The following is a 123,299-nucleotide window of genomic DNA, read 5'->3' on the forward strand; positions in this document are numbered from 1 at the left end:
GGTGTTTTTCAAAGTTGATGTACCTTTGCAACAACTGTTCCTTAGAACTTTCTGAGATGGCAGAAATGTCCTGCATCTGTAGTGAACACTTGAAATGTAGCTGGTATGACTGAGGAACTGATTTTTTAATTTAATTTTAACTTATTATTTATTTTTAAAAAGATTGTATTTATTTATTTTGAGAGAGAGAGAGTGCGTGAGAGAGAGAGAGAGAGCATGAGCAGAGGGGAGGGGCAGAGGGAGAGGGAGAAAGAGACTCCCCGCTGAGCAGGGAGCCCAACCTGGGGCTCATCACAGGACCCGGAGACCATGACCAGAGCTGAAGGCAGATGCTTAACCCAGACACCCTGTTTGACTGATTTACATTTAAATAGCCACATGTACCTCATGGTTGCTATATTGGACGGCACAGTTTTAGCCCCAAATGCCACCAGCTTCCTGTGAAAAATCAATTTTATGAAAATGCTTATTCCATCTGGCAGTCTTAGCATTTTATGGATGTTCCTCAAATATTATTTCTGAATAAAGGTTTGAAGAAATACAGCGCAAATATTATTAGATTAGGCAACAGGATCCTACAGGACTTTTTTACTTAAACATTTTTATAAATCCTTCTTCCCAGGGAAGAAATACAGGCTTTCTGAAGGTCACAATCTCTGTGCAGCAGCCACCAGCACTTGCTTTTCTCATAAGTTTCAGTGAGCAGCAATAAAACTCCCCTTCCTGCCGGGAAGCTGAACATTTCCCAGGAACCACAGATAGCAGAACATATTGTGTGTGTTTCACCTCTGTGCTTAAAAAAAATTTTTTTTAAATTTTATGTAACTCAAACACCCCTACACCCAAAGTGGGGCTCAAACTCACAACCCCAAGATCCAGAGTCATGAGCTCCACCAACTGAGCTAGCCAGGCACCCCTCAGCTTTGTGCTTTCTGCTCTTGGATGGGCAGTGTCCTAAAAATTGCATTGCCTTTCTTCTGTTATCACTCCCAGTTGTCCTTCTGACCATTTACGATCTTTGGCATAACCTTTATACTCACAAAAACATCTCTAAGAGGAAGAGGTGATATGACAAGTACAAATACAAATACTGCAAACTACCCATTCAATTCTAGGTGCTTCTGGAAGGCAGTAGTCTTTCCTTGCACCTCAGTTTGGTGGGGAAGGGATGGAAGCCTCCTTTGTATCATCCCCCAGCCCCCAAGTAGCATGATACAAAGCACATTTGAGAGGGGGACTGATTTTATTAAAAAGATCCATAGGATGGGAGGATGGGGTCATGTTAGAATTCATGTCACTAATAGAAAATTTCTCCTTAGAACAATACAAAAATCTGTGTAATTACCAATGAAATTTTTTTCTTTTTCTGCTCTCATCAGAGGAAAATGTGGTTATGTATCCTTGTATTCTTACAACAATAATTCCACCACCAACAGTAATCAAAACAACAGCTGCAATTTCTTGAACACTAACTTACGTGGCACTTTACAAGTGCTACTGCCTTTGGACTCACACTTTATTATGTTCATTTTAAGGATGAACAGGCTGAGGTGTTAAGAAATTCAACACCTGTGTGCGTGTGCGTGTGTGTGTAATTTTAAATTTTATTTGGAATGAATTATAGATTCACAGAAAGTTGCAAAAGGGGTATAGAGCAGTATAGAGCATGATTACAGTACAATATCAAAGCCAGGAATCTGACAACGTATGTGTGTTTGTGTGCGTGAGTGCAGTTCCGTGTCATATGCGCAGATTCGGGCAACCACTAGTGCAGTCAAGATACTGAATTATTCTATCGCCACAAAGTTCTCCCTCCTACCACCACTTTAGAGTCATAATCATTCCCCTTTCTCCCATTCTTAACCTCTGACAACCACTACTCTGTCATTTCAAGAATGTTATATAAATGGAATCGTTAAGTAGGAGAACTTTTGAGGTTGGCTTTTTTTCACTCAGCATAATGGTCCTGAGATTCATTCAAATTATTGCATGAATCAACAGGTCATTCCTCTTCCTTATTAAGGGTAGTATTCCATGGTATGGATGTGCCATAGTTTGTTTAATCATGAAAGACATTTTGGCTGATTCCAGTTTTGTCCACTGCAAATACAGTGTTTATGAACAACTGTGGTCAGGTTTTTGTCTTTTCCTAAGGTTCTATTTCTTTGGGATAAATGCAATTACTAGATTTATGTTTAGATTTTTGCTTTGTTTTGAGAAACTATCATACTGTTTTCAGGAGTGGCTGTACCACTTTACATTCCCACCAGCAATATGTGAGAAATACACTTTAGTTTCTTCTTTTTCAATCTGCATACTCTTTATTTCCTTGCTTTGCTTTATTGCACTGGCTAGAACTTCTAGTACTAGGTTGAATAGTATCAGTGAAAGTGAGCATCCTTGCCTTGTCCAATTTTAGAGGGAAAGTTGTTGTTTTTTGTTTGTTTGTTTGTGTTTTAGAGGGAAAGTTTTTGACCTTTCACTATTAGGTATATGGACAACTGTGATAGCTGCTGTTTATCAGGTTGAGAAAGTCCCCTTTTATTCTTAGTTTGTTGAATGTTTTTATCACTAATGGGTGTTTGATTTTGTCAAAATCTTTTTTCTGCTCTGATTGATATGATCGTATGCTTTATTTTCTTCATTAACCTCTAAATATCAAAGATTGCATTGATTGTTTCTCAAATATTAAAACAGCTTTGCATTCCTGGGATAAACTTCCCTTGGTTATGGTGTATAATTCTTTTTACAAATTACTGAATTCTAGGGCAGCCAGGATGGCTCAGCAGTTTAGCACCACCTTCCGCCCAGGGCGTTATCCTGGAGACCCGGGATCAAATCCCACGTCAGGCTCCCTGCATGGAGCCTGCTTCTCCCTCTGACTATGTCTCTGCCTCTCTTTCTCTCTCTGTGTCTCTCATGAATAAGTAAATATAATCTTAAAAATTGCTGAATTCTATTGCTAGTATTTTATTAAAAAGTTTGCCTTTATATGAGGAATTCTGGTCTAAAGGTTTTTTAGTTTCTTTCTTTCTTTCTTTTCCTTTCTTTTTTTTTTTTTTTTTTCTTTTGGTACTGCCTCTGCCTGGTTTTGGTATCAGGGTAATACAGATGGACTTCACAGAATTAGAAAGTGTCCCTTCCTCTTCTATTTTCTGGAAGAGATTTGTAGAAGTGGTATTACTTCTTTAAATGTTTGGAATAACTCTCCAATTAAACTCTCAGGGCCTGAACATTTCATTTTTGGCAGGCTTTTAATTATTTTATAGTTAAAAGTCTATTCTACTTTTCTATTTCATAGTGGGAGAGTTCTGGTAATTTGTACTTTTTAAGGCATTGGTCCATTTCATCTAAGTTGTCAAATGTATGTATGAGCTGCTTTAGTATTCCTTTATTATCCTTCTGATGTCTGTGGATCTGTAGTGATAATGCTGTTTTCTTACTGATACTATAATCATTGGTGTCTTCTCTTGTCAGTCTCCTTAGAGGTTTATCAATTTTACCTTTTCAAAGAATCAGCTTTTTCTTTCATTAATTTTGTTTTAAAATTTATTTTTTCAACAAAAGATTTTATTTATTTATTCATGAGAGACACAGAGAGAGGCAGAGACATAGGCAGAGGGAGAAGCAAGCTCCATGCAGGGAGCCCAACGTGGGACTCCATCCCAGGACCATTGGATCATACCCTGAACCAAAGGCAGATGCTCAACCACTGAACCACCCAGGCGCCCCTTAAAATTTCATTGATTTCTGCTGTCTTTATTATTTCCTTCTGTTTGTTTTGGTCTTTTTCCCCTAATTTATTTTTAGCTTGTTGGAGACTGTCCTCTTTTCTAATGTAAGCAAATTTCCCTCTCAGCACCACCTTAGCTGTGTCCCACAGGTTTTGATATATTGTATTCTCATTTTCATTGAGTTCTGTGTATTTTTTAAAAATTTCTTGAGACTACCTTTTTGATCTATGGATTATTTAAAAGTATGTTGTTTAGCTTCCAAGTTTTTGGAGATTTTCCTATTATTATTGTCTTGATATCTAGCTTGATTCCATTGTAGTTGGTACACATTCTATATATAATTCCACTTCCTTTAAATTTGTTGAGGTTAGTTTTTTATGGCACAGAATGCGGTCTATTCTGGCATGTGTTCTGTGAGTGCTTAAAAAGAATGTTTTCTGTTGTCGTTGGGGGATGTCCCACAAATTGTTGAGCTCTTCCATGAATGTGGTGGGGGAGGTGGCCCTATTGCTGCTGAGCAGTGTTAAAGGTCCTTTTTTAAAATTTTTTTATTTTTTATTTTTTTTAATTTTTATTTATTTATGATAGTCACACACACACACACACAGAGAGAGAGAGAGAGAGAGAGAGAGAGAGAGAGGCAGAGACATAGGCAGAGGGAGAAGCAGGCTCCATGCACCGGGAGCCCGATGTGGGATTCGATCCCATGTCTCCAGGATCGCGCCCTGGGCCAAAGGCAGGCGCCAAACCGCTGCACCACCCAGGGGTCTCCAGTGTTAAAGGTCCTGACTCTTCAATCAGCTCCCTCTAATACCACCCCAGAGAGGAAGGAGGGGGTACCTCCTTACCATCAAGTGGGGGTGGAAGTCCAGGTTCCCCACAGGGTTTCTACGAACACCATATTGGGTCAGAGCCTTCTGCCCAATGGGAATGAAAGTCCCAGTCTACTTGGCCTTCTCCAATATTATATGAGCAGAGGGAAAAAAGGAGTAGCTGAGTCCCCTTATAGCTTAGCTTGAGAGGAAGGATAAGCTTTCCATTTAAGCCTTTGTCGGCAAAGGTGGTTATGGGGCCAAAGTATTTGTCAGGTGTTTTGGCTGGAGTAGAGCCGTTGTTTATGTTTTCTGTCTTCCAAGGCTGCCCTTTCCCCTGTCTTTCTAGTTAGAGAGAGCAGTGGGCTTTGGGGAGGGGGGGCTCTGTCTGTGAATGTTGGCATTTCTAGGTTGTCTGCCCCTCTAGTACCCAGTCTGGGGTAATGAGGTAAAGAACAATAACAAAAACACAAACTAGGGAACTCACCACCATGTTGTTTCTCCAGTCCCAAGGTCCCTAGCCAGTGTGCCTTCCCTTTACTTTTCAGACACTTCTTATGCTTTTAAAAATATACATTGTCCAGGGTTTTTAGTTGACCTTAGCAAGAGGAATAGCATGTCTATTCTGTCTTCTTGGGAAGTCCCTTGTCCCATTTTCTTTTTCTTTTTTTAAAAGATTTTATTTATTTATTCATGAGAGACACAGAGAGGCAGAGACACAGGCAGAGGGAGAACCAGGTTCCCTGTGGGGAGCCCAATGCAGGACTCAATCTCAGGACCCCAGGATCACAATGTGAGCCAAAGGCAGACACTCTACCACTGAGCCACCCAGGTGCCCTCATCCCATCCCGTTTTCACTGAAAGCCATGGGTTCTATTTGTATAATATTCTGGCTGGGAAGTTAGAGTTCTTATACTTGCATCTGACAAAAAATCCACCTCAAATTGGTTATAAAAACAACGGAATTCATTCTTGCTTCCAGAATGACTCCAAGCAGGACTGAAGTTTATGTTGGCTAGAGAGATGGATGATAAGCTTAGAAAATTAACCCTAGGAAACTGCTCAGCCTTGCAGTAAGGACTCAGGATCATATTGGGTTTATTAGTGGGACATTTGCATTTTGGGAACATGCAAGCAGGAGCCTAGACTTTCCTGAACAATCGACAGGGGGCAAGAGAGTATACAAATTCCTGTGAAAATGTCTAATGAAAACATATTAAATATATCATTTGAAAGGATAGCTAACATTTAGTTAAAAAAATAAAATTTCCTGTTTCTAGATTTTGTGAGTACTTGCAAGGATTTCTATGAAATACTGACTAAAGTGATTACAAGCAACATACAGAGCAGGTTTACAGTATGATGTTTGTACAAGGGACGGTGGGGAGAATGTTGAATGTACACATAATTGCTTGATTATGCATAAGATAGCTCTGGAAAGACAAATGTAGCTAATAGCATTGTTAGCTATTGAGAAGAGAACTGGATACCTGGAGAACAGGGAGAGAGATTTTTCAACTTACACATTTTTGCCATCTCTTGAATTTTGAACTATGAGAACTGTCCTCAGTTTCTCTTTCAACATCCTCTTCTCATGGTTCTCCTTCAACCACTCAGATATTTTAAAAAATGTACTTGCAAGAATTACTTATATATCCGGAATCAATTCACCTTCAGACATATGTGTTGCAAATATCTTCTCCGCTCTATTCCTTGCATGGTACTCTCTTCTGTCTTTCCGTGTCTTAAATTTAAGGACGCCGAGTTTACCAGCCTTTCTCTTTAGGGTTGGTACTTTTTGTGTCCTGCTAAATAAAGTATTTCCCTATCCCATGGTCACAATATCGTGCTGCTATTTTCCAGACTTGTACCTTTCACATTTAGGTGTACTTTTGAATGGAGATTTTTTTTTTTTTTTTTGTATGAGGTAGGAGTCAAGGCTCATTACCCAACACCACCCCCATCAGGAGTCAACTGATCTAGCACTATTTACTGAAAACAAATTTCCCATTGCTTTATGGTGGCTCCTTTGTTGGGGGGGGGGAATGTGACGACATGCTCATGGGTTTGTTTCTAGCCCTATCTTCTTTTCCACTGACCTTTTTATTCTTTATAAGTCTTGGTAACGGTGCACACATGCTGTAGTGGGCCGGTCACTTCACTCCACCTCAACACACCACCGAGAGGGTGTGCGAAACCCAAGCCACGACCTTGCGGCTTTGCCTCCCAGAGCTGGAAGGGAGGCACTCGGGTAGGAGCCCGCCTTTCCCACTTCTGACGCCCGTTCACCTTACCCGCACCTGGAGGGACGCACGCCCCACACGCATGCGCAGCCCGAGGGCCGGGATTGGACGGAGCCGCGCGAGCGAAGTCTCGCGTCACTTCCGAGGCGGGAGGATGAAGTTGATTGACCATGGTCCCTGGGGCGACCAGGTAAGGGCCGGGGAGGAAGCGACCTAGGTGGCGAGGGGCGGAGGGACCGGCCCGGGGCTGAGGCGCGCGGGTGGATCCCGACTCGAGTGCATCCTTGGCCCAGGCGGAGGGAGGGAAGCGGCTGTGGAGGCCGAACGGAGGCTGCGGACCCCGAGGGGCACGCCGCGTCCCGGGGCCGGCCTCTGGGACGCTCTAAGGGAAGGCTCCGCTGCGGCACGTACCCTGGAGCCTTGCCTCTGGCGCTTTCTCTTCGGGCGGCCCCCTGCCACCCCGGCTAGGACCTGTCCCTCCCCCCCGCCCGCTGCCTCGGACCCGGGTGTCCTCCAGCCTCGAGCGCTGGGGGCTGCTGTCACGGAGCCTGGCGTTAGAGACCTGGGATTAGGCAGGGAGCTGCTGCTCGTCCCGAGGCTGGGGAGAGTATTGACCTTTGAGCACCCGCAGGAGTGGGGCTCTTCTAGAGAGCGTACTCCTCCAGCCCTTGATCCGCCGCTTCCTGCCTGTGCGACTCTGGGCAAATGTCTGCAACACTTGGCGCCTGGGTACTCCGTAGTAATTTTGTGTGGTTGTGAAAAGTCAATGAGATTACCTGTAGAATGCCTAAGGTAACGATGCTTTTTTGTTTCTCCTGAGGCTTATGATGGGAAGGAGCAGAGATGGGAGGAAGGACCAGGATTGGGCCTTGATCAGGGGTCACCAGTGACCTGCTTCTTGCTGGGATTTTCTGGGATGACGTTTTAGTGTCCGCAAAGACAAGGTGGTGAGGCTTCTAGATTTCTTTTTTTTTTTAAATTTATTCATGATAGACAGAGAGAGAGGCAGAGACATAGGCAGAGGAAGAAGCAGGCTCCATGCAGGGAGCCCGACGCGGGACTCGATCCCGGGTCTCTAGGACCACGCCCTGGGCCGAAGGCGCCTGCTAAAACTACTGAGCCACCCAGGGATCCCCGAGGCTTACAGATTAACAGTTGACTTGTAGTCTATGCAGTCCCAATAGGGCTCGTTTTAAAAGGAGGCATTATAAAAATGGATATGCATACATTATTTGTTGCTGAATTAACCTTTTCTCCAGGAAACAGAAGACCACGTAATTTGTTCTGTTATTTTCCTTTGCAACATTTGAAGCTTCTTTAGGATCATTCTTTTTATTGCTGGGTGGAGGGTTTCTTTTATTGTAGAAAACACAGACTTTGAAAAAAAAAACACATTTATACCATTGGAAAGGATCTTTTTTATACATTTTTTTCTGGATTGTAGATTGGTTAGGGATTTGGTAGAAACACTAAAACAGTACTTACCATGTATTAATTTTATGGCATAAACTGAGCCATTTGCCCAAGAGGGAAGTACTATTTTTTTTTTTTTTTGAGGGGGGGGATTTAGTTACTTAGAGAGCACACACATGCACTCACGGAGAGGGGCAAAGGGAGAGTGAGACAAAGAATCTAAAGCAGACTCCTCACTGAGCTTGGAGCCTGACACGGGACCATATCTCACAACCCTGATATCATGATCTCAGCCAAAATCAAGAGTGATGCTTAGCTGACTGAACCACCCTGGTGCCTGGGGAAGTACTATTTTAGTTCAATTTTTATAGATGAAGAAATTGAGGCTTAGGGAAGTTGAATGATGTGTCTAGATTTGGAGAATCTAAGAACAGAAACAATGTTAAAGGGGGCTATCTTGGGGAATGTAGAATACACCAGGAAAGGAGAGAGATTACCCTCCGATGCTGGGGAACACTGGAATGAAGGAACGTTTTATCATTAAGGCATGGAGTTTCTTACTGGGATGGGAGGGCACTTATCTTAAAGGTAAAAGCCTGTTGTTTTATCTGCACATCCTGGGCCAAGATCAGCATAGTTGGACTGAGGTCATCTACGTGTTGAAGCCCATGTCTGGAACCTTGCTGCCCTTTGCTTTGAAAGAATCTGACACTATATACAAGAGTGTGCAACCCACATAAATGCGTGATCACTTCACATCCAAAAAGATTCTTGGCTTTATGAACAGATCTATTTGAGGATTCTTTTATTTTAATTTTTATTTAATTTTTTTCTTTTTTTAAAAAATTTTAATCCCAGCATAGTTAACCCAATGTTATATGAGCTTCAGGTTACAATATAGTGATTTTTTAAAAAAGATTTTATTTATTTATTCATGAAAGACACACAGAGAGAGAGGCAGAGACACAGGCAGAGGGAGGAGCAGGCTCCATGCAGGGAGCCCCATGTGGGACTCTATCCTGGGTCCCCAGGATCACGCCCTGGGCTGAAGGCAGACGCTCAACCATTGAGCCATCTGGGCTGCCCACAATATAGTGATTTAGCAATTCTGTATGTTACTTGGTGCTCATCAAGATAACTGTATTCTTAATCCCCTTCACCTATTTCACCCAACCCCCCACATCTCCCCTCTGGTAACCATCAATTTTTTTCTCCATGGTTGAGTACTTTTTTTTTGGTTTGTCTCTCTCTCTTTTTCTTTATTTTGGTTCTTAAATTACAAATGAGTGAAAACATACCATAGTTGTCTTTCTCTGACTTATTTTGCTTAGCGTTATACTCTAGCTCCATCCATGTTGTTGCAAATGGCAAGATTTCATTTATGACTGAATTGTGTGTACATATATATATATATATGTACACACAATGAACTGTATATATACACAATATGCATACTATACAATATATGTATATGTACACATACAGTGTATATGTGTACAATATGCATATATACACAGACTACAATATACATGTTATGTATTATATATATAGACAAAATATATATTGTGTGTGTGAGTATGATATATACAATCCATTGTATATGTTTCTTTATTCATTCATCTGTTGGTGGATACTTGATCTGCTTTCATAATTTGACTCTTGTAAATAATGCTGGGGTAAACACTGGGGTGCATATATCCTTTCCAATTAGTGTTTTTGTGTTCATTGAGTAAATACCCAGTAATGCGATTACTGGATCATAGAGTAGTTCTATTTTTTTTTTTTTTAATTTATTTATGGTAGTCACAGAGAGAGAGAGAGAGAGAGGCAGAGACATAGGCAGAGGGAGAAGCAGGCTCCATGCACCGGGAGCCCGATGTGGGATTCGATCCCGGGTCTCCAGGATCGCGCCCTGGGCCAAAGGCAGGCGCTAAACCACTGCGCCACCCAGGGATCCCCCTATTTTTCATATTTATTTATTTATTTATTTATTTATTTATTTATTTATTTATTTATTTATGATAGTCACACAGAGAGAGAGAGAGAGAGAGAGAGAGGCAGAGAGACAGGCAGAGGGAGAAGCAGGCTCCATGCACCAGGGGCCTGACGTGGGACTCGATCCCGGGTCTCCAGGATCGCGCCCTGGGCCAAAGGCAGGCGCCAAACCGCTGTGCCACCCAGGGATCCCTATTTTTCTTTTTTTGAGTAACTTCTATACTGTTTTCCATAGTGGCTGCACCAGTTTGCATTCCCACCAACAGTGCAAGATGGTTGCTTTTTCTTCACATCCTTGTCAACACTTGTATCTTATATTTTTGGTTATAGCCATTCTGACAGGTGTGAGGTGGTATCTCATTGAAGTTTTTGATTTCCATTTCCCTGATGATGAGTGATGCTGAGCATCTTTTCATGTGTCTATTGGCCATCTGTATGTCTTTTGAAAATGTCTGTTAATGTCTTCTGCCCACTTTTTAATTTGGGTTATGTATTTTTTGGTTTAATAAGTTCTTTCTATATTTTGGGTACTAACTTTTTTTTTTTAAGATTTTATTTATTCATTCATGAGACACAGAGAGAGAGAGGCAGAGACATAGGCAGAAGGAGAAGCAGGCTCCCTGCGGAGAACGTGATGCGGGACTCGATTCCAGACCCTGGGATCACGTCCTTAGCCAAAGGCAGAGTCTCAACCACTGAGCCACCCAGGCAGTCCTGGATACTAACTTTTTATTGGATATGTCATTTGCAAATACCTTCTCCCGTTTATTAGGTTGTCTCTTAGTTTTGTTGATTGCTTCCTTCACTTTGCAGAAGATTTTTATTTTATTTTATTTTTTAAAAGATTTTATTTATTTATTCATAGACACACAGGGAAAGGCAGAGACACAGGCAGAAGCAGGCTCCATGCAGGGAGCCCGATGTGGGACTGGATCCCGTGTCTCCTGGATCACACCCCAGGCTGCAGATGGCGCCAAACCGCTGCACCACCGGGGCTGCCCGAAGATTTTTATTTTGATGCAGTTCCAATAGTTTATTTTTGCTTCTGTTTCCCTTGCTTTAGAAGACATATCTTAAAAGAAGTTGCTATGGCCAGTGTGAATGAAATTACTGCTTGCCTGTGCTCTCTTCAGTATTCTTTGAGATAGTACATTCATAGTATACTTAAAATATTTTATTCACATTTGAAACTATGTATAAATGGAGCTGTGTTTGTGTTCTAGTCAAGAGCATGGAATGTGCCTTCCCTAACATACATTCCTCTTTTTCTCCATAATAATAATAGTTAACATTCAATGAGTGTAATGTGCCAGACTTAATGCTAAGCATTTTATTGGATTATTCAATTCTCACAATAACTCTGTGAAGTAGGAATAGTTATCTTTATTTATAAGAAAGAAATGGGCTCAGAGATGGTAAGAAGTTTATCCAAAGGCACAGAACTAGTAAGGGCAGAGCCAATTCTATGTCCTTCAAAAGCTAGTGCTTGGGCAGCCCGGGTGGCTCAGTGGTTTAATGCCACCTTCAGCCCAGGGTGTGATCCTGGAGACCCTGGATCGAGTCCCACATTGGGCTCCCTGCATGGGACCTACCTCTCCCTCTGCCTGTGTCTCTGCCTCCCTCTCTCTAATAAATAAAATCTTAAAAAAAAAAAAAAAAGCTAGTGCTTATCTATGTATTTCATTCATTCCTTTATTTAGCAGATATTTATTGAACACATCTACTCTATTAGCAGTGTGCTAGGTGTTGGGAATATAGTAATTGCCAAAACCGACATATTCCCTGCTGTCAGGTTGTTTATAAGTCTAATAGTGGAGCTAGAAAATTATAAACTAAATATTAATTTTGATTATGGCACATGTTATGGAGGACAGTAGAGGGAGCTATGAGAATGATAATGGGACCATTTGGTAGAGGGAGGGAGTGAAGAAGAATGGGACCATTTGGTAGAGGGAGGGAGTGAAGAAGAAGGCTCTGCTGAGGAAATATTTAGCTGAGACCTAAAAAGGACTGAGTTGGAGTTAAATTGGGCAAAGAGAAGGGTAAAGAACTACCAGGGGAGGGTAGGCAGCGGTTTAGGGCCTGCCTTTGGCCCAGGGCGCGATCCTGGAGACCCGGGATCGAATCCCACGTCGGGCTCCCCGTGCATGGAGCCTGCTTCTCCCTCTGCCTCTCTCTCTCTCTCTCTGTGTGACTATCATAAATAAATAAAAGTTAAAAAAAAAATAAAAATAAAAAAAAAGAACTACCAGGGGGAAGTAGGGGCATGTGTGAAGCCTGGAGAATAGGAGGAGGTTGTGTTTTATAGTTACTGAAAGACCTGTGTGGCCAAGGGTTGGGGAATGTCGCCCAAGTCTAACACAAAATGTAGGTAGGGATCTTATCCAAAGAGCAGTATTGCTCCCCCGTCTTGGATTATTTGCTTCTCAGAATTTATAAGCAACTCCCACATACCATATCTATTTTCTAGCTCTGATTGGAGTCCTGCCTCCTTCAAACATGTGGTTGGTTAGACCTCTGGTTGCCCACAGGATGGAGGCTGGGGATAAGGGAAGTGATAAATATCTAAAGGAGAGACTTAATTGGCATTGATGATTTGTACTACAAAGATAAATAGGCACTGAGTGCCAATATTTTGTTTCATCATATTGTCTCTGGTTTGCAAAATGCTTTAACAAACATTTTATAGCCCCACTATGGTCCACACCCTATGTTAGCCACCTAGGATGCAAACGTATAGAGACATTCTTCTCCTTCACCATGCATTAATTTAGTTAATGTTTTATTTGCCTTCTATTTAGTATTGCAGGGTGTTTTTGTTTTTGTTTTTTTAAAGATTTTATTTATTTATTTGAGAGAAAGAACATGAGCAGGGAGAGTAGCAGAGGGAGGAGCAGTGATAGGGATGAGCAGACTCCAGGCTGAGCCTGGAGCCTGACTTGGACTAGATCCCACCACTCTGATGTCGTGACCTGAACTGAAATCAAGAGATGGGCACCTGACCAACTTAGCCACCCAGGTGCTCCTAAGATGCTGCAGTTGCTTTATCAACATTATTCTTCAACATATATTTTATTTAGCATTTATCATATGGTAGGTGCTGGGCTAGGGATACAGCATGAGCAGATAGTCATGGTTTCAGTCCTTGTGGAGCTTAAGCTCCCATTTGGGGCTGGAGGGCAGAGAGGGAGGGAGAGAGTCAGGGAGATGAGGTTGAAGAGGTAGGCTGGGATCAGACCATGCAGCCCTCATAGGTCACGCCAAGGATTTAAGGCTTATCCTAAGAATGGTGGGAAGCCATTGAAGAATTTCAGGCATGAGAGTAGCATCAGCAGGTCTATGTTATTAAAAGATCACTTTGGCTCCTCAATGGAGGCAAAAGTCAATGGATTTGAGAGCTATTTAGGAGGTAGTAGGATCAATAGAGCTTGGTAGTATATTCACTTTGGGGTGAGAAGGGAGAGGGATGTGGTAGGGCCAATTCTTCATTTTCTGGCTTGTGCTTCTGTGTTAGGAAATTCTGGAGGAAGAACATGAGTTCAGTTTTGAAAAAGATGTCTTTGAAATCCAAGTGGAGGTGTCACGAAGGGAATGGTATAGAAGGATCTGGTACTCAGATAACAGTAATGGGCCAAGTCCCTTAAAAAAACCCTTGTCAGGGTGGGATTTTTTTTTTTTTTTTTTTTTTTTTTCTTCTTATCTTGAGGGAGCCATCAAGGTCTGGCTTGACAGTGAGGTAGCCCAGCAAGGAGTTGAATTTCTCCACATTTATGTTGGGGAAAAGTTAAGATCTGCTCACCTAAGAAATGTTCTTCACAAATGTGGAATGAAAGAAACTAGTTCTATTATTGAATAAGCATTAAACCAGACTGAAATACATCACAAATAATCGGCTATTGAGATTACAAAAACAAAAAAAGAGGTTTTACCATTTACAGTCCATTACATACAGTCTCAAAATTGATGGTAATTTGTAAGAAGACTTGACAGCACCTTTTGATGTACATGCTTTCATAGTTCCTCCTAAATACAAATGGTAATTGGGGTGGCCACCTGTACTAGTTAATTGCCTTTATCTGAAGGAAAAGTAAAACCTCTCCATTTTCTGTGTGCAAGTAATGAGGTGTGTAGGCTAAACTCCTACAGTGACTGGGAGTGAGGAGCTGGCTTCCTTGATATTTACATTTAAAGAGATGGCATCTAGGACCTTTAGAAAAACACTCCTGAGTTCTGCAGCTAACTTATTTAACCTTTAAAAAGATTTGCATATATATCAAAGATAGAGAGGAAAGTTTTATAAATACTAGATTATTCAAAGAAATGCGTTAAGAAAAAGGAGGGAAAAACAGTCTCTTTCCTTCCCTTTTGGCAACAGGGGAAAGTCAATTTTTAAAATTTACTTATATTTACGGTACAGTAAAATGTTGGGGAGGAGCACACACAGAATGGGGATTATTCTGAAGATAGTCATCTTCAGAATATCATGGAAGTGAGTTCCATGTAGTTTTGCATAGTTAGAATGCCCTCAAATGGTCAAATCTAGCCTATAATTTCTTTCTTTCTTTTTTTTTCCCCATAATTTCTTGTACATTGATTTAAAGAAAAATGTAGATCTGGGTTGCTAGTAGTTTCCAGCCAAAACTCTTTTCTCTTGTAGTTAACCCTTCCAGGGCTTGTCTTATCCTTCTTAATGTCAGTACTGTCATTTCTTAGTCTACTGGGTGTTAAAAAGCAAAATTCAAATAAGTAAAATTTAAAGATTTCATTAGCTTTATTCAGTGAATCATGAATCAGGCAACATCCCATTTAGTAGACAGGAAGGAGCTCCAAGGAACTGTACACAGTGAAAGCCTTTTATAAGTATAAGAGTGGAACAAGAAAGTTATGCTAGCAAAAAGAGGATTGATTTTTGGCAAGTTCACTTTCCTTTAGGGGATGACAGGGGTCTATCAGACAGATTACCTCACTAATGCTGACCAGGTGATTCCTGATTGACCTGTTTAAGATTCCACTTCTGGCAGAGTCTGAGACTGTAATTAAGCTAAGACTTGATTCAGTGATGTGGGGCTTAGCATATGTGACTGTTTTGGGTCTACTGACCTGTTTTTTTTTTTTTTTTTTTTTTTTTTAGAAAGAGTGGAGTGTGGGAGGAGGGAGAGGGAGAATCTTTTTTTTTTTTTTTTTAATTTTTATTTATTTATGATAGTCACAGAGAGAGAGAGAGAGAGGCAGAGACATAGGCAGAGGGAGAAGCAGACTCCATGCACCGGGAGCCTGACGTGGGATTCAATCCCAGGTCTCCAGGATCGCGCCCTGGGCCAAAGGCCCGCGCCAAACCGCTGCGCCACCCAGGGATCCCTACTGTCCTGTTTTTAACCCCAGTTATACACATATGAAAACTTTTTTTGCCAGGTAATGTTAAGATTTTTTTTTTTTTAAGATTTTATTTATTTGAGAGAGGGAGAGTGAGCAAGAGAGAGAGCACAAGCAGGGGGTGAGGCAGAGAGAGAGGGAGAAGCAGGCTCCCCCACTGAACAGGGAGCCCTACATAGGACTTGGGGACCATGACCTGAGTCAAAGGCAGACACTTAACCAACTGAGCCACCCAGGCGCCCCATGTTAAGATTTTAATGCAGAAATGAACTCTCCATTAATCTATTCTGGAAAGCTATAAACATGAGGATGGAAATTGAGATTGAATGGCATGTAAATTTAGCTTGAAAGCTTCTTGCCACCCACCAAAATAGGAAATTGAGTAAATTCGTTTACATTGTGCCTGAGCTCTCCCTCCCATCTCCTTAAGTTTATGGTAACTTGAGACTTGTCTACTCATCTACTTTGTGGAGGGAGAGATCTGCTGATAGCAGCTGAATTAATGGAACATTGCTTACCAGTAGTTTGAACTTGTTTGCTGTAGTTAGAGCTTTACTTTATTAAGTAAGGTCATGTTTGTACTAGGAACGCTAAGTTTTGAAGGGAGATGAAAGATTTTCCAAGTCTATGTGAGTAGTACTTAGCAGCTGTTAAATTGGAGAGTGTATTAGGAAACTACTATTGCTTCAAAATTCTCTGGGAGTGTGGTATTATAGTCCAGATTGGCCTAAAACATTAGCTAAATGGAATCAAGGAAATTGTACTGAGTTCCTGTTAAGCGATTAGCTTGTTTACATTCACTTCTTGCATAAAAGCCTTTGTATTTTGTTTGGGTGATTGCAGCTGAATATGGGGATCTATTCATCTCCTAGACAGTATTAAAATTCTTCCTGTTTAAAGCTCCAACTAAAGGATTACGAATATTGTTTACCCCCATTTGATGCGCTTAACAGTTAATGTGGACTTTAGAGTCTAAATACCTGGTTCAAATCTCTATTCTGCTGTTTGCTAGCTATGTGACTTCAAGTGCTTTTCTCATTTAGCAAATGGAAATAACTATCATACCTACCTCATAGGATTGCTATGAGGATGAAATGAGATCATTGGTATGGAGTATGTAGCCCAGTATGTTGCAAACACTAAAAAAGTTAGTAATTGTTATTAATATTTTTCTTTACACAATAGCCATATATGGTAACAAGCTAAAAGTTACTTTTTTAAAGTGTAATTTGGACATTTGTGTAATATTATTGTTTTACTCCATTAAAGTTGTCATGTGTATTAGAAAGGGTCACAGAATAGGTAAAAGATTAATTATATTAGAAACAAATATACTTCTGGTTTGAGCAGTTGGGACATCTAGTAATTTCTACCACATTTTCCAGGGATTGAAGGATTGTGACATTCTATCTTGTAGCCTTCTATAATATATAACAAGTATCTGAAAGCAGCACTGTTCCTCTTTTCCTGTTAGTTGCCTGGTCTTTACAAAGGGTAAGCTTTTTTCTCTTTTGACCTAGAGATTTAGAAATTGTGACAAATAGTAGTTCTTACATACTGTGCATCCACCTCCCAAGGGCCTGATCCAGTAGGTTGCACAAAAGTGTTACAGTTTTTGCTCTCCGCTGACTCTTTGGGATAGTGATTGGGGCCTGAAGTTCCAGCTCCTGAAAACTAGGAATAAGAGTACCTTGAGGGAGCCCAGGGCGCTATCGGTATTCAGTTTGCTTATTTCATGTATGCTGTCCATTTGTTTATTATTCATTGAACAATATTTATTGAACATACACTTTGTGTCTGGCACAGGAAACATAGAAAATTGGGAGGCTTAGGCTACCAGAGGGAGTCCACATGTGGACAGAGCAAGTACAACCAGGTATCCCAAGGACTCTGGCATGAGGAACCAGACATTTCTGAGCTTTCTTGATCTGATTTTCAGGTTGAGAAACACTCACATGAGGTAAATATGTAACAGCAGAGGATCCTTCAAGCAGCTGGAGTAAGTAATTCCAATGGACCCCACTCATCACTTTATAATATATGAGGAACTGTTACCTCTTTATCTCTTAATTGTCTTGAGATATGTATAGGATGAGGATTATTTCCTTATTTTATAGGTAGGGAAGCTGGGGTCCAACGTGGAAAATAAGTTCCATTGTAGAATAGGAAGTAAATGGTGGCAACATTGCTCCACCATGTAGTAATTACAGTGATTTGCATTTCATTTTTAATGCTGGACTGCCTCTGTTTAAGGAATCTAGATTTATGAAGATCCAGATATACTACTTCAGTCAGGTTTAAGAGGTGAATATTTGCATTGTAGAAGAATTTTCTAGCAAAGGTAGGTAATCTAACTTGTGGTGTCCAGATGGACTTCAGGGGATTTGTGGATTCCCTTCAAAAAATGTATTTATTTATTTATTTATTTATTTATTTATTTATTTATTTATTTATTTATCTATCTATCTATCTATCTATCTATCTATTTATTTATTTATTTATGAGAGACACACAGAGAGAGAGGAAGAGACTTAGGCAGAGGGAGGAGCAGGCTCTCTGCAGGGAAACTGATGTGGACTCAATCCCAGGACCCGGGGATCATGACCTGAGCTGAAGGCAGATACTCAACTACTGAGCCACCCAGGTGTCCCATGTTATACATATTTTGCAGATAAGGAAACTAGTAACTTGTCTAGAGATATTTACCGAGTTAGTCTGATTATTGGTATTTGAACCTAGGTCTTCCTGGTTCCAAAGACAGTTTGCTATATCATATAAATAATTTGAAATTATCATCATACCTATCACTTATATCTCAATAGAAAACTTGACCTTAGGTAAAAACCAAGAGAAATTATTTATTGGAAAAAAAACCCACTGAATTTTAAGAAACAAAATTTGGTTCTGAATTGTATCAGAAGAAAAGTGTGGTTGGACAACTATAGCAACTGACACTAGGCCAGGGATACTGGATAAAGTGAGGAAATGTGAATTCTTACAACAAGAAGCAAATTTCACAGTGATGTAGTATTGTTTTTTCCTCCTGTAAACTTGAAATTAAAATTAAATTTTTTTTCCCTCAATATTTTATTTTTTTTAAGATTTTATTTATTTATTCATGAGACACACACACACACACAGAGAGAGAGAGAGAGAGAGAGAGACAGACAGGCAGAGGGAGAAGCAGGCTCCATGCAGGGAGCCCGATGTGGGACTCGATCCCGGGTCTCCAGGATCAGGCCCTGGGCTGAAGGCAGCGCTAAACCGCTGAGCCACCCGGGCTGCCCTCCCTCAACATTTTAAATTTAACTTGGCCACATACCATATCTTATAAGCCATCTTTTCTGAAAGTTTGATTATGGAGACAGGATTATTTGAGAGACATAATTTCCATTTGATCAGGTTTGTGTTATTATCTTCAGTTTTAATTTCTAGGGGTAGAAAAAATTTCATTAAGTTCTTGGGATGGGGTGGGAAGACTTCTGGTATGGTAAAGAGGTTGCAAATTTCCCAAAAAAACCAACTATAAAACAGGACAAAATTCTCAAAAACAACCATTTCAGAGGTCTGGAAATTGACCAAAGACACACAACCATCTGAGAAGCATTTATTCATGAAAAAGCATTGAACATTAGGTGAGACCAATGAGAATCTGTGGTCGTCTTGTTTGGGCTGCTCCCATCCCATTCCCTCAGCTCAGTTAGTGCAGTAGTTCAACTGGGTGACCAGCTGTCTCACTGTCTGAGGGGGCTAACTATGTGGAATAGAGAGAAAACAAAAAACCATGCCCAGCAGCTTTGTCAGTAAAGCTAGTAGTCTTGTTGGGAAGTTAGTAGGGAAGACCAGCAGCTTTCTAGTCTTAGATGGTTGCCCTGGTTGGGCAAGCAGTGGATCAGTAGAACTACCTAGAAATTTGACAGCCTATAAGTGAGACAGCCATAGATAGGCTTGATAAACCCCCACATATCCTGGATGACTGGAAAGCTACATGTTTGAGCATAGTTTACTAGAGAAGGGCCCAAGCTATCCACACATCCTTGGATGACAGTGTGCAAATACAGAGGAGTTAGGAGAAAGCTTGATGAAAAGTAAAAGCTGAGGAAGACTTGAAAATTGCTTGAACTTTGAATGTACTTCCCATACCACACATAGATTCATCTGTAAAGGATAGGAGCTGTACTTGTCTGAGGTGCTTGGGCATAAACACTGACATATAATGGTTGACCATTAAGATATTCAGATACAGAGTTTATCACCAATAGAAATCCAAGCATAAAAATAATAAGAAAAAAAAAAGCAGAGACATCAATGGCTACACACTGTGGGTGAAACAAAATCAATACATAGGTTTAGTAGAGACAAGTTATTAAACAAATTTTAAAAGTCAGCTACTCTGCCAGTCTCCAGAGGGGAAAATGAGAATCTGGAGTTGCTACAATGTAATATCTAAAATAACCAGCTTTCAATAAAAAATTTATAAGCCATGTTGAAGAAATAGGAAAGTGTGATTCATACTTAGGGGAAAATAGCAAAAAGAACAAAGGTTGAAGACAGAGTATTAGAGCCTCAGAAATCTGTGGGATAATATCAGGTATACTATCATTTGGAGTCTCAGGAGAAGAGAGAATAGGGCAGAAAAAGTATTTAAAGAAATAATATCCCCAAATCCCCAATCTTGATAAAGAATATTATATTACTTTCCTATTGCTGCTATAATAAATTACCACAAATGAAATAGCTTAAAACTCCATACATTTATTATCTTATAGTTCTGGAGGTCAGAAGTCCTAAAATCAAGGTGTCAGCAAGGTTGTATTCCTGCTGGAAGCTCTAGAGGGAATCTGTTTACCTGCCTTTTCCAGCTTCTGTAGGCTATCAACATTCATTAGCTCAGGGTCCCTTCCTCATATTACTCTAACCTCTACTCCTATTGTCACATCTATTCAACCCTCTTGCCTCCCTCTTATGAGGACTCTTGTGATTGTATTGGGTCTGCCCAGATAATTCGGGATAATCTTCCCATCTTGAGGGCAGTCCCGGTGGCGCAGCGGTTTAGCGCCGCCTACAGCCCTGGGTGTGATCCTGGAGACCCAGGATTGAGTCCTACATCGGGCTTTCTGCATGGAGCCTGCTTCTCCCTCTGCCTGTGTCTCTGCCTCTCTCTTCGCTCTCTCTGAATGAATAAATAAATAAATCTTAAAAAAAAAAAAAAAACTTCCCATCTTGAGATCCTTAACTAATCACAATTTGTAAAGTTTCTTTTACCATATAAATAAGATAATACACTCAGGTTCAAGGGATTAGGATGTGGACATCTTTGGGGAATTTTACTTAGGCTACCCATAAACATCAATATATATCTATAGCTATAGCTATTTCCAGGAAACTCAGTGAACCCCAAGTAGGTTAAACACAAAGATTCACACCTAGATACATCACAGTAAAACTGTTGAAAACTAAAGATAAGACTGAGAAATAATAAGAAAAAAATTACTCATCACATACAAGGAACAACCATATGATTTATGGCTTAACTTCTAATCTTAAAGAATGATGTTTGAGCTTCTGGCTTATTTAGCATGTAAGGAGCTTAGAAGTTTCCTTTACATCCTAACAAGTAAAGAGCTGAACAAATGGAAAAATCACCCAGCTTTTAGATCCATCAGAGTCATGAGATCACAGAGCAAACAGTTGCCATCAAAGTTGGCAAGACAGGTGGATAAAGAGAATGACATTAATTGGAGCAGTACTCCTACAGGAAAACCTGAACTGTAATCAACAAATCGCTGGAGGCTTGATATGGACAAGTCTGAGAGTTAAAATCTGGAGGGACCCAGTCTCAGGGAGGCCCCACAGTTTCATGAGTTTTGACTCCAGGAGCTCTACCAAGACCTTGCAATAAATATTAGAGAAAAATTCCCTTGTGCTTCTGGTATGGGGATGGAAAAGCAACTGATTTGAAATATGTCAGATCATTCTGTTCTTAACAAGACCTGCCCTCAGGAGAAACTATTTTATCCAAGGAACTTAGTTAGGGAAAGGAAAATACTCAACTCCAGTTCCCTCTAGTCATCCTGTCTTGTCCTATCTAAGGAGGGGGATAAAACCCTGAGAGTCACTGATGAAGTTCACAGTTCAGGAGATAGGCTCACCAAAAGACTATATCTGCATCTCTCAAGCCCTATTTACTATAGTTCTTTTTAACCAGTACATCATTTCTGCCTTTCAACAAAACACTATAAAGCATACCAAAAGACAACATAGTCTGAAGAGACTGAACAGCATTAGAACCAGTGTCAGATGTGGCAGGAGAGTTGGAATTAACAGTCTGAGAACTTGAAAACTATGATTAAAATGCTAAAGACTTCAAAGAACAAAAAACAGACAACATGCAAGAACAGATGGATTATATAAGCAGAGAGATAGGAAATCTAGGAAAGAATAAAAAAATACTAGAGATAGAAAACACTAAGAGAAATGAAGAATCTCTTTGACGGGCATGGCTGAGGAAAGAATCTCTGAGCTTGAGCATATGACAATAGGAACTTTCAAAACTGAAAAGCAAAAAGGCAGAAAAATATATATAAAAACTGAAACAACTACAAAAGATGTAACATGCATAATGGGAATACCATAAGGAAAAGGAAAAAAATTAGAAGCAATATTTGAAGTAATCATGATAGAGAATATCCCCAAATTAATCTGAGACACCAAACCACAGATCCAAGAAGCTCAGAGAACATCAAGTAAGGTAATACCAAGAAAACCTCACAACCCCTAGGCATACTATTGTTAAACTTCAGAAAATCAAAGATAAGAAATCTTAGAAGAAGTCAAAAAACAAAAACAAGCAAACACAAAAAATTTAAAAAGCAAATTTACCATAGAGGAACAAAGATAAGAAATACATCTGATTTCTCCTCAGAAGTTGTGCAGACAAAAACAGAATGGTATGAAATTTCCGAAATATTAGGAGAAAAAAGCCTAGAATTTGGCATGGAAAAAAAAATTTTTTTTTTTACTTTTTATTTTTTAAGTAATCTCTACTTAAGCAAGCAAACATGGGCCTTGAGCTCACAGCCCTGAGATCAAGAGTCACATGCTCCACTGACTGAGCCAGCCAGGCACCCTAAAAAGCCTAGAATTCTATACGTTGGGAAGTTCTCTTTCAAAAGCAAAGGGGAAATAAACTCTTCAGATGAAAATTGAGGAAATTTGTTGCCAGTAGACTTGCCTGCCTTGCATGAAATGATAAAAGAAGTTCTTCAGAGAAGGAAAATGGTATAGGTCAGAAACTCAGATCTGTATCAAAGAAGGAAGAGTATTGGTGAAAGTAATTATTTTTTCCTAATCTTAATTGGCCTAACAGGTAATAGTTTGCTCAGAATAATAATGGGAAACATATATCAATTTGTGTGTGTGTGGGGGGGGGGCATGCGCGTGTTTCTGTGTATATGCTTATGTATAAGTGAGATGAATGACAGTAATGATATAAGAGATGGAAGAAAGGAATTAGGAGTATCTTGTCACTTGCATTATCTGTGAAGTGTGACATAGTATTATCTGAAAGTGGGTTTGGATTAGTTATAAATATATACCACATTCTGTAAGGCAACCTCTAAAAATGTTTTTTAAAAAGTATAATTGATATTCTAAGAAAAAGAAAATGGAATCATATAAATGCTTAGTTAAAACTCCAAAAGGTAGAAAGAGTATGGAAGACAAAAATAGTAGCAAAGAATGATGAGAACAAAGAGAAAACAGTAACAAATAATGATAGATATTAATCTAACTATATCAATAATCACTGTAAAGGTCAAAGGTCTATATAAAGAAATTGTCAGAGTGGATCAAAACACAAGACCCCACAGTATGTTGTGTATAAGAAACCTATTTTAAACATAAAGATACATATACCTTTAAAAAAAAAAGAGAAAAAGATATATCATGCTAACACTAATGAAAAGAAAGCAGTAGTACCTGTATTAATCTTAGAGAAGACTTCAGGATAAGGAAAGTGATCAGGAATAACGAAGGGCATTACATAATGATAAAGAGAGTAAAAAATACTTCCAAAAGATGTAATGTTCCATAATGTGTATGCATCAAACTACGGTGTGTCAAGGTACATGAGGCAAAAACTGATAGAACTACAAAGACAAATAGATGAATCCACTATTACAATTGGAGAATTTAATACCTCTCTATCAGAAATGGACATAATCCGCCCACCGGAAAATCAATAAGAACATATTTGAAGTTAACAGCACCATCAATCAATGGATAAAATTAACATCTATAGAACATTTCATCCAACAAGAGCAGATTACAAATTGTTCTCAATTTCACATGAAACATTCAGCAAGATAGATCACATTCTGGACCATAAAACACAATTTAACAAATTTAAAATAATAGAAATCATACATTGTCTGGTTTCAGTCTACATTGGAATTAAAGTAGGAGTCAGTAACAGAAAGATAGTTGGGAAATGCCCCATAATTCTTGGGAGATTAAACAACACACCTCTAAAAACACGTGGGTCAAAAAAGAAATCTGAAATTTAAAAATATTTTGAACTAAGTGAAAATGAAAATCTAATTTATCAAAATATGTGGAATGTATTTTAAGCTTAGTAATTTAAGCTTCTACCTTGGGAAAAAGAGCAAATTAAATCAAAAGTAAGCAGAATAATATGATAATTGGATAGAAATCAATGAAATTGATAATAGGAAATCAGTAAAGAAAATCAAAACCAAAAGTTGATTTTTTGAAGAGAGCAATAAAATTGATAAGCCTTACCAGGCTAACTAAGGGGGAAAAAAAGATATTGTTAATATCAAAAGAGAAAGAGGAGACATCACTACAGATCCTGAGACATGATATAAAAGAATTCTGTTAACAATTCTGTGCCCACAAATTTGATAACCTAGATGAAATTGACCAATTCTTTGAAAGACACAATCTGTCAAACTCATACAAGAGGAAATAGACAATCTGAATAGACCAATATCTATGAAAGAAATGTGATTGATGATTACTGTTCCAAGGTAGGAAGCATCAGACATGAATGACTTCAGTGGAGAATTCTGATAAACATTTAAATAAGAAATTATGCCAATTCATGGGATGCCTGGTGGCCCAGCGGTTGAGCATCTGCTTTTGACTCAGGGTGTGATCCCAGAGTAACGGGATCGAGTCCTGCATCAGGCTTTCTGCCTGCTTCTCCTTCTGCCTATGTCTCTGCTTCTCTCTCTGTGTCTCTCACAAATAAATAAAATCTTAAAAAAAAATTATGCCAATTCTCTACAATCTCTTCCAAAAGATAGAAGCAGAGGGGATACTTCATAACTCACTCTGTGAGGCCAACATTACACTGATACTGAAACTGAACAAAGAGATTATAAGAAAATAAAACTATAGACCAATATTTCTTATGAACATATACAAAAATCCTCAACCAGATATTACCAAATTGAATCAAGCATTGTATAAAAAGAACTATATACACCATGGCCAAGTGGAATTTATCTCAGCATGTAAGGCTGGTTGGACATTCTAAAATCAATTAATGTAATCCATCACGTTAACATACTAAAGAAGTAAAATTATGTGACCATATCAATGGATATAGAAAAAGCATATGACAAAATCCAATACTCATTCATGATTAAAAACAACAACAACCAACAACACAAAAATCAACTCTCAGCAAACGGGAATGGAAGAGAACACTTCCTCAACTCGACAAAGAACATTTACAATAAACCTACAACCAACATTAATGTACTTAATGGTGAGAAACTCAAAGCTTCCCTGCTGAGATCAGGAACAAAGCAATACTCTTCTCACCAGTGCTTTTCAACATAGTACTGGAAGTCCTAACTAATGCAGTAAGATAAAAAGAAATAGATTATACTATTTGAGAAAGAAGAAATAAATTGGTGTTTTTTCACAGATGACATGATTGTCTATGTGGAAAATCCAAAAGAATCAGCAAAAAACCTCCTGGAATTATTATTTATTTTTATTTTTATTTATTTATGATAGTCACACAGAGAGAGAGAGAGAGAGAGAGAGAGAGAGGCAGAGACACAGGCAGAGGGAGAAGCAGGCTCCATGCACCGGGAGCCCGACGTGGGATTTGATCCCGGGTCTCCAGGATCGCGCCCTGGGCCAAAGGCAGGTGCCAAACCACTGCGCCACCCAGGGATCCCCCTCCTGGAATTAATAAGCAATTATAGCTAGGTTACAAGATACAAATTCAATATATGAAAGTCACTTTCTTGTATACCAGCAATAAATAAGTGGAATTTGAAATTAAAGACTATCATTTCTGGTAGCATCCTCCCTTACCCCCCAGCAAAAATGAAGTACCTAAGTATAAGTCTAACAAAATACATACAAGATGTGTATGAGGGAAACTACCAATAAAAGAACTAAATATATATTTCATGTTCATGGATAGAATTACTCAATATCATCAAGATACCAGTTCTTCTCAACTTGATCTTTGGATTCAACATAATCTTAATAAAAATCCTAGCTAGTTATTTTGTGGATATTAGCAAACCGATCCTAAAATTTATATGGAGAGGGAAAAGACCCAGAATAGCCAATGTGATGACTGAAAAAGAACAAAGTTGGAAGATGACACTATGCAACCTCAAGGCTGGCTATAAAGCTACAGTAATCAAGACAGTGTGGTATTGATGACAGAACAGACAAACAGATCAATGGAACAGAATAGAGAGCCAAGAAATAGACACACAATGCTATAGTCACTTGTTTGTTGACAGAGGAACAAAGACAATACAATGGAGCAAAGATAGTTTTTTCAACAAATGATGCTGGAACATTCACACCCAAAATATGAACCTAAACACAGATCTTATACCCTTCACAAAAATTAACTCAGACTAGGTCACAGACCCAAATGTAAAACACAAAGCTACAAAACTAAAATGTAATGATGGAGAAAACCTCAATGATCTGAGGGGTAGTGATGACTTCTTAGATACCACACCAAAGACATGATCATGAAAGAAATTCTTGAGAAACTAGACTTCATTAAAATGAAAAACTTCTGCTCTGGGAAAACCAATGTCAATAAAAGGGGAAGACAAGCCACAGATTGGGAGAAAATATTTGTAGAAAACCTATCTAAAAGAAAAAAGGAAAAAAAAAAAAAGAAAGAAAACCTATCTGATCAAGGACTGTTGTCCAAAATAAACAAAGAACTCTTAATTTAAAACTCAGTAGTGAGGCACCTGGATGGCTCGGTGATTGAACATCTGCCTTTGGCTCAGGGCATGATCCCTGGGTCCTGGGATTGAGTCTACATCCTGTTTTCCCCAGGGAGCCTGCTTTTCCCTCTGCCTGTGTCTCTGCCTCTCTTTGTGCATCTCTCATGAATAAATAAATAAAATCTTAAAAGAAAAACTCAATAGTAAGAAAATAAACAGCTCAAAATTTGAGCAAAAGACTAACAGACTCTTCTGCAAAAAAGATATGCAGATGGCAAGTAAACATGAAAAGATGTTCAACTTCATATGTCACTGGGAATGGCAAATTAAAACAACAATGAGATATTGATATATATACCTATTTGAATGGCCAACATCCAAAACTCTGACACCACCAATCCTGGCAAGGATATGTAGCAAAAGGAACTCTCATTTATTGCTGGTAGGAATGCAAAATGTCACAGCCACTTTGGAAGACAGTTTGGAAGTTTTTTGGTTTTTTATTTTTATTTTTTTATTTTTTTTTTATAGAAGGTATGGATGCCAGGGTGGCAACCGACTTCTTTTTTTTTTTTTTTAACAATTTGCATACATTTTATTTTTTTTTTTAAGATTTTATTTATTTATTCATGAGAGAAAGAGAGAGAGAGAGAGAGAGGCAGAGACACAGGTAGAGGGAGAAGCAGGCTCCATGCAGGGAGCCCGAAGTGGGACTCGATACCGGGCCTCCAGGATCAGGCCCTCGGCCGAAGGTGGCGCTAAACCGCTGGGCCACCCAGGCTGCCCCAGTTTGGCAGTTTCTTACAAAATTAAACATACTCTTACTGTATGATCCAGCAATTGCACTCCTTGGAATTTACCCAAATAAATGGAAAACTTAAGTCCACACAAAAACCTGCAAACATATTTTTAGCATCTTTACTCGTAATTGCCACAACCAGCAAGCAACCAAGATGCCTTTCAGTAGGGGAATAGGTGAATAAACTGTGGTACATCTAGGAATACTCTATTTTTTTTTTTTTTTTTTTTTTTGTGGTACAAAAGAATGTTATTCAATGTGAAAAGGAAATGAGCTATCAAACCATGAGGAGACATGGAGGATCCTTAAATGCATATTACTGAGTGAAAGAGGCCCCCGGAAAAGGTTGCATAATGTATGATTCCAACTATCTGACATTCTGGAAAAGGCAAAACTATGGAGACATTAGAAATATCAGTGGTTGACAGGAGTTAGCAGGGGAGGAAGGGATGAATCAACAGACAGAATATTCAAGGCAGTGAAACTATTCTATATGATACCGTGGTGGTGGGCACATGTCATTATACATTTTTCAAAACCCATAGAATGTGCACCAACAGTAAACCATAATGTAAACTATGGACTTTGGTTGATAATGATATATCAATGTAGTTCATCAGTTGTAACAAATTTACCACCATGGTGGGGGATGATAATGGGGGAGGTTCTGTACCCTTGAGGATATGAGGTATAGGGGAACTGTACTTTCTGCTCAATTTTGCTGTGAACCTAAAATAGCTCTACAAAATAAAGTGTATTAATAATTGAAAAAAGTGACACACAACAGTGGAGTTACATGTTCAATGAAAAAGCTGTCAACACCAAGTTCTATATTAAATTTTATATCTAAAACTATCCTTCAAAAATGAAAGTAAAATATATTCTCATGTAAACAAAGATGAGGTAATTATTGATTACAGACTTATCTTTCAAGAAATATAAAGGGAAGGGGATCCCTGGGTGGCTCAGTGGTTTGGCGCCTGCCTTCGGCCTAGGGTGTGATCCTGGAGTCCCAGGATCGAGTCCCACATCGGGCTCCCTGCATAGAACCTGCTTCTCCCTCTGCCTGTGTCTCTGCCTCTCTCTCTCTCTCTCTCTCTCTCTGTGTGTGTCTCATCAATAAATAAAATCTTTAAAAAAATTAATTAAACAATAATTAAAAAAAAAGAAATATAAAGGGAAGTCCTCTAATTAGGTCAAAAGGAAATAACTCCAGACTATGTGTTGTATCTGCAGGTAGAAATAAATAGCCCAGGGGCACCTGGATGGCTCATTGGTTGCGCATCTGCCTTTGGCTCGGGTCGTAATCCTGGGGTCCTGGGATTGAGTTCTGCAGCACGCTCCAAGCCTGCTTTTCCTTCTGCCTATGTCTCTGTCTCTGTCTCTGTCTCTCTCTCTGTGTGTCTCTCATGAATAAATAAATAAAATCTTAAAAAAAAAAATCATCTCCAGGCCTCTTTCTTTCTTTTTTTTTTTTTTAAGATTTTATTTATTTATTCCTGAGAGACAGAGAGAGAGAGGCAGAGACATAGGCAGAAGGAGAAGCAGGCTCCCAGGGGGAGCCTAATGTGGAATTCAAAGATTATAAAGGGCTGCTGTTTGACTATGGGAGTGGCTGAAGTAGGGTGGAGGACAAAATAATGGAGGACAGGTCACAGAACTAAGGCAGAGGTAGGAGAACCCATGTATATATAAAATCTCTAAGAATTATGATGACAGGAAATGTGTTGGGAGGAATGACAGTGAGTAGCTAAACATCTTTTTAACTAATGCTGGGGGACTTGGGAGGTGGTGGTGACCAAGAGGAAAGTAGGTGATTATAAGGAGGGGGGCAGTGAGCGACATAGTCTGACAAGGAAGAGTCAAAGCTGGGCAGTTTTAGGGAGAAAGGGAGGAATAGTGAGGAATTTGAGCCAGTTTGTGAGGGTATGAGGGGGAAACAGCCGCCACTGGCAGAGGTTTGTGGGGTATCTGTCCTCAGGATGAGCCAGACATCATTGGAACAGGACAGTGAAGGGGCTGTTCAGAGTAGAGAATGCAAGGGTTGAAGATGCAAGTGATTTTGCTGTTGACTGACCAAGAGTACTACCAGGTTAATATGAGGAAGGCTGGGAAGTGGGGTCAGAAAAGGGAGTGCACAGAGTGGTTTGGGAGTCCAAGGATGTCTCAGGAGGCCCAAACTTCCTGTGGTGACTGATGTAAACAGGGATAAAAATTATGAGATTGGTGGTTTCTGGGCAGTTGGGGGTGGCGGGGCTGGTCTTTGTGGTAGAGGTAGCGGTGGAGGGCCTTGTCAGCCTTCCTGTTGATGAAATCTAGAAAAGAAGCAGTTACCCCTGACCTTGTGAATGGAGGTTGGCAGATAGCCCTTATGACCCCCAGAGTGGCACATCTGTCTTTGTAGACAATTAAAGAGATTTTCAGGGGCTTTTAACTTTGGTATCTGTTAAAAATTATCAGAGGAGGGCATCAAAAGTCCAGATTCCCAGGTCTTACCTTTTCTGTTATTACTGATTTCAAAGGTCTGTAGTGGGTGGGGCCCTGGATCTGGATTTTAAGAGGTGCTTCTTATGTAGGTCATGATTAGATGAGGATGAGTAATGTGGTTTAGAACCAGCTGATTTGGAAAATCATCAGCAAGGGAAGCCTGGAAGTCTGGTGATTTACTCTGTAGTCAGTCACCTGGTCTCAAGGCCCAGGAAAGGTCCAAATCAAAACCCCACCCACCGTGCTGCCCCCCATAGATGCCACTATAACTTAACATTAGTCAGTTTGTCCCTTTTGGTGTTCTAGTTGGTGGTATTAGCTAATCTTATTTTACAAAGTAATACTTTCAGTATAGCTAATTGTTCACTTTTCCAACTTCACTTTAGCAAAGTTGAGCATGAAGTGGAAATTAAGGAAATGCTCAAAGATACACAAAACTAGAATAGTACAGTGAGTCCCCATATACCCTGTATACAACCTCAACAACCATCAGCATTTTGCTATGGAAGGAAAGAAACTTAAATCTTTCATTTCTTGACTCCTAAAATTGGCTTTAAAGTTGGTTTGCTTTCACCTCATTCTGTGGCTAAGCTTTAATAACTCTTATATTACCAGAAAAAAAAGTTTCATTATGTGATGCTGTATATTTAAATGCAGTTTAAAAGATAGCCCTTATACTGTTAGACACCAACAACAAATACAGTGTATGTATAAAAGATTATTTCAATTGGAAGTGTTTTTCTTTTAATTTTTACTTTGATTTTATTTTAAAGATTTTATTTACTTATTCATGAGAGACAGAGAGGCAGAGACATAGGGAGAGGGAAAAGCAAGCTCCGTGCAGGGAGCCTGATATGGGACTCCATCCTGGGACCCCAGGATCATGCCCTGAACCAAAGGCAGATGCCCAACCACTGAGCCACCCAGGGGTCCCTGTTTTTTCTTTTCATAAAGACTCTGAAATTTGCCAAATATATATTTTTGAAGACTGAAAAGTCTCAGAGAGAAATAAGGGGAAAAATATGCTTGGAGAAAAGTGGGAAATCTGAGGTTGAAATAGTTTGATTGGCTTCCTGCCATGGGTCTGTCCTGAGGAGACATAGCTATGCTCACGGAGCAATTTGCTAGGACACTGAAAATAAAGTGATAGGGCACTCGCTAGGCTATTTTTAAATGAAAGCTTAGAAGTTGGCTATGGAAAACCCCTCTCAGGTTATTATGCTTTCCTTCTCCTTTTGCCCTTTCAGTTTGTGAAATTTCTTCCTTTATGTTTTCTGGCATAAAAGTCAGGGCACTACAAGTTTTAAGTATAATAAGCATTGTAAAAACTGCTTCAGAATAAAGGGCATTTCCTAGTTAAATTTCACAATAATGTTTTTCAATTCTAAAAATAACTTGGAATTCAGAGGAAGCATCATCCTAAATGAATTATTGTAAGGCAAATTGTCTAAGAGAGATAGTAGACAGGGGCAGATGATTTATCTAAATCCATGAGGAAACCGAGTCATTTGTTAGAATTTAAGATAATCTGATTTCAACCATGAGCCTACTTGAAGTTGGGCAACATTTAGTGTTTAATTATTTGTGAATGACATACTTATTTTTCTTTTTTTATTGTGATAAAATACACATAATAAAGTTTACCATCTTTTTTTAAAGGATTTTATTTTTAAGTGATCTCAACACCCAACATGGGGCTGGAACTCAAAACCCTTGAGATCAACAGTCGCACACTCCACAGACTGAGACAGCTAAGCTCTCTACTTTTTAAGTGTACAGCTTAGCAGTATTAGATACATTCGTATTGTTGTGCCACCCACCATCACTACTGCCTATCTCCAAAACTCTATCTTGCAAAACTGAAACTCTGTACCCATTAAAACGTAACTCCCATCCTTTCCTGCTCCCACCCCAGCCTCTAGCAACTGCCATTCTACTTTTTGGCTTTAAGTTTTTGACTGCTCCAAGTATCTCATATAAGTGGAATTATAAAGTGATTGTCCTTTGGTAACTGGCTTATTTCACTTACCATAATGTGTGCAAGGTTCATCCATGTTGTAGCATATTGCAGAATTTCCTTCGTTTTAAAGGCTGAATAATATTCCATTGTATATATACTATATTTTATCTGTTCATTGGTTGATGGACACTTTGGTTGCTTCCATGTTTTATCTATGGTGAATAATGCTTTGATGAACATGGGTGCACACATCTCTCTTTGTGGGCCTGTTTTCAATTTTTTGGAGTATATATCCACAAGTGGAATCACTGGAATCATATGATAATTCTGCTTCTAATTTTTTGAGAAAACTTTATACTGTTTTATCAGCATCTCTACCATTTAACATTCCCACCCACAGTCCTCAAGGGTTTCAACTTCTCTACATCCTCCCCAACAGTTGTTATTTTCTGTTTTTTTGTAGTAGTCATCCTAATGGATATGAAGTAGTATCTCATAGTTTTCATTTGCATTAGGTAGTGATATTGAGCATCTTTTCATGTACTTTATTGGCCATTTGTATATCTCCTGTTGAGAAATGTCTATTCAAGTCTTTGGACATTTTTGAATAGGGTTGTTTGTTTTTGTTTTGATTTGTTTTGCATTGTATGAGTTCTCTATAATCTGGATATTGATCCCTTATTAGATATATAGTTTGAAAATAGTTTCTCCTGTAGGTTGCCTTTTTATTCTGTGGATAGTGTCTTTTAATGAGAAAAAGTTTAAAATTTTCACGAAGTTCAGTTTATCTAGTTTTTCTTTTGTTGCTTTTGCCTTTGGAGTTGATCCTAAAAATCATTGCCAAATCCAACGTTGTGAAGCTTTTGCCCTATGTTTTCTTCAAAGAGTTTTATTGTTTTAGGTCTTTACATTTAGGTTCTTGTTTCATTTTGAGTTAACTTTTGTATAAGGGAAGGGTCCAACTTTGCTCTTTTGCATTGTGGATATCCAGTTTTGCCAGCACTGTCTGTTGAAAGGACCATCCCTTCCCCCACTGAATGATCTTGGTACCCTTGTCAGAGATCATTTGACCATATGTGGAAGGGTTTATTTCTGGACTTGCTGTTGTATTCCACTGGTCTATATGTCTATCTTTATGCCCAAACCACACAGTTTTGGTTACTGTAGCTTTGTAGTAAGTTTTGAAATTGGGAAATAGAAGTCGTCCAGCTTTGTTCTTTCTCAAGATTGTTTTGGCTATTTGGAGACATTTGAGATTCCGTATTAATTTTAAGGAAGAATTCTTTTATTTCTGTAAAATATCTCTGGGATTTTGATAGGAATTGCATTGAATCTATAGAGCACTTTGGGTAGTGTTGATATTTTAATAATATTAAGTGTTCTGTTCCATGAATATGGGATATATTCCATTTATTTATGTCTTGTTGAATTTCTTTTAGGAATATTTGGTAGTTTTCATTTTACAAGTCTTTACCTTCTTGGTTAAGTTATTAAGTATTTAGGGATGCCTGGGTGGCTCAGCAGTTGGGCGTCTGCCTTAGGCTTAGGGCATGATCCTGGAGTTCCAGGATCGAGTCCCACATCGGGCTCCCTGCATGGAGCCTGCTTCTCCCTCTGCCTGTGTCTGTGCCTCTCTCTCTGTGTCTCTCATGAATAAATAAATAAAATCTTTAAAAAAATTATTAAGTATTTAATTTTTTCAGCTGTATCTTAAATAGAATTGTTTTTGTAATTTCCTTCTCAGTTGGTCATTGTTTGCATGTAGAAATACCAACTGATTTGTATGTGTGGACTTTGTATTTTGCTACTTTGCTATATTTATTTATCCTCACACATTTTTGTGTAGTCTTTCGGGTTTCCTATGTATAAGATCATACCATCTGCAAATGGATAATTTTACCTCCTCCTTTCCAATTTAGATGCCTTTTATTTCTTGCCTCATTCCAATACTGTGTGGGGAAGTTGACATCCATGCTTTGTTCTTGGTCTTATTTTATTTTATTTTATTTTATTTTTTTGTTCTTGGTCTTAGAAGAAAAGTTTTCAGTCTTTTACAGTTGAGTATGAGGTTCGCTGTGGGTTTTTCATATGTAGTTTTTATTAATTTGAGGCAGTTTCCTTCTATTACTATTTTGTTAGGTGTGTTTATCATGAAAGGGTGTTAAATTTTGTCAAGTGCTTTTTCCACATCAGTTGAGATGGTTACATGGTTTTATTCCTCTAGCTGATGTGGCATATTACAATGATCAATTTTCATTTGTTGAACTATTTTTGGATTTCAGGGACATATCCCATTTGGTCATGGTGTATAATTTTTTTAATATGCTGCTGAGTTGAATTTGTTAATATTTGGGGGGGGGATTTTTACATCACTTTTCAAAAGGAATGTTGGTCTGTATTTGTTTTTGTTGTTTTTTTTTTTCTTCATGGTGTTTTTTTTTCCCCCCTTGGTATCAGGGCAGTGCTGATCTCATTGAATAAGTTAGGAAGTGTTCTTTACAATTTTTTGGAAAAGTTTAAGGACTAGTGTTAGTTCTTTAAATGTTTGGTAGAATGCACCAGTAAAGCCATTGGACCTGAGACTTTTTTTTCCTTTTTTAGAGAGAGAGAGAAAGAGAGAGTGTACTTGCAAGTGGCATGGAGGGTCAGAGTGAGAGAGAGAATCTTAATCAGGCTCCACACTCAGCACAGAGTTTGACATGGGCTTAATCTCATGACCCTGAGATCATGTGCTAAGCCACCCAGGCACCCCCAGGACTTTTCTTTCTTGACATTTTTTATTATTCAGTCTCTTTAGTAGTTATTGGTCTATTCGGATGTTCTATTTCTTAGTGATTGAGTTTTGGTAGGTTTTATGTTTCTAGGATATGTTCATTTCATCTAGGTTATCCATTTGTTGGTGTATAATGTTCATAGTGCTCTCTTGTAATCTTTTATTTCTGTGGAATCAGTAGTAATGTCATCACTTTCTTCTCTGATCTTAGTAAGTTGAGCCTTTTCTTTCTCTCTTTTTAGTACATCTAGGTAAAGGTTTGTCAATTTTGTTGATCTTTTCAAAGCATCAACTTTTGGTTTCAAAGATTTCTCTATATTCTGTTTCATTTACCTCTGCTTTAATCTTTATTATTTCCTTTCTTCTGCTGGCTTTGACTTTAGTTGTTCTTTTTCTAGTATTTTTAAATTGTAGAGTTAGGTCATTGAGGTCTTTCTTGTTTTATAATGTGCATATTTATAGTTATGAATTTCCCCCTTACCACTCTTTTTTGTTGTATATTTTAGTTTAATATATTATGTTTTTGTTTTTATTTATCACTAAGTATTTTCTAATATCTCTTGTTACTGATTTTCAGCTTTATCCTGTTGTGATTATAGAAGATAGTTTATATGATATCTGTCTTTTAAATATTGAAACTAACCCAGCGGTTGTCAGCTATCCAGGCTAGTATGTTGCCTTGGATGGTGTTACACTGTTGGAAGAGCAAACACTGCCTTTATTGAAAATTAAAAAAAATAGAAAAAAAAAAAGAAAAAAAATAAATATTGAGACTAATTTGGAAATTTGTGGCCTAATGTATGTATATCTTGGAAATTGTCCCATGTGTACTTGAGAACAATGTGTATGCTGTTGTTTTTGGATAATGTTTTATATGTCTGTTAGACCTAGTTAGTTTATTGTGCTAAGTCCTTTATTTCCTTATTTTTGGTTATTCTTTCCATTATTATGAGTGGGATACTGATGTCTCCAACTACTCTTACAGCACTGTTTTGCCTTCAATTCTGTCAGTTTTTACTTCATATGCTTAAAGGCCATTTTGTGGGGCACTTGGATGGCTCAGTCAGTTAAGCATTTTGCCTTTGGTTTAGGTGATCATCCCAGGGATCTGCTTCTCCCTCTCCCTCTGCCTGCCACTCCCCCTACTTGTGCATACACTCTTCCTCTCTCTCTGTCAAATAAATAAATAAATAAATAAATAAATAAATAAATAAATAAATAAATAAAATCTTTAAAAAACCAAAAGCAGATTTAAAGTCCATTTTATCTGATATTAATGTAGCCACCCTGTTCTCTTTTGCTGTTTGCGTGGGGTATCTTTTTCCATCCTTTCACTTTCAACCCGTTTGTGTCTTTAGATCTCAAGTGAGTCTCTTGTAGGCAGCATATAGTTGAATCATGTGATTTTTATCTATTCTGCCAAATTCTGTTCTTTGGAGAGTTTAATCCATTTACATTTAAAGTAATTACAGGTAAGAAAGGACTTACTTCTGCAGTTGTGCTATTTGTTCTCTGTCCCCCCCCATTTCTTTTTTTACTGTCTTTTACATTAGTTGATTTTTTTTTTTTTGTAGTGAAATGTTTGATTCTCTTTTCATTTCCTTTTGTGTACGTTGTATAGTTATTTTCTTTATGGTTACAATTGGGATTATGTTTAACATCCTAATATTATAACATTGTAATTTGACTTTATACCAGTTTAACTTCAATAACAGACAAAAATTCTACTTTACAACTCTGTCCCCATCCCTTTGGTTGTTGATGTTGCAAAATTACATCTTTATACATTGCATGCCCCAAAGACTAAACTAATACTAATTTTAAATGCATTAGTCTCCTAAATTATGTAGGAAACAAGATTTGGAGTTACAGACCAAAGTTAAAATAATATTAGCTTTTAAACTAAAAATTATTTTTTAAAGATGTATTAGCCTTTTAAATCATGTAGAAAACAGAAAGTGGTTTTACAAACTGTTGTTATAACAATTTGCATGTATTTATCTTTATTAAAATCTTTATTTCTCCACATGGCTTTGAGGTACTGTGTAGTGTCTTTTCATTTCACCTTGAGGACGCCTGTGACATTTTTTGCAGAGTAAATGTAATGATAAACTATCTCAGCTTTTGTTTATCTGGAATGTCTTAATTTTTCCCTCACTTTTGAAGGACAGCTTTGCCAGATACAAGATTTTTGGTTGACAGCTTTTTGGTGGTTTTTTTTTTTGTTTTTGTTTTTGTTTTGTTTTGTTTTTTTAGCACTTTGAATATATTGCCCACTGCGTTGTATTCTCTTTTGTGTGTGTGTGTGTGTGTTATATTCTCTAAAGTTTGTGATGAGAAATGTGTCGATAATTTTATTGAGGAGCTCTTGTGTGTGACAAGTCACTTTTCCAACTTTCAGGGTTCTCTGTCTTTGCCTTTAGATAGTTTGATGATAATATGTCTTCATATGGGTCTCTTTGAGTTCATGTTACCTGGAGTTCATTGAGTTTTTTGGGTGTTTATATTCATGTCTTTCAGCAGAGTTGGGAAGTTTTCAGCCACTACTTCAAGTATTCTCTCTGCCCCTTTCTCTCTTCTGTTTTTGAAGCTTCTGCAGTGTATATGCTGGTCGGCTTGATGTGTCTCATGGGTCCCTTACGTTCTGTTCACTTTTATTCAGTCTTTTTCCCCGTTTCTTAGATTCAGTACTTTCCATTGCCCTATCTTCAAGTTCACTGATTCTGTCTTCTGCCTGCTTAAATTCCCTTTGAATGGCTCTAGTGACTTTTTCATTTCTGTTATTCTTTTCAACTCCAGTATTTCCTTTTCCTTTTTTTTTTTTTTTTTAGATTTTGTCTTATTATTGGTATTTCCATTATTTTTACACATTATTTGCTTGACTTTCTCTACATCTTTAGTTTTTTGAGCAGCTTTAGATGATTGTTTTAATATCTTCTTCAGGTAAATTTATAGTTCTTTTGCAGGGATAGTTTCTGTTGTTTATTTTTTTCCTTTGAATGAGACAGTTTCCTATTTCTTTGTATGCTGTTTGACTTTTTTTTGTTGAAAACTGGACATTTTAATCTAATAATATGGTAACTCTGAAATCAGATTTTCTCTGTTCCCTAGTGTTTGCTGTCTTTTGTTAATTAATTAATTCAAGTTTTTATTTTTATAGGCTGACTTTGTGCTGAGGATCAGCACGATCTTTGAACTTAAGGTTTTCTCAGGTCTTTTCTGAGCATGCGCCTTTTCCTGGATATTTAGTCACTTTCTAATTTTCCCCAGGTATTCAATTGCTTTTGAATGTCTTACTCTAATTACTGGCTTCCAAAAGGAGAAAAAGAGGACAATGAAGGGAGGATAAAATGTTGCTAGCCCTATAAACACCCTGGTAGCCACCTCATCCAGAGGTGGAGAGGCTTGCTACAATGGAGGGAGCTGCAGCCACACTGGCTGCCCACCTCTGTGATCAGAAGCAGCTATAAAGCAGTCAGGCACAAATCCCTGATAATCAGAGGGGCGGGCCTTTTTTGCCCACCCTCATTCTAGCAAGCTATATGTAAATTGCTCCAGGATCTGGTGCATGGCTGCATTCCCCTAGGGTGGAGATTGTGTTGCTGCTACTGTGCTTACAGCCGAAATTGACAGAAATTAACCACAACTCCCCAGCCAAGCCTTCTGGGAATTTGCAAGCCTTTAATAGACTGCCCAGTTCTAAAATACATAGTTCTAGGGGACAGATTCTGCCAATGCAGTTACTGAGTAGGCGAGGAGATAGATTCCTGGTTCCTCCTATTCCACCATTGTCCTAGAGCCCTTTTAATGTACATTTTATTTGCTTATCCTTTTTATTGTTTGTCTCTCCCATTGATATGTCATCTCCATGAACACAGCAGTTTACTTACTGTTCGTTCACTATACCACAGAAACTGGAAAAATTGACACACAGTAGGTGCTCAGTAAATGTTTGTGGAATGAATTTATACTATAGGAGATATAGTACATGATTGTACCCACGTTTGAGTACAAATATTGTTTACTATGTTTTCGGCTTATTCTTGGAGCTGATACCCATACACAGTTACTATTAGATACTCTGGTTTGGGTCTTACCAGCTTCTTTTAAAAACGCTGGATTCCTGGGGCGCCAGTCAGTTAAGTGTCCCACCCTTGGTTTCAACTCAGGGTCGTGAGATCCAGCCCCTTGACGGGCTCCGAAGTCCATTTAGAATTCTCTCTCCCTCTTCCTCTGTCCTTCTCACTCTCTCTCTAAAAATAAAATAAATACATCTTTTAAAAAATCATAAACATACTGGATTCTTGACTTTACATTTACATGGGTACCTCGTCTGTCATATTCATTATTATATGTAAGACCTTAAGGTAATAATCTAAAACTCAGGAGTCAGAAACTAGTAGCTGCCCTGGGCCAGGTTGTGTGTTGTGTGGCCAGCATAGTGGTTTGAATTGTTTTGACTTTGGATTAAAGCTTGAGGAACAGCTTGTCCCTTGGGCCACCTCTATGTGGTTTTACCATGATTGTTTCTTTCATTATCACAATTCTAATCATTTAATTTTTGTGTTTGTTCATTGTAAGTCTCCCCATGTAGGCTGTCAGCTCCACAAGGTCAGAAACCATGTCTACTTCATTCATTGCCTTACATCCCAGTTTTAGCCAAGTCTGGTAGCAGATGGCACTTGATATATGAAGTGTGAATATAAAGTAATACATTTGGTCTTTTTACCAAACATGCTTAAACATGAATTGCCCTTAATGCCACCCACTTGGCTGCCATGCTTCGTTCCTTTCCCAGATCCTCTCGGAACTGCCTTTCCTCCGTGAGTTTAGGAATCAGTAGCATGTTTGTTCAGGATGTCAGCATGTATGAGGTGCTTCCTTTGTGTCTTTTCATTGGAATAATCATCCACATTTTGAAATCAGGGCACATATTTGCAGATCATAAGTAAATTTTCCCATACCATACAGCAAGTACATGATATAGTGGACTCTAACCCAGCTCCCCAAGTGCCAATGTAGTGTTTTTTCTGCTTCACCATCACAGTGAGTGTGCTGTTTGATTTCTGTCAGAGTTACTTGTGTGTTTCCTAGGAAAGAGGGTGAGATCACCCCTGCATCTTCCAGTAAGACTTAATTCATTCTATAAAGCACATTAGAAACTAGAATTGTTTCTTTTGTGGCAAGGTGCTACGTAGACATCATGAGTGCTGTCTTTAAAAGCAGAGCTAAGCCTTTGGCCCACAATAAACGACTAGACTCTGGTGCCCGGCTCCTGTGTGGGGAGCCTGCACGGCAGGGTCTGGAGCTGTGCTGGCATCTCTCTTCCCGCCCTCCCTGGCTGGGGCTGCTCTGCAGCGTGTGCTCAGCGTTTCACTGGAGAGCAGGGCTTGCTTCAGTGTAGTTGCTCTTCCCTGGAGTGGGCCCTCAGGAGCTCCATCTGAAACAGTTTCAGGACTGCTTTTGGGTTTTAGCTTTCCTAATGCCAGCCTGCACTCCTTTCAACTGGGGGCCCTAAGGCAGGCATCCTGAAATACACCCTCGAAGCCACTTGTCGGTGGCTTGTTCCAGCAGTCCAGGGAGGGCTTGCTGACCTGTAGGTGTCCTCTGGCCTCTAGTTGTAGTCACACTGCCCCGGTCAAGAGCCCAGAGAAGACGCTGGCACCAGGACCCACCACTGGCAAAGTAGCTGTCATCTGAGGTAGGATATTGTTCTTTCTTTCCAGTCAAAGACGGCCTTAGCTGCTGCTTCTCCTACGCCTGAGACCAAAAAAGAGCAGCTTTACTCTGCTTTTACTTTCTGAAAATAGATATGTATTTTCAGATATGGGTCATAAGCGTGACCCATAGCTTATGTCACCTTTAATAGACCAGCTGGTCTATTAAATAGAGCTGGTCATCAGTTGAAATACAAGAACAGGCATAGGTTTGTGGGAACGGGATCCTAACTGCTTTTGGTGATACTCAGCCACTCCTTGCTGTATGATTTCAGCAACCTGCCTTCCAGTTGGAACTCTACTCTGCCCTTTAGCCTGATTTTCTTGTACATAACATGACAAATTATTTCGTGACTAATGCTCCTTTCAGACCTGAAATCACTTTTATTCTTTAACTGTGAAGGGCTTTCAGATACCCTCTGGTGATTTTAGGGTGTGGCTGTTAATGGTTTAATTTCTGTGGTTCTGAGTAGATTCCTAACAACCTTTTTTTTTATTGATGGTTCCATTTACTTTATTTTTTGTAATTGGTTGAGAGAAGAAAGGAATCTTAGGAACAGATTCCATCTGTGAAATGCAATGTAGAATTTTAGCTAAAGGATGAGGAATGGAATAACATTGAAGTGACATTTCTGCTCAGAGTTGATTTCTTGGAGATAGTCTTATTTCCAGTTTGAGGTTCCAAAAGCCTTTTTAAAGAACCTCTCAGTGGAATAGGGAACAGCTGAATTTCAAAATCACAGTGAGAACCCATGAATTTTCTGGCTGTCCAGACTGAAGTAACACTCACCCAGGAAGGGATTTTTCTACCCTTTACCCTCTTTTAACTTAGGTCTAGAGCTCCATAGTCTGTGGTATATGAAAATACAAGCAGACAAGCTTCGTGTGTGAATGCCTGAACTCTAACTTCTTCATGCCAGTTGATGTGGCTTATTAGTGTAAGGTCATGCTTCAGGTCACTTCCCTGTCAGTTACGAGAGTAGACACAACTGTGAGTGCACACTTTTCTGTTAGGCAGTGCACTTGTACTTCTAGACCCCGTGTGATCTGTGGCTTCTATTTGAGGGGGGTTCTCTCACCTTCTTCCTTTTCTGATCTCACACTCTCTTTGTCACTTGTCCTACTTTCTGCTGTAGCTCACAGTGATGCTGGGCTGTCCCTTCTATGTATGAGTGATCTCCAAATGAGAGAAATCATGAGCTAAATTTTTTTTCTCCCTGCCTTTTTATACCATCAATCTTGCCTTCCCAGTTCTATCTGAAACTAGCAGTTAAGCATTTCAACATAAAATGCAAAATTTGTAAACATTGTAAAGTCCTTCTTATATTCCATTTTCAAGAAAACAGACCCCCTTTGATCTTCTTTTACATAGGAGATTTATTTTCTAATCTGGAAATGTGGCCAGTCAGGACACAATTCCTTTCTTCCACTTTGAACCTGTCTATTTGCTTGGAGAATACCCCCAGATACCACAGCAAGACGATAGGGCTACGTTACCTTCATATTTGGCTTGGCCATCCCGCTGCTGAAGCTGAGACACAGAGGGGCTGGCCCCACTAGCATTCAGAAACAGGGGAGGCCCAGCAGCCCAGGACCCCATCTGTATGGCCATGTGCACTGTAGAGTGGATTAAAAGGGGAAAGTCTTTAGGAATTTTGAGAAACTCCCAGAAAATTGGGATTGTCAATATGACCAGTTTCACCTGGTCAGGAAAGTGACCTGAATACCTACCCTGAAACTGAGCATAATACTCTCAAATAAATGACTTGCTCTGGAATGTCTTTTCCCACCATCATCATCCTGAGTTACCTGGGCACAGTTGGTGCTGATTTCTAATTTACTTTGCATTCTGATTCTGTTAACAACTTGCCAGACTGAATGCAGATGTGCGCTCTCCCCACAGAAAGCCGGCCCACGGGGCCGAGGATGGATCCCATTAACCTGGTGCCATATTTGCCTCAGGCAAAGTGGTCCCCAGGGCCAGGAGACCAAGGCTGGCATGCGCTGTTGTGTCAGGTGCGCAAGGAATCCCAGAAGTATACGAGACGGTGTGTAGATCTCTCTCTTTTCTTCGTGTCCTAGATTGCTGGCTTGTGTTGGAAATAGGTGCATGAAAATGCAGTTTGTTGGGAGCTGTCATTGTCTTCCCCAGGGGGTGGGGGTGGGGGATCCGCTAGGTGGGTTTGTTTTCATCCTGCTCCTCACTGGGTGTGAAAAAAGGGGAGCAGGGACTTTGGGCACTTGTCTACTCTCTCCTTGTTGTGTTTGCTTCGATGACTGTTCTGGTGGCCACATTTTCTGATATACATTGTGGCATATGAGATTCTGACTTCTTCTGACAAAGTTGGGGTTTCTTTTTTTCCTATTTGTTAATGTAATTCAACCAAATGGTTTATGAAGGTATAAAAATTAAACACCAGCAAACTATGTTTAGTGATTATGCTTCATTTGGAAGAAACCAGTTTTCATAAACCAGGGAATTTTTCAGACAACCTTAGAAATCTAACTGTTGGGAAATTAATTCTTGGGCCAGGAACTTTTTCTCTGGGTCATGATGATGCCAATGGCAACTACATTTACTGAGTGCTTACACTTTTCTAGGGACTGTGCACACATTTCCATGTATTAATTCATCTGACCTCATAACAGACATGTGAGGTGGGTACTCACATGCCCTCATTTTACAGATGAGGACACTAAGGCCCAGTGTGGGGAGGTCCCTTACCCAGGCTGGTAAGTTAGTGGCTGAGCCAGGATGTGAACCTAGCCAGGCTGGTTCAAGGGCTCATCCTTAACTCCTCCACTGTTGTCACTTGGCTACAGTTAGTGTTTTCCTCGTTGTCTCTGCAACCTCTGAATTTTGGGGGGGGGCAATAGGCTGCATATTGGTACATGACACCCCTGTAGCCTTCAGTGGAATTCTGGCTCAGAATTCAATTCCAGATTGAAGGTCTGAAACAGGCAGGTTCCACAAAGCTCTGGTCTCTGGGGGCCTGTGGAGGAGTGTGTGGAGCTGTTTCCACCCAGCTAATGGAGCTCTGCACCTCCACCCAGGGACTGAGGCCTGTTGTGCCTTCATGAGTCCTTTCCTCACCATCTTGGTCATCCTGGGCAGTGGCCGGGCCCCATGTGATTCTGTGCCAAGCAGGGTGGTCCATGTTGGGACCTGCCTGGTATAAGATCTGGGATTGCAGTGGGCTAAAGCTCTTCCTAGACAGCCATCCTACTGGATTGAACCCCCCAAGTTCATTATATGAAAGTTCTGAGCTATAATTACCTTGGGGCCTTACCTGTGTTTTCTATCAATTGCTGTAGTTTTCTGCTAAAGCTATACTAACAAAATAGCAATCATTCCTGTCCCCCAGAATTCACCCTCCCACCCCTGGGAAATACTCCTATACCCTGCAGTCTTCAGAGGCTGGGTCCTACGAAGGCCTCAAGGCAGTACCTGCAGACCCACAGAACTGCAGAGGTACTGGTACCTGTTCTACACAGTTCTGAGTACTTCCCAGGTGTCCTTGAGTTCTAATGTTTCCCCTGGGACTCGGCCCTTCCTGTAGGCTAGAACAGTTGGCCTTAGCTTCCATTTGTGGGCAGGGGGTGGTGCCAATAGTACCCAGGTAAAGAGCTTGGCACTTTAGAAGCCACTTTAATTGCCAGTTCATCTGAGTATAGGCTTGGCACAATGTAGGGTGAGAGAGAAATGTAACCACTTAGCAGACAGTTGTTGGGGATTTTTCAGAAGTGGATTAAGTGGAGATTGATGGGAAACTCATTTTTACACGTTGGTCTAAGAATGTTAATTTTTTATGGTGACCAAGAAATTGGATATATTTAGAAAGGTAGATGAAATAAATAAATAGTTGAGTTAGCAGTTCAAATCTGAGCAGAACCCTTTTGTACTTAAGCAGTTTAACTTAGATCGGTACAGCTCACCCTGATTCTAAGGTTCAAGACCAAAGCAGCTCAGCACGTAAGTGGATCTGTGTTGGGGTTCAGTGGGTTTCTGGCTTTGTGGTACCCACAGAGTTGATGTTGTCTTGGAATGGAAGCAGAAATATTTTTTTTAATATATGAAGTTGAGGACATGGTACATTCAGCAGATGAGCAAGGGTTTGACATAGTTACTCCTAATCTGATGAAGCGTTGAAAGCTTTAGGCTGGTTCATAGGAGCTCTGCTTTTGGTTTCCAGCCTCTTCCTTCCTGAACAAGATTACTATGCTCATGATGTCTCAGTCCTGGAGGAGGACTGTGGGTGTAGGGCCTTTTGTGTAATAGACTCAGCCCACTTGTCAAATAGCCTTACAGGGCATTTTTTTTTCAAAGTGACAGACATGGTGTTGCTCCTCACTGGTTCATCCTTGACCTTCTTTTAATCCTTCGTCTCCCTCCTCTCTTTGCTTGCCTTGTTCAATGGGGGCATGGGTGAGTGACAAGGAATCAGGAGGCTTGGGAGAGTAAGGGAATTTGGGGCAGTCGTGGAAGGAATGGATCCTAAGAATTGACTGCCACTGTCACATAGACGGCTCCTGTAGACTTCTGACTTCATCTGGTTGATCATGGCTCCGTGGCGAATGCTAAGTGAGAATATGCCACAGTGCATGGCAGGGCATCCCGCTTCACAGCCTGAGTCTGCGCCTACGCTTGGCAAAGGGCAACTCCCCTCTGCACTGAATTCCCGTTGGGTGACTGTGAGGCCTATGGCCAGGAGGACATTTACAGGCCATCACAGAGACCATCCAGGGCACGCCCCACCCAGAAACCTCCATCTGCTTAGGGAAGAGCAGAAGGATTGGCATGATTTTCTTTATCCTTTTTTAAAAAATGTTTTCTAGTTTCACAAATGGGGTTGAAAATGATAATGGATGTACTTAGGTCTCCCTAAATAGGTTTCTGAAGGAGAATCAGGTGAGTGTGGTTATACCCGAGCCTCCTGTCACACTCATAGGTAACTGGGTCCCTCACTGAATGACTCTCTGTTTGCTCTGGGGTCGCTGGGTGCCTCTGAGAGGCATCTCAAGGCCTGTGGCTTTGCTGTTTGCTCATGTCAGTCAAAGTGAGGGAAAGCAATGGTGCTGAGCCATTGGCATAGAAAACAGGCCTAAAAAGATAGTTCTGGGCTAAGAGCTAAAGTCCACACAAGAGAGTTCTGGGCTCTGTATTATTAGTCTAGGGGGAGGAGGGCTGGCAAGTCCCTGGAGTTTTTCTGTTTTGTCACAAAATTATTTGATTTGGGTTCTTTCAGGAAGAGTCTGCTGAAGGTGAGGATCATGGACTTTATTACCTCTACGGCTATCCTGCCCCTGCTATTTGGCTGTGTGGGAATCTTTAGCCTCTTCAAGCTGCTGCAATGGATCCGCATGAGGGCCTACCTCCGGAACGCTGTGGTGGTCATTACGGGTGCTACCTCAGGCCTGGGGCGAGGTAGGTCCTGGGGGCAGTGCTGCCAGGGGGCAGGGAACTGAGCCCAGGCACCAGGAGCAGCTCCGCTGCACGTGTGCAAATAAGTGCAACAGGCTAAGTAACTTGGAACAAGAGTATGTTATTGCCTCTGGTCCACGTGGAAAAGGCGAGAGCTTAAGTGCAATGAGAAATGGCCCCTGACTTTCAGCATCAGTATTGGGAAGCAAAAGCCCTGAGGAGGACTGTGGCAAACTGAAGACTCAAGTGTTTCATCAAAGGGGGCTACCTTATTCCACTCCACCTAGTTGTGGAAATAGTTTTTATTTTTATTTTTATTTTTTATTGGTGTTCAATTTGCCAACATATAGAATAACACCCAGTGCTCATCTCATCAAGTGCCCCCCTCAGTGCCCGTCATTCAGTCACCCCCACCCCCTGCCCACCTCCCTTTCTACCACCCCTTGTTCGTTTCCCAGAGTTAGGAGTCTCTCATGTTCTGTCTCCCTTTCTGATATTTCCCACTCATTTTTTCTCCTTTTCCCTTTATTCCCTTTGACTATTTTTTATATTCCCCAAATGAATGAGACCATATAATGTTTGTCCTTCTCCAATTGACTTATTTCACTCAGCATAATACTCTCCAGTTCCATCCACATCGAAGCAAATGGTGGGTATTTGTCGTTTCTAATGGCTGAGTAATATTCCATTGTATACATAGACCACATCTTCTTTATCCATTCATCTTTCGATGGACACCAAGGCTCCTTCCACAGTTTGGCTATTGTGGACATTGCTGCTATAAACATCGGGGTGCAGGTGTCCCGGCATTTCGCTGCATCTGTATCTTTGGGGTAAATCCCCAGCAGTGCAATTGCTGGGTCGTAGGGCAGATCTCTTTTTAACTCTTTGAGGAAAGTCCACACAGTTTTCCAGAGTGGCTGCACCAGTTCCCATTCCCACCAACAGTGCAAGAGGGTTCCCCTTTCCCACATCCTCTCCAACATTTGTTATTTCCTGCCTTGTTAATTTTCCCCATTCTTACTGGTGTGAGGTGGTATCTCATTGTGGTTTTGATTTGTATCTCCCTGATGGCAAGTGATGCAGAGCATTTTCTCATGTGCTTGTTGGCCATGTCTATGTCTTCCTCTGTGAGATTTCTGTTCATGTCTTTTGCCCATTTCATGAGTGGATTGTTTGTTTCTTTGCTGTTGAGTTTAATAAGTTCTTTATAGATCTTGGATACTAGCCCTTTATCTGATAGGTCATTTGCAGATACCTTCTCCCATTCTGTAGGTTGTCTTTTAGTTTGGTTGACTGTTTCTTTGGCTGTGCAAAAGCTTCTTATCTTGATGAAGTCCGAATAGTTCATTTTTGCTTTTGTTTCTCTTGCCTTCATGGATGTATCTTGCAAGAAGTTGCTGTGGCCAAGTTCAAAAAGGGTGTTGCCTGTGTTCTCCTCTAGGATTTTGATGGAATCTTGTCTCACATTAAGATCTTTCATCCATTTTGAGTTTATCTTTGTGTCTGGTGTAAGAGAATGGTCTAGTTTCATTCTTCTGCATGTGGATGTCCAATTTTCCCAGCAACCATTTATTGCAGAGACTGTCTTTTTTCCAGTGGATAGTCTTTCCTCCTTTGTCGAATATTGTTGACCATAAAGTTGAGGGTCCACTTCTGGATTCTCTATTCTGTTCCATTGATCTGTGTGTCTGTTTTTGTGCCAGTACCACACTGTCTTGATGACGAAATAGGGGTTTTTATGTGAAGGCTCCCAATTATCAAATATGGCCACTAATTTAAAAAACAGTTTTACCGCTGAGGGGCCAAAGCATGCTTTTTCCTGGATTCAGTCAGCATCCCCAGTCCATGGCCTTGGCGTTCCCTCCCCCTCACCTTCCTCTCACTGGGGCTGTGCCTTCAGCTATACCTTGAGTGTGGCCTTGGCAAGGTCGGAAACAGAGTAAGTGACATTTCAGCTGTTCCTTACCTCACTTCTTCAATTTAGTTCTGTTTTATTTTTTTTTTAAGTTTATATATATATTTATTCACAAGAGACACAGAGAGAGAAAGGCAGAGACACAGGCAGAGGGAGAAGCAGGCTTCATTCAGGGAGCCTGATGCAGAACTTGATCCTGGGACTCCAGAATCAGACCCTGAGCCAAAGGCAGATGCTCAACCGCTGAGCCACCCAGGCATCACTAGTTCTCTCTGTTTTAGTGAACATGTCAAGCCTCTTGGTCCTGGGGTTGTAGGCCGGAATACAGGCCCAGAGTCAGTCACCACCCCTGACCTCATCCAGATGAGTTTGTAGAGCTGCTGTCATTTCCCTTCCACACATGTACGCTGACTTTGGCAGAGTACCAGGGGCCGATGCAGGCACGTCAAATGGAGCTTCCTCCTCCTCAGCATCTGCTCCCATCCCACACCACACCAGGACTGGTCTTCCATCCACACTGGCTCTTGGTGCCATGGAAGAAAGCTGAGAGGCACCCAGAATTGCAGTAAACCCATCCCTGCTGCATCTTGTGGTTGGTAGTACCACAGCCAACGCTGATTGAGCATCTGGGCCATTTGTGAGGCTCTGGGCCAAATGCTGGGACACACAAAGGAAAGACAGGGTCCCTTCCCTTAGGGAGTTCACATCTGAGGGGGAGTGGCAAGGACTTATGTCAGTATATAGACATTTCAGTAATGGGTGTTCCATCCAGGCCCAGTAGGGGGCTTACACTTTATCTCACTGAACTCTCACAGCTATGATGCAGATGTGCCCTAGGACTTCTAGATTCAAGCCCCACATCTGACTGCAGGACTCAGTATTATCTCCCCTGGGGGAGATGGTCAGGGAAAGGAGAAGCATGGTCCAGCAAGGAGGGCATAGCAGACAAGCCCAGAGCAGGGAGCAACACAGTCATGCAGGGCTGGAAAGCACTTGGGTGTCACAAGGTCTTAAAGAACAGACGGGGCCTTGTCTGCTTGCAGTTGGCTAAGGGAAGACTGGGGAGGCTTTAGGTAGCACAGATTCATTTATACGCCACTCTGATGTGTTAGGTGAGGTCTCCGGGGGTGAACCCTGGGCCTGTCATTCGATACCCAGACCTGCATGGGGACAGCTGCCTCCAGCTTTGCCATGGTCAGTCCTCTGACCTTACTCAGCTACTATATATAGGGTAGTCAGCAGCCACTTCTCTTGATCTCACAGAGAAGCTTTTTTTTTTTAAAGTCCTTGAAGAGTATTTGAGAGCTGGCTGAGATGGTGACTTGCAGGGGCTTCAATACGTGAATATTGGAGAAAGACACTGTCCTTGTCATTCTACATTTCCTCTTCTGGAAACCAAGATTGTGCGGGGAATAGAAAATACAATTGAAAGAAAAACAAAACCTGTGTGTGTGTGTGTGTGTGTGTGTGTGTATTTATGTCATATATTACATCCGCCATTTCCTGATTCCAAATCATTCTGCTTATATGCTCCCCGTTTAACATCTGAGACAAGAGTCCATGGATCTCTTTCCCCTTTGGCCAGATATAATAGGAACAGATTCTTAACTAGCTGTCTCAAGTGCAAATGCCTCTGTGGGTGACTGCTGAGGAGGCGCTGTTGCACCTCAGCTTTCGCAGTAGAGTGTGAGTTGCCCAGGCTCTGCTCTGCCTGCCATGTCAGCGGCTGTGAAAGCCTGGATTATGTGATAAGTCTTCAGATAGCTTTCTGTATTTCTCCTGTTTTGTCTCTTATTTTGTATATTTAAGCTACATGGGCTTATCCTTGTAAAACAGTAAGACCATTGACTAAAGGAACAGAATGTTCTGGATACCCGCTTTAGCCAGCATAAGCCCTGAGGGCGTGAATAACTCTCTTGATTTAACAAGCCAGGATGCCGGCAGCCCTGGAGAATCGTCTGGCAGCCCTAGCTAGATAAATGGTACTTTGGGACTGTTTTCCTTTTTCCCTTGACCCTTGCCTCCCTGTGTCAGCTTTTTCAAGAAATGAAAATGGAATCCTTGCAATCTGTTGTTTTCATTTCTGTCACTCCCTACACAGACTTCAATTTCCTCCCTTTTTTGGCTGTGCTAGGAAGTAAAGCTTAAGCAGAATGTACGTGACCATTTTCCAGAAGCCGTTTAGAGGCTAGTGTGCCTCTCCCCACCTTGGGTTTTGCGTCTCTGCACTCTGGTGACACCTCACAAAATGTCCATTGTATCAGGTCAGGATGAAATGGGTTGAGGAGGCCAACAGTGCCCGAGATTCCTCCTCTTTGGGAATGATTTAGTAAACCACATGAGCAGTTGTAGCCTCAGGAATGCCGGTGTCTGGCTTTGAGTGCAGGCACCACCCCCATCCCTGTAAGGCATGAGCTGCTCTGCTGAGGAAGTACAGCAAGGCAGACTGGGGAGGGGCTGGGACCTCTACTGGACCATCCAGGGACAAGCAGAGCAGGGGCTACAGCTCTGTCTGGGTTTGTGCTCTGTGTCAGGATGAGCCACTGAACACACCAACCAAATCTTCAAAGAAGGTGATACAGGACACCTGAAAATGTCTTGATTTAGTCTCCTTAGCCCTTCCAGAAAACTCCATCTGGATACATGCCAGGAGGTGCTGGTCTGGGAATGCTAAGTGAAAGCTGTAAGAGGAGCTAAAGGAGGAGCTGTAGAGGGCACAGAGAGGGCTTCGCACCATGAGACAGGGCAGACATCAAAGAACTTTTTCTCTGCTTTCCTGAAGGATGCTGGAGTTTATTTTCCCCTCCTGTTTTGAACCCTTCTAGCTTTTGGCACTTTTGTGGGGGAAAGGCTGTCAGGCCAGCACATCCTGACTGGACCCTACAGTGTCCTCCCCTCCCAGCCAGGAAGTGATAGGCTTAATCCCTCAACCACTTGCTGCACGGCTCCCAGGGCAGGCCTGTCCTTTCTCTGAGCCTGGGTACTAGACCACACATGACTGCTTGAGCCTGTAAGATTCAGTCCAGGATACAGCGGGTGGAGTACTGGCTGTTTGGTTGGCTAGGGGCCAAGGGGTCTCTGCAAATCTGCCTGTGGGTGTTTGAGGGAGACCAACCCTCAGGTGTGGACAGGCAGTGCCTCTTTCAACCCTTGGGTTTCAGTTTTCTCCAACAGTTTTTAGAGCATTTTAAAAAGGCAGCTTAGAAATATGAAAACAATGAACACTTCTATGGTGCTTTTTTCTATAGTGCTTTTTCTCTACTGAATTATATCTACTTTTACTCATTCAGTCCCAGTGCTATTTCTACCTGTATTCTATAAAAGAGGAAAATGAGAAGCACAGAGGTTATAACTTACCCAAGATCATAGAACCAGGAAGTGACCGAGGTCGACATTGGGTGTAGGAGGTCTAGCTTGAGTCCATTCCCTTGACCACTGGGCTGCACTGCTTTTCACAAGCTGTATGTTTTCAGGACAGTGAACATTTAGTTAGGCCATGTCTGGGCTCAGAGCAAGCAAGAAGCAAGAGATCCTCCTCCACCCTCTCCCCCACAGGTTAAGTCCCAGTTCTGGAGGTCTCCCCTCCTTGCCTTTCCCCTGGGCCTCATGGGATTTGCCTGTGACCCTTGCTGGGCTAGTCCTCGAGATGCCACCCCACAATGGCAGGTCACAGTCACACCCTGGGATTTTGGCAGCAGAGCTTGCCTAAGCGACCCCTCTCCTGTCTGGCAGGGGAGCTGTGTTGATGTGACTCAGAGCTGCCTGCAGCCCTGTTCTCATCTTGGGGGAAGCCAGGTCAGGGAGATGAAGTGGAGAAAAGGCAATGCCAGCACTGAGACCCTGGTTCCTGCTGCCAGCGGCCCTGGGCAGCCACCATGCCTGTCCCTCCAAGTCTTAGCCACTTAGCTCTTTTAATTCTGGCATCCTCCTGATAAATCTCTCCTTTTTTTCTTTTTTTCTTTTTTTTTTTTTTGCCCCAGTGTGAATTGTGTCTCTTTTATTGCCACCAAAAGAACACTGAGTAGTAGAGGTACCCTGGTCTCCAGTTGATGCCCTTTAGTTGGAGTGGGTTCACTAGAGCCTGATCTCCACCAGTCCCCTTCCTTCTCAACCATCCCCAGCCTTTTAAACTGATCTTTCAAAAAATAAAAAAATAAAAAACAAAAACAAAAAAACCCCTGATCTTTCACCATTGTGGGCACTCCGTACGCTTCAACTCTTCAAACTTGCTTGTCATTTCCCAGCCTAGCAAGGCTATGAGACTCTCCACTTTGTGTCCCAGATGTATCTGTCCATGGCCCCTCAGGCATTTTGTAAACTCCCCTCCCTTAGCCTTGAGCCCTTTCCAGAGAAACAGCTCCTTGGGGCCCCGATCCCTTCTCAACAGAGCCCTGTGTCCCCTGTGCTTGTACAGACCATGTAAGCACTCACCTACCCTTGTAGATCTGTACCTGTTGCATCGCAGCACCTTGGCAAACAGCCTGTATTGTGCCAGAACGCAGGCCTCGGCAGACCCCAGCCTCACAGTAGCCGGTGCTGCCCGATCATTGAGCACATAGCTTGACCTTTCTGACTTCCTCAGCTGTGAAAAAGGGGGTAATGCTCCCAGCATTGTTCAGAGCTAAAGATCATTGTGGAAAAGCTGAGTGTGGTACCTAATAAACCTGTCCAGCAGTCCCAGACTTACTCTTGCCTTGGCGTCTGCCATACCACTGATGTGGACTCTCCTAGGGCAACAACAGGGCTCATTTATCACTGGAGGCTTGTCTCCTAGCTCCACACCTGGTCCACAGCAAGGGCAAATACACACGTGCACAGTGCACAAAGAAACAAATTCATACTCTGAAACATCAAATGAATTTGGTCTGACCTGCACTGGGGAAGAAAGGCATTGAATTTCTTCAGCTGTCAAGATTTTTTTCTCTTTTCTATAGAATGTGCCAGAGTCTTCTATACTGCGGGTGCTAAGCTGGTGCTTTGTGGCCGAAACCAGAAGGCCCTAGAAGAGCTCACCAAAGAACTTACAGCTTCTCCAGCCACCAAGGTGAGCCCAGGGGTGTTTTTCTGTGGGCCAGAGGCACAGTCCATCATCTGCAGGTGTCCAAGGAGATAGTGGCCAGTCCTGGGCTGCTGCTGCACATATGGGGCATCCACATGGTCACTTTGTACCAGCAGAGGCAGCAGATCTCCGTTGCCTGAGGATAGGGGATGGTCACAAGGTTCAGATCTTACCTCTGCCACTTAGTGGCACTGAGTCACTGAGTTTAGGCAGTTCCCTCCATGAATGCTTCCACTCCCTCTTTACCTGGCTAATACATATTCATCTTTCTATGGTGGGGAAATGGGAGGAGGTTGACCATGAATTCTAAAATTTTAGTTGTGGAAAAGTGTACATAACATAGTACTTATGCGCATATAAAGATATACATATAAGTAAAATATACATATCACAGTATTAATCATTTTAACCACTTGTAGGTATACAATTCAGTGGCATTAAACGCATTCAGAATGTGTGTAACTATCACCACTTTCTATATTAAAACCTTTTTATCGGGATCCCTGGATGGCGCAGCGGTTTGGCGCCTGCCTTTGGCCCAGGGCGCGATCCTGGAGACCCGGGATCGAATCCCACATCGGGCTCCCAGTGCATGGGGCCTGCTTCTCCCTCTGCCTGTGTCTCTGCCTCTCTCTCTCTCTCTCTGTGACTATCATAAATAAATAAATAAATACCTTAAAAAAAAAAACTTTTTATCATCTCCCATAAAATTCTGTACCTATTAATAATTCACTCTCCCTTCCCTCTCCCCAGTGCCTGGAAACCTCTATTCTACTTTCTATGTATTTGCCAATTCTAGATACCTTATATAAGTAGAAAATATATTTGTCTTTTGTGTCTGGCTATTTTTTTAAACATTTACTTTTATTTATTTATGATAGACATATATAGAGAGAGAGGCAGAGACATAGGCAGAGGGAGAAGCAGGTTCCATTCCGGGAGCCTGATGCGGGACTCGATCCCGGGACTCCAGGATGGCGCCCTGGGCCAAAGGCAGGCACGAAACCACTGAGCCACCCAGGGATCCCCCTGTGTCTGGCTATTTCATTGAGCATTAGGTCTTCAAGGTTCATCCATTATTGTAGCATGTATCAAAATTTTATTCCATTTTATGGCAGAGTAATATTCCAGTGTACATATATGCAGCATTTTGTTTATTAATTTGTTGATGTACACTAGATGTACATGTGTACGTGTAGATGTACACACCTTGTGGCTATTGTGAATAATGGTGCAGTGAACATAACTATACACATTATCTGTTTGAGTCCTTGCTTTTAATTTTTGTGAATATATACCTAAAAGTGAAACAGCTGGGTCTTGTGTATAACATTTTGAAGAACTGTCAACTATTTTCTGCAACAGCTGTACCATTTTACATTCCCACTAGCAACACACAAAGGTTTTGCTTTCTCCACATCCTTGCCAACACTTGTTCTTTTGTTTGTTTTTTAATTGTAACCATCCCAGGAGATATACAGTGGTATCTCATTGTGGTTTTGATTGCATTACCCTAATTACAAATGATGTCAAGCATCTCTTCATGTTCTTACTGACTATATGTCTTTGGAGAAATGTCTTTTCCAGTCCCTTTTCTGTCCTTTTAAATCAGGTTGTTTGGTTTTGTTGTTGAGTTTAGTTCTCTATATATTCTGGATAGTAATCCTTTATCAGGTCTATGATTTGCAAATATTTTTTCTCATTCAGTAGATTGTCTTTTTTTTTTTTTAGATTTTTGTTTATTTATTCATGAGAGACACACACAGAGAGACAGAGAGAGGCAGAGACACAGGCAGAGGGAGAAGCAGGCTCCATGCAGGGAGCCCGACGTGGGACTTGATCCCAGGTCTCCAGGATCACGCCCTGGGCTGAAGGCAGTGCTAAACTGCTGACACCTGGGCTTCCCCAGTAGATTGTCTTGTTACTTTCTTGACAGTATCCTTTGATGTAGAAAAGTTTTTGTTTTTTTTTTAAGATTTTATTCATTTTAGAGAGAGAGCATACGGGAGGGCCAGAGGGAGAGAAGGAATCTCAAACAGACTCCATGCTGAACGTGGAGCCTGATGCAGGGCTCAATCTCATGACCCTGAGATCATGACCTGAGCCAAAACCAAGAGTCAGATGTCCAACCAACTGAGCCACCCAAGCATACCAAAAAGTTTTTTTAATTTTGATGAAGCCCAGTTTATTTTTTCTTTTGTTGCCTATACTTTTGGTGTCATACCCATGAGGTTGTTGACACATCATGTTAGGAAGATTTTCCCTGATGTTTTATTCTAAGAGTTCTGTAGTTTTAACTCCCATCATTTAGGTCTTTGATCCACTTGATTTAATTTTTGTATACAGTGTTAGGTAAGATTTCAACTTCATTCTTTTGCATGTGCATATCCAGTTTTCACAGCACCAGTTGTTGAAAAGATTGTTCTTTCCTGCTTCAGTGGTCTGGGCACCCCCATCAACAGGCATTTGGCCATGTATGGGAGCATTTATTTCTGGGCTCTCCATCCTATTTCATTGCTGTATATGTCTGTCTTTATACCAGTACCACACTGTTGATTGCTGTAGCTTTGCAATAAGTTTTGAAATCAGGAAGTGAATCTCCCAGCTGTGTGTTGTTGTTTTTTTTTTTTTTCATATTGTTTTGGTTATGTGGGGACCTTTGAGATTCCATATGGATTTTAGGATTTTTTTTTTTTTTTCTATTTCCTCCCTAAAATGCAATTATTTTGATTGGGATTGCGTTGAATCTGTAGCTCACTTTGGGTAGTTATTGACTACTTAACAATATTAAGTCTGCCAGTCCATGAACATGAGATGTCTTCCCATGTATTTATGTTTTCTTTCATTTCTATCAGGAGTGTTTTGTAATGTTTACATACAAATCTTTGACCTCTTTCATTAGATTTATTCCCAAATACTTAATTCTTTTAGCTGGTATTATAAATGGATTTGCTTTCTTAATTTCCTTTTCAGATTATTCATTGCCGGTGTATAGAGACATAGCTGATTTGTATATGTTGATCTGGTACCCTGCAACTCTGAACTAATTTATATTAGCTCTAATGGCTTTCTTTGGATTCCTTGGGATTTTCTATATATGGGATCATGTCATCTGTGAATAGTTTTACCTTTTCCTTTCCAATTTGAGTGCCTTTTATTTCTTGTTCTTATGTATTTAAGTGCTCTGATTAGAAGTCTAGTACTGTGTTGAAAGCAAGCATCCTTGTCTTGTTCTTAGTCATAGGGGGAACACTTCATATCTTATACCTTTGAACATATATTAGCTGTAGGTTTTTCATAAACGTCCTTTACTATGTTGAATTTCCCCCCATTCCTGGTTTTCTAAATTTTTATCATTAAAGGATGTTGGATTTTGTCAAATCTCTTTTTTGCATCAATTGTAATGATGATGTAGTTTTCTCCTTTGTTCTATCAATATGATATATTGATTGATTTTCTGATGTTGAACCACCCCTGTGTTCCTAGGATAAATCACACTTGTTCATGGTGAATTATCTTTTCAGTATACCGTTGAATTTGATTTTCTAGTATTTTGTTGAGGATTTTAGCATCTATATTCATAAAGGACATTGGTCTGTAATTTTCTTGTGATGGCTTTATCTGGACTTGGTATCAGAGTAATGCTGGCCTCACAGAATGAGTTAAAAAGTGTTCTCTCCTTCCTCTTCAGTTTTTTTGGAAGAGTATGAGAAGTGTTGGTGTTAATTCTTCTTTAAAGTTTGGTAAAATTTGCCAATGAAGACATCTGGTACCCAATATTTCTTTGTTGGGAGGTTTTAGGTTATTGCTTCAATCTCTCTACCTGTTCTATGTCTGCTGGGCTTTTCTATTTCTTCTTGAGTTAAGTATTTTGTGTGTTTCAAGGAATTTGTTCAATTCTCCTAGACTAGGTTATTTCATTTGTGGGCATACAAGTGTTCATTGTATTATAATCTGTTTTATCTAGGTAGGGACCTGCTCCATCCTCTCCTTTGTCTAGCTAATGGTTTCTCAATTTTGTCAATCTTTTCAAAGAACCAACTATGTTTTCATGATTTTCTTTATTTCTACTCTCTATTTTACCTCCTCTCTAACCTTTATCATTTCCTTTCTCTGCTAGCTTTCAGGTTAGTTTGCTCTGTTCTAGTTCCCTAAGGTGTAAAGTTATGTTACTGGTTTGAATATTTTTTTTTTAATGTAGGCATTTATAGGTATATATTTCCCTCTTACTACTGCTTTTACTGTATCCTGTACAGTTTGGGTGTATTGTGTTTTCATTTTCCTTTGTGTCTAAATAGTTTCTAATTTCCCTTGTTATTTCTTTTATGAGTCAGTGGCTCTTTAAGAGTGTGTTGTTTAATTTCTACTTATTTTTCAGTTTACCTTCAGTTACTGACTTCTAGCTTTATCACACTGTGGTTGAAGAAGACGCTCTAAATGGTATCTATCTTTTTTAATCTGTTAACATGTGTTATGCGGTCTATCCTGAGAATGTTCCAGGTATGCTTGAGAAGAATGTGTGTTGTGCTGCTGTTGGGTGGGACGTTCTATATGTGTCTGTTCAGTCTTATTGATTTATAGTGTTCAGGTCGTCTGTTTTGTAATTGATCTTCTGATTTGTTGTTCTATCCAGTATTGAAATACCACAATATTGGGGTACTTGGGTGGCTCAGTGGTTGAGCGTCTGCCTTTCGCTTAGGTCATGATCTCAGGATCCTGAGATTGAGTCCTGCATCAGGCTCCCCATGGGGAGCCTGCTTCTCCCTCTGCTTATGTCTCTGCCTCTCTCTCTGTGTCTCTCATGAATAAATAAATAAAATATTTTAAAAAGGAAATACCACAGTATTATTATAGAACTGTGTATTTCTCCCTTCAGTTCTGTTGATTTTGCTTCATATATTTTGAAGGTCTATTATTAGGTACATAAATATTTAAAACTATTACACTTTTTTGCTATATTGAATACCTTTTTATTATTATGGGTTTACCTTATTTTATTGTGCTTCACTTTATTGTGCTTTGCCAATATGGCGTATTTTACAAATTGAAGGTTTTGTGATAACTGTCTATTGATCTGGTCTATCAATGTCATTTTTCCAACAGCATTTGCCCACTTCATATCTCTGTGTCTTGTGTCACATTTTAGTAATTCTCACAATATTTAAAATTTTTCACTATTGCTAATTTGTTATGGTGATCTATGATCAACGATTACAACTCACTGAAAGTTCAGATGATGGTTCACACTTTTAGCAATATTTTAAAATTAAGATATGTACATTGATTTGTTAGACATAATGATATTGCACACTAAGAAACTAAAATATACTGTAAACATAACTTCTGTATCTAATGGGAAACCAAAAACTTCCTTTGACTTGCTTTACGGAGATATTTGCTGTACAGTGACAGTCTGAAACCAAACCTGCAGTATCTCGAGGTATGCTTGTATATAATGTCCTTTTTTGTTTCTTGTAACCTTTTCCAATTTAAAGCCTATTTTTTTTCTAATATTAGTATAGCCACTCCACCTCTCTTTTGGTTATTATTTACATGGAATAACCTTTTTTCATCCTTTTACTTTCAGCCTAATTATATTGTTGGATCTAAAATGAGTCTCTAAAGACAGAAGAGAGTTGAACTTTTAAAAAACCTCCAGCTATCAGTCTTTTGAGGAGAGAGTTTAAATTGTTTATATTTAAAGTAATTACTAGTAAGGAGGGACTTCTGCCATTTTGCTATGTTTTCTGTATGCTTTATAGCTTTTTTTGTCCCTCATTTCCTGTGTTACTGTCTTTTGTGTTTAGTTGATTTTTTTTGTAGTGAAATATTTTTGATTTCCTTCTCATTTCTTATGTGCCTATTCTATAGCTATTGTTTTGTGGTTTCTAAGGGAATTTAGAGCAAATAAAAATTCTGTTTTACAGCTCTGTCCTCCCCCATTTCTGTTATTCACTTCATGGATTACATCTTCATACATTGCTTGACCATTAACGGACCAATGGTAGTTTTTTAAAAAAATTGTCTTTAGGGGATCCCTGGGTGGCTCAGCAGATTAGTGCCTGCCTTTAGTCCAGGGTGTGATCCTGGAGTCCCGGGATCAAGTCCTGTGTCAGGCTCCCGGTGTAGAGCCTGTTTCTCCCTCTGCCTGTGTCTCTGCCTCTCTCTTTCTCTCTGTGCCTATCATGGATAAATAAATAAAATCTTTAAAAAAAAATTTTGTCTTTAAAGTATGTAAAAAGAGTTACAAACCAAAATTCCAATAATAGCTTTTATAACTGCCCGTATATTTACTTTCCCAGAGATCTTTATTTCTTCATATGGCTTCGAGTTACATTGCTAACTTCCTTTCAGTTCAAACCTGAAGGACTCCCTTTAGTATTTCTTGCGGAGCAGGTCTAGTAATAGCTAGCTCCCTCAGGTTTTGTTCATCTGGGAATCTTAATTTCTCCCTCATTTTTTGAAGGATGGTTGTGCCAGATACAGAATTCTTGGTTGACAGTTTTTTTCTTTCATCCCTTTTAATGTATCAACCCACTGTCTTCTAGCCTCCAGGGTTTCTGATGTGAAATCAACTCATCATCCTATGGAGAATTCCTGTTATGTGAGAGTAGGTCTCTCCTGCTGTTTTCAGGATTCTTTTTTTTTTTGTCTTTGACAGTTTGATTATAATGTGTCTTTGTGTGGGCCTCTGAAATTATCCAACTTGGTGTTGAGCTGCTTAGATGTGTAGATTCATGTCTTTCATCAAGTTTGGGATGTTTTCAGCAATTATTTCTTATGATTTTTTTAAAAAAAGATTTTATTTATTTATTCATAGAGACAGAGAGAGAGAGAGAGAGTGAGAGAGAGAGAGACAGAGGGAGAAGCAGGCTCCATGCAGGGAGCCTGATGTGGGTGGGACTCGATCCCGGGTCTCCAGGATCACACCCCTGGCTGCAGGCAGTGCTAAGCCTACCCCTGTACCACCGGGGCTCCCCAAGATATTCTTTCTTCCCCTATTTCTGTTCTTCTTGTCAGATTCCCACAGTGTGTCTATTGGTCCACTTGATGGTATCCCACAGATCTTTTAGGCTCTGTTTACTTATCTTCATTTTTTTTCTTGTTCTCAGACTCAATAATTTCAGCCATCCTCTCTTCAGTTCCACTGATTCACTCTTCTGCTTGCTCAAATGTGCTTTTGAACTTATATATTTTCTATTACAGTCATTGTACTTTTGAGCTCCATAATGTTTTTATAATTTGTTCCTTTGATGGCATTTCTTTAACAATATTCACTTTGTTTATACATCAATTTCTTGCCTTCATCCATGTCTTCCTTTAGAACTTTGAGGATCTTGTAAGATATTTGTTTTAAAAATCTTTGTCTAGTAAGTCCATCATGTGGGGCTTCCTCAGGTATATTTCCTGGGGATTTATTTATATTTTTGATTATCAGAACAACAGGTGTAACTCCTTCGAATCTATTGGAACCCATTTTAGCCAGTGGTGGTTAAAATAATGCATCTTGCCTCCATGCCACCCCTCAGTGATCCATCAGAACAGAACCCTGATTTTTAGAAGACAAGATCCTTATTGTCTACCTTGGCTCCCCCAAGCTGTACCAGAAATGTTGGTTGTCTTCCCTCAGCTGCCTGCCACAAGGATGCCGGACTGGGAGGTAGAAAGCTACCACCAAGGTGATGACTAGAACTGACTACAATTATCTATGATTTTCTAGCCAAGCACTGCCCTGGAAGCTGCATGCATTCAGGTAGACTCTAGAGTTCCAAAATTGTCACTTTGGAGAGTTTCTGCCAGTATAGCATCCAGATAGAAAGGCAGATTCAAAAAAAAAAAAGGCAGATTCCTGGTACTTCCTACTCTGCCATCTTCTCTGATTTCATATCCCCATTCCTCCTTTGGATCTCTTGTTAAACTCACTTCCATTGGGAAGCCCTATATGTTAGATTGCTCAGTTATTCATTTCTCTAGCATCTTCTACTTCTTCATGATATCCTTTACAGTTATGGAATTTGTCTTCCTCACTAAACAGTATGCTTCTGGAAGAGAGGAACTGTATTTTGTCTTGCTTTCTGCTCTGTCCCCAGTGCCTGGCACGTAGGAGATACATAAAAAATGTTTCATGAACAAAAGTGACAACCTGAGAAGGATAGCACCTCTCAGTAGGGGTACTGTTTAATGTAATTACAACATACAGCACAGTTCTGGCATAAGGCAGCAAGGGGAATCTGGCTCTAGTAGTCATTTTCAATTCAGGGGAAAAGTTGTCCAGGTCAGGTTGTGAGCACTGTAGGCAGGATCCTTGGGGCCACATTTCTTTGGAAGAGCAATGCTAGAGCCTGTGTCATGTCATGCCCAGGAGGCCACTCTTGGCACTCTGAAAAGCAGGGGACATGTGGTTCACATGCCTGTCACTCTGAAGGTGCATTTGGTTTCTGTCAAATTTGACCAGGTGCAGACACACAAGCCTTACATGGTGACCTTTGACCTCGCAGACCCTGGGGCCATCATAGCAGCAACAGCTGAGATCCTGCAGTGCTTTGGCTATGTGGATGTGCTCATCAACAATGCCGGCATCAGCTACCGAGGCGCCATTGTGGACACCACCACGGATGTGGATAAGAAAGTCATGGAGACAAACTACTTTGGCCCAGTTGCTCTAACAAAAGGTAACAGTCCTGAATTAAAAGAAAAAAAGAGCACTATATGTTGGCATTCTTTTTACTTTATTTGATTCATTTTTAGGTAGATGTTGTCTGTCTGCATCTATTTTACCTTGGAATAGGTGTTGTCATTACAGCTTGGGTGTTTGTTTTCTCCAGGCTTTCATTTGCATTTTCTTTATCTGCTTTGTAGCCTTAAATCAAGATTTTCTCCTCAGTGACAGCTTTATTTGTACAGCAATGCCTCCATTTCCTTTCAGTGGTGTTTGGAAACCCATACAAAACGGGGCTATTTTTGTGCCCAGGCACAGATACCACTCAAGGGGAGAGGCTCTTCCTAGAAAAGGGGACCAACCTGACTGTTCCTAGTGGGTAGGCTTCTGCCTACCTCCCTCTCTGCCTCCTTCCTGCTCTTCCACTGGCCTCCTCCCTCCTGCTGGCAGTCTGCTGGGTGCAGGAGGCCTAAGAGTTCTAACCAGGCATGGTACGCCCCACTGAGAAGCATCTCCCACTTACATCCCTGGCTCTGACTGCTTGTAATAAGCAAGGTCCACCTCCTCTCAGCATTAGCTTGCAGTGACCAGAAGAAAAATCCTCCTCTAAAGCCTCTGCTCTCTTTCTTTAGCACTCCTACCCTCTATGATCAAAAGGCGACAAGGCCACATTGTTGTGATCAGCAGCATCCAGGGCAAGATCAGCATTCCTTTTCGATCTGCATGTGAGTACTCCCTTCTCCCTCCCCCAAGTGCTTTTCCTTATTGTTTTCTCATGATTATAAAAATAGCACATTTAGTATACAGAATTCAGACATTAGATAAATACTTAACACAGAATATGAAGGGACTTGATCAGAATGTGTTCTCCTGAGCAGAATGCCTGGGTTCAAATCCAACTCTACTCCTTACCCCTTCCTCGTGACCTTGTGCAAATGTCCTCCTTGTGCTCTGTACCCCAGTCTTCATCTGCAAAAGGGAGACAAGGGCAGTCCCAGCTTTGGAGGGCTGCTGGAAGATGGAGGTAGTCTGTGAGCACCATTAAGTGCAGTGCCAGTGTGTGTGGCAGCTAATGTCTCATTGGTTTTCACTGTGGACACAGAGGCACTACCACTGCATTGCTCTGCAGCCCACACCTCCAAACTTCTATCATGTGATCAAACATACAAACATGGGATCGCATTATATGTACTGTTTCATGGCTTGCTTATTCCACTGGACAACACAGCTTTCCACATCAACATATGCAGGTTACATGGTCCTTTTAAGTGAGTACATAGTAATTCATTGAACAGATGTGACATGAGTTATTTAGCCATTTCCCTGGGCACATGAGGATTATTTTCCCTTCAGTTCTTTTTTTTTTTTAATATTTTATTCATTTATTCATGAGAGATATACAGAGAGACGCAGAGACACAGGCAGAGGGAGAAGGAGGCTCCATGCAGGGAGCCTGACATGGGACTCGATCCTGGGTCTCTAGGATCACACCCTGGGCTGCAGGCGGCGCCAAACCGCTGCACCACCAGGACTGCCCCTTCCCTTCAGTTCTTGACCAGTAGCAATGATGTGCTATTTAGAATATCCTTAAATACTTACATCTTTGGGCACTCATGGGAGGGTTTCCAAAAAGTGGAAATAGTAAATGGGACCAAAAAAATAAAACTGCTAAATTGACTTCCAGTTCACACTCTCACCTCCGTGTACGAATGACTGCGTCAGATGTTTCAGATGTTTGAGATACCATTTCACTCATCTGTCTGCCATCATGTTGTACCAGCAACCAAAGAAGCCTGGTCTTGTTCTGTTAAAAGATTTTAAAGGTGGGACGCCTGGGTGGCTCAGCGGTTGAGTGTCTGCCTTCAGTTCAGGTAGCGATCCTGGGATCCGGGATGGAGTCCCACATTGGGCTCCCCGCAGGGAACCTGCTTCTCCTCCCTCTGCCTATGTCTCTGCCTCTCTCTCTCTCTGTGTCTCTCATGAATAAATGAATAAAATCTTTAAAAAAAAAAACTTTAAAGGTGATTTCACAAAGTTCCCCAGTAACTCCTTTCTCTGCTCCACCCCCTGCAATCCTGACATGTAGCAGCCTCATCTACTCTCACCACCTCCCAGTGCTGGCCTCAGCCTCACTCAGCTGCAGACTTGGCAGAGATAGAAGAGAGAGCAGAGTTGGGTCAGCACTTGGCGAAGATAGTAGCAGACATCCAGCTGGATGACATGGTGTAGCCAGCTCTCTGAACTGGAACTGTCACAAAGACATCCTCTTTCTCTCAAGATATGACCCCCTGCTCTGCCTTTTGCATGTTCTTGGGCAAGTAATTTAACTTCTCTGACCCCCCATTTCCTGGCTGGTGGAGAGACTGACAGTTCTTATACACGCTCCACCAAACTGTGTTGAAGATAAAAGAAGACATCTGGAGATGGAGAGTCCTTTGTGAATTGTGAAGCACTCTATCTCTATTTGTTTCTATGGTTGGTACTTTCCTGTTTGCCAGCATTGTTTCAGCTCCCAGCAGTGCAGGACAGCCTTTGAAGGCAGCTGTAACAGGAATAAATATAATCACAAATGATAAAGCAAGTGAGGTACAATGCTAATGACAGGTACATCAGAGTAAAGGCTCTGCAGTGTTCTCTGCACTAAGTTACTTCCAAACTTTACTTTGATTTAGTCTCAGTGAATTTTCTTCTCCACTTGGAGAAGGTCACACATAGCCTGCAGTAGGTCACACATAGTTGGTCTGGGCACTTTATAAAAACCAGACAGAATGTGGCAGTGCGCCTGGGCACGTGGATTAATCCTGGTGAACAGCAGTTTTCTCATCTACAAAATGGGAGAACAGCTCTACCTGCCTCCCACTGCTGTTGTGAGGACCCAGCAAGATGATCTGGGTGGTGTGTTGAACCCCATGCCCTGCGGATATAGGGGCTTACTGTTGACAGCTGTGGTGAGGGTGTTCAGCACAGCTTGGCTGATGACCTACAGCATGAGACTGGGAGACCAGTCATGGTGCAGCGTTCTATTTTGGGGAGTAGGATGATTCTTCTCAGTCCTTGGTCCTGGGCTGTACCCGATAGCAGCTGATAGCTGCTAGCAGACCACAGCTGATAGCAAAATCTCTGTCCACCTGCCTACCCTCAAACTACTCATCCAGCCCCCAGAAACTTGGCCCGAACCAAAGTTGCTGGCCTCAGAAAGATTCTGCAGTGAGTTCCAACACTGTGACTTGCTGGGACATTTCCTTGCTTCTTCTCTTCCTGTTTTTTTGGCTGATGAATGCCACTTTACTAAGACCAAAACATTTAGAACTCTGAATTGGAGGAAACTGACTTTCAGTGGAGATGCCGTGTGTTTTCCAAGAATGTCATTGTCGGGTCACAGTGTCCCAACTCAGAGCACCTTTCCCCATGTTGTGGAGCTGTGACTGAAGAGCAGCTGTGGCTCTATTTCTACCAGGTTGGAACAAGCTCAATAGCTCCTTTTTTTTTTTTTTTTTTTTAAGATTTTATTTATTTATTCATGAGAGACAGAGAGAAGGGCAAAAACATAGGCAGAGGGAGAAGCAGGCCCCCAGGGCTCAGTGGTTGGGCATCTGTCTTTGGCTCAGGTCATAATCCTAGGGTTCTGGGATCACATCCTGCATCGGGCTCCCTGCAGGGAGCTCCCTCTGCCTATGTCTCTGCCTCTCTCTGTGTCTCTCATGAATAAATAAATAAATAAAATAAAAACAGATGAAAAGCCACTTCATGGAAGTTTGTCAAACAAAATACATAAGAAAATGAGTATGGATTTTATACACACATTCCCATGCATGCAGGGATGCTCACTGGTAGCACCGTTTCAGTGACAAAACCTGGAAACAACCTATGAAGTTCTATTGATGGGGTCCGTTCAGTGGTCTCATGACCCATGGAGAGCATGACGGACCTGCATGGCCAGCACAGAGACTGTTTGTCTGTGTCACTAGTTGAAGAAAGCTACTTGCAGGAATAATATAAACACTATGAGCTCATTTCTGTAGAAAAAAACATTAAGTGTAAAATCACATATATATACACATAGGATATATAAAAAGTACATCCTAAGAAACCATTCACATAGGTTACCTTCTGGAGAATGGAGCTGGAAGCCAGAAAAGACTTTCACTTTTTACTTCATATCCTCTGTCCTGTGTGAATGTTTTACCTACTAGGCACTAAATTGTGTTTTTGTTTTTTGTTTTTAACTCTTAACGTTGGAATAATTTCAGATTCCGAGGTGCCTGGGTAGCTCAGTCAGTTGAGTGTCTGACTTATGATTTTAGCTCAGGTTGTGATCTCATGGATCGTGAGGTCAGGTCCTGCATTGGGCTCCATTCTTAGCACAGAGTCTGCTTGAGATTCTCTCCTTCTCTCTTTGCCTGTCCCCCTACTCATGCACATGTGTGCTCTCTGGCTCTCTCTCTCTCTCTAGGATAAATAAATACATCTTTAAAAAAAAAAGAATTATTTCAGATTTAAAGAAAAGTTGCAGGAACTGTACAAAAAACTCCCTTGTCTCCTTCATACAGATTCCCCAGTTGTTAACATTTGACCATATTTGCTTTATCCTAGTCTATGTGTGCTGTGTGTATGTATGTACCTATGTGTATATATAAAATTTTTAATATATAATTTTTTTTATTACATATAAGATATTACTAATCATTGTTTTTTTTTTTTAATTTTTATTTATTTATGATAGTCACAGAGAGAGCGAGAGAGAGAGGCAGAGACACAGGCAGAGGGAGAAGCAGGCTCCATGCACCAGGAGCCCGATGTGGGATTCGATCCTTAGTCTCCAGGATCGTGCCCTAGGCCAAAGGCAGGCGCCAAACCGCTGCGCCACCTAGGGATCCCTAATATATAATTTATTTATTTATTTATTTATTTTTGATTTTTGAGTTTTTTTTTTTTTTAATTTTTTTATTTATTTATGATAGTCACACACAGAGAGAGAGAGAGAGAGAGAGAGAGGGAGAGAGAAGCAGGCTCCATGCACCGGGAGCCTGACGTGGGATTCGATCCTGGATCTCCAGGATCGCGCCCTGGGCCAAAGGCAGACGCCAAACCGCTGCGCCACCCAGGGATCCCTATATAATTTATATATATTTTTTCCTGAGCCACTTGAAAGAAGTTTGGAGATACAACACTCCTTTACTCCTATACAGTTCAGGGTATTTCCTAAGAACAAGGATACAGTGCACTTCTCTAAATCAGGAAATGAACATTGCTATAATACTGTAACTTAAATTGTATTATCAAATTTTTTTTTAAAGATTTTATTTATTTTTTTTAAGATTTTATTTATTTATTCATAGAGACACAGAGAGAGAGGCAGAGACACAGGCAGAGGGAGAAGCGGGCTCCATGCAGGGAGCCCGATGTGGGACTCGACCCAGGGTCTCCAGGATCAGGCCCTGGGCTGCAGGTGGCGCTAAACTGCTGCACCACCGGGGCTGCCTGTATTATCAAATTTTAAATGAAAGGGAATGAATATGTGGGCTTGTCCCAGGCCCTCTCCCTCACTTGCATTGTCTGGCCATGAACTTTTGCAGATGCAGCCTCCAAACATGCAACCCAGGCATTCTTTGACTGTCTTCGTGCCGAAATGGAGCAGTATGAGATTGAGGTGACCGTCATCAGCCCTGGCTACATCCACACCAACCTCTCTCTAAATGCCGTCACTGCGGACGGGTCCACATACGGAGGTGAGGCCCTGGTTTGTCTTTCCTTCCATGACAAGCTGTTGTTTGGCCACTGTGAGATGTGCTTCTCTTATCTGATGATTCTTTGGTCAGTTTCATTTGGAACGTAATTTTTAAAACTAAAAACCATGATGTGTGAGTGTTGGTTATACATACTGTTGCATGGTGGTCATTTACTACAAGCCGTTCTTAGCCTGAGTGTCACCACTGCAGCTGTGGGAACAGGGTCCAGGACTTGGAGTCCTGAGGCCAAGCTTCCAAATTAAAGTAAAATTAAAGTGGATTAACTTCATGGAAATTATGGGTTGCTTGACCCAAAAGATTCCCCACCCGTGTGTTTGAGAAATGACTGATTTCAGAGCACTCAAAGCAGAAGTGCACAGTCTTCTGGCATGAGGTCGGGTGTGCCAGGCTCAGTCTCCTTGCTTCAGCCAAAGACATGGCGAGCTGAGTCAGAGTCAGCACTAGTGGGCCGGAGCCTGACTCCAGGTCAGCTGACCTGTGCGTGACATTGCTGTGGGAGCTGGCGCTACCTTCCCCTACTTGCATGACCCCACCTCTTGAAAAATGGCTTACCATGTCCTGCCTCCCTGGATGTGCCCTCCTGGGCCTGTGCTGTGGTGTTCACTGAGCACCTGCAGGCCTTCTGCTCCACCCCAGGAAGCCTTGAACCATGAGTGCGCGTGCCCTGGATAGTTGCTCACTCAGCAAGTCCACAGAAACCATACAGTAGCCTAGAGCCAGAGAAGTTCATACTTATTTCTACCCAGAAGAATCTTTTTTAAAAAAATTCTCTTTGTGGCATTTTAAAATAGGCAATAATCAGAAACCTCCTATTCTGTGTTAACAAAAACACAATGAGAACCGATTTTGGTGAGGAAGCTCCTGCAGTTTGGACAGCATACTGATGGTTTCAAATGGCCTGTGCTAGTGGCCTCTCCTCTCCACCTGCCAGCTGGTTCTACATTGTCGGCAAAATTGTCAGATTACCAGGAAAGAAGGAACGGCGGTTGGTCTTAACCAGCCTAATACCTCCTAAACTCCCCGCAGCTGTCTGTAACACCTCAAACAAACCAAGGCTTTCTTCCTGGTCCTTATCCAGTTAATACATGATGTGGGGACCTGTGACATCAAATCCTGTGTCACTTCACTCTTGCTGCAGTCGGGGGTCATAGTCTTCTCCCATCCCCCATCTGGCAGACCTCAGGCCAAGCTACGCGAAACAAGTTCAGTGCCACCCATCCTTCATTGTTTGTTCCAAGAGACAATTACCAAGGTCTGGAATTGGTATGTGTGAAGGGCTCACCCTTTGGGACCCCATCTGGGCTGGCCTTTGTCCTTTGTCGTGGGCCACCAGATCCTAAGCATTGTGAGGGACCCCTGTTTACGTCATTACCACGTCTCACCCACGTCACATGCACTGAGCCAATGGCTTCCTCATGTCTTTGGAGTACAGAATAGTCAGGGATGGTGGCATACCACCTGCCTCCCAACAGATAGCAGGAAGAGCTTCATGGTGGGAAATTCAGCAAATCCAGCTGACATTGCTCCATGTCAGCTCAAGTCCTTGAGAGAGGGACTTCTGCTTCTAGTTCATGTGTTTCTTTTTTTTGTTTGTTTATTTTAGTTATGGACAAGACCACGGCTCAGGGCCGAAGCCCTGTGGAGGTGGCCCGAGATGTTCTGGCTGCTGTGGGGAAGAAAAAGAAAGATGTGATCCTGGCTGACCTGTTGCCTTCTTTGGCCATTTATCTGCGAACTCTGGCTCCTGGGCTCTTCTTCAGCCTCATGGCCTCCAGGGCCAGAAAGGAGCGGAAATCCAAGAACTGCTAGTAGTGCATCTGAGCTGGGATTGGGGGGCAGCACTTGCCTGAATGCAGCTGCTTGACAGGGGACAGCTGCATTTGTTGAGATACAGGTGGGAAAGATGGAACACACACTTCTAAAGATCCCTGCTGATAGAATGAGAACCAGAAAAGGCAATAGCCTTCTCAGGGGTGAGGGGTAAACCATAAGGAACAAGCGTGGAGCTAGGTTTAAACCAAGAATCTGAAATAAATGAATGAATGGTAAGAATTGTTGTCCTTAAGGGCTGAAAGCACCATGCCTTTGAATTCCAGCCTTAGCCAGCTCCTAGAAAGTGTTTCAGTCTTGAAGACAGAAGACTTCCTAATGTCACCTGACCTGGTTCTCATATTTGACTTATCTGGACCACACACCTAATGGTTTTGGCAGAGTCACCTGCAGTACTCAAGGAAAAAGGCCGTCATCATAAGAAGCTGTCACTCATATCCATTTTCAGGATCCTACAGTCCATCATCCAACACAACAAATGGGCTCCTATGTGTTCTATCTTTCCACGTAACCCAAGTGATGCTTTAGTAACTAAAAGGAATTCCCTGGTTTCCCTGTGAACTCTCAGCTGGAGTCCTGTAGACCAGACCCCACTCCAAGCAGAAGATGAATTTACAGAGGACACAGCAGCCAAAAGGGAGAAGAAAACCCCACACAGTCCCAGTATCCTCTAGGAAATCAGACCCAGAAGCCCAGCCAAGTGGAGAGGGATTCTAGAGCAGCAGCGGACCCCCAGTGAGAGCAGTCATTTGTTAGCCATGCCCATTGGAACATAGCCAGAAAGGACTCCTGCTTCCACCTTTGATTTATTAAAAATACATGGTTGAGGTTCAGCGAGTAAGTCCACTTCATATCTGAAGTTTAGGATGAAACTTTTCCTATTATTTAGGCTGAAAGTGGAAATTGTGGGTATATTACATGGCTTCCCAGACTTGGAATAAAAATGTCTTGGCACGTCCTACTGGCATCTTGTACTATATCCTAACCCTGGCCCTACGGAGCTTGTATTTTAAACAGCAATCCCTGAAATAAAAATGACCAAAGCCAACCTATGCTTAGTGTTTGAGGCTTTCGAGTTTACTGGGCGCAGGAGGACGAGGAGTGGGGCATTAGACCTGGTGATCTTCCCTAGCTCTCACAAGTGCCTGAACATTCCAGGGCCCATGGTTGAAATATGGATATGGATATACTGGTTGGCTTTTCATTTTCCACATAAACTGTCTCCCTCCCTCCTAACATGGAAGAGAAAGATCTTACTGTTCACATCAGGGCTGTTAGAGCCAGGGAAGAGCTGGACCTGGGACAGCAGTAGCGGCCCCTCTAAAGCCTACTCTGAGATTGAATGATTGCCAAGTGCATAGCAGGTCCTCAGGAAAAGGCAGCAACAGGGGAAGCTGTTCCTCTAAATGGGAACGACAGAACATGTCTCCGTGGACATTTACTGATTGGCACTTTCAGCAGGGCCCGTATGCAGGGGCTGTCCTCGCCCCGTTAAACAAAATGGGCAGCAGCTGGAGACCCATGTGACCTGCGGCCCTCTAAACATACGTTTAGCAGCCACACAGTCGGTCCTCAAGAGACGGCACCAACTTCACTGTTGCAGTTCTTGCTCTGGGGGCCATTGTAGCAGCTGGGAGCCACCAAGCCATGACTGTGGTGTGGGTTGACATGCAGAGCTTGGAGCAGACACAAAGGGTCTCAACCTAGACACGACACCTGAGCCAGCTCCAAAGCCACGGGATGTTCATTTACCTCATGTTTTCAAAGACTCAAGCTCACTTTCTTAAACTCACTCTTGAAACTATATTCTACCATATAAATAGCAAATAATTTCACACAACCATTAAAATCTAGCTACCTCCAGCTGGCTGGCTGGCAGAGGCCAAGGCCCAGCTGCTCTTGAGGAGTTGGCAACGCCAGAGAGGTATTAAAGCTGCCCTTGAACCACACATATGCTCTTTTTGGCCTCAGAAGTGAAGTTGAGGACTAAAAAGGGTCAGCAACTTGAGTGTTCTTTCAAGTCCATGCGGCCCCCAAAGCATCTGGGGTGCCTCTGGAGTTGGGCACATCTCCCTGGAGAGAGTGCTGCTTGGGTCAAGATGGGGCTTGCGGAGCCTTCCAGGTCCCTCCCTGAGGGCAAGGCCCCCACCCACATGGTGTCCTGGCCAGGACCCTACTGTTGCTTTCACACAAGTGTTTGAATATGAATATCTGCCTCCAGGGCTAGTGGTGGTGCTCTGGTTCCAGTTTCTCTTTTCTGTCCTCACGGGTTTGTTTTCCCCTCTTTCATCCTTGGATGGGGGTAGGGTTGAAACGCTGGGTTGTCCTGCCTGCAGATAAACGTTCAAAGGCACTTTCCTCTTTGCTCTTTAGGCCTCCTGGTGTTTCACTGGCCCCAGGGCAGAAGCAGGCGCTTTTGTGCTTCGTGCCCAAACCAGAGTCAGGAAAGCACAACCAGACGAGTTTCCAGACAGCAGTGCTGCACATCTGTGCACTGCTGAGTGGCCACAGCTCGAGTGATTAGACGGAGCAATGAGCGCACAGCGGCCTGGGCACACTGCCCAGCACCCAGCAGGCTCCAAGGAAGCAGTGTCCCTTCCCTTTTTCATTGGGGACGACAGCTACTGAACCAGATGTGAACACTTTGGAGGGAACTGATAGGCTAACAAGAGAGAGTAAGTGTTTATAGTGGTCTGCTCCTCTGCATTTCCTGATGAGCTTTTAGAGAGGCTCTTTGCTCTTCTCTGAAATTGGGGTGAGACACTGGGCAGCTCAAAGACTCGTGTAATTGGATTAATGGCATGATGCATTCATGGATATGGGCACACGCAGGAGTCATGTGTACATACACTTTGCAGAGAAGGGACCAGCTGACCTGACCTTTGTTTCCCACTTGGCAGTTAAGGCTGTTTCTTTAAGAGCATTGTGGCACATCACCAGGGAGCTATCCCACTCATCAGTGACGTGTGAGTCGGAAGGTGGCACAGAGAAGGGAAGGCCTTCCAGGCACAGGTGTGGTCCTGCCGCTCCCCTTCCCAGCTGACTTGGGGCACTGCTCATGTAGAGGCCTGGAACATCAAATTCCTGCCCTGTGCTCCACAGCAGCCCTAAGGCCTCGCCTTGGCAGGGAACACGTAGCTGAGGTGCTATTTCAGAATCTGGGCTTGTCCACCTGACAAAAATCGCTTTGTTCAGTGCAGCTGGAGCCAGCCTGTTTGCACTTGGCTTCTATTCTGGTGAGGACTTCTCAGCTGACCTGACCGAGATGGCTACTGCTTGTCCACTTCCAGCCACCTCCCCCTTGAAAGTCTGATTTGCAGGCAGAGCACAGGGCTCCCTTTCCAAATCTGAGCCATTTATTACAAAAGCACCTTACCATTCCTGCCCAGCCGGCTTGGGAACCAGCAGTCAGACACCCAAGGGTAGTGTGCACTGCACAGGCGACTCCAGGTGTTTGTCTAGGATCACTACCGATTTATCATTGTTCCAGATGACCAGACTGCCGTGTACACAGTAGTGTGCCCCAACACCATTTTGCCACCCAGCATTCAGCTGAGTGATTAGTATTTTTAGGTCCCTTGGAATTAAAGTTTTTCAAACTCATTACGGACCATGGTCCATTTTGAAGTCTTTTAAAAGGTCCGGATCTCCCCTTGTAATAAATGGATCAATCGCCCTCGACCTCCTGAACGCCTTTCCATGTACCCCTTAATTATTCTCTGGTGTCAGATCTTCCCAACGAATCCTTTAAAATTAGGTGACTTCTTAAAGATGGGCCCTTCAAAAGGAAGTGCCATGTAGTTCTTCAGGGAAGAATGAGAGCAGGTCTTAGGAAGGTTGCCGGTAAGACAGGGGACCTGACATCTTTGTGGAAGGGAAGGTTTTTCATTTATCTAACACCTTAGAGGGGATATGGAGGATGGTGTGTAACATGCCCTTTGCTATGAGGGAGGGGCTCAGGAGCTGGCTCCTGTGGAATGGGAGATCTGGGAGAGGCAGTGGGCTTGAACTCCAGGTCACATCAGGAACAGCTTCGAGGCTTTGAAAAAAATACAGATGTTCCACCTGTGTGTCCTAAATGAGAATCTTTGGACAGGAGGTCCCAGGCCTCCACTCTACATGGACCCATGTGGAAACCCAGTGACCTCTAGGCCTCGTCACCTGATCCTACCATGTCCCCAAATAGCATTTAGCAGTGCTGGCCTTGAAAAGGAGGCTGGCATGAGCTGTGCGACTGCTCTGGAAGGGGTCTGGGCCTGCCTTGCTCAAAGGACTGTTCTTGCTGCGAATGGTGATCCCAGGTCGCAACAAGGAACAGGGCGGCACCCATGGTGCCCACGGCTACCACGTGCCAGCTACCACCTGGAGCTGTCTGCAGCAGCTGTAGGCAGTAATGGAAAGAGAAGACACCTGAAGTTGAAATTCTCATAATTTTAATGGTCAATAGCTTCTGGTTGGCTCTGGATGGTACAGTTAAACGATATACTTAAAGACCTCCCCCCACCCCCACCCCGCAAGCGCATTCACACCCCCTCAGTAGCGTTGCCATCAACATTCCATTGCCTGGTCAGACTTCCACACCTCAGACCCCCTGTGGGTTATGGAAATCCACATCTTAGTGTAATGAGTTGAAAAACCCTTGGTACACCTGTGACCTGTGTTATTTTTTTTAAAATAACAAATATTAAACCAAACACCTTCCCAGGCTCCGCTGCCTCACAGAGCAAAAAAATGTTACTGTGGCAATCTGAATACTCTTGTCTCTCCTGGGCTGGGCTGTTTGCTCCTCTGCCTGTCCTACTGAAATCATACGGCGTAGAGTTCGTAAATCTTCTTTACACAGTACACCAGGGCGGCCAGTGCTATCGTGTTGTGCAGTCTCTTTCTGTGCAAGTCGTCCTTCCGGACCAGCACCACCGGGGTAGAGGAAGTGAGTGTGTGCAGGGGCAGGCGGGACAGTTTATAGGCGTCGTACTCCACTTGGTACTTGCAGCAGGGGTCAAACTGCCAGGAGATCCCGTAGAGGGTGCAGCAGGCCAGGCTGAGCACGCCTGCGGGCAGGGAGATGTAGTGGGAGTAATCTAAGGGCAGCGCCAATGGGGTGAAGAGGCAGGCGGTACCCGCTAGCACGGTGGTCTTGTGCAGGCAATTGCCCACAGTGATCCAGCGGGCCGTCTCATCACCGATGCGCGTGGGCTCGATCACGATGTACTTGTACTGGGCTTCCAGGGCCTGCTCCAGCTCATATTCAAACTGGTCTTGGGCATTCTCCCCATTGTAGATCTCATGCACAATGTAACAGTCTGTGGCCGACAAGCTCACCCTTGGGGGGTTGGGGGAGGGTGGGAGGAGAAAGAGGAGACAGTTAGGCTGAGAAGCACTCACCGCACTTCTGTGCTGAGACCCTGGGGAGAAGTCCATGGCTGAAGTCTGGGGCCTCAGGCTCACCAGAGAGTCTGAGGGCACCATGTCTCGCTTATGTTATCTTCCTTGGAACCCAATACACAAGGTGACTCAGTTAAAAAAAATTTTTTTTCTGGAAGAGTAAAATACTGAAATGTAGAAAGACAAAGGAAAAGGAGTACCCAGATCTCTAAGATGACTGCCTGCAAGGTGTACCAAACCTGGCGGTTAACTCAAGGCAGTGGAGTGAAGTTTGCAAAGGAGCCCAGAGGAAGAATGTTTTGCCTGGCATGCTGTTAACACAGAGGCCTAAGGTCGGAAAATGAAACGTGGTCTTGGTTAACCAGAGCAGGTGGAGGAGGAATCTTCGATGGAAACCAACAGACCCATGGCTGGCTGTGCCAAACACTCTACCCTCTGCAAGGCTCAAAAGTAGTCATCCCTGGCCTGCAGAACACAAGACAGATAGGGTTGTCTTTTCCTTGGATGACAGAGAACAAAACTCCTCTGGCCACCATGGGAGGACAAGCTGCAGAAAACACCCGAGGCCAGCAGCCCCAAGAACACCAGCACACAGCTTAGGAAAAGAAGCCCTCTGATTCAACTAGGAAAAGACAATGCCTCAAGAACAGGGACAATGGAATTTAGTGTAAGAGGGACCTTAAGGGCCCCCAGAGGCTCCCACCCATACTGACCCTGTACCACCAGGACTCTCTGTATGGATTGCCAGGAAACGTTTCTCTCTCACACAAAAGAAACACTGTTCACAAAGACCCACTTCACGTGGCTGAGCTGATCCAACTCCTAGGACTAGGGATGGGTGACCTGACCCTCACCGGTGGAAGATAAATCTGGAGGCCAGAGACTCAGCTGGCCAGCGAGTGAGCTGTGACCATGGGCCATGGTGGCATTTTAGGTGGTTTCGGGATTCTATTTGAGGCCTCTTCAGTGCAAACTTTGCATCCAAAGCAGAATCTTTCCACACCCCTGATGGGCAAACCTAAATATAGACCTGTACACTCCTTGTCATTTCCATTTGGCTTGTTTCAGCCTGTCCAGATCCTTCTGAATTTCCATACCGTCATCCAACATATACCGTTTCTCCTAGTTTTGTGTTCTTAGTTCATCTGGTCAAAAGCCTTCATACCAGCCTCTGAGGGGGAACACCGCTAAACACAGCTCTTGAAGCTGGATCAAGCCACTTAAGCCAACACACCAGGCAGCACAGAGCACCTTTCCCATGCCTCAGGGAAAAGTAGCCCCTTCCTTTCAGCGACCCCTGGTCTCTGGGCTGGTCAGACCACCACAAAGGAGACCCCCCCGCCACCTGGCTCCTGGTGCTCACTGCTCCCCCCACCCCAGTCCAACCCCCTCTAACTGGGGCTCTGGACTGGCATACTGAGCCATACAGCCATACAAAGGTGAAGGCAGCCCATGCACCTGAGCTCCGATCATCCAAGTAGCACAGCCCTAAGTGCTCAAGGACACGAGGCCCACCGGCCCCACACATCCCAGGCCTGCACACCAGGCAGAGTGAAGCCACGGGGAGCTGGCTTGTCATTGACTGCACACATTAAGGACAAGTGAAGGCTTCTAAAACAAGGCCACCTCCAGAACCTCTAGGTCCTAGCCTGCCTTCAAAGATGAAATTGCATGTTAAGTATGGTGAAAACTGGACTGTTGTGGGCACACTTCCAGGAGAAAGGACAGGTGATCAAAGAGTGAGACCACTGAGCACCACTGCTAGCTATCACTCACAGGCAGGATTCGGCACGATAAAAACTACTTTTAGACAACAAATAAGTAAACCTCAGAGGCAGAGTTTCACTGTCAGAAAAACAACTGGTCAATACTCTCCTGTGTTCACATCAGAAATGAAGTCACTGGTAATGGGCTGACTGTGCCCTCAAGTGCAGGGAGAGAAGCATCCTCCAGGAGGGCCTCCGTGCCCAGGTGGGAACAACTTGAGCAAAAGGCACTGCTGGCTGGGACCTGGGCAGAGGGAATTCTTTATCCTGAAAAAGTAACTGTAATTAAGCTGGGCTCTGAGACGCCTAATTAAATCACAGGCCCTAATTAAACGGTGTGCACGGGGGAGAAACTGTTCTCTGAGGGTCAGACAAGAAGCCTCCTGAATATGGGACACTGCCAAAGCAGCTCCCTACAATGTGCCAGTAGTTGGGGCTGCCTCTCCAGGATGAGTTAATGACCTATTTCTGGAAGAATCCACCGGAAGTTGATGAAATAGGAAAAGAACGGTTTTCCCTTTCAAGGCTTTCATTTGGGTTTAATTCAGGGAGGGGAGATAGAGCTTGTTTCAGTTCTTCCAAGAAAGACTCAGCACTGTAGAAACCACCTTTAGCAAAGAAGCAAACCTAAGAGGCACAGTCTCATGCTGACTAGATAAGTCACAGAACAAATGAAGTCACTGGTAATGGGCCGACAGCCCCCATGTGCACAGGGCCAAGAAGAGGACTCGTTCCCAGACAGCTCAGACTTCCCATGTGCTCTCAAGCTGTGAAGAGGACACACTTCCAAGTCAGTGTGTGTCCCACTGACTGGCAAGGTGAGGCCAGGGATGCCTTTCTGGCCCCAAAGTCCCTCTAGAACATTTAAAGCAAAACATGGGTATCAAGGTTGGGATTACAGAATGTTCCTGCCCAAACCCAAAATCTACCTCAGTTTACAGTGCCTTCTCTGTCCAGCAGATTGTAGCCATCCTGAATGTTGTGAAAAAGTATGTTGAGGCCAATAAGAAAATGCCCGTTGAGGGCAGCCCTGGTGGCGCAGCGGTTTAGTGCTGCCTGCAGCCTGGGGTGTGATCCTGGAGACCTGGGATCAAGTCCCATGTCGGGCTCCCTGCATGGAGCCTGCTTCTCCCTCTGCCTGTGTCTCTGGCTCTCTCTCTCTCTGTGTCTCTCATGAATAAATAAATAAAATCTTAAAAAAAAAAAAAGAAAAGAAAAAGAAAATGCCCGTTGAAACTCTAGTGTCTGGAACAGAGTGTTCCGTTTTGGAAACACATCAGCGAGCAGATCCCACCCCCACCTCCCCCAGCCCCCTGCTGCCCTCCCTTCTGCAAACCCAGCTGGCCTCCATCCTAGGGGCAGGCATGGTGGGCAGGGGACTCTTCTGCTGCTTGTTGAGACAGATGAGTAGGTGTGTCCATAGGTCCCCTTCAAGCCTGACAGTGAGTGAGAGGCCAGTACCCTACAGGTTCCTGTCTCACTATTGTTGTCACATGTGCCCAGCATCAGGCCCAACAGCGCAGGAACAGTGAGTTGTTCACCCCCTGCTTTCTGGCTATGGGCAGCCACAAACAACACAGCTCAGACAAGTATGTGTAGACACAGGTGTGCTCATCCAATACATACACCCAACCTTGCCACAGCATGCCACAGCTGCCTGAAGTCCCAACAGCTTACTGTGGGCAGGTCACCCCACTCCCACCCGGTCACCATGAATCAGCCCCCATAGTGTAAAAACAAGAGCCACATTGAAGTAACTTTCTAGGTGACTTCAAACAAGTCAACCTCTGAAGCCAGCCCAGTAGGTAGTGCCATACACACTGTCTTGACACTCATGAATTTTGCTTTATTTTATTTTTTTTTTTAAGATTTATTTATTCATTCATTCAGAGAGAGCGGAGAGAGAGGCAGAGACACAGGCGGAGGGAGAAGCAGGCTCCATGCAGGAAGCCCGATGCGGGACTCGATCCCGGGTCTCCAGGATCACACCCCAGGCTGCAGGCGGCGCTAAACCACTGCGTCACCAGGGCTGCCCATGAATTCTGCTCTTAAAGCCAAACTGCTGTACCCAAATTCAGGAGACTGTCTCATTGGGAAAGGATGTAATCTGAAATCTTGAGAAGTAGATTTCCAAGATTCTATATGCTACACATGGAAGGAGACACAAAAGTTCAACACACACACACACACACACACACACACACACACACACACACACCAGAGGCCCCATTTGTTAGAGGCTCCCCTATCAAGCAATCAACATCTACTCCTTCTATCTGGGCTCTGACAGTTGAGGTGTGAGGTCTCTGCAAATATAGGTTTTAAAAGCTGCCCAAGGGCAGCCCGGGTGGCTCAGCGGTTTAGCGCTGCCTTCAGTCCAGGTTGTCATCCTGGAGACCCAGGATCAAGTCCCATGTTGGGCTTCCTGCATGGAGCCTGCTTCTCCCTCTGCCTGTGTCTCTGCCTCTCTCTCTGTGTCTCTCATGAATAAATAAATAAAATCTTAAAAAAAAAAAAGCTGCCCGAAGGGATGCCTTGGTGGCTCAGTGGTTGAGTGTCAGCCTTCAGTTCAGGTGATCCAGGGTCCTGGGATGGAGTCCCGCATCAGGCTCCCCAGAGGGAGCCTGCTTCTCCGTCTGCCTGTGTCTCTGCAGCTTTCTCGGTGTCTCTCATGAATAAATTAAATAAATTAAATTAAATTAAATTAAATTAAATTAAATTAAATTAAATCTGCCTGGACCACTGGATCCAGTCTGCATGGTTGCCATGGGTTGTTACTTCAGAAACCTGGTGGCAAGTACTCCCAGAGAGAGCTATGTCTGCCACCACCCAACTACTCCAATGCCCACCCCCACGTGGCATGTTTTTGCTTCCAGGTCACATGTAACTCAACTATGGAAGGAAACACCCAAGCCCTAACTAGAGCCATGGTACACAAATGCAGATCAAAAACAAAACAAAACAAAAAGCTAATAGGAGTCCTAAAGACTCTTCAGAGACTGTATTTTTGCTTTTCACAGCAAGTGTGAAATGACCAGTAAGAAGAGTGCATAAAAAAGAGTTCATGTAGAACTGTCTGGTGGCTCAGTCAATTGAGCACCCGGCTCTTGGTTTCACCTCAGGTCATGATCTCAGGGTCCTGGGATCAAGCGCCAAGTTGAGCTCTGCACTCAGCTCTGCACTCCCTCTGCTCCTCCCCACTACTTGGCATGAGGGTGTGGGTGTGGGTGTGCATGTGCGCATGCTCTCTCTCTCTCTCTCAAACCAATCTTTTTTTTTTTTTAAAGTTCATGTAAAAAAAGAGAAAGAGCACTGATGGAAAAGTATCCAAGAAATAAAGTGAAGAAAACAAGTACAGGACAGTGATCATATTATGGTATCTTTAGTGTACTTTTAAAAAGGTACACACTTTTACATGCACAGAACATTTCTGAAAATACAAAGACCTGAAAATTAGGACTATTGCTGGGGAGAAGTATGGAGTGGCTCCAGAAAGAAAAGGGGTCTCTTTTACCAAATAACTTTTAAACCTTTTGAATTTAGCACGATCCATGGTACTTATGGACCCCTGTAGAGTCATGCTCTTAAACTCCCTCTGCCAGTGCTGAGATCAGTTTGCATGTTGAGCCCTTAACTAGCCTGTGGAGCAGAGCATCAAGGCATCTGAGCTGGAGGGGCTGCTGTGGATGCTGCCTCAGGATCATGGGCACTTGTGAGTAGGGCTCTTGAATCAACCTCCCTTCCTCTGCCTTCAACGAGAGCGGGCCTGAGACCGTCCCCTCTCCTCCTCTGTATCCACGCTGATGGTAGTCTGGAAACTGTCATCAGAACGCTGGCTTTCTGGTGAAAAGGTGGCCATAATGAAGAATCAACCTGCTGAACTCTATTCCCCGGATGTGGGTGCCCTCTGTGCACCTGACAGCCTGCCCAGCATGTAGCTGTGTGGTCCCCTGTATAGGGGACTGGGAAGCTGGTCTCAGAAGAATCTGAATTTTTTTTTTTAAGATTTTATTTATTCATTAGAGACACAGAGAGAAAGAGAGGCAGAGACACAGGCAGTGGGAGAAGCAGGCTCCATGCAGGAAGCCCGATGCAGGACTCGATCCCAAGAGCACACTCTGAGCCAATGGCAGGCACTAAACCGCTGAGCCACCCAGGGATCCCCAGGAATCCGAAATTGTAAAAGTGGTCTCAAACATGGGATCCCCAAGGTCTGGAGATAACTCCCAAAAGTCAGAGCGGCGCAAAAATGTTCCGCGCAGCACCGTATGGGGAGATGGATGAACCAGGCTGTTCCTCCACCAGAGGGGAAATGGAGGTACAGCTGAATCCCTCACTTGTAAGGTGGAGAAAACAGCTCCAGAACACACAGATGGACACCTCACATACACATTCAGTAGTTCACAGAACCAAAGGATATGCTATACTTAGGAATGTTCTCTTGTGTGCTATGAAGAAAAGCAAGGAAATGACAAGTCATGAGTGAGGGTGCCTGTGGGAACATGGGGCCAGGATAATGCTAGTTACTACTTAAGCTAAGCAGGGAGCACATGGGTTTATTAACGGTCTTCAAATCATGACACAGAAAATGCACTGTCCCAACCAGGTAAGCGTACATTCAGTAGCGCGAGGTACCTTCACACTATCGTGCAACCCATCTCCAGAATGGCTTCACCTTGCAAAAACTTTGTCCCCAATGCTTCTACTTTGTGTCTCTGTGAATCTGGCCACCTTAGGTACCACACATAAGTGACATCATACAGTATTTATCCTTTTGCAATTGGCTCACTCAACTTGACATGTTTTCAAGGTTCAATCATGCTATACAGCATGAGTCAGAACTTCTCTTCTTTTTAAGGATGAATAAAGAATATTCCATCGTACGTCTATACACTTGTTCATCCATCGATCATGCTTGGGCTACTTCCGCCTTCTAGCTATTGGGAATAATGCTTCTGTGAAGATGGTATAAAATTATCGGCTCAAATTTCCAATTTCAATTCGTTTAGATATACATCTAGAAGTAGAATTGTTGGACCGTGTGGTAATTCTACTTTGACCTGTTTGAGGAGCCACCACATTATCTTCCACCATGGCTGCATCCCTTTACGTTCCCACCAAAAGAGCACGAGGGTTCCAACCACTCCCTGTCCTCATAAATACTTATAATGGTCTGTTTTGAACAGCAGCCATCCTGACAGGTGTGAAGTGGTATCTCATTGTGGTTTTGATGAGTACTTTTCAGTAACAGCTTTACTGAGACAAGTCCATGCCGGACAATTCACCCATCTGGAGTGTACCATTCAGGTGCTTAGCACCTTCACTACCTTGTGCAACAAACACCACAATCAATTTTGGAGTATTTCCATCACCCCAAAAAGAAATCCCATCGCTCCCCATTTCTCCTGACCCTCCCAGCCCCTGGCAAGCTGGGGCTTACTGACTCAATGGACTCACCTATTCTGGACATTCCATTAAATGAGATCATGTTGGGGCCTTTTGTGACTGGCTTCTTTCATTTAGTGTAATGTTTTCAAGGGTCAGACATATGGTAGCAAGTTTATAGCTTTTCACATGTCAGAAACATACTTTTGATATATTTAACATACAATTTTTAAAAATCCAAAATAGAACATCTGGAGGGAAGTATTTAAGATGCTGTACACGAAGAAAGGTCAACAGTAGTTTTCTTTGGATGGTGGCCTAGCAGGGGACTAAAATTTTACTTTCCTTCATTCGTTTCTGTATTTTCCAAAGAAGAAAACAAATGAGCATGTGCTTCTTTTATAATGGGAAACTTGTCAACTTTTTCATAAAAAGAAAACTCAACAGCCCTGGATCCCATGGGGTGATGAGACCACACAGCCGAGGCGAGCAGGAAGGAGCCCATCTGGCTCTAAAGTGTCTCCAAGCTTGCGGAGAAGCCCACAATACCAGGGAATAAGCCCACCACTGCGAGTCTGGGCATAGGCAGCATCTCATGGCTGAGATATCCCGCTGGTCTCACACCCCAGCAGTCCTGCCAGTGAGTGGGAGGAAAAATCCATTTCCCTGTCCGCTCAAGCCAGCACTGGCCAAGGAGCCGTGCAAGCCACCATAACGTTCTGGTCATGGCAGAACCAGAAGAACCTAACCTAACTATAGCAGAGGCACCTGCTTTAGGCCCATTGCCTGGAATGGGCCCTGGGCTCCCAGGCAGGCCAGGGTAAGAACTCCCATCTGAAATACCAAGGAGGTCAATTTGGAGCTCTGTGTTTTCACCATAGTACACCTAGCACTGGGCCTGACTGTGATAGGTTAGCAACAGACATTAGTGGAAGCTCATCTGAAATGAGTGGCAGGAGAAAAACAATTATAGTAATTAAGAGAGCTGGTGGGTGAAAAATTAAACTAGGTCCATATGTCAGGTTGCTTTCCACCTAGTAAGCATGTGGCCACTTCATTACCTACGATATGTGAGGTGCTGGACTTTACCTCTACCCCCTCCTACCCGCCCCCGATCTAGGTGAACACACCTTTGGCTAATCAAAAATTGCTTCCTTGGGAAGCAAAGAAAGCAGTAGGATTCTACACTGTGGATGTAAAGGCCAATTAGGACAGAGGCACGTAGCCCCAAATATTGAGGATGGTTCCAAAGAGGCCAAGGAACTTCCACAGGCACATGGCATTTTGCTCTGTTTCAGAGAAAGCCATATCCAGGAGAGCACACTTTCCTTCCGGGCACTCTGGTAACTGGGCAGCTCTGCTGTGGGGAAAAAGAACACAGCACACCACATGTGGGAGGTCAAGAGACCTGGATTCAAGTTCCCTCTCAGTTACTCGCTGGCTTTGTATCCAAGGACAAAAGACCTTGCTGCTCTAAGCCAGGTTGCCTCATGTCAAACAGGGCAAAGGCCCTGGCTCTTACCAAGTGCTGCAGTGAGGGTGGAATGGGGCCGGCTCTGCCAACCACAACAGCTGCAAAGTACCACCCCAGTGTAAGGGCCATGAGGCCGTGTATATATTAACTACAATTGTAAAGTAAAAAATCCAGTTCCTTGGGAGCAGGAGCCACCCTTCAAACACTCCACAGCCACCTGTGGCTCCTGGCTACCCTAATGGATACAGAACACCCAGCATGGATACAGAATGTTTCCATTATGGCGGAAAATCCAACTCAATAGCCCTGAGCTAAAGGACTCTTCCGACTCTACTAAGTGAAGATTGGCTTTCCTAAGAACTCCATGGCCTGTAACACTGCTGCTGGCAACAGGGACAGAACATCAGTGGCGGCTGGGAGATGCCTGGGTGTTCACTCTGTGGAGTACCTCCTCCCTCCTCCCACTGCCCCTGCTCCCTGAGGCCCAGGACACAGAAGCCAAACTCAGGCCTGGCCTTGGCCTCCTCCTCCTCTCCCTGCATACAAGATCATCCTGCCCTTCTTCAGAAAGTTGGGTCTGAGCTGGAATGTGACCTAAAGGACTATACCACTGAGGCACGAGGTATTGTTGCTGGAATCTAGACTGCTCAAGTCAATCAAGGAAAATGGAAATTCATGCCTTAAGAGGATGAACTCCAGCAGATGATCTTAACTTGCAATATCCAATATCCGGGATCAGCATATGGCCCAAGCATGCACGACTCCACCTTCTGGTAGCCAGCTGAGGAGAACCCACACACCTAGAGATGGGTATGGATGCTGTACCTGTGTGGCTCATCCAGACCAGGAGGAAAGAAACATTTTTACCACACAGTAGGGCCAGAAGGCAGTTTTCCTTCTGAGAAAAATACCAAAAAACAAACAAACAAAAAACAACCCAGACCACTCAGTGTCCTCAACTCTAAAAGGAGAGGATCAGATCAGAATGAGGAGAATGTCACTCCTGGAATGTGAGCCACCTGCCTCCATGGCTTGTGGCCCATCTGTTCAGCTGGACTGGGAACTAAACCCTCCACCAGCCATCCAGGATCACATCTATACGATTCACATATTAAAGCAAAGCAAAGCTGTCAAAAAAAATGGAGGTCCTGGGAAAGAAGGTACGGTACAGAATGATGTAGATGTAATCCCATGGAACTGGCTGCCTAAAGCTTGGGCAGATGGCTGCACAAGCCAAGGAAGAGAAGGGCTACAAAAAGTGAGTTCCCCCTACAACCTGAGCGTTTAGTACAGTATGCCCGGCCCTCTGAACACCCCAGGCCTTAAACGGCACCGCTGCCTTGCATCATGATCAGAATCAGATCGAGTACATCTTCATGTGATGAGAAAAACAGGAACTGAGAGCATGTGGCTATACTCACATTCCAACAATCACGGAGAACTCAGGGATGCTCAGAGGCCCTGAGGGAGTGAAGACAAGCAGCCCGAGTAGGACAGGCGGGACCGTCTGTGAGCTGGTCCAGGGTGGCACCCAAGTGGCAGAACACACAGATACCTGCACTGGGCCTTCCTAGATGGGCAAGTGTGTCTCAAAGACGCCGACAGGACAAGTGGCAATCTGTTTCGTGTGCTCGCTGCCAGTGTGCTGAATTTTGGACAAGAATTCAGGTTACAGCTCAGAGTCTGATGTTCTTCATTACAAACACTGTGGAGTCCCTGGATTTAATGGAGTGGAGAGAAAAATCAACATGCAAGCAGCTAGCATTTTGCTATTTCCACCCCTTTCCTCTTTTAGTCTAGACCAGTGTTGTTGTATCAATAGAACTTTCTGCAGTGATGGAGGTGTTCTCTATCTGCCCTATCTAACATGGTAGCCCCAAGCCCCATGTGGCTACTGAGCACTTGAAAAGTGACTAGTGTGACTAAGGAGCTGAACTTTTTCATCTTATTAACTTTTATTTAATTAATTTTTTTAAGGTAATCTCTACACCCAATGTGGGCCTCAAACTCAAAACCCGAAGGTGAAGAGTGGCATACGCTACTGACTGAGCCAGCCAGATACCCTTGTTTTTAATTAATTTAAATTTAATTGCCACATGTGACTAGTAGCTCCTGAATGAACACAGTTCTAGACTCAAGAACCAGGTAAAGAATTCACACATTGTGTATTCTAAAGTGAACCACCATTAACACACAGTTGATGTCAGTAATTCCAGTGGACAGTCTGGCCCTGGGCAGGGCCTTTTAAACATGTCATGCTTCAGAGCTGGCAGCCACTGGCGAATCTGGAAAGTTTGCCCAGAGTGTTGCTCTGCTCCAGCCCCTGCCCCACACCAAGCAATGCGTCCTTCACTTTCAGCATAAAGCAGACTCCAGCTGGGTGTGTCAAGCAATTCTGGAAAGTGGTCTTACAATGTGAAGCTGAGATCTGAGTCAGCACAAATGTGACATGGAACAAACTCATCGCAGAGAGCCATAAACAGCCTATTTCAGTCGTAAGAGGCAATAACATGCTTGGGCTTCTTACTCTACCATGCTGGGCAATCAATTAATCCAGCCTGCCCCACCCGAACAGTCTTTCCACCCACTGAGCAGGAATGGAGGTGTGCCCAGAAGTTAGCTAGCTGGCCCAGCAGCGGGTTATGTTTCCATCCCCTGCTCAGTGTGGGAGGATCTTAGGGGAACTGGGTTCAGACAAATGACTTCTCCAACAGAGCCTGGCTAGGGCCGCACAGCAAAGGCAAAGAGAAGGGTTCCCCCCAGCCACACACCACCATATCTGTAAGAAAAGAGAGATGGTGCCACCCGAATCACAAAACCTGATGCCCCATTCCTGGCTGACATACAGCATCTGCATGTGTGAGCAGAGCTTTCAGTTCCAGGCCAAAGGTTGCAACCTGCACACTTAAGGAGACTAGGGAGGTAAATGCAATGAGTCAAGCTGTCAGGTGAGTAATGAACTAGAAAGCACTTGCCCTGACCAAAAAAAAGGCAGCCACTACTGAACTTTTCAAGGAGAGTTTTATGTGAAATCTTTCAACTTACAAGTATTGTCAAGTAATTTAAATTATTTTTGAAAACTGAAGACTAACAGTCAAGGGTTGGATTCAGCCTATGGGCTGCTAGTTTGCAAACTCAGTTTTGAATTAATGCCAACCAAGGAGATAAAATCCCCAGTATCTGATTTCTTAGATCAATAAAAGCTTAACTTGTGCTGGTACAGCCCTTGTAGGATGTCTAGGGCAACCCCATTTGGCCCTTCCAGTTGTTTTTCTCCAGTAAGGAGAAACATCTTTCTCTCAGTTACTCTGGCTTTTCCAAACAGGTTAGTTCCTATTACTAAAGGATTAATGTTCCCATTGAAGATCTTGAAAACGTTCGCCAGGTTTAAAGGCCATCTGGAAACTATCGAGGTTAAACTTCTTTAACTTCTTCCTATAGTCTGATCTAAGAAATAGCAGATGGCAGTTGGAAAAACAAAATATCTGCTTGCCATTCACTGCTTTTCCACGGAAGCGGAAATGCTGAACAGATAACATTGGATAACTCTGAGCTTAAGAATAAAATGCAAGCTGGCCTATCACAACTACCAAACAGGAAGAATCTTCTGAGCTGAGAAAACCATCTGCAGGCACCAGCAATGAATGTGATAGAAAGAAAGAAGAAAGAAAGAAAAGAAAAGAAAAGAAAAGAAAAGAAAAGAAAAGAAAAGAAAAAAGAAAGGAGAAGAAAGAAAAGAATGAGGGTAGTTGAGAGAGAACTTTTCTATTTAATAAACCTCTCCAAAGAGACAAATGAAGAAAAAAAAAAAAAAAAAAAAAGCAAACACCAAACTTTCTTCCTGACCTCTGCTATACCAACCAGGCCGTAACAAAATGGACAGAGCAGCTGAATCCAGGTGACTTCCTCAATACACATCCTTCCCCAAATTTCTAGTACCTGGACAGTTTCCAGTGCCTTCTACGAGCTGAAACTGCTTTCCTGAAGCAAAAACTAAATTCAACACGAAACACAAAGACTATTTCAATCTCATCTTCTAGAAACCAGTTCTCTACATGGAGATCCACCTTGGAATAAACAAGCCCCTAGCTCATTCATTAGGGAAGGTCACTCTAAAGGACTTCCACGGCAGGGGCGCTTGCAGAGAACCCTCGAAAAGTCGCAGGAATCGAGGATTCGCGGAAGCCGCCCGCCTTCGGCCCGGGAGGCGAAGCGGGGAAGGTTGAAGCTACCCTGAGAAATGTGCAGACCGCACTGCCCTTCCCGCAGCCGGCCCACTCGGTGAAGGCTTCCCTGTCTTCTCCCTCCCGGGAGCTACTCCTCACCGCGTCAGGGGTCGCAGCCGAGAAGGCCACGCTCTCTTGGCCCGGCGGGACAGGAGCTTCGGCCGCCGCTCGGCCGCGGGATGCTAGGCGGGTCCCCTGGGCCTGCGCGGGGCGCCAGGTCCTTCCCGCGTGGCCTGGGCCCGGCCCTCGTACGGCCGCGGCCCACCTCGCCCGGCCCCGCCATCGTCACCTCCCCCGAGCCCTCCGAGAAGGCCGCTCCTCCGCGAGGAGCCAGAGCCGGCGCCGGCTCCCACCGAGATCCCGGATCAGCCGGAGCAGGGGCCCCGCGTGCCCCGCAGGGTCTGTGGAGGGCGGGTGGGCGAGCAGGGGAGCCCGGGGACGAAGGCAGGGACAGCGGCGCAGTCCCAGGAGGCCTCGCTTGCTTCCAGGCTCCTGAGCCACTCGCCCTGGGAGAGCAACAGGCCCCGAGATCTCACCTCTCTCGGGCGCTGCCGCCACTGCTGCCCGGGCCAAGACGCCTCCTTCCCCAAGCGGCCATCTTGGAGACACTCAGCTCGCAAATGTCTCGCGCCAAGGCGGCCTCGGGATAGTGGGCGGACGGAAGGGAAATGTAGTCCGGGCCTCGGCTCCTGACTGCCCGGGAAGTGGAAATCGAGCGCCTAGGAGACTACAGTGTCCACAATGCACCGCGGAGCTCGGAAGCCCCACCTCTTTGAGGTCTCCTGGGAAATGTAGTCCTCAAACCGGGTTGAGTGGAGGGAGGCATCCTGGGAAGGGTCGTAGTCAGGGCACCTTTTTAGAAATTGAAATTCCCAGAGTTCGCAGCCTGGGGAGTCATAGGCGCTCACAGGCTTGTACTGCCTTGGGCTTCAAGAGCAAAGGCGCTGAAGGAGAGTGGAAAGAAAGTGCCTACAACTCCCAGAGCGCCGCGCGGGAGGCGGTCCGGCCGCTGCCTGCTGCAGTCGCCGAGGGGCGCCGCGCTTTCCGTGCGGCCGGCCCGCCGCTTCCCGGGGCTACCCTCGCTCGGCGCCCTCGCGCCCGGCCCGCGCCCGGGTCCCGCCGTCCGCGAAGGCAGCCCGACGTGCCCTTCACAGCCACCTCTGCCCACTGCGGTCACCGAGGGGCCGGAGGCGCCACTGGCCTTTCTCCGAGGCACTCGCTACTCCCGCTGCATTCCCCCCATTTCTCTGGACTCCAGGGATGCTTGGGGGACGAGACAGAGGCGGTCCCTTCTGCCACGAAAGCCCCCGCTTGCAGACCGTTGGAACTGAGAGTCTCCTGGCGCAGAAGAGAAAGAGCTACCACGTGGGATCATTGCTGTGAGAGAAACAGGCTTCTATACAGGACAAGCCCATTTCAGACCGGGCCACCTCGGCCCTGTTGTCTCCGCCACACATCCCACTCCTGTCTCCGTGCGGGGACCTGGACATAATCTCCTATTTCGGTCTCTTTGAAGGTACATGCTGGGCACCTCACCCCACCAGGCGGGCGCCCTGCCCCAGACCTGGCATTCCTCTGCCTGGCTGCTGCTGGCTGGAGGCACGATGGACTCCCGAGGCGCTGCTCCCGCGGACCTTTGGACTCTCTGGGGGTGGGAGGAGCCCTCCCAGCGTTGGAACTTGTAGTTCCCCTCCCGCTTTCCACAATGTTACAACACAGTAGTTCATTCCATAAATGTTTTAGCAACTCTTTTATGTCAAAATCTGCTTCAGATTCAGAGAGAGAGGAAGAAGCACAATGCCTGCTTCAGCATCCAAGTCTGGCGGAAGTCAGTCGCCTGGGCCGAGGGCCGCCAGGCGTAGGTGGCACTGGAAGCAGCGAGGACTCCTCAGTAGCTCCTCAACAGCTCACAGTCTACAATAGACTTAACTGCTTGAAATCATCTCCCGGTCCCTCATTACCTATACGATGAAATTCAAGCTCCGTAGCACAATCTAGAGGCCCTTCCCTAGTTTAGAGGTTGCCTTCCTCACCAGCTTCAACTGCCTCTCCTTCCTCCCTGGAACTCGCCAGGCTAGCGAATCCAGAGCAAATCTGTGCTTTCCCTAAAATGTCTTTCTCTCCCAGCCAACTAGGCCTTAGATTTTAGGCCTGTCTGGTACCTCAGAAGTACCTACTCAGGTCAAACAACCCTGCCTCACTTAGTGACCTCTGAAGAGTTACCGTGCTGCCTCGTCATTACCTACAGATAGGCCCGTTTTCTCTGGACCAGTGTAGTGACGAGGAGGGTTTCTAGAACAGCTGGGTTTGAAGCATGGCTCCATATCCTGGATCTAGGGCTGCTTCTATAACCTGTTTCTCTTTCCTTGTTTGTAAAGTGGAGGTGATAGTAGTACCTCTCCTCACAGGACTGCATTATGTTAAATGATACATGTATGGAATTTATGTGTACATATTACACAGGTAACAATAACAACCGACGGTGATATCACAACAAGCCCTGCTCAAACTATGTCAAGTGATTTAACTATTGATCTTCACAATAGCCCTGTGAAGCTGATGCTGTTTATCATCAACATTCTCATTGTGCAAATGAGGAAACCGAGTCACAGAGGACCTGAGTGACTTTCCAAGGTCACCCTGCCGGTCAGGAATGGTGCAAGGAATTGAACCCAAGCTGTCTGGTTGCAGAGATTACACTATGCTGTGGTGCCTCTCCGGAGGAGCTCTGGAAACGCCATTGTCTTCATCAACAAGAACAGATCTCAGGCCAATGTCTACTGCACAGAGGAAATGCAAGTACTCAAATAGCTGTGCACCGAGGATGATCTTCCTATCTCTCCGGCTCTCGTACTAAACTTCTAGCAGCCCATCTGCTTCCAGTCTGCTGACTTAAGCTGAGAAACCACCGCCCCCCCCACCCCACCCCCACCACAGAATGTTGCCTCTTAATCACTCTTACTGCACACACATCTTCTGGAAGGTTCATAGGCAGGTTAGTTTGCTCAGCATGTAGTAACTGAGCACCCACCGAGGGCACAATCAGAATGGTGGAAATTGGAATTCCTATGGCTTTCCATGCAGTGAAGCCTCCTGAAGAGACCCCTGAACTGCAAGCAGGCAGATGGCCAGCGAGAGATGTGGGTCCTAACTGGTGCTCAAAAATAATCTGCCACTTTTCCGTTTACCCTTTTCATTCATTCATTTTTAAAAAGATTTTATTTATTCATGAGAGGCACAGAGACACAAGCAGAGGGAGAAGTAGGCTCCTCACAGGGAGCCCGATGTGGGACTCGATCCCAGGACCCTGAGATCACAACCTGAGCTGAAGGTGGATGCTCAACTGCTGAGCTACCCAGGTGTCTCTCAGTCATTCATTCTTATAGCAAATGAGTATTGAGTACACACTCAGTGTCACACTCATAGGCGTAGAGACACAGCATTTAGTAAGGCAAACACTGTTCCTGGTCTCCTGGGTTTTTCAGTCTCATGAGATAACAACCAAGTAAGTATTTTCAGAGAATTTCTAAGAAGAAACAAAGCAGGATGATGTAATAGGGTTACTTGGAGATTATGGGTCGCTACAGGAGATCTCTTTCAAGAGGTAACCCTGGAATGGGACCTGAATGGATAGAAAGAATATGCACATGTAAAGCTGGAGACAGAATGTTCTCCATGGAGAGAGTATGTGTGAAGGCTCTGGAGTGTGAGCAAGCTTGATGTGTTCCAGAAATGGGACCAGGGTGACTGGAGCTTGGGGTGAGGGAGGAGCGGTAGTCGGTTTGCCTTTGGTTAAGTCATTTCCTGTCTTTGAGGTTCAATTTTTTCATCCGCAAAATGGGGGTAAATTTGTGTGTTAGTGTCTAGTTTGGGCAGAAAGCACCCTAGGTATTTCAAGCAGAAGGAATTTAACACAGGGCAATATTTACAGAGATGTTGCAAGGGCAGGAGAAGCAAGGGGACAATGAGGACGCCCACAGCCTCGTAAGTAGAGGGAACAGCTGTGGCCCAAAGACTGGAGGAGCAAAAGAAAATGTAGTGTTTCCCAGAACCAGGATCCTCGCTTGCTTGAGCAGAAGCTGAGAGCCACACTCCTGGGGATGCTGCTGACACAGCTGCTGTCACCACTGTGGCCTGTGGTGCCACAGAATCCTGGACTGGGGTGGCTTCTCCCTCCTTCCTGTCGTCTGAACCTCTGCCAATGCCTCCTATAAGCAGAGTCACCTGATAGGGGAGTCTGGGAAATGTGGTTTGCAGGCTTCCAGTCCAAGCTGCAGAGAAGAGTCTAAAAAGGCAAGTGTGCAATGAAAGCAGCAGACACCACTCACACCTGCTACCATGCACAGCTATTTTGGGGAGGAGAAACGAGTGTGTGTTCAACAAATTACGCCTGCTCGTATGCTTCTTGGCACATAGTAGGCATCCGAGGAGGCAAACAAAGACATTTTTGTATAATGTTTTTTACACAAAGGTTTGTACTTACAATGTTTTTTAAGATTTTATTTATTTATTCATGAGAGACACAGAGAGGCAGAGACACAGGCAGAGGGAGAAGCAGGCCCGATGCAGAAATCAACCCCAGGACTCCAGGATCACAACCTGAGCCAAAGGCAGAGGCTCAACCACTGAGCTCCCCAGGCGTCCCCCAATACCTAGTCCTTAACAGCTTCCAGAGATGTTGCTTGTATCTTTCTTATGTGTCTTTTGTGGATAACCCAGACATAGGCAAATGTATACATCTACTAACAATGGCTGTTTTCTTTTACTCATGGGGCACACGCTGTACACACACGGCTCTGTGACTTGTTTTCAGTTCACTGCATCTTGGAGATCACTCTGTGCACACGCTGGGCTTAACAGTGCTTGGCATCCCGTGTTTGGGTATGCCATGATTCTATTAGCCAGCCTCCCAGTAGTCTTTTACTGTTTCAAAGAGGGCTGCAATACGTGTGCTTGCACAACTTCCTGGTGCCCGTGTGCAAACCTTCCTGTGGGATAATTTCCTAAAAACAACTTGCTGGGTCAAAGGTATGGGGTGCTCATTGCTTTGGTAAATCTCCCCGAATGGCCCTGTACTCCCACCAGCAGGGTCTATTTTCCCACAGCTTCACCAGCAGTTTTCACAACATCCCTACCGAGACCTGGACATACAGAGACAGAGATGAGCGTCCCTGTTGCTCAGAGCCATGCCCTGTCTAGCTCCTGACCCCCAGACTCCATGAGCAGACAAAAATGGCTGTTGTCGTATGCTACTGTGTTTTGAGGTGGCATGTGACATGGTGGCACACGACGGGAACAAGCTCTCCTAAAATCCTATCCTGGCGAATGCTCTCTCCTCCATGAGACAAAAGCTGGCCTACCAGTGCTCACTGGAGCAGAAGCCCAGTCATTACCCAGTGGCAACCAGCCAGTGTCCTTCCAGGACGCTCCTGGGGCCTCCATCCTCCCACCTATCAGCACTCCACCTCAGACACAGAAAAGGCCCTGGTCTGTGTACAAACCGCAGTACTAAGGAAACACAAGCAGGTGCCTGTGAAGATCAACCAGTTGCCACGGTTTCCCGACACGAGTCTGGGAAAGGCACAGATTGCCCCTACTTTATCTTCATGCCCTCCTCGCTGAAGACCCATCACCGTCAGCATGAGTAGTGAGGCCGCTCAGCAGTCCTAGAGATTCGTGCGAGGTGTGTTACTCAGTTACGTGTCACCAGACCCTTGCTGAGTACCTGCTCCATGCCAGGTTGTGCAAAAACCTGGGTGACAGAGGAGGATGTCGACAAGGTCCCTGCCTTTCCTTAGCCCACTTGGCCAGCCCCGGATCCAGGGCTGAGGGGTTAGCGAAGGGTAATATGGGAGTCCCAGTTTCAATATGAGGAACTCCTGGACAAACTAGGCCAACATGGTTTGATGATAATAGTGCCTTTTTATAGTTCATTTTATAGCAGGCGCCTCCCTCAGGAGCGTGAAGCAGGGGAGACACTTACTCATAGGTCAGTGGCACAAGCTGGCTGGGGTTGGGGACCCGCAGGGGAAGTAGAGTGATTTTGGAGCTTCACGGGACATTAAAACACAGTCTCCAATCATTTGCTGGGGCTGCCGGAACAAAGTCCCACAGACTGGGGGGCCTAAGCAACAGACATTTCTCTTTTCATGATTTTAGGAGCTAGAAGTTTGAGATCACGTGCTAGGGGGCTGGTTTCTCTGAGGCCTCTCTCCTTGGCCTGCAGATAGCCGCATTCTCGCTGTGTCCTCACATGTCTCCCTGTGTACACACACAACCCTGGTGTCTCCTTGTGTGTCCAGACTCCTCTAACGAAGTCTTCGGTCAGGTTGGATCAGGAGCCTCCCATCTGACCTCATTTCATCCTACTCACCTCTTTAAAGACTACCTCCAAATACAGCCACATTCTGAGATACTGGACTTCATCATACGAATTTTGGAGGGACACAACTCTGCCCAGAGCCCCGTTGCCCAGTTTGAACCATGGCCACCAAATGTAGAAAGCCTCTGTGCTCTGTGATGGTGACCATCGCCAACATCCAGCCTAAAAGGAGTTGGAGATCAGAGGACAGATTGATTTGAGACAAGGACATGTGGGGTGACCACACTTGCTCTGGGTCCCCTAGGTTGGGAAGCTGCGCTGACAACCAAGGGGGTAGGACTTGGAGAGAGGGCCAAGCTGGTGCTTGGGCCAGGTACATTCCCCACCTGGACAGGAGGAGATGGGAGAAGGGATCTGACACCATTTTAAATGCTGTCCTGCCCCAGGGAATGCCTGGAGAGATGAGGGGACCCCACCGAGAGGATGGGTCACCATATCCCTAGGGGTTCAAAGAAGAACCGGAGAGCCAGCTATCACAGGAAGTGGAATTAGAAGTGCCTGGCCATGGGATGCCTGGGTGACTCAGCGGTTTGGTGACTGCCTTCGGCCCAGGGCGTGATCCTGGAGTCCCAGGATCGAGTCCCACATCAGGCTCCCTGTGTGGAGCCTGCTTCTCCCTCTTCCTGTGTCTCTCTCTGCCTCTCTCTCTCTCTCTGTCTCTCATGAATAAATAAATAAAATCTTAAAAAAAAAAAGTGCCTGGCCATAGGCCTCTGCAGGAAGCACAAACGTGACCATCAAATGTCGTATGTAAACAGATGCTTGAACCCCCATGCTCTCAGCAGCAATAATACACAATCACCAAAAGATGGAAAAACCCAAATGTCCATCCATGGATGAGCAGATAAACAAAACAGGGTCCATCCACACAATGGAACATTACTTGGCCATAAAAAATGAAGTACTGACACGTGCTACGACATGGATAACGTTGACAATACGCTGAGTGAAAGACGCTACACTGTATGATTCCATGTATGTGAAATGCCCACATCGACAAATCTACAGAGACATAAAGTAGATTTGTAGTTGCGGGAGACAGGAGAGGAGTGTTGGGGGAGGCAGATGAATCAGACTGCTAATGTGCCAGGTTTCTTTTGGGGATGAAGAAAATGTTTTGGAATTATGTAGAGGTGATGATTGGCATTTGTACCAGATCTTTAGGCCACTCTTAATATTGCTCTTTGAATGGGTTCACTCTTTGAACTCTGAAATATATTTATTTAAAGGAGAAACTCTGTATGACTATCTGAATCGAATCCCTGTATTGCATGTAGGATCCTGCAAAAATAAATACAATGAAAAGAAACCCCAAAAAAGGTTATTAAATTCTGGTAAGATGTCACTCCCCTAAAGCTCCCAGGAAAAAGAAAGCACTTGCCCTCGAGGTGAGGGGTTGCCATTTACTCTGGGCTCTGCACCGCCCAGGATCATCTTGCCCGCCAGCGGCCTCTGAAGAAAGATTGCCTCACACTCTGAGTAAGGAGGACTCCCCAAATCCCAGTGGGGGGCATGGGGGATTTTTTTCTCTGTCTCTCCATCCAGGCCTGAAAACACAGGCTCCTTGTTCATACTCCCGGAACCTGCAAATGGACTGGGTAGCTCCTCACACAGAGAGGGGCTTGGGGACACTCTGTGAAATGTCCAGGCCCAGGAGGTGGGAGATCTGGGTTTGAGTCCCGACTCCAGCACCAAGCCAACTAGGGGACTTCACTGTTCATTCATTCAACAAATATGTTCCAGTCACTGTGCCGCAGCCGGGGTTTAGCAGTGAGCACAAGTGTAGTCCAGCTTTGGGGGCTTTTATTTCAGTGACAAGAGTTGGTCAACAAGCAAGAAAACTCCAAGGAGTGATAAAGGACCAGAATAAGATGGGGCAGCGAGGTAAAGAGTGCCCAGGGAGGCAACGTTAGATGGAGATGTCAAGACAGGCAGCACCCACCTTTCCTCTTGCCTAGAATATGGCTGTGATACCTGGAGGTAAGAAGGGAGGTAAGAAGCCATTTTGTGACCATGAAACAACAAGCAGGAGGACAACAGCCAACATACTAAGGAGATGCAGAAGGAGGATGAAAAGAGCCTGGGCCTTCAGTGACATCATAGTACCGCCACACAAGCCCTGGACCTTCATCCTCTGGACTTTGTAATACATAGGACCAATGAAATGCCACTGAGAGTTGGGTTTTCCTAGCAGCTGAACATCTGTCTAATTAAAACCGATCTAAGTGACAAGGAAGGTGAAATTATGGTAATATTGGAGGAAGACAATTCCAGAAGGTGGGAACAGAAGTGCAAAGGCCTGAGGCAGGAACACGCTTGAGGGAGTTGAAGACCAGAAACCGGGTCAGTACTGCTGAAGTGTAACGAACCTGAGGGACATGGGCGAGCAGGGACTACTTCAGGTCCCTCGGCTTGGACCCTTCATGCAGGGGGAGGGCACTGGAGCGTTTGGAGCAGGACAAAGCCATGGTCTGAGGTTTTAGGAAGATCTTTCTGGCTACTGTGTGAAGAGCAGCCCAGAGGGCACGAGAGAGCTGCCGGGAGACCAGAAGATCAGGTGAGGGGCAGGGCCCTAGCCTAGGCTGGCTGCAGGGGAGATGGAATCTGGGGGCCATGTATAGACACACATGTGCACACGCACCTCAACACATAGGGCCCTCTTCCACCCAGACAGACCCCAGTTGGAGTCCTGACCCTGCCACTGTCAGCTGTGGACTCTGGGACAGAGTGAACACCTCACACTTACCCATTTCTCGATCTTGCTCCCCCTGTTCTGTTCCAGGACACCTAGGATCTGCCCCAACCTCCTAAGCCGCCTTCCTACACCCAACCTTCACCTTGCAATCCTCTGTCCACACTCCAGCCACCATAATTCCTTTATTTTTTTTATTTTTTTTCCATAATTCCTTTAAAACAAATACGAACATGGCACTTTTCTGCTTACGAGCCATCGATGAGTCCCTATAAGCCTCAGTCACAAGTCTAAATGCTGACCGGGCCTGTGTGTGTGTGTGTGTGTGTGTGTGTGTGTGTGTGTGTGTGTGTTAAGCCGATGTGAGTCTAACAAATAGACCGGACAATGCTTCAGAGATGAGAGGCAATGCTGGGTTCTCCCTCCCAGCAGTCTGCCACTTCCTGAAGGTGAGGGAGAGGTGGGGTAGGGGAGACACCATCCTCTGAAAGCCTCTGTGCACTTCTGCTGCCCATTAATGACCAGGGACACTGGGAGATGCCATCTGTCTAGGAAGGACAGGAAATGGAGTTTTGGTGACTTACTGAGTCCCTGCAACAATCTGTCCTCTGACAACCAAATAGCAGTGCTCTGCCTTCTTCACAGGCACCCTCACCAGACGGACACCCCCCCACACACACCCCATTCCTGTTTGAGGTCCTCTGTCTCTTAGAGATGCAGCATGTTCCTCACCAGCAGCAGCCAGGGAGCTAGAAGGAAAATCCAAATGACTGCCCACTCCAAGCCAGAATGAAATGGTGGGACGGGCACAGGATCAAAGTTGGTGAAACTCTCATCAGAAGAAGGGAGAGCAGGAGCATGGGTCCCAGGTGGCTGCACTGGGCCAGCGACAACGGGATCCTGAGAGGCAGGTGTTGTGGGGCCTGGACTCCACTCTCTGGGAGGACTGTACTCACGTCCTGTTTCCTCCATGACCACCTCTGAGGAGGGCTCTGCACACTTTCTGCAGCTGGCCCACATGGGCCTGGCTTTGGGGCGAGGCCACCGGTTCTTGGCTTTGTTGGCCGCATAATTCCCTCTGAAATTTAGGGACCTTCCCTGTCAGGAAGTTCTGGAGGACTGAGCCTGACACTCTTGCCTAATGTGGCTTTCAAGAGGCTCCATCTCTTTGCTTTCTAATGACTTGTCTGTCTCTGCCTCAGTTTACTGATGCTTAACCTCCCAAGCAGCTCAGACAACTAGCTGGCGGGCCCAGCAGATCCTGCGTCTGATCTTGCCGGGCAGCCAAGGCTTTGTCTACAGAATCGAGACAGTTGTGATGGGCCGCTGCTGCTTCAAACATTTTCAGTTCGAGTCCCTGCTAGTTGTGGCCGGTAGCAGTTGCCTTCGCCAGCACTGGGGGTGGGAGTGGGGGTGGTGTACCCCTGCCTACCGTCTGCAGGCCATCTCCTCTGTTGCACACCCCTTCCTCACCCCTTGCTGCAAACTGAAGGAGGCACCAGCTCACGTTGCTGTCAGCTTGTCTCGGATTGCTCTGGGAGCCGCAGGCTTAGTAGGAGCCTGCTCTGCATCTTTCCCTACGCGGCGTGGATCTCCAACTTTCCACTCTGCAGTATCTATGTCCGTGTCCCCCGCCGCCTCACCGCCAAGACAGCGCTACAAATACCAGATTTTAAGGAACAGAAGCACCCTAGAGTTAGTGCACTGTCTGTTGTAACATACATACCCCCAAAGGCAGAATGCTTAAAACATTGTAGGCCTGGATTCCTCGCTCATGGAACAAGCCAAAAGAAGGGTTTGTTTTTGGCAGGGGGTTGTGTCCATGCCGCAGCTCAGGGACCTGTGTTCCTTACCAGTAGATTCACAACCCCCAGAGCCTTGCCATGGACAGCACCCAGCAGTGGATGGGAAAGACGGGGCCCAGAAACAGCCCACCTCACTTTTATACATGTTCCATTGGCAAGGACTCAGACCCGGGGCACGCCAGCTGTGAGGAGGCTGCTAGTTCCAGCTGTGCGTCCATGAGTGGCAACAGCTACGGCTGTGGGCAGCCTCTACACACCTCAAGGCTCCCCATCACCTGGCTCTGCTCTCCTCTCCACGCTTGTTTCCTGACTCTCTTGCTTTCAGACACATGCAAGGTCAAGAGGTGCCGTCAGCTGCCTCACTGCTGGGCCTTCACTTGTGCTGTGTAGTCTACCCAGAGCTTTCGTTCCCATTACTGTTCCATCCACTTATCTACCTGTCCATCTGTCTGTCCATTGATCCAACAAGTATAGTTGAGCTTTAAATCTGTGCCAGGCACTGATCTGATCTGGGGATATTGAAATGAGCAAAATGGAAAACGAACAAACTACTGCCTTCATGGGGCTTGTACTCTAGCAGTGAGATGCAGACAACACATAATAAATAAGCTAACATAAATCCATTAGATAATATGTAAGAAGAAAGCAAAGATTAAAAAACTAGAGCAGAGTAAGGGAATCAGGAGGGGTGGGTAGCAACTTAAAGGCAGGGTGGGATCTGGGAAAGGCGACCTCAGTGAGTAGTGATAGTTGGGTACACACCTGAAGGAGGCCATGGAGGGAGACCCAAGGATGACTGGGAGAAGAGCATCCTGCGCTGATAGAACAGCACGTGTAAAGGCTCTGGGGTGGAGGTGACCTCACGGGTATGAGGAACAGCAGGAAGGCCTGTGTGGCTAGAGTGGTGTGAGCTGAGGTCAGAGGCCATGAGGACCATTTCATATGGGGCCTGTGTGCTGATTCCCATTAAAAGCCCACCTACCTTTTAGCTTTCAATCTAGATATTCCTTCCTCAAGAGAGCCTTCCAGGGCCCTCTGCATTGGGGTGGGCGCCTTGCCTGTGTACACCAGTAGCCCTGTCACAGTCTTCTTACTGGGTGCAGGGTCCCCTGAAGATGGAGCTCCATCTGCCTTGGTCACCCCTATATCTTCACTGAATACATAATGGGTACTGCACGGGGCAATGGGATTGGCCTTCTGAACTGCAGGGTCTCCACACGTAGGAGGAAGACTCTCCCTTCACAGCCAGCTTGGGAAATTTGAATGACCTAGTTCATACCTTTAATTGGCCTGTTGGTCTTAGCAGATAAAACACTGGTAAATTCTTTTCTCCCCGACTCTCCTTATTCTAAATTCCAGAATAACCATGGAGAGGCTTATTCACATTCCATTTCAGCATCTTTCCACATCTAACATGTGACTTCATCGTGAAGTGCCTTTTTTTTTGTTCTTTTAAAGATTTTATTCATTTATTCATGAGAGACACACAGAGAGAGGCAGAGACACAGGCAGAGGGAGAAGCAGGCTCCACACAAGGAGCCCTACATGGGACTCGATCCCGGGACCCCAGGATCACACCCTCGGCTGAAGGCAGCGCCAAACCGCTGAGCCACTCGGGCTGCCCGTGAAGTGCCTTTTGATAGAATCCTCTTGAAGGATCCTCCTCTGACCTCATGTGTTCCACCCTCTCCCTAATTCAGAAGATTGCTGAATCTCACCCACAGATCTCCCACCCAAACCTGATTCACGGCCTGCAAGTGTCCCCTTTCACCTACGACAAGCTCAGGACACCCCAGCCCGTGACGCACCAGCATCATGAAGACTGAGTGCCTCCAAACATGAGTTGCCATTCCAACAGCCATTCTGGGTCGGTCTGGCATCGGGAGCAGTCATTCTCGATCATGCTGGCCAGCTTCAGCCATTGGTGTAGACAGATGGGCATGACATCAGATGTCCTGCCCCTAGATGGCAGGAATATCTCATCCCGACTACTTGTCTGGGGGCATCCACGGATCACACCGGGAAGAGATGCCTGCAAGCCACACTCCGCAGAGCCCTTAGCAGTGGCTGCCCGTTCGCTTCTGCCCGAGGAGGGCAGTGGCACGAGGCTAGGAGACGGTGCGGGCAAGTTTCTGGACCTGGTGGTGTTTTCAGTGGCCATGGCAGCAGCGATGGGTGGGCACATGCACTCCAGGCTTTATCCAGGCAGCGAGGTCCTAGCAGAGGCCCAGTGATCATGGCTTGCTGTGACACTGTGCCCCCACTCGTGTCACAGCAGCTTCCTGCACTTCCCAACGTTTGGGTCACCTTCTTGTGCTTGCCCTTCTGCTCCTTCCTACAGTTTGGTAACCAGTCCCCTGCACTAAATCCCATTTGTAGCACCTGGTGCAGTTTGCATTTTCCTAACTCTACAGGAACCCATGTAATTCTGGGTCAGAGCGACGGCCTCCAAGGGAACAGTCCCTCGAACACAGGCACCAGGCTTGCTTGTGTGATCTGACTGGGCTGGGGCAGTCATGACCTCACTGCCCCCTGGGGTCAGGGGAGACCCTGGAGGTTCACAGCACTCCGTGGTGGCAAGATTGCTACTTAACATCTCCCCTAGTTTCAGGGAGGGGTGTTGGGGGTGGAGGTGCCTCCTGAAGCCACAGCTCAGAGACCCATTGGCTGCTGTCCCCAGTCACCGGACAGACGACAGACAGCTCCAAATGCTGCCCTGAGGGCTGGATGCGGGGCTGCAGCGGGGTCAGCAGAACGGAAGCTGTAGACTTGGCTCCAGAGCATCCTTGGCAGCCAGGAAAGCCCCTCTCTGATGTCCTGTGGCTGCAGGACTGAGGCAACCAGCGAGGTGTGGGTCCTGGTGCTCTGCAGCCTAGTGACGACCTCCCCGCCCCATTCTGGGCCTCAGTTTCTCCATCTGTGAAGTAGGCCTAAGAACTGGAATCTCATGGCAGTGCCATGAGAAGCCAGACAAGATCTCGAAAGGCCTGGTGACCGCAGTGCCGTGTTCTCCTGTCGTTTGGGGTAGCGCCGTCATCTTGAGTGTAAACTAGGAAATTCCCCATGCAGGGGTCCCCCTCCCTGGGCCACGGCCTGGGGGGTAGGGAGGGGGACACTCACACACTGTGGCCACATGGCCCTCAAGCACAGGGCACAGCCTCCTGCCCCCCCCCCCCCCCCCGCCCAGGCCTACATGGGAGCCTGCATCTCTCCACTGCACCAGAAGCCCCAAGGGAAGGCTCTTTAGTGGGGAGAGGAGCAGGTCTAAGGGCAACAGCTGAGACCAGATGGGACAGGACATCACAGCCTCTTCCTGGCAAACCTCATTCCCCTGCTTTGCGGGCTGCATGCTGAGAGCATCGCTGCAGCCTCGGGGGGGGGAGCTGCAACAAGGGAAAGGATGGCCAAGTCCCCAGACCCTGATGCCACCGCTGTCCAGCTGGGAGACCTCAGCCAGGCCCTGGGGCCCATCAGAGCCTCGCCTTCCTGACCAGGAAATGGGGGCTTTGCTGCCAGGGACAGGGGATGGAAGAGCAGAGGGTGCCTGCCAAGCCTGCCTTCTCCCCTCCTTACTCATGCCCATGGCTCCTGACCCTGAACTTCTCTCTTCCTCAGGAAAGGGGGGGGCCAGTGATCAGACCGGCGCAGGGACATTGGGGGTAGAGGACAGAGCACCATGGTGTGGGGGGAACGGCCCCCTGGCCTGAGCACCCCTGCGCCACTTCTGGAAGCCAGAGCACTAGGTCACACCTTTTATTGAAATGTATGCCATGCAATCTGTTGAGGAGTTTGAGAAGTAACAACGGGAGCAGGTCTGAAGACCAGCCTTGGCCCAGGCGCCACCTGGAACAGGTCCTGAGTAGGAAAGGCACATGAGTTACCACCTATTTTGACTGGGCAAGAGAAGGAAACCCACAAAGCAAGATGTGGCAGGAGAATGCAGGGCCTTTGGGGCACTCTGCTGGAAGAGGGGCCAGTTGTGGGATCCCCGAGCATTCCCCTGCCCCTGTGGGTGGCCCACGTGACCTGCCTGTGGAGGAAGGGCTCCTGGAGCATCCAGGGACGGTAGGGGTGAGGCTGGACTGCCAGGCAGAGTAGCACCAGGGGGTGGGGAGGCCGGTGGAGGTGGGCTGGGGGCTCTGGGGCCTTGAGAGGGCAGGCTGTTGCTGCCCTGAGGCCCTGCTGGAGATTTAGGGCCAGGCTGACCACTGCAGTGGGGTCAGCAATACTTTAAGGCAGCCGGGAGGTGGGCAGGCTCCAGGGTGTTCCTGCAGGAACTGGGGACCAGCCATTCCCCAGCCCAGGGCTGATACCAGTCCCCCAAGACCCTGCGTGTCTCCTGGTTCAAGTAGTAAGTGTTTTGTGTGTCTGCCAGCCAGGTATGGCACGTCACCTGCGGTAAGAACACAGGTGGACACATTGAGGACCAGGACAGGCCTGCTCTCTCCGTGCCACATGGCTCTCTGTTCCCGTAAACCCTGCTTGCCCTGGGGACCTCTCTGGGGTCCCTGTGCTACTGCTTGTAGGGCACCCTCCCATGGATGGCCTGGGAGGGCGCTGGGGCCCAGTACCCTCCCGGAGCTGGTTCCCATCATTCTGCAGGCCACGGGTTTCTGAGCTACTGCGGAGTTTTCATGACTGAGTCTGTGTTTGACCTTGGGAAGGCATGTGTGGGTGGGGAGTGGGAAAGGAAGGGGACTCATAATCCCACTGCCCCAGGAGCCAGAGGGAGAAGGCCCAGACCCCAGACTGGCCCATCTGTCTACGCTCAGGCCAACAACCCCCTTTCTTTGAGCTGTGCCAGGGAGGGGACACCCCCAGCTTGGAGGGAACTCAGCAACAGAACCTACTTGTGCCAGTTATTCCTGGCCAGGGACTCCCAGCACAGTGGAGGCCCAGGGGCTTCTCTGGCTCCTCAGAATAGCCCTTTGCAAACAGAACTGAGGAGCATGGTGGGAAGGTGAGAGGTACCCCCAGCCCTTGGGGAGGAGAATTCTTAGAGGCCAGAGCAGGGTTGGGAGCTAGCACATGGGAGTGGGGATGCTGAAGACACTGCCTCTCTGGGGGCTCTGGGGCTCAGGGACCCCCCCCCACACACACACACACAAACAGGTAGGCTGTCAGGCGTCCTGATCTAAGTGTTCCTGCCGCTGGGTGGGAAGGTGTCTGTGCAAACATCTGAGATGGGCGGCCAAGCTGGCCTGGTGGTTGTGGTGAGCTTGGTGCCGAAACCCAGAGGGAAGAGGTGAGTGGAAAGGCAACCCAAGCCAAGGCCTGTTACAGCGAAGCAGAGAAAAGGAGGGGTCGCCAGCCCCATCACACATGCTTCCCCAAGCCCACCCCAGCCGGAGGCCTGGAGGGGCCATGCTACCCCAAGCGCTGTGCTGTTAACTTTTGTCTCAGCCCTACAGGGGCTCTGCCTTCAGCGTCTCCCTCCAGCCCCACAGGGAGGGAGGCATGGACTTGATTCTTGTGGGAAGTAGGGCACAGGTGGTCAGGACCCCGAGCCCTACCCAGCTCATAAGGCCTGCAGGACAGAGGGTGCCAGTGTGCACCTCCAGGGCGATTACCAAGGAAGTTGGTCTGGGATCCCAGCCAGGCAACAGAACATGCCCAGCCGTAAGCGTGCCATGAAAGAAAGATGCTCTGATGTCCAATGTCCACAAAGGAAATCCCCTCCACAGAAACGTTCCTTCCCCTTGGATAGTGAGGACAGTTTTCTGAGGACACTTTGCCTCCCTCCCACCTAAGCTCCAAAGGGTCCTCTTTGAGAAAGCCCACCCACAGGGCAGCCAAGAGGCCAGCAAAGGGAGGGCGGCTGCCAGTGCTCGGGCCACCTACGGGGCTGGCTGCAGGCTGCGGGGAGACAGGACAGCCACAGGGGACAGGGCCGCGATGTGTTGCAGAGCTGACAGACAATGGCAAGGAGTTAAGGACATGGGTGCCAAGGACAGAACACCCAGCGCCCCCTCCACCTGCCACTCCACTGATGCACAGCCCTGCAGTGTCCCGTGTGTGTGAGCTTTTGTGTGTCTGTGCGTGTGTATGTGTGCTCACGTGTGCACAGTTGAGCCATGGTGGGAGCCCAGTCTGTGCGTCCCAGGCTTTGCACATGAAGGAGGGCCACCCCTCGCCTTGGCCTGCCCCTCAGAGCCTGGGGCATGTGTGTCGGAGGAGGAGGAGGAGAAGGGGCCGCACTAGTGGCAGCCGTGGCTTGGTGCTACGCCCCCGGGAGGTTGGCACACGAGGTTTCTTATTGCTCCTCTGCACTCAGGGAAGCCCCTCGTCATCTGCATGAAGGACAGAGCCCTAGGTGGCAGCAGAGGGGGCCCCAAATCAGCCCTCCTGCCCATCACAGAGCAGGAAGAGCAGGTGGCACCCGGACTGGCCACAGGGATGACCCCAGCCGCCTTGCAGACCCGGCTGCGGGCCCTTGCGAGAAGCCAGCCGGTGTCTGCCAAGGGGGAGCTGCCAGGAGCTCGGCCGCCTGGCCTCCCCTGCTCCACGGGAGCTGGACTACGGCCCATCGTCGGCCAGTGGCCTCCCAGGGCCACCGACGAAGTATCCTTACAAAAATAACTCTGAGTCTGTCCCCGGTGGGGACCAGGTTTCCTGAGAGCACGCGGAGGGCCGGGCAAAGGCCGCGAGGAGAGGTCTGGCGTGGAGGCTCCTGCCCCATGGGGCCGGGGTTACGGCTGCAGGCGCTCCAGGTACTGCGGCAGGGGGTTCTCCTTGACGTACTTCTGGATGTACCAGCACGTGAGATGGGCCTTCAGGTCCTCCTCCACTACAAAGTCCAGAGCAGCCTGGCGGCCGGGGCAGAGAGAGAAGCCGTCAGTGCCTGCCGCCCGAGCCCAGCCCCCACACCTCCCAGCCTGGTCCCTCAGAGGGCGGGAGCTGGCTGCACCGGCCAAGGGTCCTATCTGGCCAGCGACGGGAGGAGGGAGGTGCTGCCGCCACCCTCCTTTCACAGTGGGGGAAACTGAGGCAGAAAGCTTTGGCAAAATTGCCCGAGGCCACATGATACTGAGGCAGATAAACAAGGATGGGGCTCCCGAGGCCCTGGGAGGGCAGGTTGCACACAGCAGCCAGGGAACCGAGTAGCAAGGGGCCGCAGCCCTGTGCATCTGGCACAGCATCAGGTGGGCATGAAACCAAAGAACCCCTGACCCCATGCCACGTCCTGCCTGTCCCACTCCCCACCTGCGAGGCCTGGCACCCAGCACACCCTCCCATCTGATCTCACCGCCTCTGCACTCACAAGGCACCTGCTGCCTATGGCTCCTTTTCTCTCATCTTCATGTGGCCACTCATTTGATGCCTGGTCCTGGAACCTCACCCTCTGGCTGGGTGAGGGGCGCCTGTGGCTCCCACAACCCCCAGGGCTCCCTACACCTAGCAGAGGTCAGTGTGGGCATTTTAGGGCTCCTGAAGCCGACCATGGGGGGGGAGCAATGAGGGTGCCAGCAGGTGGCGCTCCTCACACCCGTGGCTGTTCTCAGGAAGGTGCTCAGGCCCTGGAGAGCAAGGGTGTGCCCAGTGCACCCCCTGCCCTCCGGCACCTTGCAGGATGCCTGCACACAGCTGGTGTTTAATAAACGTCTGCTACAACAAAGTGGAGGACAGCCTGGGTAGGGTTGGCTGGTCTGATGAGAGGGGCGCAGCATGTACCGAGCGCCTACCAGGGACCCTGTGCTTACGTGTCGGCCAGTCTGAACCTCCAGCTCCACACGCCCGAGCAGGCCCTGCTGCGTCTCACCATCCACACCCCACCTTGGGGCTCACACCCTGAGACCCTCGAGAGACAAGATTCCAGTCTATTCTCCCGTTCCACGGAAAAAGAAACTCAAGGCCCCAGAAGGCGGCAGTCAGAGGCCACACAGCAAGCACCTCCATGCCCTCAGCAGGCGGGGCTCAGGGGAGCCCCAGACAGGGCCTGCGGTGGGTCCCATGGCCAGCCAGGGCTCCCCAGCTCCATGGCCCACCTCCCCTCTCCCCAGGTCAGTGACTCTCTGAATTCCCACAGAGGCAACCTGGGACAGCCCCCCAGAGCAGTGCAGAGGCTGATCCCATGTAAAGGAAGAAGATCACTTTGTCTTCCAGACATGGGCATGAGCTGCTGGTCCTGGTGGCAGTGGCTGCTTCAGGGCAGAGGGCAGCAGAGCAACAGAGGCTCAAGGCGGGGGTGGAGGTGGCTAGAGCAGGCCCGGGAGGAACACGGGCCTGGTGCAGCCCTCAGAGGCATGAGTGGAAGGCCATTCTCTGTTCTGGGCTGTACTTCCCTGCATTAAGCCCAAACCTGCTCTGCAGCCAGCCTTGGCTGGAGGCGCTATGGGGATGGAGGGCCTCAGGGGCAGGGAATGGGACACAAGTCACGTACTTGGACCTTCGCTTATCTACTCACTCACTAAAGGTTTACTGAGCACCTATGAATTATATTCTGGCCCCCAGGGCTCTGGTTTAGCTGAACGAGAGGACGGTGCCCCCTCCCCACCCTCCACCCTCTGCCCGCGGTACCTTAGCAAGGTGCTTGGCAATGCCACGCCCGCGGTAGGCGTCGGGGACCTCGGTGTGCTGCAGGTCCACGATCCGCTTGCCCACGTACTCGTAGAGCAGGACGGCCCGGTCGTGACATCCTGTGGAGGGTGGAGAACAGGTGAGGCCCTGGAGGCTCTTGGGGCTTAATCAGGCAAACGGAGGGCTAGGGATGCGGAACCTGAGTGCTGGAGTTGGACTCTGAATGACCTCCCTGTGCCTCAGTTTCCTTACCCATAAAGTGGGGATATAATAAAGCATTCCTCACAGTGTTTAGAAGATTAAAGGAGTCATCTCTACAAGATGCTGGGAGCACTGCCTAGAGTACACTGAGCCCCACATGAGCCTTTGCGGTGTTCATCATTCTCCACACGCCCCCAGCCGTCTGCCCACTCATCCACCCACCCCGCCACCCACTACCTAGCTGTCTTCTCTGTCCATCCGTCCCTGTATCCATCCGTTCCACCTGACAGATGTTTACTGAGCCCCAGGCACTGTTTCTGGTACTGAGACTCAGCTACAAACAAGCCAAACAAAGAGCCTTGCCCTCCTGGAACGGACTAAAAGGGGAGACAGAATAAACAAGAAAAGCAAGTCAATGTGTAGTGTGGCCAGGGGTGGGGCAGGGGCGGAGGGAGTGCTGGGTAGAGAGAGGAAGGAGAAGGAGTCAGTCACAGGATGTCTGGGGAATCGTGTTTTGGCAGAAGGAACAGCCAATGCAAAGGCTCCGAGGCAGCGGGGGTCTGGTGTGTTTGAGGGACAGTGAGGAGGCTGGGGTGGCCAGAGCAGTGTGGGCAAAGGGGAGGGTGGGGGGTGAGGAGGGCGGGGACGTGACAGGAGCAGGTCCGGCAGAGCCTTTAAATCCCTGTGAGCTGGGAACCATAGGAGGGTCCTCGGCAGGGGAGGGGCAGGAGGTGACTCATGACTTCAGGGATCCTTCTGGCCGCTGCGAGAGGGGACCCGGGCAGGAACAGGGAGACCAATGAGACGGCGGCCGCCCCAGCCAGGTGAGTTAGGACGGACCAAGGCTGTGGCCAGGTGGAGGCAGGGGTGCGGGAAGGCACCGGGCTCTGCCGGTGGTGTGAGGGCGTAGCTGGCAGGCCATGCCTGTGACCTGGACATGGTAAGTGAGAGAAAGACAGGGTGAGGACAACTCCATGGTCTATAATTTCAGAAAGTGTACGAAGGAAAGAAAAAAGCAGGTTGGGGGCGAGATGGGGCCATGTAGCCCAAGGCAGTCCCAGGGATCCTCCAAGAAAACCTCTGAGTTGAGGTGGTGGCCGAGGGAGGGACAGACAGGACAGGGTCAACGGCAAGGCCCTGAGGTTAGAAAACACAATTCACTGGCTCTAAAAGAGAGCATGGAGATGCCAAGCGTCTTTTTAGAATCTTTAAAGATTTTTTTACATTATTTTTTTATTTATGAGAAACACACGGGGGTGGGGGTGGGCAGAGACACAGGCAGAGGGAGAAGCAGGCTCCATGCAGGGAGCCCGACATGGGACTCAATCCCGGGTCTCCAGGATCACGCCCTGGGCTGAAGGCAGCACTAAACTGCCGAGCCGCCGAGCCACCGGGGCTGCCCTAAAATCTTTAAAGCCAACGGTCTTTCATGTGCTTGAATTTAAAGCATCCTAGAGAATGCGTCCCTAACTGCTGCCTGGGCTCCCAGCCCCTGGCGAGTGTGGAAGGCTGACAGGCCAAGAGATCTCAATGACCAGACCAGCATCTCACAGCAAGCCAGACGCTACAGGACGCTCCAGTCCCAGGTGGGCGGCTTTCTGCCCCTTCCCGGAGCTCCAGCGGAGCCATGTGGCCAGGGTCCGGCCATGGCCTCCTCTGCCACCTGCCCCAGCTGGCCCCCTGCACCATGGGACTTGGTTCTTGGCTCCTGCCTCTGTCCCAGGGAGTGAATTCACCTCACCCAGTACAGGAGGGCAGAGATCAGGAGGCTATTTTGGGCCTGAGCTGGTCACCAGTCACTGACGGAGCTGCTGCCTGCATGCCCAGGCCACTGAAGTACCCCCAAACTCATGGAGGGCTGACTGTGTTAGGCAGGGTTCTGAGTGCTGTGCATGCAGCTGTGAAGAAAACTGACTACACCTTCCTTCATGGAGGAAAACAGATAATACTGTGATAATAATCGAAACCTGAAGGTGATAAGCTGGAATACAGCAGAGAAGGGGGGAGGGTTGCCATCTTAGAATCTACAGGGAGGCCTCTTTTGAGCAAAGACCTGGAGAAGGTGAATGATCCAAAAGGAGATGTGGAGGATGAGCTGTCCAGGTGGCAAGAACAGCATGTGCAAAGGCCCTGAGGTGGAATGTTCAAGGATCAGTGAGTGGGCAGGGCTGAACCTGAATGAGGGAGGGAGAGCAGTAGGAAGCCACGCAGGGGTCCTGGCTGGCCTTCCGGGAGACGAAAGAAAGCTCACCCCTATGGGGCGCTGCAACAGGCAGTCCTGTGCTCAGCTCTCTCCATACACTATGCCTTACCACAATCTTACAAAGTGGGTGAGATTCTTACAGCCCTGTTTACAGATGGGGAAATGGAGACTCTGAGAGGCAGTCACACAGCCCGGCAGCATGTGGGGCTGAGCTCACTTTGAATTTTCTGGCTGTAAGAGGTACTTAAAGGCCATCTGGGTCACCAGGGTGGGCGTAGGCTACGTGTGAGTGAAAAGCTCTATAATGAACCCTCCCACCAGCCAGGCCACAGCATTCTAGGCTGAGGAGCCAGACCCCTATTGCACAGTCCTGGGGCACCTGCTCTGTGGCCCAGCACCTCGGGTTAGTGGGGCAGCGCAGGTCACCTTGTCCCAACCCCCCTACCTGATACAGCCTGATCCCCCTCACCTACCAAACTGCCCTGGAGAGCCCTAGGACATGGCCATCCTCCCGTGACTCAGGCCAAGATCCTCAAGGTCCTCTGTGCCTGGCCTTCATCTCAGACCCTGATCTGACCCTTGAATAGGTCCACGGACATGATCTTCACAACGTGCCTGCAATCTGGCCACTGCTCACATCTCCGCAGGCACTCCCTTCTGGCTGCCTTGTCGGCTTCCCTGCATCCACCCACTGGATCCCGCATGTCCTCTGTCGGGGCCCCGGGCCAGCCACACTGGCCTTGCTGTTCCTCAAGCTCGCCCAGCTCCTGACCTGCCCCAGTCTTTGCCAAGCTGTCCTTGTCACCTGCTCAGGCCCCAGACCCTTCTCTGGGCGGGGTTTGGTGAGCTGCCAAGAACTCCCAGCTCCTAGCAAGGGGGTTGGTACTGGCCATTGGGGGCCTCCGGACCAAGCAGAGTCCTGGTTCCTCCTCCCACCTGCCAGGGAAGACAATTTCTCAGTGACTGCTTCTCCTGATAACTTCCCCGGGGACTTTGGGGCTGAGTTGGGGCTGGGTGGAGGGTACCAGAGTGGAGAAACTCAGGGCAGGGCCTTCACTAGTGGAGCAGCTTTAACTGTTCTCAAAACTAGTTACAGTTCATGATCTCAAGGTGATTCTGAGGTCCAGGAGGGTGTAGCAAGTGTCCTAGGAGGGACAGGTAAGTGCTTGGGACACAGAGGTGTCAGGACTGGCTGGCCTGAGGTCACTCGGCAGAGCTGGGACTGGAAGTCAGGGCTTACCCTGCCCCAGGGTTGGGGATCAGGGAGCATGCAGAAAGCACCAGGATTCTAGGACCCAGATGACCTTCCTCCCTGCAACACGTGGGACACTCAGCCCTGGCTGGGAGGTCAGAGCTAAGGCCAAGGAGGGACTTCCCAGGGACAGGGGCTCAGTGCTGCCTTAGATGCCTACTGGCTATGTGCCCTGGTGTCCCCACCTATGACATACAGGGCCTTCGGTCTTGCTGCCTCCTCCACTTGGAGTGCTCTGTCTGATGGAGCTCTCCCTTCTTGCCTCCTTTAGGTCTTTAAGTAACTGGCACGTTCCCAGAGTGGCCCCCCTGGACCCTGGATTCTAGGCAGCAGCCTTTGCCTAACCAGGCCCTTGCCTTCTAGGACACTTGACACTTCACATATTGTCTACTGCCCGTCTAGACTGTCAGCCTACCAGTACTCAGCACCTAGAACAATGTTTGGTACACAGTAGGCACTCAATAACAGCCTGTGTGAGGGATCCCAGTTCTCCCACCTCTGAGTACAAGACCCTGAGCAAGCCAGTCACTTCCCTGTATCTAGGGATCCTCATCTATAAAACAGGAAGAGCAGTTTCCCCTCACCCCCCCCCCCCCCCCCCCCCCCCCCGCCACATGCCCAGAACCCGCCCGGGACGCAAGGACTCGGATGCAGTGGCTCAGCCTCTGCCATCGCCCACAAGCGGAGCTCGCTAGAAACTCATTGGTACAGCTCTGCCAGGGGGATGGCCCCAGAGGCTGCTCTGGCTCTCAGGCTGAGCATTCATCTCCCTCGGTAGGCACCCTGAGCTAGTCTCCAGGGCCTGCCCTGCTGTTCGGGGGGCTCTATGGCAGGACGTTACCCTCTGCAGCTGAGGAAAGGCCCAGGCCCAGACATGGATGCTCTCACCCTACTACTCCCCATATACACAGCCAGACCCCCCTCCCAGGCTGGACAGAAGCTGGTGGCCTCCCACTGCTCCCTGGGCTTGGCTGGGGAGCCCCAGTCCATGATGGAGTTAGCCATTCAGGGAAGGGCAGGAGACAAGGTTAGAAAAACGGCTAGGCACATCCAGCCTTGACCATTGCCAATCCTGGAGGGGTGTCCTTTGGCTGGACTGATTGGCAACAAAAAGGAAAACCCCAAACTTTCTGACTGTACAGAGGAACCTCCTGAGCCCCTAGGGAAACACAGGCCTCCCTGGAACCTCAGAAAAGAAGCTGTGAAAAGCCACAAGGACCCTCCACACAAGTGGCCAACTGGAGTGTCAAGGTCACCTGGACCACAGTGAGCACCACAGTGGTGGAAGAACCTGCGTCCACACGGAAAGAACACGGTGCCTGGTCAGTCGGGCCTGGGCTTGAGCTCTGGCACTTTGGGGGGTCACTCCTCCCCTACCGTTCAAAACTCAGTTTACTCATCCGTAACGTGGGGTGAGAATGCCCACATGAAGGGGATGTTGTAGCAGGGATGCGGTCCGTCCTTGTCCCTGCCCCAGCCCCTCCTGACTTCCCGTGCAAGTACAGGCTGGATAAGCCCAGCTCCAGGGCTCACACTAGGGGGGATCCTATCCCAGCTCTGCCCTAACTCACTGCCTGACCTTAGGCGAGCCTCTCCCTTCGCCGAGCCTCTGTCTTCCCTTGTCAGAAATGGGCACAATGGCCTCTGAGGGCCCTTCTGGCTTGGACACTGCCGCAGGGGGGCCCAGCTGGGATGGAAGAAAAAGTTATTAATGCAGAGAGGGGGTGCATAGAGAGCTCCTGATCCTAGATCTTATCATTCTATTTTCTGTCCCCTCAGACCTCTTAGCCAGGAGGGGGCACAGGCTAGTAAGTGGTGGAAACTTTCTTTACAGGAAATGAAGACTTTGCTTTCTGGTTTTCAAAACCACCATCAGTAGAGCAGCACTTGCTCTGCCAGGGCTATTCTAAGGCTTCTTTACTCTCATTATTACAGCATTTTGTCCCTCCAACCAGGGCTCAGGTGTGCACTGGTGTCACTCCCATTGTAGAGATGGAGAAACCGGGGCACACAGAGTGGAGGTCACTTGGCCAAAGTCTCAGAGCCAACGGACCGATGGTGACACCTTCCCCTCTATCGCACCCCCCCCCCCGCCCCCCGTGAAGCAGACACCCCTCTCTCCCTCACCCCAGGTCTGCCCAGGAGATGCCCCCAACCCGGGTGCAGAAAAGCTAAAGTTCCCAGGGGCGGCCAGAAGCCGTGTGGCCACCAGGGAGAGGCAGGAGGTCACGGTGGACTCACTCTCCAGGACTCCCACAACAGCCCCCAGGGGGTGTCCAACACCGGGACACGGCGGCGCTGGAGCAGGTGCGGGTCCCCTGCGGCCTGAAGCTGGGTGCTGGCGGCGGAGGACCCGGGCCGGCCCTGCTTGGACCTCTGCCTGCCCCGGGGCCCCCTCCCCCCACCCCTGCCCCGCGAGCCGGCCGCGCCCCCGCCTCGCCCGCGGGCACAGCGCGTGGCCTGCTCCCGGAGCGCGGGGCGGAGCGGGAGCGGAGCGGGGCCCCGCGGAGGCCACCCCGCGGCGCGCGCTCGCGACGCCCCTCCCGGGCCCGGGGCCGAGGGCGCGCGCCCCAGCTAGGGGGCGGCCTCGGCGGGCCCCGCTCGCTCGCAGACAAAAGGCGGGGGCGGGCCGGACGCCGCGTTACCGTTGAGCCGGACGGTGAACTGGCGGCGCCGGCGGTCGTGCTCCACGCGGATGGGGCAGCCCTGCTCCAGCGCGCCCAGCGGCACGGCGGCCGCCGAGTGCGCCATCTGCGCGCGGGGCAGCGCCGGCAGCGGCCGCCGGGACCCTCGGGCCGAGCCGGCTCGGCGGGGCCGGACGCGCGGAGAGGTGCGCGGGCCCGCGGCGGGGCGGCGGCGGCGGCGGCGGGGGGGGGGGGGGGGCCGCGGGACGGCCGGGGGACCGCAGGCGGCGGCGCAGAAACTGACACTCGGCGGCGGCCGCGGCGGCGGCAGCAACAAAAAAAGGAGGGGGGCCAGGAAATCAGCTGTGAGGTCACGTGCGGCGCGCGGCCAATGGGCACGCGGCCTTTCTGTTTTGATACATTCCACTCGACTCTTAAAGGGGCCGAGCGCCTCCCTGGCCGCGTGCCACTCGTCCCTCCAAACAAAACAACGCGAGCCGCGTCCGCCCCGGGGACGCTGTGCCCTCTTGCGTTGGACCCGCGAGCCACTTGGGCCCCCTACACGGACCCCTTCTCAAGAACATGAAACGACCTATATACGGGGATCTCTAATCCTCCCCTCGAAGCCACCAGTTATTAAGCACTTGCTGTGTGCGCAGCGGGTGCGGGGCAAAGCCCTGGTAAGCTACACCTGCGCTCAGTGAACATTTTTTTTTTTTAATGGTCTAAAATAAACTCTTTTAATTGCACATTTGCGTCTCCGGTCATCTGTGGGGTGAGAAACCCCCCTCCTCATTCCCAATCCCAGCTACATGGGTACAATCTGAGGTCATGGTCCGGCTGTCGGTGAAGGGGTGAAGGTGGGTGCAGGGTTGGCTCAGGGATCCGCACCAGTCCGTACCTGTCTCTTCAGGGCAGGGGGCTCAGAGAGCTCAGACCGTGGTCGTACTTGCACTGCTTCAGGGCCTCGCCGAAGCCCTCACACAGGGACAGGTCACTCTGAGTGGTGGAGCAGTCCAGGAACTGCCTGACCTCTAGGCGCAGGGCCCCATCTGCAGGGGCTGGGGCCCAGTGCGGGTGGGGGCCTGCTGAGCGGCGGGCTGGGCGGGCTCCGAGCTGCCCCCGCTGAAGGCTCCGGTCGGGGCGCTGCCCACGACATGCCCCACAGCCGAGCCCACCGCCACCCCGGCTGCCGTGGACGCCATCTGCGCCATCAGGCCGGGCTGGCCCGACGGGGCGGCGGGGGCGCGGGCGGGGGCGCAGAGGGCGCGGCGGCGCGGCTGCGGGCAAGGCGTAGGGTTAGTCCCCGCCGCCCCCCCCTCAGTGAACATTCTTATCACGAGCCTGGAAAATAGTTCTGCTTGACTCTAGTTTACAGATAAGGAATAGAGGCCCAAGGCACACAGCTGCAATTCATAAGCAGCAGGGGGACGGTTGATGTTGCAGATGCGGCACCTATACGCAGGTGTGACTGTGAGGAGGGTCAAACCTGAGAAGCCTTGTTTGGGGTAGCCCATAGGGCGATAGGGCGGATGGTGAAATGCCGCCTCACCCCAAAAGAGGCAGAAGTGTAGGAGGGAGCTTTGGAGATCCTGGGATCCACCCCACAGATGGGGAAACTGAGCTCCAGAAAGAGAGCAGAGACTTTCTCAACAACTCACAGGACCGTGGGGGTGGGGGTGGGGGTGGGGTGTTGGCAGGCTTCTTTTCCAAAAGGGGACTTGACCAGCCTTCCCCCAACACTCGTCTGATTCACACCCAAAGCAGCGCCCCCTCCCACCACTGCTGCTTAGGAAACATGACTACAGGTTACCTTTTACTAGTTTGTTAAGATGTAAGCTTGAGGTTCATTCCCACGTGACCACTACCCAACTCACAGTAGAGAATACTTGAGGTTCCCTCATTCCCTTCCAATCACTGTCCTTGACTGCTTTGACTCTCCCAGAACTTCACATAATCATACAGTAGGCACTTTTTAGTGTCCAGTATCTTTTGCTCAACATTTTATGTAGGAGATTCTTCCATGTTGGTGTATCTTTTTCATTGCTGAATGGTAGGTATTCCATTGTGTGCATATACCATAATTATTTAATTAATATTATTATTAATTTATTTACATTTTTACAGTAGGCTCCACACCCATGGTGGGGCTTGACCTCCAGAGCCTGAGATCAAGAGTCACATGCTGAGTGAACCAGCCAGGTGCCCCACCGTCATTTATTTCTCCACCCACCTGTTGGTGGGCATTTGTGTTGCCTTCAGGTTTTGACTGTTATGACTAAATCTTGAACACGTCTTTTGAACACAGTCTTGAACCCTCTTTTGGTGTCCCTACTGTAGCACTCCTGTTGGGTGCTATACTGGATCTTATAGAAAGTGTAAGAGAAATTGCCAGACCTTTTTCCAAAGTGCTTGCACCATTTTATACTCCTCCTAATGATAATCTTGAGAATTCCATTTGGTGTTGCCATCCTTTTAACTTTAGCCATTCTGATAAGTGTGAAGTGGTCTTTCGATGGCTTACATTTGCATTTTCCTGACGACTGATGGCGTTGAGCCTTTGTCAAATGATTCTTAGCTACTTGGATGCCCGTTTTATGGAGAACCTGCTTAAATGTTATGCCCATTCATTTTTCTTCTTTTTGATTTATGGGAGTTTTTTTTCCCCATAACTTGTTGTGAGTCCTTTGCCAGATATTTTTTACTGAGAATACTGTAGGAGAATTTTTTCTAACAAGAGTGCATTATATCATGGAGTTTGCAAACAAAAACAAGGCTGAGGAGTGAGTCATTATGTACAAGGAGACAGATTCTGGGGATAGAGAGGGCCTTGACCTCACCTGAGGCAGGGCTGGCCACAATCCTTAGCAAGCAAGATGTGACCTCGTATATGTCTCAGGTGACTTCTTTGTTCTCCAAAGAGCTTGTTCTGGACATTCCATGAACAGGCCATTCTGTTTCCCACTCTGGACCTTTGCTTGTGTTGTTGCTCAAACATCACTTCCTCCAGGAAGCCCTCATTGATGCTTCCTGGTCAGCCTAGGTCCAGGGGAGATTCCTCTCTGAATGAGTCCTTGGCAGAACCCAGTGTGCATGAGGCCTAGCGGAAAAGCCCAGGATCCACCCTGTTTTTGACTTCTTTCTTTCTCTCCTGGGTTGTAATGTCTATTAGCTTGCTTGGGTCTTTAAAACTTGCAGAAATCCTTTATGAAACAAGGCAGTAGCTTAATAAAAGGTAAAGTGAGCAGTTAACACACCCCAAGCTGAATGGATTTGCTTTATCTTTTGACCCTAGAGCATGCTGGCCATGAAGGAGACCTCGGGGATGGGCTGCTGAATGAAAGTGTGACCCCAGTAGATGAGCTGGGGGTGCTTAAAGACCCTATGGCTGGGAACTGCTGGGGCCACATGGAGACCAGGTCCTATGGATGAGGATATTATTTACTCAGTCAATCATTAATTCATTTTACAAATATCATATGTGCTGCCGAAGTGAGCACTATTCATTTGACAAATATGTATTGAGCACCTACTGTGTGCCAGGCACTATTCTAAGGGGACATCACAAAACAGACTGAGCTCCTTGCCCTTCACGAGCTTACATTCTAGCAGAGGGAGAGATAATAAGCAAAGAAAGAACTACATGGCCCATCTCATGGAGACCAATGCCCCAGAGATTCAGCTGGGAGGGAAATGGGGCATGCTTCTGAAGGAAATTTCACAGGGTTGCCAGGATATGCCTCAAATGACTTGGGGTCTCTTAAGATTTGAAGGAGGTAAGAAAGTGAGTCAGGCGATGTTGTGGGGAAAAGCGGTCCAGGCAGAGACAATAGCCAGTGCAAAGGCCCTGAGGTATGTTTAAAAACACATTGAGGCAAGTGGGGCTAGGGCATAGTGAGCTGGGGAGAGGGGTGAGGCTGAGGGGCCTGGGGGATAGATTGAGGATCCTCACTGGACACAGTGGGGCCTTTGGCTTTTAGTTTGAGCCAGGACCGAGCTATGGGAACATTTTGAGCAGATCAGGGATGGAGTCTTAGGTTTTTTCCTTTTCTTCTTAATATTGGAAAATTTCAAGCATATGGTAGATGTAAATACATTGAATAGTAAAATGAAGCCCAACGTACCCATCATGGCTGAGGTTTTTGTTTTGGGTTTTTTTTTAATTGAAAAAGTTTCAGATCATATTCATATATAGTAAAAAATGAGCCTTTCAGCGTATAGTTTTGAGAAGTGTATACCCTCCCATAGCTTCCCCCCAACCAAGTAATGAAAGTTTTATCATCCTCCCAAGTCCTCTGAGCCCCTTTTAACCTCTCCCACCTCTGATTTGTTCTCTGCCCCTCTTCTCTTGCCTTTTCCAGCCTGTCATAGAAATGGAATCATACAGTATGTGGCTGTGTCTGCCTCTGTCAGTTGACATGACGTCTTTGTGATGTGCCCAGGGTGCTATGCATGTCAGCAGTCTGTTCCTTCCCAAGGTTCCGGAACATTCCATGGAACTGCATAATGACCTCAGCTGTGAGGAAGCTCCTGCCTCCTTAGGGGTGGACCATGGAAAGGAAAGCTGAGAGGCAGGGGACCCTTCCACCACTGCAAGCAGTGGCAACAGTGGCCAGTGCTAAGATCTGCGGTTGTCACAGGTAGCTCATGGGCGTGAGCCCCCCCTCCCCCGCCACTGCAGTGTGTAGGCCAGGGGGACTGAAGCTTCACGAGGAGGAGACTCCAGGGGTAAAATGACCGATTTAGAATCTGAGCCAGTCTGTCTCCGGACCTGTGATCTTAGCCCCTCTAACTCATACCCCTGGGTCTCAGTTTCCTTATCTGTGAAATGGAGTTGATGGGTACGAGTAACCTCACCAAGCATCCAAACTTCCTGGCGTTGGAGGTTGAACAGGCCTGGCTCGTCCATCTGGGCCCCACTGTGGGACCCTCAGCCAGTCACAGGCCTTCTCTGGGCCTCCCCTTCCTTCCCGCAGCCTTAGCTAACCCCCAGGACCTCATCTCTGCCAGGCCTGCGTGGAACAAGAGTGGGTGGGGTGGGTGGGATGCCTTCACTGCTCTTCGTTCCTGACTAGATGCACAAGGGGTGCTCATTTAAAAGTTTCAGAATAAACCAAAAAAATCTCAACAGTATAAAAGCCCCTTGGAAACCTACCTCCAAAGTCCGCCATGCTCACAGGTTGGCTGCGTGTCCTAGACATCCGGCCTTCACTCACTCATTCATTCACTTGCTCATTCAATGTTTAGTGAGCCACTCCTGTGTGTGCTGAGAACAGTAACAAATAAGGTGGATGAAACTCCTGCTCACCTGGAGCTCTGCACACAGACTTTTCTCTAACAAAAATGTAATCAGATCATAACCACTGTTTTGTAGTGGGTTTTTTCCCTTTTAACAATAAACTGTGAACATTTTCCTTTGTTAATATATGGAAACCACAGATTATTCTTAAGAACGGTTTTTTAAAAGTTTTTTATTTATTAATTTGCTGGAGGATGGGGGAGAGCTTGAGTAGGGGAAGAGGCAGAGAGAGAAGCAGACCCCTTACTGAGTAGACAGCCCAACCTAGGGCTTGATCCCAGGACTCCAAGACCATGACCTGGTGACCTGAGCTGAGGGCAGACACTTAACCAACTGAGCCACTCAGGTGACACCCCCCAATTTTTAAAAAAGATTTATTTGTTCATGAGAGACACACAGAGAACAGCAGAGACACAGGCAGAGAGAGAAGCAGGCTCCTTTGGAGCCAGATACAGGGCTGGATCCCGGATCCTAGGATCACTCCCTGAGCCAAAGGCAGACGCTCAACCGCTGAGCCACCCTGGCGTTCCCAGGCGTCCCACTTTTCATTTTTTTAAAGATTTTATTTATTTATTCATGAGAGACACACAGAGAGAGGCAGAGACACAGGCAGAGGGAGAAGCAGGCTCCATGCAGGGAGCATAATATGGGGCTCGATCCTGGACTCCAGGATCACACCTTGGGCCGAAGGCAGACGTTTAACTGCTGAGCCACCTAGGCGCCCCTGCCCAGGTGCCCCTTTTAAAAGCATTTTTAAATTTAGTTTAGCAATATGTTCACATGTGTGAAAAGCTAAAGTAAAATACATAAGGGCAACCAGGAACAATCGGCCTCATGCCATGTCCTCCATGTGCCCGGTTCCCCACCGCACATAGGGAAGCAGTTTTATTTGTTTATTTTTTTAATGTATCTAGACTTCTCCACACAGAAACTTGAGTAAATACAAGTATATATTCTTTTTCTCCCATTTTTATTTTTTTTAATTTTTTATTTTTTTAATATATTTTTTTTAAATTTATTTATGATAGGCACACAGTGAGAGAGAGAGAGGCAGAGACACAGGCAGAGGGAGAAGCAGGCTCCATGCACCGGGAGCCTGATGTGGGATTCGATCCCGGGTCTCCAAGATCGCGCCCTGGGCCAAAGGCAGGCGCCAAACCGCTGCGCCACCCAGGGATCCCTCTCCCATTTTTAATCTGCAAATGAGCATATAACCCCGAAGTGGGGCATATCACCTACCAGGATGTCCCCAAGGCCCAGCCGTGTCAGTACATCGCTGTGTCCCTGCTCTACAGCTGCGCACTGTTCCATTAACAAAATCTCATGATGTCACTAACAGATGACGAGACCCTAACCATTCTCTTAGACACAGTCCTTTATTGATGGTTATTTGGGTCATTTCTAAATATAGCATCTTTGTCTCCACTGCTGATTCTTCTGTCTTAAAGGTACAGTAATTAACCAGTTCCCTGTTGTTGGGCATTTAGGTCAACTTCCAGTTTTCCACTGCATTGACATGAATGTTTGTACAGATGTTTCTGCCTACCTTTGCAACTGTCTTCTCAAAAATACATCTGCTACCAGCAGCATCTCTGGAGTGCTCCTTCGATGCCGGGCACTGCGCTGAGTGCTGTGTGATCCCATTAAATCCTCACACTCACCCGGGAAGCAGGGATTGTGCAAATGAGGGGACGAGACTTTGGAGAGGCTGAGAACTGTCTGTAGCCTCCTCAGTGGTAAGTCATGAGCTGGGCTTTGAACCCAGGTGAGGCTGAGTCCAGAGTCTGACACGCCAAGCAGAGGACAAGCCACCAGGTGGGCCTGACAGACAAGACCTTCCCGAGGGCACAGATGGCTCCTTCTTGAGAAGACCGAGCCTCTCAGCGATCATCTGGAGTAGATCGGAGTCGAAAGTGCAGTGGTGGCGGGGCCCAGGCAGGTTATGTGACTGAGGGAGACGGGATGGGTGTCAGACAACAGGGAGCAGTGTGGAGTGTGGCAGAGTGGGGACTTCCTGCCCCATCCAAAGTGGCATCAGCTACTCACTGAGTATCCTACATTGGAAAGCTGTCCTGGTTTTTCAACAGGAGCTGGAAATCAAATAATAAAGTCTTCTTATATATAAATGATGGCAATTGCTTAGAAAACACAATTATGCATGTTTTTTTTCTTTTTTTAAATTTTTTTTTCAATTATGCGTGTCTGCTGCTAACTCTTAAATGGTTGATGGGGAGAGAGAGGATCTGGGGAGTTTAACAACCAACCAACATGGCTGGGTGAAGGTCATGTGCACAGTCATTGTGCAATTCAGGCCATTTTTTTTCTGGAGATGTAAAATTTTCTCAAAAAAATATGGGAAAAGAAGAGACAATACCACTTAGAATAAGTGAATCTGGGCTGGATCTTGGTTCAAACAAAAAATCCAGTCATAAAAGATATTTTGGAGACAATGGGGTGCCTGGAATATGGATTACGTATTAGATGGAATTATAGCTTTTTTCTTTGATGGGATAATCGTATAGTGGTGACAAGTGAGAATGTTCCTGTTCTTCATGCTGAAGGGTTAGGAGTAAAAGGTTGTGATGGCAGCAACTTACCCTGGAGTGATTCAGACCGCAATGTATACCTCCACGTGGGAGCGAGAGAGAAGCGGGGAGAGAGGAGAACACTCAGCCGAGCATTAGCAACGGCCACCCCAGCCTTCAACTTAAGTGCTTGAAATTTTTCATAATAAAAATGTGTGTGTGTTCAAACTAGCCCCCTGTTTCCCATCTGTCACTTAACTCAATTAACCCTCATGCCAAATGAGGAGACTGAGGCCCAGGGAGCAGGAAGGAGCCCCGTTTTTATTGCCACTTTACCTTCCTAATTCATTTTCCTCAGCCAGTGTGAGGGTAGGTGTTTGGGCTGGTGGCAGTAGGGCACTTCCTATCCCTGAGTCTTTTCTTTCTCCCCCACCAGAGCTCTATGAGAATGATTCTGTTAGAGTCCCATTTTACAGAGGTGGAAACTGAGGCCTGGGGAGGGGAAGTGACTTAACTGAGTTGCATATCAAGTTGGGCAGGGAGGCTGGTCCTCAGGGATTCCTGGCTTCCCTTCTACACCTAGAGCAAGAACACTGACTTTGGAGTCAACAGGCCAGGCTCTGCCACCAGCTTTGCTGTGTGACCTGGGAGGCTGGCCTAACCTCTCTGAGCTATAGTTTGGGGTGAGGAATTAAGGAGGTAATGGGTGAGAAGGCTCCTGACCCATTGTACTGTGAACAGTTGGAGCCACCACATGTCCCTCTGCCCCTGCAGTTCCCAAAATCTCCGAATCTCCAGCTGTGACACCCACCCAGCCTGCCCTGAAGAGCCATTGCTGCCTCCTCCAGCCCTTGTCTTCCCTGAGCCCAGACCCACCTGGCTGCCACTGCCCTCAGCCTCACCTAGCTCTCCGTGTGCTCCTCCTGTCACAGTTGCCACAAGGCCTGGACCCATGATGTCATCCTCTGAGCATCAGGTCCGTCCCCCACCCCCACCCCCCATGCCAGCTGCTCAGGGCTTTTTTTCTTTATTGAACTGGCTTCCCTCTTCCTCCACAAGCTTTTAAGGTATAGAGTAATACTATAAAATTCATATAAAATTCATACATGTTAAATATGATTTTAATGACTTTTGACAAAAGTATACAGCCCTGTAAGCACCATTACAAACATCCTGGGGAGTATTTCCTTCAGTCCCAAATTTCCTTATGCCCTTTTGCAGTTAATCCTCCCACTCCAGGTCCCTGGCAACCACTGATCTGTTTGTGTCTCTTTAGTTCTGCCTTTTCCAGACGGCGCACAAATGGAATCGTATCCGATGTCACCTTTCCAGCGTGGCTTCTTTGACTCAGCATAATGCACTTGAGAGTCACCCGAGCTGTTGCCTCGTGCTGTTGCCTCTGTCTGTAGCTCAGAACTTTTTCATCGCCAAATAGTATTCCATGGATGGATATGCTATAATTTGTTTTTCCACTCACAAGTTCATGGACATTTGGTTCCTCCTAGGTTTTGGTTATATTGAAAACAACTACTATTGCATGCAGGTTTTTTTCCTTTTTAAATTTATTTAAATTTATTTTTTAAAAATATTTTATTTATTCACAAGAGACAGAGAGAGAGAGAGAGAGAGGCAGAGACACAGGCAGAGGGAGAAGCAGGCTCCGTCCAGGAAGCCCGATGTGGGACTCAATCCTGGGACTCGATCCCCAGTCTCCAGGATCATGCCGAAGGCAGGCGCTAAGCCGCTGAGCCCCCCAGTGATCCCCCCCATCTTTCCCTTTTTTAAAAAGTAGGCTCTCGGCATGGAGCCCACATGGGGCTGAAACTCATGACCCTGAGATCAAGACTTGAGCTGAGGTAAGGTTTCTGCACATCCTGTCCAGCACTTGGAATTGTCCATCTTTTAAATTTTAGTCATTTTAATTGATATGTAGTAGCACCTCGTGGTTTTTTTTTTTTTTTTTTTTTTTTTAAAGATTTTATTTATTTATTCATGATAGTCACACAGAGAGAGACAGAGAGGCAGAGACACAGGTAGAGGGAGAAGCAGGCTCCATGCAGGGAGCCTGACGTGGGATTCGATCCCGGGTCTCCAGGATCACGCCCCGGGCCAAAGGCAGGCGCCAAACCGCTGCGCCACCCAGGGATCCCGCACCTCGTGGTTTTAATTTGCATTCCCCTAATGACTAATGATGATGATTATCTTTTCACATGTTTATTTGCCATTTGTGTATCTTCTTTGGTGAGGTGTTGATTTAGATCTTTTGCACATTTTTAAAAAAGACTCAATTTATTTGACACACACACACACACAGAGAGAGAGAGAGAGAGAGAACAAGCAGGAGGAGGGGCAGAGGGAGAAGGAGAAGTAGGG

At 45.9% G+C, this 123,299-nt stretch overlaps 3 protein-coding genes, 2 long non-coding RNA genes and 1 pseudogene across 10 annotated transcripts; 2 read left to right on the top strand and 4 right to left on the bottom strand.

The window, feature by feature from the left end:
* Nucleotides 1-6,849: 6,849 nt before the first annotated feature.
* DHRS7B (dehydrogenase/reductase 7B) lies at nucleotides 6,850-70,242 on the top strand. Of its 4 annotated transcripts, XM_025428099.3 has the most exons (8): nucleotides 6,946-6,979; nucleotides 17,510-17,569; nucleotides 45,799-45,977; nucleotides 52,827-52,936; nucleotides 61,407-61,623; nucleotides 62,243-62,335; nucleotides 67,187-67,339; nucleotides 68,964-70,242. In XM_025428099.3, the coding sequence occupies exons 3-8, from the start codon at nucleotides 45,824-45,826 to the stop codon at nucleotides 69,167-69,169; spliced, it is 933 nt and encodes a 310-aa protein (XP_025283884.1). In that variant the 5' UTR covers nucleotides 6,946-6,979; nucleotides 17,510-17,569; nucleotides 45,799-45,823; the 3' UTR covers nucleotides 69,170-70,242. The 4 variants fall into 4 exon arrangements, with proteins under 4 accessions (XP_025283881.1, XP_025283884.1, XP_025283882.1 ...); XM_025428096.3 differs by lacking the exon at nucleotides 17,510-17,569 and having other exon boundaries at nucleotides 6,850-6,979; XM_025428097.3 differs by lacking the exons at nucleotides 6,946-6,979; nucleotides 17,510-17,569 and adding an exon at nucleotides 7,610-7,733.
* Nucleotides 70,243-73,606: 3,364 nt separating this feature from the next.
* On the bottom strand, nucleotides 73,607-88,120 carry TMEM11 (transmembrane protein 11). Of its 2 annotated transcripts, none has more exons than XM_025428100.3 (2): nucleotides 87,963-88,120; nucleotides 73,607-74,513 (listed from the first exon to the last, which is right to left on the bottom strand). In XM_025428100.3, the coding sequence occupies exons 1-2, from the start codon at nucleotides 88,022-88,024 to the stop codon at nucleotides 73,997-73,999; spliced, it is 579 nt and encodes a 192-aa protein (XP_025283885.1). In that variant the 5' UTR covers nucleotides 88,025-88,120; the 3' UTR covers nucleotides 73,607-73,996. The 2 variants fall into 2 exon arrangements, with proteins under 2 accessions (XP_025283885.1, XP_025283886.1); XM_025428101.3 differs by lacking the exon at nucleotides 87,963-88,120 and adding an exon at nucleotides 84,622-84,918.
* Nucleotides 88,121-91,250: 3,130 nt separating this feature from the next.
* LOC112647223 (uncharacterized) lies at nucleotides 91,251-99,578 on the bottom strand. 2 transcript variants are annotated; one of them, XR_007410485.1, is made up of 4 exons: nucleotides 99,288-99,578; nucleotides 99,068-99,201; nucleotides 96,178-98,156; nucleotides 91,251-95,782 (listed from the first exon to the last, which is right to left on the bottom strand). It is a non-coding gene; the product is annotated as an uncharacterized LOC112647223 (long non-coding RNA). The 2 variants fall into 2 exon arrangements; XR_007410484.1 differs by lacking the exon at nucleotides 99,068-99,201.
* Nucleotides 99,579-102,043: 2,465 nt separating this feature from the next.
* Nucleotides 102,044-113,281, bottom strand: NATD1 (N-acetyltransferase domain containing 1). Its single transcript, XM_025428102.3, has 3 exons — nucleotides 113,124-113,281; nucleotides 106,823-106,941; nucleotides 102,044-105,111 (listed from the first exon to the last, which is right to left on the bottom strand). Exons 1-3 carry the CDS (start codon nucleotides 113,227-113,229, stop codon nucleotides 104,995-104,997), a joined length of 342 nt encoding a protein of 113 aa, XP_025283887.1. The 5' UTR covers nucleotides 113,230-113,281; the 3' UTR covers nucleotides 102,044-104,994.
* Nucleotides 102,044-114,619, bottom strand: LOC112647575 (coiled-coil-helix-coiled-coil-helix domain-containing protein 10, mitochondrial-like; annotated as a pseudogene).
* A 2,952-nt stretch (nucleotides 114,620-117,571) lies between these two features.
* On the top strand, nucleotides 117,572-120,527 carry LOC112647222 (uncharacterized). The gene is made up of 2 exons (XR_003128198.3): nucleotides 117,572-117,742; nucleotides 119,889-120,527. It is a non-coding gene; the product is annotated as an uncharacterized LOC112647222 (long non-coding RNA).
* The last annotated feature ends 2,772 nt before the right edge of the window (nucleotides 120,528-123,299 follow it).

The sequence above is a fragment of the Canis lupus genome, chromosome 5 (assembly GCF_003254725.2).
Source record: "Canis lupus dingo isolate Sandy chromosome 5, ASM325472v2, whole genome shotgun sequence".
Taxonomy (NCBI): Eukaryota; Metazoa; Chordata; class Mammalia; order Carnivora; family Canidae; genus Canis; species Canis lupus.

Coding starts and splice junctions, on each gene's coding strand:
- DHRS7B (XM_025428096.3), top strand. CDS start 6,960: ATGGTCCCTGGGGCGACCAG. Junction 6,980..45,798: donor ATGGTCCCTGGGGCGACCAG/GTAAGGGCCGGG, acceptor GGGTTCTTTCAG/GAAGAGTCTGCTGAAGGTGA. Junction 45,978..52,826: donor TACCTCAGGCCTGGGGCGAG/GTAGGTCCTGGG, acceptor TCTTTTCTATAG/AATGTGCCAGAGTCTTCTAT.
- TMEM11 (XM_025428100.3), bottom strand. CDS start 88,024: ATGGCCGCTTGGGGAAGGAGGCGTCTTGGCCCGGGCAGCAGTGGCGGC. Junction 74,514..87,962: donor GGCGGCAGCGCCCGAGAGAG/GTGAGATCTCGG, acceptor CAACCCCCCAAG/GGTGAGCTTGTCGGCCACAG.
- NATD1 (XM_025428102.3), bottom strand. CDS start 113,229: ATGGCGCACTCGGCGGCCGCCGTGCCGCTGGGCGCGCTGGAGCAGGGC. Junction 106,942..113,123: donor GTTCACCGTCCGGCTCAACG/GTAACGCGGCGT, acceptor CACCCTCCACAG/GATGTCACGACCGGGCCGTC. Junction 105,112..106,822: donor TTGCCAAGCACCTTGCTAAG/GTACCGCGGGCA, acceptor CCCGGCCGCCAG/GCTGCTCTGGACTTTGTAGT.